At 42.8% G+C, this 144,179-nt stretch overlaps 1 protein-coding gene across 1 annotated transcript; it reads left to right on the top strand.

The window, feature by feature from the left end:
• The first annotated feature begins 79,073 nt into the window (after positions 1–79,073).
• On the top strand, positions 79,074–143,166 carry LOC124775918 (receptor-interacting serine/threonine-protein kinase 4-like). The gene is made up of 2 exons (XM_047250762.1): positions 79,074–79,869; positions 142,985–143,166. Exons 1-2 carry the CDS (start codon positions 79,074–79,076, stop codon positions 143,164–143,166), a joined length of 978 nt encoding a protein of 325 aa, XP_047106718.1.
• Positions 143,167–144,179: the final 1,013 nt, after the last annotated feature.

Raw genomic sequence — 144,179 nt, 5'->3', positions numbered from 1 at the left:
CATGTCTAAGAAGTTGTCCACTTCGTTACCATAGCGATCCAAATGCTTTTTGCAGATGTCCAAGCGCGTTTATTTATGCAACTGTGAGAGTTGTTTTAGGACTCATCTTGCAGAAACTTCATGAAACCCAAGTCTGTCGTGGATGATTTCGTATGCAGAACCGTGGCTAGTTTACAGACGATGTGCCACTTCGTCAATAGTTAATCGTCTATCTAAGAGAATCATTTCACATGAACGCTCAATGGTTTCTTCATTTGTGGCGGTAAACTGAAAGAAGCAGAGGTTGTAGAGAGCTTCAGGGAGAGCATTAGGGAACGATCGACAAGAATAGCACTCCGACTGCAGGCCACAAGTGGCCCATCGGGACCATCCGACCGCCGTGTCATCCTCAGGTGAGGATGCGGACAGGAGGCGCGTGTGGTCAGCACACCGCTCTCCCGGTCGTTACGATGGTTTTCTTTGACCGGAGCCGCTACTATTCGGTCGAGTAGCTCCTCAGTTGGCATCACGAGGCTGAGTGCACCCCAAAAAATGGCAACAGCACATGGCGGCCCGGATGGACGCCTATCCAAGTGCCAAACAACCCCGACACCGCTTAACTTCGGTGATCTGGCGAGAACCGGTGTATCCACTGCGGCAAGGCCGTTGCCATTGATAAGAATGGGGGAAAGAAATATAGTAGAAGAAGAATGGGTAGCTTTGAGAGACGAAATAGTGAAGGTAGCAGAGGATCAAGTAGGTAAAAAGGCGAGGGCTAATGCAAATCCTTGAGTAACAGAAGAGATATTGAATTTAATTGATGAAAGGAGAAAATATAAAAACGCAGTAAATGAAGCAGGCAAAAAGGAATACAAACGTCTCAAAAATGAGATCGACAGGAAGTGTAAAATGGCTAAGCAGGGATGGCTAGAGGACAAATGTAAGGATGCAGAGGCTTATCTCACTCAAGACAGATACTGCCTACAGGAAAATTAAAGAGATCTTTGGAGAAAAGAGAACCACTTGCACGAATATCAAGAGCTCAGATGGAAACCCAGTTCGAAGCAAAGAAGGGAAAGCAGAAAGGTGGAAGGGCGATGAACTTGAGGACAATATTATGGAAATGGAAGAGGATGTAGATGAAGATGACATGGGAGATATGACACTGCGTGAAGAGTTTGACAGAGTACTGAAAGACCTAAGTCGAAACAAGGCCCTGGGAGTAGACAACATTCCATTGGAACTACTGACAGCCTTGGGAGAGCCAGTCCTGACAAAACTCTACCATCTGGTGAGCAAGATGTATGAGACAGGCGAAATACCCGCAGACTTCAAGAAGAATATAATAATTCCAATCCCAAAGAAAGCAGGTGTTGACAGATGTGAAAATTACCGAACTATCAGTTTAATAAGCCACTGCTGCAAAATACTAACACGAATTCCTTACAGACGAATGGAAAAACTGCTATAAGCCGACCTCGGGGAAGATCGGTTTGGATTCCGTAGAAATGTTGGGACATTTGAGGCAATACTGACTCTACGACTTATCTTAGAAAATAGATTAAGGAAAGGCAAACCTACGTTTCTAGCATTTGTAGACATAGAGAAAGCTTTTGAAAACGTTGACTGGAATACGCTCTTTCAAATTTTGAAGGTAGTAGGGGTAAATTACAGGGAGCGAAAGGCTATTTACAATTTGTACAGAAACCAGATGGCAGTTATAAGAGTCGAGGGACATGAAAGGGAAGCAGTGGTTGGTAAGGGAGTGAGACAGAGTTGTAGCCTATCCCCGATATATTGAGCAAGCAGTAAAGGAAGCAACAGAAAAATTTAGAGTAGGAATTAAAATCCATGGAGAAGAAATAAAAACTTTGAGATTCGCCGATGACATTGTAATTCTGTCAGAGACAGCAAAGGACCTGGAAGAGCAGCTGAACGGAGTGGACATGGTCTTGGAAGGAGGATATAAGATGAACATCAACAAAATCAAAACGAGGATAATGGAATGTATTCGAATTAAGTCGGGTGATGCTGAGGGAATTAGATTAGGAACTGAGACACAAAGTAGTAAAGGAGTTTTGCTATTTGGGGAACAAAATAACTGATGATGGTCGAAGTAGAGAGGATATAAAATGTAGACTGGCAATGGCAAGGAAAGCATTCCTGAAGAAGAGAAATTTGTTAACATTGAGTATAGATTTAAGTGGCAGGAAGTCGTTTCTGAAAGTATTTGTATGGGGTGTAGCCATATATGGAAGTGAAACATGGACGATAAATAGTTTAGATAAGACGAGAATAGAAGCTTTCGAAATGTGGTTCTACAGAAGAATGCTAAAGATTAGATGGGTATATCACATAACTTATGAGGAGGTATTGAACAGAACTGGAGAGAAGAGAAATTTGTGGCACAACTTGACTAGAAGAAGGGATCGGTTGGTAGGGCATATTCTGAGGCATCAAGGGATCACCAATTTAGTATTGGGGGGCAGCGTGGAGGGTAAAAATCGCAGAGGGAGACCAAGAGATGAATACACTAAGCAGATTCAGAAGGATGTAGGTTGCAGTAGGTACTGGGAGATGAAGAACCTTCCACAGGATAGAGTAGCATGGCGCCATCTATCACAAAGCGAAAAAAGTGGTTCAACTAAAACATTCATATTTCTTTACGTACTAGATGAATATGTAATAAAAAATGGGGGCTCGTATTAAAAAAAAACGCAATTGATATCCGTTTGAACTATGGCAGCACCATCTAGCGGGCCAACCATAGCCCTATCTGGTTTCCCCCTTCAAGCTAGACGAGTTTCGTTCTTTGTAGTTTTTTCGTTTGATGCTTATTTTGAGAAATATTTGGCCCGGTCACTATCAGTGGACCACCCCGTATAAGGAGCGTTGTAGATGCGTACGTCATGTCTTTTCGATGTAAAAAAGCACCGTTCCTGAGCTATAAACTTCTCAGCGGGTACGCGACAGCGCTGGCTTATCGCACCGGGTCCTGCACGAAAACCGAACCATTCACGAATAATGCATTTGTTTCGAGGAATTCTGTAGCGCGGAATGCGTTCCACGGTTTTGATACAGAACCACACCGCTGGCCCGAGTGTCGCAGGCTTCAGCTTGTCGGCGCGTCATCCCAGTCATAATTTCTACGTCCCTGGCCCCAGTTCCACGAACCCATAGCGCATTCCAGCCTTTCCGCTGCTGATAACTACGCAGAAAGGCGCGCTTCCGCCCGTAGCGGCGACCTGAAAGCACGCCGCGAGTCACGCTAGGACGGGTAGGGCAGCGCGGGCGAAGCTACGCATGAGCGCGCATTCAGAGACTGTTGCTTAACCAGTACCGCGCAGCATTTCCCTGTGAAGCGACGGCTGGACGTACAAGCAGACCTGGAATCCTCTATCCCTTCAACTTTCTTCTTACTTACGGGATTTTCGGGCATTAATTTCCTGAATCACTACGTTACAGAGAAGTTGCAGCATTAGAAAATTGCAGCGAAATGCAGGAAGATCTGCAGCGGATAGGCACTTGGTGCAGGGAGTGACAACTGACCCTTAACATAGACAAATGTAATGTGTTGAGAATACATAGAAAGAAGGATCCTTTATTGTATGATTATATGATAGCGGAACAAACACTGATAGCAGTTACTTCTGTAAAATATCTGGGAGTATGCGTGCGAAACGATTTGAAGTGGAATGATCATATAAAATTAATTGTTGGTAAGGCTGGTGCCAGGTTGAGGTTCATTGGGAGAGCCCATCAACAAAGGAGGTGGCTTACAAAATATTCGTTCGACTTATACATGAGTATTGCTCATCAGTGTGGGAACCGTACCAGGTCGGGTTGACAGAGGAGATAGAGAAGATCCAAAGAAGAGCGGCGCGTTTCGTCACAGGGTTATATGGTAAGCGTGATAGCGTTACGGAGATGTTTAGCAAACTCAAGTGGCAGACTCTGCAAGTGAGACGCTCTGCATCGCGGTGTAGCTTGCTGTCCAGGTTTCCAGAGGGTGCGTTTCTGCATGAGGTATCGAATATATTGCTTCCCCCTACTTATACCTCCCGAGGAGATCACGAATGGAAAATTAGATATTCGAGTTTGCACGGAGGCTTTCCGGCAGTCGTTCTTCCCGCGAACCATACGCGACTGGAACAGGAAAGGGAGGTAATGACAGTGGCACGTAAAGTGCCCTCCGCCACAGACCGTTGGGCGGCTTGCGGAGTATAAATGTGGATGTAGACGTAGATGCAATTCTCAAAAAATCTCGAATTTTTTTTGTGAATATTAGAAGATATATGAGCGCTACTAAATACAAAACATTCGCAGCTTATTACAAGAGTTGCTGGCAGCTGAAAGCATTCGGTCACCTTTCGTTCAACTGCCAGCTATAAAATTTGGGAAATTATAACAAAATTGATTTGTTAATAAGGTAAATGATTTTGTTCCATTTTTTTCTTACGTTGTAATTAAAAAAAGAATATAGCTAAGAAGGTAGCTGAAGAACGTATAGAGTGGAGAGCGAATGGATATGCATAGATGAGTTAGTCTGGCATGTGTAGCATAAAAGCTTGTATTATCAAGGTCCTTAGTGCAGTTCTCCCTAGCAGCAATTTTTTACTTACATTTATAAATTATATATTTATTAACAAGTAGAAATATTAATTACCACATAGGAAATCGTAATTTTTAAATGAAAATAACATTTTCTTGTATTTAATCACTAATCATATTTAATACAGACATGCAAAAAGCATTATGTTATACGAAAAAATTATGTTCTCGTACATTAATAATACTGTTCAGTCTCTATAAACAAAATGGTACTTTTTTTATTGGGTGCTCTGCGTTTGTATAGGAATATTCAGTTTTTTATATGATTACTAGCTGACAAACCCCGCATCGTCCAGATACTCCCTCTGACAATTTTCTGTTAAAAACGGAAAAAAATGAACTGTGCTTGTAGGGTAATATGGAAAAAATTTCAGTCCCATGTATTTGCGAATATATCACAGAAATTATGCAGCAGGCTCGGTGTAAGATGGCCCGAGACAGTTTCTGCACGCTGGGCGAAGCTACTTTGCGAGTCTACAACGCGAATTTATAAACGTGTCTATGGCAACGCCTCTTCATAGCGCTGTAGACGACTATTGCTTTCGGCTACAGTCATTTGCGCTCACAATTGAAAGCTGTTAGAGATTTCCTTAAGATGACTCGATTGTAGGAGTGTCTTAGTAACGAGTATATGTATTAAAATGTCATGCATGATGCAGTGCCTGCCGCTGTGGCCGAGCGGTTCTAGGCGCTTCAGTCCGGAACCACGGGTCTACTACGGTCGCAGGTTCGAATCCTGCCTCGGGCATGGATGTGTGTGATGACCTTAGGTTAGTTACGTTTAAGTAGTCCTAAGTCTAGGGGACTGAAGACCTCAGATGTTAAGTCCCATAGTGCTTAGAGCCATGATGCAGCATTTTTTCACACATCTCAGTGTTTATGACATTATATCTCTTGAACTATATGTCGTACAGTGATATATTTGTGTAGCCACATTTAAAGGCATATATGGATACTGTCTGCAAAATCTGTTGCGAATAGAGTGAGTAGCAAAGAAGTAATAAATTTAAAATCTTCTCACAACGCGGCAGTTTTTCACACATCTCAGTATTTACGACGTCTATCTCCTGATTATGTGTCGTACTGTGACATAATTTTGTAGGTGCATTTAGCGGCATATGTGGATACTGGCTGCGAAATTTATTCGGAATAGAGTTAGTAGCACAGAAGCAATAAATTTAAACGTAATGCACGATGCGCAAGTTTTTCACGCGTCTCATTGTTTCTAATGTCACATCAGCTGAACTATAATAGGCAGGCGGGTCGTACCCGCACAGTGATTGTTGCCTGACACTAAGGGCTATACGAATGTATACCAAGCTTGGTTGATTTCGGTCCAGTGGTTTATATTGTCAATTCTAGACAAACACTCCAGCGTTTAGAGTTCGTATGAAGAAGTATTTTAATTTATCCACTAGAATGAAACAGAACATGAGTAGTTTAGAAAGGCGCTTAAATATGAGCAGATAAAGCTGATACTTGGCTATATTTCTGCGCACTATTTAACAAAAAAAGCGAATGAATATTCGTTTGATCTAAACACTGTTCCTGTGTCAGCCCCAGATTTTTCACCTTGTTCAGGCAAGTGACGTCACTAGCTCCACAGCAACAACAAATGGTTCAAATGGCTCTGAGCACATGGGACTTAACATCTATGGTCATCAGTCCCCTAGGACTTAGAACTACTTAAACCTAACTAACCTAAGGACATCACACAACACCCAGTCATCACGACGCAGAGAAAATCCCTGACTCCGCCGGGAATCGAACCCGGGAACCCGGGCGTGGGAAGCGAGAACGCTACCGCACGACCACGAGCTGCGGACCCACAGCAACAACAATAGCAGCTAGAAATACCAAGGAGGAACATAAAGTGTTAACTTGGATGGGAGCTTACTACGGCCCGTTTGCAGAGCAAAATGAGACGGAGTGGTCGTAGAAACGAGAGGAGTCACGAACGGGATGAGGATAGATAAACTGGTAGATGTATGGAGAGTATCGCTGCAAGAAGAGGGAATTGAGTCGAGACAGAAGTAGGAAATTTGTCAACATCTGAAGCAGAAATGAAACGAAATAATTGAAATTTGGGAAAAGACTTTCAAGGAAGCATCCTCCATATGACAGCAACCGCAGGAACCGAGCGAAGCTTCCAGAAGACGACAGATGACTTATCACCTTCAGTAGTGCTGCAACGGTACAATAGTTTGTTTTGTCTACGAGTCAACAGCAATACTGTGTAATGGAGGACTAGAAGATTTACAACTCGTGAAGACATGGAGTTCACAGATTCGGGGTGTTGTGCCATGACCTAGAGTATTGAACTGCCAGCCACCAAAGCAGCAGAACGAAGTCATCGTGAGAGAGGAACCGCCATAAAAGTGACTACGCACTGTGAAGTACTTATTCAGTACACTGATGCTGAAAAATATCCCCGTTGACTCTTCTGAAAATCAAAGTTGAGACAAGTTACCGCTATGACAGGGTGGCCAGAAGAGCTGAATGCGCGAGAAAATCAGGCCAACTGAAGTCGCTATTGCTTCATGTGGTCGGGGAAGTGCACTAACTTGTTTTTGTTTCCGGCCGAAAGGGCTCACAAAGGGAAATACGTTAGCTGTCCTGGTTAACATAAAAAGTACTTGCATCAGACCCACTCTCTCAGATGTGCTCAATGTGCCAAGATGTTTTCGGGCATTGTCCATATGTATACTTGATGCTAAGCTCTGCTGACAGCATGAGCCTCTAGCTCTGAGACGAAGACTGCGTGTAGACTACCTGGAGTGGCTCTGAGCACTATGGGACTTAACTTCTGAGGTCATCAGTCCCCTAGAACTTAGAACTACTTAAACCTAACTAACCTAAGGGCATCACACACATCCATGCCCGAGGCAGGATTCGAACCTGCGACCGTAGCGGTCGCGCGGTTCCAGACTGTAGCGCCTAGAACCGCTCGGCCACAGCGGCCGGCCGACTACCTGGAGTCTTCACAGCACTGTGTCACCTACTGATGACTACCTGCTGAGATTGTCCACCTTCCTGGTGGAAAATGTGTTTGAGTCCAGACTGGTAACTGCCTAGCTACACTATCGCTGCACTCTGGTCCTTGTGGCCCACCTTGTCACTGATAACCCCCTAATGTGGGAACATGCTTTCGACATCGACTATGCTGGGGCCTACAGTTTGAGTGCCCGAGTTGTGTAAGCAGCCTGGACGTGGCTGGCTTTCATCAGCCATGGAGTGTGATCTCTGTGGGCTAATGGCGTCCTGCTGACATCGGCGGATGCGCTGCCTATGCATGTCACTGCCCAGGTGTACCTCCTGATGTCGGGTCCCTGAGTTACTACAGCTCACTTCCTCATCCCAGGAACAACGACCTCAACACTACTGACAACCACAGCAATCTCCACCACCTCTCTCAACCCATGTCCAGACGAAGGAAGAGGCTTTTTTATTGTGACCTTTGTACAGCCATTTCCTCCGTCACTGTTGGGGTAACCTCTTGGTCCCAGCACGGGAAAGTTGTCAGGGATTTAAGCATTATGCAGGAACACTTAAGATTGAACAGTTTTTAAGAGATATGTGGTTTTTTAAAGTTAGATCAAAGAATGTTGCTAACAAGTGTGATGTATAATGAAAAAATATTTTATTTGCTCCTCACAAATTATTAAAAATTCCTGATTAATTAATCAGAAATTCCAAGATGCTACTCCAGGTGGGTGTAAAAATGAATGTGCGCAACGGAAAATACAAGTACTGAACGCGAAAATGAAGATTTGGCCCTGTCTGACTAACCCCTGAAGCAGACCTTACGATCTCTTAATGGTGATATTATTTCCACCTTCTTGCTCGTTAACATGTAAAGTACAACATAAATATAAGTGAATGATTAAGGGAACTAGTAACTACAAAATGATAAATGCTGTTTCAGCTTATAAACTTATTGTAAATTAAAACCCCTTTATATATTGCAAATTTTTATATATCAATGTCCAATGGACATAAAGGGATACAAATAAATGTCCTCGCTAATGGCCGGCCGCGGTGGTCTAGCGGTTCAGCCGCTCAGTCCGGAACCGCGCGACTACTACGGTCGCAGGTTCGAATCCTGCCTCGGGCATGGATGTGTGTGATGTCCTTAGGTTAGTTAGGTTTAAGTAGTTCTAAGTTCTAGGGGACTGACGACCACAGATGTTAAGTCCCATAATGCTCAGAGCCATTTGAACCTCACTAATATGATTGATCAATTGCCCAAATACGCCCCTTTTTATGGCTACGCGATATAATATAAACAACGCGAGATGACTGACATCATCTACTTACCAAGCGCTAGAAGACACTACTTTCAAAGATGATATGCACTGGTGTGCAACCTCAGTGGAAATAAAATTTACGTGATCACAGCTGTTTAGCTTTATAGCCCTAATAAGCCGAAGCAATTAGTAATATCACCGTATGTACTGCGTCCGGTGCGTCGGAGTGATGGTTCTCGTACACGTCTGCGACAACGGAAGAACTCCAGCCAGAAATACAAAAAAAAAAAACTCATTCAAACACTAGGACGGCAGAAGACGGTCCTCTGACTAGTATAATCTAATACTGTCTTCTCCTCTCTGTGTTCTACAGACGAGAAACGCGAACTTCTCGACATGAGTATAGGCAGAAGAAGTGTTCTCAATCACTGAACACTGCACACTCAACGATGACTCCCTACCCGGAGGCGAAGTCCATAATCGTATAAGTTCGCAACAGTACAGTGCCTAACCGTTCTAACTATAAACCTCTTGAGAGCAAAGACAGCAAATCCGTCTGTAGCAACAAAAACTGATGCTGAGCGCCCGTAAACACTGACGCTCAAAGTGGAAGACTTTTCTTCCCACCGCTGGCTTCCCAGCAAAGTTCGGCTCCCGTCCCTCGTAATTGCAGAAGGCGAATCCTATGCTCGAAACCACGGAATATTCTCCTTCTCTTCAGATTCCTCCGAACGCCGACCAATCATATTTCAGTCTTTTGTCGTCCAGCACGGTAAGTTTAATTAGGAATTCATACAATGGCACGCTTCTCAGAGTAAAAATCCTCGGAAATAACCCAGCTTGCGTGATTTCCGAAGTAAAGCTTCCTTGTTCCTCTCTACTGCGTCCAAGATTTTCGGAGTTTGCGGTTATCCTTCATGCCTAGCTACAAAACCGGCCAGCCGCCACTCTATTGTGCTTCAGCGCTCAGGTGCCCCGACCATGTGGGTAGGGCTACTTCCTGTGTTAAGCAGGATCAACACACCTGTGCGGGCTATTCCACCCAGGGCCTGAGTTACGCCTGCCGTTTCATTTCCACTGGCGTCCAACCTCTACTAGTATAGGTAATCATTCATTACGCCGTTTTGATAAAAAAAGACACTCCATCACCTTTCATGCAATAAGCGTTAACAACTATTTACAAGGTGTACGTGACAATGTCAGTCTTCTTTAAATATTCAAATATACGATATACAACCTATCAAATAATACCTAATTCCGGTTGTAAATCACGGCAAAGTATGTGGATGAGTGTTTGTAAGATGCGAAATTATAGCCACCTTACAAAATAAAAGAAATGGGGCTGTAGTCAAGGACTAGAAAAGATCCCTTTCAAGGAACCACGTTTTTGGGCCCTCAGAGTCTTTGACGTGGCATGTCTGAATAAAACCTTCTCGGTTTTCAAGCTGTGTCAATTGAAATAAAATTCTCGAGATTTCGGTGGTCATCTCTGCCATCATCGTCACGAGTATAACCACTGACTGCCGGATCTGGCACGGTTTTTCACTTATAAAGCCACGATTGCGGCCTCTGGCACCAATTGAAGAGGGCCGAAACGACGCGTGTGTGAAAGGTGATTGGGCAGCTCATAGCAGCTCTGACCAGCCGCGGGTCTGGGGCCAACGGGCTATACGGGCCCTGCAGCGAACTGGTGACGTCACACTAGTAGGCTTGTCCGTCACAATTCGGGAACGCTCGGCTCCATCCAGGGCCCACGGGAAATCAATATTTAATCGAAAAGCGTATTGACTAAATTTTGTCGTGTGCAACCGAGAACTTGCATGCATTTAAATGCGCAGTCAGGAATCATTAAGCTCGTCTGAAATAGTTAATCGCTCCCTGCCAGAGACGGCTGCTAGCACTCGTAAGACCTGCAGTGTAGCATGCTGTAACGTATGCGCCACAGCCTGTCTTTCTCGTGGGCCTCGCCCAGGGACCGAGTGACGTCACGTGGTACGAGGGGCCGCTCCCGTATCCCGACAAGCGTCAAGTATTCGTCGTTGCTTCCATTCGATAACCGGAGCCCTCCCCCACGACCTACTCAGTGTGTACTCATTGTGTCTGTTGAAACTGTTGCTGTTCATTCTAATCTCAGCCGCCTCTTTTATAACGGAATCATAGTATGTTGACACATGTTTTTTCAGACAGTATTTTGTGTCAATTTTCCAGGCTATGCTCAGCTATGGCCGACTTGTCAAGCTCCCTTTGTTTAATACGTCGCTTGTGCTAGGTACAATGCTCTGCAACTGTGCGAATTGTCTGACCGATATAGGCGCTGCCGCACTTGCAAAGGGACACCATACACACTGGGCGCACGAGGAGCTATGCCTTCTTTAACAGGGCGCAGCATATCTCTTATTTTGGGGGTGGGCCAGAACACTGGTCTTAGTCCATGTCTCTGTAACGCACATCTCAACTTGCATTCTTCTCATCTGAAACATCCAAGAACGGTAGCCTGCCATCTTTCTCCATATTGATGGTAAATTTAATGTTGGGATGGACGCCGTTCATGTGATGAACGAGCTGTGATATTTTAGAGCATGGCGGTGACTCCTCACGTCACCTGAAATCACTCGGCCCCGCGGCAGGCCGGAGCTGCTATGAGCATCCAAATCGCCTTCCGCAGACGTGTCGTTTCGGGCCTCTCGGATTGGTGACAGAAGTATACAGGATGGTCCATTATTCGTGACCGGGCCAAATATCTCACGAAATAAGCGTCAAACGAAAAAACTACAAAGAACGAAATTTGTCTAACTTGAAGGGGGAAACCAGATGGCGCTATGGTTGGCCCACTAGATGGCGCTGCCATAGTTCAAACGGATATCAACTGCGGTTTTTTGTATAGGAACCCCCATTTTTATTACATATTCGTGTAGTACATCAAGAAATATGAATGTTTTAGTTGGACCACTTTTTTCGCTCTGTGATAAATGGCGCTGTAATAGTCACAAACATATGGCTCACAATTTTAGATGAACAGTTGGTAATAGGTAGGTTTTTTAAATTAAAATACAGAACGTAGGTACGTTTGAACATTTTATTTCGGTTGTTCCAATGTGATACATGTACCTTTGTGAACTTATCATTTCTGAGAACGCATGTTGTTACAGCCTGATTACCTGTAAATACCAAATTAATGCAATAATGACAGGGACAGGGACTGTGATTGTTGTGTTCGGATGAGGGTTGAGTTGGCATCCTCTCGCTCACAGCTGCAGGCGGAGCTGACTTCGGTCGCGCAGCTTGAGGCTGTTGCCAATGGGCACCACTGTGGGGAGCTGGACTTGGGTATCACGGGTATGTCAACCTCATCCCGTCTGTCCCCAGATCGGTCTGCCACTGTGGTTGCCCCAGTTGCTGCCCGCAGTGGGGCTGAGCCCTCGCCTGTGGTTGATTGGGAGGTCGTTCCAAGGTGTGGCAGGCAGCGAAAGACGTCCCTGGAGGCTGATCAGAAAGCCTCCCTGGTGCGTCTGACAAACAGGTTTCAGGTACTGTCTCTGGCTGAGCCAGATGCAGCTGCCTGCCCTGCTTCAGAGGATGATTCTCAGCCTTCAAGGTCCGGGCAATCGCAGAGGGTGGGCTTATTGGTAGTTGGGAGCTCCAATGTTAGGCGCGTAATGGGGCCCCTTAGGGATATGGCGGCTAAGAAGAGGAATAAATGCAGTGTGCACTCCGTGTGCATTCCGGGTGGAGTCATTCCTGATGTGGAAAGGGTCCTTCCGGATGCCATGAAGAGCACAGGGTGCAGCCAGCTGCAGGTGGTGGCACATATCGGCACTAATGACGTTTGTCGCTTTGGATCTGAGGAAATTCTCTCTGGATTCCAGCGGCTATCAGATTTGGTGAAGGCTGCCGGTCTTGCTTGCGAGATGAAGGCAGAGCTCACCATCTGCAGCATCGTTGACAGAACCGACTGCGGACCTTTGGTGCAGAGCCGGGTGGAGGGTCTGAATCAGAGGCTCAGATGGTTTTGCGACCGTGTTGGCTGCAGATTCCTTGACTTGCGCCATAGGGTGGTGGGGTTTCGGGTTCCGCTGAATAGGTCAGGAGTTCACTACGCTCAGCTGGCGGCTACACGGGTAGCGGAGGCTGTGTGGCGTGGACTGGGCGGTTTTTTAGGTTAGAAGGACTCGGGAAAGTACGGGGTGGGCTGCAATCTCAAAGGGTGCATGGCAAATACAGGACGTGCTTCGACCAAGGAACAGTCGGAATTGTAGTTGTAAATTGTTGTAGTTGTGCTGGGAAAGTCCTTGAGCTTCAAGCGCTAATAGAAAGCACAGAAGCTGAAATCGTTATAGGTACAGAAAGCTGGCTAAAGCCTGAAATAAGTTCTGCAGAAATTTTTACGAAGTCTCAGACGTTGTTCAGGAAAGATAGATTAGGCAGAATTGGTGGTGGAGTGTTTGTGTCTGTCAGTAGTGGTTTATCTTGTAGTGAAGTCGAAGTAGATACTCCGTGCGAATTGGTATCGGTGGAGGTTATACTTAACAGCCGAACTAAGTTAATAAATGGCTCCTTCTACCGACCCCCAGACTCCGATGATATAGTTGCTGAACAGTTCAGAGAAAATTTGAGTCTCGTAACAAATAAATACCCCACTCATACGGTTATAGTTGGTGGGGACTTCAACCTTCCCTCGATATGTTGGCAAAAATACTTGTTCAAAACCGGTGGCAGGCAGAAAACATCTTCCGAGATTGTCCTAAATGCTTTCTCCGAAAATTATTTCGAGCAGTTAGTCCACGAACCCACGCGAATTGTAAATGGTTGCGAAAACACACTTGATCTCTTACCCACAAACAATCCAGAGCTAATAGCGAGCATCATGACTGATACAGGGATTAGTGATCACAAGGTCGTTGTAGCTAGGCTCAATACCGTTTCTTCCAAATCCACCAGAAACAAATGCAAAATAATTATATTTAAAAAAGCGGATAAAGTGTCACTAGAAGCCTTCCTAAGAGACAATCTCTATTCCTTCCGAACTGACTATGGAAATGTAGACGAGATGTGGCTCAAATTCAAAGATATAGTAGCAATAGCAATTGAGAGATTCATACCTCATAAACTGGTAAGAGATGGAACTGATCCCCCATGGTACACAAAACAGGTCCGAACACTGTTGCAGGGGCAACGGAAAAAGCATGCGAAGTTCAGAAGAACGCGAAACCCCGAAGATTGGCTAAAATTTACAGACGCTCGAAATTTGGCACGGACTTCAATGCGAGATGCATTTAATAGGTTCCACAACGAAACATTGTCTCGAAATTTGGTAGAAAATCCGAAGAAATTCTGGTCGTATGTAAAGTACACAAGCGGCAAGACGCAGTCAATACCTTCGCTGCGCAGTGCCGATGGTACTGTTACCGACGACTGTGCCGCTAAAGCGGAGTTATTGCACGTAGTTTTCCGATATTCCTTCACCAGGGAAGACGAATGGAATATTTCAGAATTTGAAACAGGAACAGCTGCTAGCGTGAGTTTCTTAGAAGTAGATACCTTAGGTGTTGCGAAGCAACTCAAATCGCTTGATACGGGCAAGTCTTCAGGTCCAGATTGTATACCGATTAGGTTCCTTTCAGATTACGCTGATACAATAGCTCCCTACTTAGCAATCATATGCAACCGCTCGCTCACCGATAGATCTGTACCTACAGATTGGAAAATTGCGCAGGTCGCACCAGTGTTTAAGAAGGGTAGTAGGAGTAATCCATCGAACTACAGACCTATATCATTGACGTCGGTTTGCAGTAGGGTTTAGGAGCATATATTGTATTCAAACATTATGTATCACCTCGAAGGGAACGATCTATTGATACGTAATCAGCATGGTTTCAGAAAACATCGTTCTCGTGCAACGCAGCTAGCTCTTTATTCGCACGAAGCAATGGCCGCTATCGACAGGGGATCTCAAGTTGATTCCGTATTTCTAGATTTCCGGAAAGCTTTTGACACCGTTACTCACAAGCGACTTCTAATCAAGCTGCGGGCCTATGGGGTATCGTCTCAGTTGTGCGACTGGATTCGTGATTTCATGTCAGGAAGGTCGCAGTTCGTAGTAATAGACGGCAAATCATCGAGTAAAACTGAAGTGATATCAGGTGTTCCCCAGGGAAGCGTCCTGGGACCTCTGTTGTTCCTGATTTATATAAATGACCTGGGTGACAATCTGAGCAGTTCTCTTAGGTTGTTCGCAGATGATGCTGTAATTTACCGTCTAGTAAGGTCATCCGAAGACCAGTATCAGTTGCAAAGCGATTTAGAAATGATTGCCGTCTGGTGTGGCAGGTGGCAGTTGAGGCTAAATAACGAAAAGTGTGAGGTGATCCACATGAGTTCCAAAAGAAATCCGTTGGAATTCGATTACTCGATAAATAGTACAATTCTCAAGGCTGTCAGTTCAACTAAGAACCTTGGTGTTAAAATTACGAACAACTTCAGTTGGAAAGACCACATGGATAATATTGTGGGGAAGGCGAGCCAAAGGTTGCGTTTCATTGGCAGGACGCTTAGAAGATGCAACAAGTCCACTAAAGAGACAGCTTACACTACACTCGTTCGTCCTCTGTTAGAATATTGCTGCGCGGTGTGGGATCCTTACCAGGTGGGATTGACGGAGGACATCGAAAGGGTGCAAAAAAGGGCAGCTCGTTTTGTATTATCACGTAATAGGGGAGAGAGTGTGGCAGATATGATACGCGGGTTGGGATGGAAGTCATTAAAGCAAAGACGTTTTTCGTCGCGGCGAGATCTATTTACGAAATTTCAGTCACCAACTTTCTCTCCCGAATGCGAAAATATTATGTTGAGCCCAACCTACATAGGTAGGAATGATCATCAAAATAAAATAAGAGAAATCAGAGCTCTAACAGAAAGGTTTAGGTGTTCGTTTTTCCCGCGCGCTGTTCGGGAGTGGAATGGTAGAGAGATAGTATGATTGTGGTTCGATGAACCCTCTGCCAAGCACTTAAATGTAAATTGCAGAGTAATCATGTAGATGTAGATGTAGATGCTGAAAATGATGTCCGTCAACCTCAATGCATTTGGCAATACGTGTAACGACATTCCTCTCAACAGCGAGTAGTTCGCCATCCGTAATGTTCGCACATGCATTGACAAAGCGCTGACGCATGTTGTCAGGCGTTGTCGGTGGATCACGATGGCAAATATCCTTCAACTTCCCCACGGAAAGAAATCCGGGTACGTCAGATCCGGTGAACGTGCGGGCCATGGTATGGTGCTTCGACGACCAATCCACTTGTCATGAAATACGCTATTCAATACTGCTTCAACCGCACGCGAGCTATGTGCCGGACCCCCATCATGTTGGAAGTACATCCCCGTTCTGTCAAGCAGTGAAACATGCTATTCAATACCGCTTCAACCGCACGCGAGCTATGTGCCGGACCCCCATCATGTTGGAAGTACATCGCCGTTCTGTCATGCAGTGAAACATCTTGTAGTAACATCGGTAGAACATTACATAGGAAATCAGCATACATTGCACCATTTAGATTGCCATCAATAAAATGGGGGCCAATTATCCTTCCTCCCATAATGCCGCACCATATATTGACAGGCCAAGGTCGCTGATGTTCCACTTGTCGCAGCCATCGTGGATTTTCCGTTGCCCAATAGTGCATATTATGCCGGTTTACGCTACCGCTGTTGGTGAATGACGCTTCGTCGCTAAATAGAACGCGTGCAAAAAATCTGTCATCGTCCCGTAATTTCTCTTCTACCCAGTGGTAGAACTGTATACGATGTTCAAAGTAGTCGCCATGCAATTCCTGGTGCATAGAAATATGGTACGGGTGCAATCGATGTTGATGTAGCATTCTCAACACCGACGTTTTTGAGATTTCCGATTCTCGCGCAATTTGTCTGCTACTTATGTGCTGATCAGCCGCGACAGCAGCTAAAACAGCTACTTGGGTATCATCATTTGTTGCAGGTCGTGGTTGACGTTTCACATGTGGCTGAACACTTCCTGTTTCCTTAAATAACGTAACTATCCGGCAAACGGTCCGTGTGATGTCGTCCAGGATACCTAGCAGCATACATAACACACGCCCGTTGGGCATTTTGATCACAATAGCCATCAACACGATATCGACCTACAAAATCGTCGCCGAGACGTCGGCTTCTTCTGTCGCGGACGGTTGCTACCTCTATCGCTGGATTGTTATACGACGACCAAGGTAACAGAATGACGACATCGCTCAGGACTGCTGCCACAACAAATACAGCCGCAATCTACACAACACCCACTGTTACCTGGACTACAATATGGGCAACAACTACCTGTTGAACGTCCGCAGAACCTGTTAACAATACTCCAGCACCACCAACGACGCCACCGACGGCCCAGACCACAGCACCGTCTCCATCATTGCTAGCTCTCCCAGCACAAGCCACATAATCGCCAGCAGTGTCATCAGTCGCACCTTCGCCAGCAACAGTAGCAGCCGCACCATCACCACGAGCAGCCCCGACATCAGCAGCCACAACTACAACTACAACGCATACTCCGATACCAGCATGTAAACATTCCCTACCGCCAGTCATCCCACAACCTCCCTTCCACACCCAGCCAAAAACTATCATTAAAAATAACAAAAGGCCGAGTACCAGTGATCACGAGGTGAAACTGAAAGGACCCAGCTAACTCTCCAAGATACTGACGACATGCATATCGAAATATTTCCAGAACGGCAACACCCAGTACATTCCTCTTCCGTATTGTTCAGCACATGTGAGCCCAAATTTCTCAATCCGAAGACAGTCCTAACTCACATTCAGCGCTACATACCAGCAATGCAAATCCAGCAGCTCACTCCTAGGAGAGATTTCATTATCATTGGAACTAACACTTTTCATTCCCATTCATCCTCCTCCGAATTATTCACTCTTTAGGAGGAAACCCTCTGTCTAAACAACCGCAACCTCCAACCCTCATATTCACAGCAGTGATCGAAAAGGTCAGCTTAGAGTACTCCAACGAAGAGATCGAAAGTGAATTCAACTCGCAGCCAGGAATCAATGGAAATGGAAATGATCGTTTGGCGTCATTGGCCCCTTGCTGGGCAGGTCCGGCCGCCTTGGTGCAGGTCTTCTTACATTCGACGCCACACTGGGCGACCTGCGCGCTCGATGGGGATGAAATGATGATGAAGACAACACAACATCCAGTCCCTGAGCGGAGAAAATCTCCGACCCAGCCGGGAATCGAGCCCGGGCCCGTAGGACGGCAATCCGTCACGCTGACCCCTCAGCTATCGGGGCGGACAGCCGGGAATCAATGTGCACTCCGCATTCAAAGTGATAACGGATCATGCTTCTCAATACGAGTGTTCTCAGAATCACCCGACATCACTGGCACTTATAAAACATGAGGCCTTGATTTACCGCAGGAAGCATCCTGTAGAAGCATCTCAATCCACTACACAAGCTTATAGATGTAAGCAACACCTATAATACAATGACAATCTGACAGAACATTGCAGGAACCCACCCACCTGACCTCATTGCAAGCAAAACCATCTTCACAAACAATGCCCGAGCCTAAACTCCCATCCTACCACCAATACCTGCAACCAGTCCCACAAATGGAAATCCAAGCCCCCCCCCCCCCCCCCCCGCCAAAACCCTGAACTCACCGTCCCCATATACACAGTTATCAACTGCTCCACACAAACAACTTCCTCCGTCCAACCAGCAATGAAGATATACTCGTAATCCGTTTCACAACATTAATCTTGCGAAACATCTATACTTTTGAAAGACCCCCACATCCTACGACAAATAACCCTCGCCATCCACACCATTTTCCATCTCAATACCTACGTCATTTGTTCTCAAAATCAAGCCCATTTCATTTTCGATCGCCTCGAAACACTAGTGTAACCTACCCCTCAAACTTCTTGTTTTACTGAAAATGGCGCAGCAGACATGCAACATCCTGTACCAAAACATCTGTTCCCTCCATTCTAATAAACCTCTTCTTATCCATACGCTCGAACAACATGAAATCCATGCCCTCCTCCTCAATGAAACCTTTCTCCCACCCCACCAGTCCATCTGCATTTCTCCTTACATCCTACATTGCACTGGTAATCCCCATCCTAGTCCTTATAGTGGAGTGGGCCATCGTCCATTTCCGAAATACCCTCTCTGCTGCCCAACCGCTCCTCAATGATCCAACTGAGCACCTAATCCTCACCACCTTTCTCCCGAAACTCACAGTAACCCTTGACACTATCTGCATCCCCATAACCATCCCATGCTTTAAGGTTTCCTCACCCATATAGACCAAACCTTTACCACAGGGCAACCTTCATTCCCGAACACCCGCCGAAACGCGGCGGTCGCGTCAGTTAATCTTCATCCTCAATGGCGACATTATCCATCTCCCTGTTCACACCTGCCCTGACACAGATACCACCCCCAATACCGTTATTGTGTCATTAAACATCTTGAGGCGAACGACATAGAAGTCCTAGATCCAACTGGGAGTGATCACCTACCAGTTCTTCTCCAGATCTCATACCCAGTACCCAACCCAACCTACACCACTCCTAATCACTTACACTGAAATATCCAGGACTATTTCCTGTACAGTTTTGAAAGCATATCAAAATCCTGAGGACATTCAAAGTGAGGCTGGCCTCCTACAACACACCATCTCGGATGCCATTTCCAACCATATCCCACTCCGAACTCTCTACTACGACCATCCTCCTCTTCCCCCACGAGCTCTTGCCCTGTTCCAAGAATTCCATCGTACATACAGAGAATTCCTTCGTACTCGTGACCAAGACATACTCACATGCCACCAACAGCTCCAGCGACATGTTCATAGTTATTTAAAGCCAAACGACGTGGGAATGGCACATGACATGCACTAAACTAAACGAAACACCTATAAACTGTACAAAGTATTGGAAAGCATTCTATAAAGTCTCTGAAGAAACGAGTACAGTGTGTTCATCGCCACAGAACTCCAAACGAACTTTTCCTTCTCCATGACAATGCAAGGTCTCAAACATGTCTGTGCACGCGAAAGGAGCTCAGATAAATTAATTGGGGCTGTTCTTTCTCATCCACACTGCAGTCCGGATCTCGCGTCAGACCTCCATCTGTTTGGCCAAATTATGGATGCACTCCGCGAGAAGTAACACATGGATGATGATGAAACAAGACACTGACTCCAGCGTCGACCTGCGGACAGACAGTCCCTACCACTAAGGTAGCACAAGGCCGTTTCATTGAATGGAGATTATGTTGGAAAAACAGGGTTTTGTAGCCGAAAGAGTGGGAAATAAAATAGTGTATTGGAATTCTGAATAAAAACAACTTGCTTTCAGAGAAAAAAGTGTTGCATTACTTACTGAACGCCTCTCGTACCTGGTGCAACATGTCGCTTCCTACCAAATCTCTCACATACTTCTATTCCAAAGGGTATTAGGAAAAATCGGACGTCCTGTGCAAATCAGTCGCCCTTGAAAACAGATGGAACGATTCCGACCACCACCCATTTAGTGTGATTAAAGGAATCCCAGGCTGGAGACCAGCCATTCACAGAAACCGGATAACTGGCGCTAGCGTTCACAATTTCGACCGCAAGAAGCTTGCAGGTGCGATCCGGAAGGGTTACAACTGTACCGTAGCTTGCACAGAATACTCGTATATGTCTATGTAGTTGTACATGGCCCAGTCACATTAATGTGTCTTCCGGCTATGTTCGACGTCAGCGTGAAATAATCATTCACAAATAGCAAGTGGCAGCATTAGTACTGGACGGGATTTAAGGAGTATCGGTGGGATGCGGAAATCAGTGCAGCCGTCGACATAATGCGGAAACGGAGCGATTTATCTCACCTCCAAGAGAGCATGACGAATGGCTTTCTGGTCGGGCGATGAGAGGGAGGGGGGGGACATTTCCAAAACGGCAAAGTTTGTAAACTGTTCGCATGCTGCCGTGGTTAAAGTGCACAGTGACTGACAAAATGGTGCTGTCCAAAATGGGCACTGAGGCATCTGCGGTGCACCACAGACCGTAGACGACAGGGGTGAACGACAGCTGAGGACATGTGTACGGCCGAGGAGACATGCAATTGTTGAGCAACTGACTGCCCAGATAAACCATTGGGCTACCAACAGTGTCTCCACAACGACTGTTCGGCGAACGTTGCGCGTATGGGCCTCTGCAGCAGACGCCTGGTTCAAGTACCTGTGCTGAATGCTGTCCATCGCTGACGAAGGCTGGAATTTGCACGTCAGTACCGCAACTGGGCCGTCGACTGAATGGCGTCAGGTGGTCTTCTCAGATGAATCACGTTTCATGCACCATCAGACAGATAGCCGTTGGTTAGTACGGCGTGAAACTTCTGATGGGAAAGGGCCCAGGCTGGAGGAGGGAGCATTGTGGTCAGGGGAATGTTTTCGTGGCAATCAATGGGCGAACTCATCATTCAGTAAGGCACAATGGATCAACGTTAGTAGACTACAGGCCATTAAAATTGCTACACCACGAAGATGACGTGCTACAGACGCGAAATTTAGCCAACGGGAAGGAGATGCTGTGATACGCAAATGATTAGCTTTTCAGAGCTTTCACACAAGGTTGGCGACGGCGGCGACACCTACTACGTGAGGAAAGTTTCCAACCGATTTCTCATACACAAACAGCAGTTGACCGGCGTTGCCTGGTGAAATGTTGTGATGCCTCGTGTAAGGAGGAGAAATGCGTACCATCACGTTTCCGACTTTGATAAAGGTCGCATTGTAGCCTATCGCGATTGAGGTTTATCATAAAGCGACAGTGCTGCTCGCATTGGTCGAGATCCAATGACTGTTAGCAGAATATGGAATCGGTGGGTTCAGGAGGGTAATACGGAACGCCGTGCTGGATCCCAACGGCCTCGTATCACTAGCAGTCGAGATGACAGGCACCTTATCCTCATGGCTGTAATCGATCGTGCAGCCACGTCTCGATCCGTGAGTCAACAGATGTGGACGTTTGCAAGACAACAACCATCTGCACGAACAGTTCGACGACTTTTGCAGCAGTATGGACTATCAGCTCGGAGACCATGGCTGCGGTTACCCTTGACGCTGCATCACAGACAGGAGCGCCTGCGATGGTGTACTCAACGACGAACCTGGGTGCACGAATGGCAATACGTCATGAATCCAGGTTCTGTTTACATCATCATGATGGTCGCATCCGTGTTTGGCAACATCGCGGTGAACGCACATTGGAAGCGTGTATTCGTCATCGCCATACTGGCGTAACACCCGGCGTGATAGTATGGGGTGCCGTTGGTTACATGTCTCGGTCACCTCTTGTTCGCATTGACGGCACTCTGAACAATGGACGTTACATTTCAGATGTGTTACGACCCGTGGCTCTACCCTTCATTCGATCCCTGTGAAACCCTACATTTCAGCAGGATAATGCACGACCGCATGTTGCAGGTCCTGTATGGGCCTTTCTGGATACAGAAAATGTTTGATTGCTGCCCTGGCCAGCACATTCTCCAGATCTCTCACCAACTGAAAACGTCTGGTCAATGGTGGCCGAGCAACTGGCTCGTCACAATACACCAGTCACTACTCTTGATGAACTCTGGTATAGTGTTGAAGCTGTATGGGCAGCTGTACCTGTACACGCCATCCAAGCTCTGTTTGACTCAATGCCCAGGAGTATCAAGGCCGTTATTACGGCCAGAGGTGGTTGTTCTGGAAACTGATTTCTCAGGATCTATTCACCCAAACTGCGTGAAAATGTAATCACATGTAAGTTCTAGTATAATATATTTGTCCAATGAATACCCGTTTATCGTCTGCATTTCTTCTTGGTGTAGCAATTTTAATGGCCAATGGTGTATGTATCTACCGTTTGGGATCATGTCCACCCCTACATGCAGTTTGTTTTTCTTCGGCACGATGGCATCTCGCAGCAGGGCAATACAACGTATCACACAGCTTGCAGTGTACGTGCGTGGTTCAAAGAGCACTGAACTGCCCTGTATACCAAAGCCCCGGATTTAATCCCAACCGTGTCCGCCCCCAGTGCCCCATTCACACGACATTTACATTTATTCCAATCGTGAAACTATGGGAACCACCTCAGTCGGGTTGTTCGTGCCACAGATCCTCAGCCGATAAATCTAGCGCAGTTGGCCAATGCGCTGGGGTCGGCACGGTTCCATATCCGTGTCGGTACCTTCCAAAACTTCATTGACGCACTTCCTGCATGTCTCGCAGCCGGTCCGCGCTGCAAACGGTGATTATTCAGGCTTTTGCCAGGTTGGCACAATAATGTGGCTGGACACTTTACAAAAAGTCTTGAGAGAATTCGTAATCGCTTTTCTTACTGCATTCAGCTAAACGCTATACTTTTCCCTTACTATACGTCTCGCCCATCAGAAACGGGGAGTCGTGCGTCGCGCCTGCCAGAGAGATAGTCAACTGTTGCCGCCGACTGCAAGGCTTTTGTACGGAAGGAACGTTGCTGTGGCTGCCTGAGCCCAGCCTGCCGCCCTGCGCTGGAGATCGCCTGCCCTAATCAGTTCGCCAGCAGCTGCGCTATCTCAGTGCAGAGGTTGCACATTCTGTAGCACAAGCTCACTGCACCAGCCGACGTCGCTATTTGAAGCCGAGGCGAACTGTAGCTTATAACGGTACTTTGCGGGCAGGCGTGTCAATTAGAATCATATTAATTAAGCCGGCCGGGGTGGCCGAGCGGTTCTAGGCGGTACAGTCTGGAACGGCGCGACCGCTACGGCCGCAGGTTCGAATCCTGCCTCGGGCATGGACGTGTATGATGTCCTTAGGTTACTTAGGTTTAAGTAGTTCTAAGTTCTAGGGGACTGATGACCTCAGAAGTTAAGTCCCATAGTGCTCAGAACCATTTGAACCATATTAATTAAAATCGGGGAAGAATTAAAAAGCGGAAAGTAATACGAAACTTTAATAACTGCACAGTATTATTAAGAAACAATATAATGAAAAGTAATAAAAAGCAAAGTAGCAAAGACCAAGCGGAACAGAAAGATTTAGGGGCGCGTTTTTTTATTAATACATATAAAAGAACATGTACACATTATTGAGCTCTCTACCTTCAGTTATCGCAATCGGGCCAGTCGATGAAAAAGTGGTACGCGACCGCGAAATACGTTAAGGAGATTATTTAAAGACTCTTGAAGCAGGTTTAAAATACATTACGTGTGACGAAGTGATCAGAGACGTTTATTGTCGGATGAAGTGAAAATGATTCCGACAACATAATTCGAACTTTGTGTTAGCTGGGAAAAATACACTTGGGAAACTATAATGGTTGTGGAACCCACGAAAGTTGTACGCAACGGAAAGCTATAGTTTACGTAATTCTGCATTTTATAAAATTGTGAAACGCGTGTGCGCGGAACATTAAGAGAATCTTATCATTGGACGGTTGCGGGGGTAACTGATACAAACAACGCGCCAGCATAAAAATAGTTCGCTTATTAACTACCATATATGAAGGATAGGATCATCACCTCCAATCCCGATTCATATTTCATATTTAGTTAGTGAAAAGAAAAGTGTTAATAAAAACTACATTTCAATTTTATCCACGACTTTGGCTTCATTGCGTAGTCTTGACTACATGATAAACAATATCTGTGGAAGTTGTATGCAACGTATCGTCATGATATTTAGCCAACCAACATTGTGGGACACCAAAAATGTAAATGCATGAAATTGTTCTTACAGCGGATGTATAATGTGTGAGTGCGACGAACTATATTGAGAAACTGAACATCCATTACGTACTTTCATGTTTATCTGCGAAAATGGTCCTTGTCGGTACATCAGCATAGAGTTCGAGTAGAATCGCTGGAACATTGCAAACCATTCGGATTAATCGAACATCTAAATACGCATAATGCTGGTACCACCAGGATGTGTTCTTTCTCCTCACCCCCGTGGCAGTAATTGAATTAAGAGTCAGCCGGGAATAACATTTAAATCAATTGACGACTATTGAGCTAGCGTCACGAATTTTCAAACGTCCACTGCCATGAATGAAGGACAGTGACACCACGAATGTTAACGTCGATCGAGGGGTGTGGTCGTGATCGTATTGAATGACATTGAGCGGTTACAAGCTCCATGCCATTGTGCTTACGTAAAAGAAAAACACCGGTAAAATGGGCAGTCATAAAAACTGGACAGATAAACATAGCTACAAGGAACAAACCTTGGGTAACGGAAGAAATATTTAACTTGGTTGACAAAAGAAGCACGTACAGAAATGTTCAGAAAAAGGCAGCAATGAATTAAATAGTAAGTGCTGGGAAACTAAGGCTAAATGGCTGTAGGAAAAATGGGGAGAAATCGAAAAAGAAATGGTCGTCGGGAGAACTGATAAGTCAAGACAACTTTTGGTGAAACTAAAAGTAGGTGCATCAACGTCAAGAATCCAATGGGAATTTCACTGTTAACGGGACCCGGACGTCATGCTGTGTAGTTTTTACTAGTATTTTGAAATTTAATAACTCAGACACTTTAATAGATATTGCAGTAAAACTTAAACCAAATAAGTAGTATATTGTGATCTTTATGTGAAAAATCTTAAAACTGTGGAATACGTATTGGAGTGAAAATTGATTTTTATTTTACGTACTGAATTATGTGTAATTTCTATTTTAGGTACACTGTACTTCCACACTATTCGAAATAAAAGGTCAAAACAAATTTTACGCTTTTAATTATTAACTTGTTGAAACAATAAACCAAGAACATTTACCAATTTGCTGTTTTGTGCATTTAAAAAAAAATGTTTTTTTAGAAGTCAATTTTTTCTCCTAATAATTTGAGAAGATATGGCATGCTTCAGCTTAAAATATTTAATACACTGTGGACTAATGTGGTTTACTGAGTAGGCAAGAACTATATTATTATTTGCGCAAAAATCTGTTTTTGTAGCTTTAATATTGAATGAGATAATGATATTCATGTATACAAAAACGTTGACTAAGGGAGATTGAAAGTAAACATTTACATGTCATTTTCTTCTCAATGATAATGTGTCAAAACGTCCCATCTCCATAATTTTGCTGATTCTGAGTGTCTATTTCCTCTTGTTTGGTTTTATTTCTTTTCTTTGTTGTTCTGGCCTCCTTTGTGAGGCTTTAATCAGCTTTTTCAGTCTCAGCGACCACTCGCAGCAGCCACTTTTCATGTCGTCCCCAGCTTTGATGTCTAGTCTGCTCAAGATTTGCTTGTTACTCCATCATTAATCATATTATGGCACCCATCACACCAATCTGAAAAGATGTCATGCCAACAAAAACAGTTTTTGGCAAGTGTTCCCAAATGGAACCACGAAAGCTTTCATTCGGATTTTGTGTTTTGCCACGTAAAAATTTTTCCAGAAGTTTTTAATTTTTAGTTCTACCATAACAGTTTCTGGCATCGAATGTGGATGTGTGTGTTTTCGTCCATTTGCTCTACTACACCTATTATGTTCCTGCATAGAAGCTTCATTGACTTCTGTTATGGCATTATGAAAAAGTTTCTAATACCTCTAAAATTTGACAGGTGGCGTTGGGAGATCCAACATAGCACAGAACACCTGGGTTGCTTTTCAGCCCTTCCCAATACACCTAATGGTACAAACAAGGCGAATATTCACTTCAATATATTTTGTGCATGTTACAGGAGACGTTATTGTACGTTTCGTTGATTTACGTACTTGACATTCCACTACAATTTTACTTTTATCCTCGCTAAATTTAAGGGATTTTTCACTATTACAGTATTTACATTTAGCAACAGACAAAAGCTATTCTGAAGGCTTGGACTTAGTAATTAAAATTTAACAGTTATTTTCATTATTTATAACACCAGTATCTTTTTCATTTTAGTTAAGATGTTTCAACTTGCGTTTTGAAGCACTACCTTGGCGAACTTTTGGACCTAACCCCACTTCGCTGTGGCCTAAGTTTCATCTTTTTTGCAGTTTCCAACATTACGCTTGTGTTGATTACCGTAAAATTTACGAATATCATTAAACTTCTTCGTTTCTGGCATTTTACGACGTAAAATGGTTGAAATACGCAGTCACAGCAAGTTTACAACACGAACATGCTCGAAAACATAAGTAAACTCAAGTAATCAACTTGTATCGACAGAGAGATCGGTTGCAAGAAATCCATGCTCAGAGTATAATCGTTATGTTCGTCGAGGATATTACACAAACGAATTGCTATGGAAACAGCGGCACCAAATTAAATAACGAGACATTGTAGGCAAGGCTTTGTGTTTGACGGTAGTGTGACAGCTAGGCATTCACGAGCCACATCTGGTTTAGAAAGCCATTTAACACGAAAATGATGAGGCACTCTCATGTGACTACATTTTTAGAATCAGGAAGAATCACAGACTTTCATTACATAAAAACAATCCATTTTTCAGCCCTTATGACGTCGAGGGTCCTTTAAACGCAGCTCAGAGCGTGAACAGATGGAAAGAGTACACTGAAGGCCTCTCGGAGGGCGGGAACTCTTTGCTGACATGGTGGACGATGAAAAGGGAGTCTGTATGGAAGATATAGGGGGATCGAGTATTAGAGTCAGAGCTTAAAAGATGTATGAAACACTTTCGACGAGGGCACTGGCAACCAAGCGAGTGTTCAAGTTGGTTTGTAGAGTTTACGAGTCTCGTAACATACTATCAGACTTTTGGAAAAAATATTCCACACAATCCCGAAGATAGCAAGACTAGATGAGAGCGACAACTACCGCACAGTCAGCTTAACAACTCATGCGTCCAAGATGTTGTCAAAGATAAAATACAGAAGAATGGGAAAGAGCTTTGAGGATCTGTCACTTGACGATAGGTTTGGCTTTAGAAAAATTCCACGAAGTAGTAATGGAAACAATCGAATGGAAACAATCGATTCAGTCGCTTGCTGGAAAGCAATTTTCTCGTTCGATTGTAGTTTTTCGCATCTGTTGTATTATTCTTTCATACTTTTGAAGAAAACCAATTAAAACAGTCGACAACGTTTGTTGTAGCTTCGCATATTGACTGAATCATTCATTCTTTCTTTTCTTGTGAAACCAGTCCGCTAGTTTACTGATTTGCAAAATCAAGTAAATAAGCATCTGCTGCGCTGTTGCCTATCGGCGCGGGCTGCCTTTGTGACATTGACCGATCGTTGTCCTTTTTTGTTTCTCTGCATTCGGCTGCCACCGCCCGTCAGCCTACACCGTGCACCGGTTAATGAGTTGACCTCAATTGAACACGGTGGCGTTTTTACTTTATCGTGGACAGTGCTTCGTATGCTTGTCCAACCTATTTGTGAATTAATAAAACACAATAGAAAGGAAGATTCCTACCGATTTGCTAAGTTAATGCACTGTGCAAAAGAGTTAGGGAAACACGTGAATCGACGTCCGGTATGTTAAATGTATTTTGATATGGGCGGTACCTGTGATCTTATTTCATGGCTTGAGATCTGCACTTTCATTGTAGGCAACAACCAAAATAATTCGCCATGTACTGGCTCTGTCATGCATTGCTGTGTCAGGAATGAACTGAGTACCACTGCCTCAGTATTTTCTAGTGAAGTACACAAATCACAGTTGTGATATGTGGACGTTTTACTGGACGAGGTACATGCAATGCGACATCTGAATCCTGTGCAAGTTGCGGGGGAGTCTGTTCTATCCAAGACGGATGGGCTTTCGATTGTGTTTGCTGCAGATACCAATGCCTCTCCATGCGTCATCCGTAGGGTGTAGACATGATACAGGGAGACAAGTTAGTACAGAAGGCGAGTTGGGCAAGGTCGCCGACGCATTACAACCCCACGAGAAGAGCAATATCTGGCCATCTTCGCGTTGCGGTGTCGTACAGGTACCGCCAAAGCACTGCAAGACGATCTCAGAAGGGCCACTGGAGCCTCTGTGACCGATCAGACTGTAATGAACAAGCTGCGAGAAAGGACCTTACGGCCCAGACGTCCTGTTTGAATACCTCGATCGACAAGACAACCTCTATCAGTTCCCAAGTCAACAAAAAACTTCGTTACCGGCGGGAAGTGTTATTCACAGACGAGTCGAGATATCCTCTGACGCAAGGTCATGGCCGTGTTCGTGTACAGAGACCCGTGGTGAGTGGTGCCTGCCAAATGTTGTCTAGGAAGTCGACAGACTTCCAACGTTGTGTGATATTGTGGGGAGTCTTCGGTGTTGACAGCCATACGGATCTTGTCGTTGTCCATGGTCGCCTTCCCGTTGGGCACTACATCGAGAGATCCTTTTGGACCGTGTGTAGGATGCTGCATACGGTCGTGGTCCGGAATTCCTTCTAACGGCAGGGGTCATGTGGGGGGGGGGGGGGGGGGGCGTCAGCAGAGATGTCTTGCACTGCCTGGACATTGCAGTAATGGAATTGCCGGCAGTGAGTCCCGACTTGAACCCCATCATGCATATAGGGGACAGACTTCATCTTAGTCATCCTGTTCCACCAGAGACGCTCTAAGAACTCTCGTGGGCTCCCATTGAAGAATGGGAATAGATACCACAGAGTGATACCCATAAACTTATACAGAGCTTGTCAGATGGGCGACAGACAGCAAAAGAAGGTCACGGAAGCCATACACGTTACTGACGCTCTCAAAGTGCAAAGAAAAACATTCAGGATGACGGGATGAATGATTAATTGCACTTTGTGTATGACATACGTCGGACGTTTCAGATCTTTTTACGTAAACAATCGAGGATGGAATGATGTTTTGTTGTATACTTAACTTGTAAATGATAAAGGTTTAAGTTAATAACATACTCAGCCCTTAATGATTGATCAATGGAGTACGACAGAGGCCCGAAGTCATATTCCCCTAATTATTTTGAGCAGGATACTAGTCTATTACAACTTCATTTCAATCGTGTATAACAGTGTGCTACAATGAAACTGTAAATCGAATGAAAATAGCCAATTCCTATCAGTTCTAATGTGCTGATCACGAATATCACAAAGAAAATTGAAAATTAGTTCTAGTTTTCATTTTACACTATTACGGTGAGATAATTACATACGGATTTTTATGTTAAGTTTAAAATCAAATATTATAATGGTTTGTCAAATTCATAATAACTAGTAATTATATTATTGTCCCTAGTCTTACTTGTGTGCAATATTTTGAATATAAATATTTTGATACCAATTTCAATGATCTTTTTGTCTCCCTCCTCTTCAACTTCAACGGCTTTATTAATACATGAAATAATTTTTGGACATTTGTTTCCAGATTAACTACCAGTTGTTAAAGTTGACTCTTACTGAAGTCAACAAAAATGCTACGAGTTTGTGTTAACAGTGATGACACATTTTGCTATGTGTGTAGAGAAGTGACATTTGCTTCATAAAAACAACAAATAACTCCACTGATTAAAAAAGCTTACAGTCGTTATTTTGGGTGCAAAATAGATGATCAGAATAAACCCTGGGTTCCACATGTGATCTCCAACACTTGTGCCAACAACCTCAGAAAATGGATGCCCGGGAAGGGACGTTCAGTGCCCTTTGCAGTGCTCATAATATGGCGTGAGCCAACTAACCATGACAGTGACTGCTACTGTATGGTTCCTCCCATCAAGAAGGAGATATCTAAGAAGAAGAAGCTGACAGTGATCTATTCTAACATTCCATCTGCCATACGTCCAGTTCTACCACCGACAGAGTACGAGATTACTTCTGATGGGGATTCTGAATGCCCTAAACCATGGACATCACAAGATCCAAAGTTTTTTCCAAACATATCATTAACTGATGATCCACAAAAATTGTCTCAAAACGAGTTAAGAGATCTCATTAGAGATTTGGAGCTCTCTAAAGCTAAGGCTGAGATTTTAGCATCAAGACTGCAGCAGCGCAATTTTCTGGAAAGCAATGTAAACGTTTCATTCTACTGCAGAAGAGAGCATCAATTCATTCCTTTCTTTAACATGCAAGATAGTATTGTGGCATGTGTAGACATAAATGGTCTAATGAAGGCTCTCAGAATTAATTGCAACTCTGATGAGTGGAGACTCTTTATTGATTCGTCGAAGTTGAGCTTAAAAGCAGTGCTTTTACATATTGGTAATGAGCTTCCTTATACTCCAGTTGGGCATAGTGTGCATATGAAAGAGTCATACCAAAACATGAAAATTTTACTAGAAACCATCAAGTATAATGACTCGCAGTGGCAGATTTGTGGTGACTTGAAAATGGTTGCACTGCTATCAGGTATGCAGTTAGGGTATACTAAATATTACGGCTTTCTCTGTGAGTGGGATAGCCGAGCACGTACATCTCATTACAGGAAACATGAATGGATCACCAGAAAATCTCTTCAACCAGGTATAAAGAACATTAAGAATGAATCTCTAGTAGACTCTAAAAAGATTCTGCTCTCACACTTCCACATCAAGTTGGGTCTCAGGAAAAAATTTGTTAAGGGAATGAACAAAGACGCGTTTAAGTACTTAAGGCGAAAATTCCTTTACTTAAGTAATGCCAAATTAAAGGAGGGCATCTTTGTAAGCCCACAGATTTGAGAGCTTTTTGGAGACCATGCTTTTCATGAAATCATACAAGAGGAAGAAAAGTATGCATTGAAAAGTTTTAAGACAGTCTGTTTACGGTTCTTACAGAACAAACGAGGAATAAATTACAAGGAGATTGTAGATAACATGTTGTCATCTTACGAAAAACTTTGTTGCAACATGTAATTTAAAATGCATTTCCCCAAAGATTGTGGTGTAGTAACTGATGAACATGGGGTGCTCTTTCATCAAGATATTGCCACATTTGAGAAGAGATATGCCGGAAAGTGGAGCCCTACTATTTTAGCAGATTACTACTTGACTGTCATAAGGGATGTCCCCGAGCATGTGTATAAACGTCAAGGCAAGTGAAAACGGTCATCTTCTGAATTTATCTCTGAACAAAATGTGTAATTCTATATACTGTACATACGGACATTTAACATTTGTAATCCTTTATATCCATTTGTGACCAGTTAATTTATATATTTTCTTTTGTGCTTTACATAGTTCTGGTACAAAGTAGACTTACAAAGTATTTTCATTCTCGTAATATTATCTTCATTTTTACTTAATATTTTGCTCTTGTATTTGCCGAATGCCACTGAAATTTATCAATGGATAACACATAAAATGATTCAAGTAATTATTCACTTAAACTTTGTTATGTTGAATCTTGGAACATGAATGCATATTTAATTAGTGCGTTATTTATACAAAAATGTAGATTACTTTAAAAAAACTAGAGCTAAATATTTATGAAGATGATGATTTTGTATCATTTTATACTGAAATAAACGTAACTAACTTAAAATCATGTAATTTACACACTTTCACTTCAAATTTGTTGTTCAGTGTAATCCTTGCTTTGTGGGCAAAATTTCTTCGGGTATACCTGCCTCCTTTAAAAACCCATTATCCCGGTACATTACGTATTACTATTCTGATTATTACAGGAATACTTAACGTAAAATATGGAGTCTCTGCTCAGAAAAAAAGTCTTCATATTTCTTGTGCTTCTAAAAAGGGGTAGCTGCAAGATGAAAGACTCTCCACTTGCATTAGTCAGACAGATGACAAACGTCAGGCTAGATGTACGGTTCGTTTATGTTCCTTCAGTGTAAAGATTGACAGGGCGAAGGATCTTGTTCAGCACAGTAATTCAACACAGCAGATGGGCACAGAAACACAGTTTGCGGGGGTTCCATTTCATTAAATAAATTTGACGAATACAGCTGAACGAATGAAGTTGCTGGAGAAAAAATTGCATGAGAGGTGTTGCTATAACGCATATTCAGATGCTGTGGAAAAATTGGTGGATGCTGATAATATCTGACATTCCTCTTCACGTTCAGTATTTCCACTTTCACGTAATGTTTTTGTTCTTCGTTTAACTTCGCCAGCATTGGCACAAGCGTTGAAGCAAAGTTTTTGTCTTCATTAATTTCTTCCTTTGGTTTCTCTTTTAATATATTTAAAGATATCCCTAGTATGAAGAAATCTTCTTGGCTTTTCTTTTAGTAGGATGTGTTACTTTTGTGCTCTGTGCTGCATCGCTGTTGTTGTTTTGTGAAGATAACCTGGTGGGCGCACATCCATCCTTGTTTCCTTTACTATTTGCCAGAATTTCGATGTTTCTGCAGATCAGTTTGCCTTCCATTCGAGGGAGCAGAAATAACATTGCATCGAAGTACAGATACTTTCTCCGTTTTCCTGCAGCCTCGCCAGAGGAGACTTTTTCTGCGACGCCAATTCTCTCGCGAAACAGTCCTTCAGATTCTTCCACTTCTTTTGAATTTATTTACCCGTCATGAATAAAATTAACACTGTGTACGATACACTGTATTGTAAGTATGTAGCCTAATATTCCTATGACTAATATTAATTCAGTTACTGAATACTATTTCTTCCATATATCTTGCCACTGGAAACAGCTCTCGCTCATTACACAACGAATATCTGCTAGGAGCCACTACAATCAGAGAAATTGTGAAGGATACATGCGAGCGCTTGTGGAAATGTCTACATCCCTTTCGTATGGCAGAAAAAACTCAGGATGACTGGATGATTATTGCCCAACAACTTTTAGACAGAACTGACTTTCCAAATTGCATTGATGCTGTGAACGGGAAGCACGTAAGACTGAAGAAGCTTGCTAACAGTGGCTCAGAATTTTGTAGTTATTAGAATTTTTTTTCGACACGATTTTTGGGTGTAGTGGACGCTGACTATTTGTTTCACTGTGGCAGGCGTGGGCTCACACGGCGGCAGTGGGGATTCTAATGTATTCAAGAAATCCAACTTCTATCAAAGACTGAAACCTAATCAGTTAAACTTTACAAATCCTCAAAAATTACCTCACGACGAGGAAGGAGAACGTAGCCTTTCAATTTTGTAGGGTATGAAGCATTTGCACCTTCTAGACATATTTTGCGGTATTATTCTAATAGGAACCTGACAATGAATCACCGTGTTTTTAACTATGGACTTTGTCGTGCTCGTAGTATGGTGGAATGTACTTTTGGGATTTTGGCTAACAAATGGAGATATTTCATCTGCCTCTCGATGTGGATGTCGGTTTTTCAGACATAACCGTAAAAGAATGTTGTATTCGTAAGAAGAAATGAAATCGAGGACGAGTCATACGAATGCCTTCAGCAACACTGTGGACCTATAGGAATTACAGCTGATATGTGTGGTACGCAGGTTAGGGATTACTTTGCAAACTGCTTTGTGACTCCACAAGGATCAGTACCTTTGATATATCACAAAATATAAATTGTAGTAATAACGTTGTCTACGTGAATGTGTAAAATTACTGAACTTTGAAATACCTTTATTCAGTGACTGCTCGTGAGTATACATTCTAGGCGTCCACAAGTTTTTATATTCAGATAAATCTGCAAGTGTGAAATTAATAGCATCTGCTGTATAACAGTTATGCTTATCAACAAATTTATACAACTACAGCCAGTGACTATAACAACATGAATAATAATAATACACTCCTGGAAATGGAAAAAAGAACACATTGACAACGGTGTGTCAGACCCACCATACTTGCTCCGGACACTGCGAGAGGGCTGTACAAGCAATGATCACACGCACGGCACAGCGGACACACCAGGAACCGCGGTGTTGGCCGTCGAATGGCGCTAGCTGCGCAGCATTTGTGCACCGCCGCCGTCAGTGTCAGCCAGTTTGCCGTGGCATACGGAGCTCCATCGCAGTCTTTAACACTGGTAGCATGCCGCGACAGCGTGGACGTGAACCGTATGTGCAGTTGACGGACTTTGAGCGAGGGCGTATAGTGGGTATGCGGGAGGCCGGGTGGACGTACCGCCGAATTGTTCAACACGTGGGGCGTGAGGTCTCCACAGTACATCGATGTTGTCGCCAGTGGTCGGCGGAAGGTGCACGTGCCCGTCGACCTGGGACCGGACCGCAGCGACGCACGGATGCACGCCAAGACCGTAGGATCCTACGCAGTGCCGTAGGGGACCGCACCGCCACTTCCCAGCAAATTAGGGACACTGTTGCTCCTGGGGTATCGGCGAGGACCATTCGCAATCGTCTCCATGAAGCTGGGCTACGGTCTCGCACACCGTTAGGCCGTCTTCCGCTCACGCCCCAACATCGCGCAGCCCGCCTCCAGTGGTGTCGCGACAGGCGTGAATGGAGGGACGAATGGAGACGTGTCGTCTTCAGCGATGAGAGTCGCTTCTGCCTTGGTGCCAATGATGGTCGTATGCGTGTTTGGCGCCGTGCAGGTGAGCGCCACAATCAGGACTGCATACGACCGAGGCACACAGGGCCAACACCCGGCATCATGGTGTGGGGAGCGATCTCCTACACTGGCCGTACACCACTGGTGATCGTCGAGGGGACACTGAATAGTGCACGGTACATCCAAACCGTCATCGAACCCATCGTTCTACCATTCCTAGACCGGCAAGGGAACTTGCTGTTCCAACAGGACAATGCACGTCCGCATGTATCCCGTGCCACCCAACGTGCTCTAGAAGGTGTAAGTCAACTACCCTGGCCAGCAAGATCTCCGGATCTGTCCCCCATTGAGCATGTTTGGGACTGGATGAAGCGTCGTCTCACGCGGTCTGCACGTCCAGCACGAACGCTGGTCCAACTGAGGCGCCAGGTGGAAATGGCATGGCAAGCCGTTCCACAGGACTACATTCAGCATCTCTACGATCGTCTCCATGGAAGAATAGCAGCCTGCATTGCTGCGAAAGGTGGATATACACTGTACTAGTGCCGACATTGTGCATGCTCTGTTGCCTGTGTCTATGTGCCTGTGGTTCTGTCAGTGTGATCATGTGATGTATCTGACCCCAGGAATGTGTCAATAAAGTTTCCCCTTCCTGGGACAATGAATTCACGGTGTTCTTATTTCAATTTCCAGGAGTGTAATAATAATAATAATGATAATATGGATAACTTATCTGACAAAAGAAAGAGTTGTTTGGTGGGATTTTGTTGTTTTTTACGTAACTGAGTGCAGTTTAGGGCAATAACGAAACAATAGTAGGTAAGCTTTCGTAACTCTCCATTTCGCATTTTTGTGTGAGTGGGAGTTTTCGTGCTTTTTTTTTTTTTTTTTTTTTTTTTTGGTCCCTCAGAGTTGTATTAGTTCACCAATTACCTTCCGGGCTGAAAATTAGATATTCTTCTGCTGCACGCATACAACAACTTGTGCTGACTGTACACTTCCTTGTTTAAAAAAAAAAAAAATCGCTTTTAGTCACGCTTATTCGATTTCGTCGCTATCTCAATCGAAGGATCTATTCCCGGAGGTCCTAGTTCCTTTGCGGCTAACTATTCCTGGTAATTTTCTTTTTTGTTCCCAGAATGAGATTTTCACTCTACAGCAGAGTGTGCGCTGATATGAAATTCCTGACTGACTAAAGCTGTGTACCACACCAAGACTCGAACTCGAGACCTTTGCCCTACGCGGGCAAGTGCTCTACCGACTGAAGTGCCCAAGCACGACTCCAACCCGTTGTCACATCTTTACTTTTCTGTTAGTATTTAAAATAGACTCAACATAATTCTTGTTTACACTGAACACGAAAGCCGGTTTCCGCATAGCAAACAACCAACTCGAAACACGAAGTTCCGTTTGTGGAAATGATTAAATTCAAGTAGTAATGCCTACCAATATGGTCACTTAGCTACAATACAAATGAAGAGCTGAGACCCATAAGGGCCTAAAACTCACCGCCATCGACCCCACATTTAAGTGAAAAACAAAGAACCCAGTGACACAGCTCTTCTGGAATTTTGATATATGCGATGTGCGCCTAGAGCACAGAAAACTTGACTCACCATAAGATCGACAGATTTCAGAAGCATGAATAAATGCTACAATCTCACAATCTACAGTGATGTTGCTATATGCCCTTACAATTCTCAGCACCTCAAACAGATTACTGTATGATAAATTTCATAACTTAATATACTATAACTCATTCAGAAACCCACAAAATACACTGAAGAGCCAAAGAAATTGGCACACCTGCCTAGTATCGTGTAGGGCCCCCGCGAGCATGCAGAACAGCCGCAAACCGACGTGGCATGGACTCAACTAATGACTGAAGTAGTGCTGGAGGGAACGGATGCCATGAATCCTGCAGGTCTGTCCATAAATCCGTAAGAGTACGAGGAGTGAGGATCTCTTCTGAATGGCATGTTGCAAGGCATCCCAGATACGCTCAATAATGTTTATGTCTGGGGAGTTTCGTGGCCATGGAAGTGTTTAAACTCAGAAGAGTGTTCCTGGAGCCACTCTGTAGCAATTCTCGACGTGTGGGGCGTCGCATTGTCCCTCTGGAATCTCCCAAGTCCGTCGGAACACACAGTGAACATGAATGGATGCATGTCACCAGTTAGAGTCGTATCTAGATGTATCAGTGGTCCCATATCACTCCAACTGCACACGCTTCATACCATAACAGGATCTCTACCAGCTTGAACAGTCCCCTGCTGACATGCAGGGACGATTGGTTCATTAGATTGTACCCACATCCATACACGTCCATCTGCTCGATACAATTTGAAACGAGACTCGTCCGACCAGGCAACATGTTTTCAGTCATCAACAGTCCAATGTCGGTGTTGACGGGCCCAGGTGAGGCATACAGCTATGTGTCGTGCAGTCATCAAGGTTACACGAGTGGTCTTTCGGCTCCGAAATCCCATATCGATGATGTGTTTCAAATTCACTATACTAATGAATATATTTCTGCAGATACTGGATGCAGATGCGATAGAAGTTACGTATATGCCCGATAAAATAATTTTTGTCGATTTGTCCGCTCTCCATAAGCTTTTTTAAACTCATTTCTTATGCTCAGAGGAATATAATCGTTTTTAATTGGCTTGTGTACTTGTTTTTCAGATCCACAAACAAGTGAGAAACTTCCATCAAGCTACACTGAAGAGCCAAAGAAACTGGTACACCTGCCTAATATAGTGTAGCCCCCCCCCCCCCCCCCCCCGAAAACGCAGAAGTGCCGCAACACGACGTGGCATGGACTCCACTAATGTCTGAAGTAGTGCTGCAGGGAAAGGAACACCATGAATCCTGCAGAGCTGTTCATAAATCCGTAAGAGTACGACGGGGTGGACGTCTCATCAGCACGTTGCAAGGCATCCCTGATATGCTCAATAATGTACAAGTCCGAGGAGTTTAGTGGCCAGCGGAAGTGTTTAAACTCAGAAAAGTGATCCTGGAGCGACTCTGTAGCAATTCTGGACGGGGGGGGGGGGAATCTCGTTGTCCTTCTGGAATTGCCCAAGTCCGTCGGAATGCACAATGGGCACTAATGAATGCGGGTGATGCTTTCGTAAGTGTTGGATGTCAGAGTCGTATCTAGACGTATCAGGGGTCCCATACCATTCCAACTGCACACGCCCTATGTCCGTACAGAGCCTCCGCCAGCTTGAGCTGAATTGCACGGTTCATGGATTCATGAGCTTGTCTCCATACCCGCACACGTCCATCCGCTCGATACAATTTGAAACGAGACTAGTCCGACCAAGGCAACATGTTTGCTGCCATCAACAGTCTAACGTTGGCGTTGACGGGCCCAGGTGAGGCATAAAACTTTGTGTCATGCAGTCATCAAGGGTACACGAGTGGACCTTCGGCTCCGAAATCCCATATCGATGATGTTTCGTTGAATGGTTCTCATGCTGACACTTGTTGATAGGCCAGCATTGAAATCTGCAGCAAATTGTGGAAGGATTGCACTTCTGTCGTGTAAATCATCTATATACCAGGATTTATACCGAGCGAACGGGGATAAAAGTCTGCCGCAGTGCGTTATCACTAGGTGGCACTGACGTAAACTTCTAGTTGCGTGGCTAGCTTTGCACATCGTGAATCGTGCACATTGTTTATCAAATCCTTATGCATTTGTCCTATAGGGCAGTTATGTCATGAAAGTTGCGCATGCCCAAAAGCTCCTTAAAACATGCACAAGTGAAGGTGTGCTCGCAATCCTGTTGCCAAGTTTTACTGAGTCGAGAGGAGCAATTGCGTGGTAGATGTAAGTGCCGTATATTTCAGATTGCTGTGTCTGTGTTATGTTTAACAGCATTGAAAAAAAAATCCGCTAGGTGTAGAAAGCTAGGGTCTTCACATGATCTTGTGCTCTTACACAGCAGCCGCCACTGCTTTCAATATTCTTCTCTGGTTCAAACAATTCAGTCCAGTTCCGAATAATCCTGCAGCACACTTCACCCCGTAGTTTCTCTTTCATTTTGCGATCACTGTACTCCTTTAATATCCAACTGTAGGGAGCGTGCCTCTTTTCTACTTCTGCATTTAGTCTTTCTGGATCGACAACACAACTTAGACAATGTCTTCCGTAGCGCAACTTTTTTTATCAAGACATGCTGCTGGCGCACAGAACGCGTCTGTCTGCAAACAGTGCGAGAGCGACTGAGAAACAGCGTCGCCAGTGCGTGCAGGCCAGTGCGTGTGACCCATTCAATATCTGCGACTGTCGCGTCACACGTGAAATAGAGCAGGTTGCGTTTCTTAAATCGGTGCTACTGTTTGATCGCAGCTGCCCGCGCTCGTATTGCAGCCACCGAGTTTCATTCTTGCGACTAACTAATCGCACGACGGAAAATCGCCTGTGCGCGTCTAGCCTTAGAGTACTGCGCAAAAATTTGAAGTAAATCGATCAAGCACTCTTCGAGATTTTTACTAACAACGTTTGCATATTACATCGTATAAATATTTATTACGTGTATTTAAAAAAATGTATATTCTATGACTGTCCAAATTTTACTAGAGTATCGTCTGAAGGAAATCAGTGTAGAACAATTCGAGATTTTTGCTAACAACCTTTCCTCTTTCTGTATTATATACATATTTATAAAAAATAATTATTTAAGAAAGATGTATCCGTCCTAACGTTTAGTAGAACGTTGTGTAAAATTTTGAAGTAAATCGGTCAGGAAGTTTTCGAGATTTTTAGTGACAACGTTAAACGACGACTTGTGTTTATATAGTAATACAGATACATTACATTTATTAAAGTATGTATAGCCTAGGTCCATACACGTATTTAGTGGAGTATCGTGTAAAAACATGAAGTAAATCGGTGAAGAACTTTTAGAAATTTTTGCCGACAACTTATGCCCTTTTTTGTATAGTATGTAGGTATTTATGTACCATATACATTTTTTTAAAAAAAATAGGTAGTCTATGTTAGTTCGAACTTTTTTTAGAGTATTGTGTAAAAATTTGTAATAAATGTGTCAGAAACATTTGGAAGGTATGCCAACTACATTTTCCCTTTGTAAAATAGTATATGTATTTATATACTGTGTATACTAACAATCTGTAGCCTATGTCCATTGAAAGTTATCAGTCATGTGAAAAAATTTGAAGAAAGTAGGTCTAAAACTTTTCGAAATTTTTGCTAACAGCCTTCCTCATTTGTACAGTATATATATAAATGTGTAGCTTATGTCCGGCTGAACGTTCGTTAGAGAATTTCGAGATACTTGGTAACGACGTTAAAAAATGATTTGTCTGTATATAGTAGTATATATGACATCCATTTCTGCCCGTAATGTCCTCGTTTACATAAAGTAAGCGTTTATTTTATGACTTTTGCTTAATCCCATACAGATATCGAAACAATGTCCGCTTCCGTAGCGTAGCGGTAGCGTTACCGTCTATCACGCAGGAGGCCTGGGTTCGATTCCTGTCAGGGGACTGGGTGCTGTGTGTCCATCATCATTGTCATCATCATTGACTCGCAAATCGCCAATGTGGCGCAACTAAAGGACTTGCAATACCGCGGCCAAACCCCTCCGAATGGGGCCTCCCGGTCAACAATGCTATACGATCATTTCGATCGAAACAATGTCAATTTAAGAAGCATAATATATTAGAAAACAGTGGTTAAAGAGAAAACTCTTGTAGTTACTCAGATATTAACATTCTACTGTCTAAAAATCTTTGTTATTCGTCGAGTTTTACATGAGGGCCGATACGCAACCTATCTTTCAAAAAACGTGTTCAAAATTTTGTTTATAGCCTTAAAACAACATTACCTGTAGAACAGCATATTTCTCGTTTCCACATATCTTTCAGTGCAATCAATTGTACCGAAAGATTTCCTCAATGTAATACAAATAAGTATACCGAAAAAATACCACAGTTCAGATAAAGATAAAATGAACAGTATTTCAGAACCAGTCTCCAAGTGGATACCTGATGAGAGATTGGATTGAAGTTAATGACGTCATGCGTGGTCTGTATCGTCTGAAACGCAGTGGGACTGTCTGAATGCCTGGCGTGTTCCATTGTGATGCTCGCCGCACTACTTGCGTTGGAATGGTCAGCTCTACAGTAATTTCAAATCGAGTTTATCTTGTAGGAGTGTAATACCCGAGAAGCTGCGCCACACACGGCCAAATAATTTTGAAATAACAAACTACCAAAAGCAGCATTTTAGAGCAATTTTCGAATTAAAAGCCTATGACGCAGCAGCTGAGGTTTATAACTTATTTTATAAAATTAAGATATTCTACTTTACTTAGTCACGTAGCTATGAATAACTTTTTTTTTGAGCTGAGAATTTAAATTTTACTTCCAAGCAAAGTATTAACAGTAACATATCGCAACTATAAGCATACATGTAATGAAAAAAACAGTCTATCCAATGTTTTATTTACTGTTACGAATAGTTTCGGACGAATTACCATATTCAGAGGTAACAATGAATTCCACTAAGGTGACAAAAATAATGGCATACCTCCAAACATATTGTCGGACCTATTTTTGTCCGGTGTAGTGCAGCATTTCGACGTGTAATGAACTTCAGGAGTCGTTTCAAGTCCCCTATAGCCTTCCATAATTGTGAAAGTGTTGCAGCTGCAGAATGTTGTGTACAAACTGACCTCTCGATCATGTCCCATAAATGTTACATGGGATTCATGGCGGGCGATCTGGGTGGCAAAATCATTTGCTCGAATTCTCTAGAATGTTCTTCAAACCAATCGTAAATAATTACGGCCCTTTGACGTGGTGTATTGTCGTCGATACAATTTCCGTCGTTGTTGGGCATCGTTTTTGTGCAACACAGCTAGCTCTTTATTCCCATGAAGTAATGAGTGCTGTCAACAAGGCATCCCAGATCTATTCCATATTCCTAGATTTCCAGAAGGCTTTTGATACCGTTCCTTACAAGTGACTATTAATGAAATTGCGTGCATGTGGAGTATCGTCTCAGTTGTGTGACTGGATTCGTGATTGCCTCTCAAAGAGGTCACAGTTTGTAGTGATAGACGGTAAATCATCGAGTAGAACAGAAGTGATATCTGGCGTACCGCAAGGTAGTGTCGCAGGCCCTTTGCTGTTCCTGATTTACATAGATGATCTAGGTGATAATCTGTGCAGCCCCCTTAGATTGTTTGCACATGAAGCTGTAAATTACCGCCTAGTAAAATTATCAGACGATCAAATTCAATTACAAAATGATCTAGAGAGAATTTCTGTGTGGTGCGAAAAGTGGCAATTGGCACTAAACAAAGAAAAGTGCGAGGTCATCCATATGGGTATTAAAAGAAATCCGATAAATTTTGGGTATACGATAAATCGCACAAATCTAAGGGCTGTCAATTCGACTAAATACCTAGGAATTACAATTACGAGAAACTTAAATTGGAAATACCACATAGATAATATTGTGGGGAAGGCGAAACAAAGACTGCGCTTTGTTGGCAGAACACTTAGAAGATGTGACAAACCCACTACACTTGTCCGTCCTCTGCTGGAATATTACTGTGCGATGTGGGATTCTTACCAGGTAGGACTGAAGGAGGACATCGAAAAAGTGTAAAGAACGGCAGCTCGTTTCGTGTTATCACGCAATAGGAGTGAGAGTGTCACTGGTATGATACGCGAGTTGGGGTGGCAGTCACTGAAACAAAGTTTTCTTTGCGGCGAGATCTATTCACGAAATTTCAATCACCAACTTTCTCTTCCGAATGCGAAAATATTTTGTTGTCACCCACCTACGTAGGAAGAAATGATCATAATAATAAAATAAGAGAAATCAGAGCTCGAACGGAAAGATTTAGGTGTTCATTTTTCCCACGCGCCATTCGAGAGTGAAATGGTAGAGAAATAGTATGAAAATGGTTCGATGAACCCTCTGCCAGGCACTTAAGTGTGAATTGCAGAGTAACCATGTACATGTAGATGTAGATGTAGATGAAGTCCATGAATGGCTCCAAGTAGCCGAACATAACCATTTCCAGTTAATGATCGGTTCAGGTTGACCAGAGGACCCAGTTCATTCCTTGTAAACACAACCTACACCGTTATGGAGCAACTGCAAGCTTGCAGAGTGCCGTGTTAACAAATTGGGTCCATGGCTTCGTGGGGTCAGCGCCACACTCGAACGTTACCACCAGTCTTTAGCAGCTGAAATTGGGACTCATCTGAGCAGCCTACAGTTCTCCGGTCGTACAGGGTGCAACCGATATGGTCGTGAGCCCAGGAGAGACGCCGCAGGCAATGTCGTGCGTTAGCAAACGGCCCTCGGTCGGTTGTCTGCTACCAGTGACCATTAACGCCAAATTTCGCAGCACTCTCCTAACTGATACATTCGTAGTACGTCTCAAATTGATTTGCGGTTATTTCACGCAGTGTTACTTGTCTGTTAGCACTGACAACTCTGTGCAAACGCCGCTGCTCTCGGTCGTAAAGTGAAGGCCGACGGCCAGTGCGATGTCCATGGTGAAAGATAACGCCTGAAACCTGGTATTCTCGGGACACTCTTGATCTCGGAATATTGAATTTTCTAACGATTTCCGAAATGTAATGTTGCATCCATCCACGTACCATTCCCGTCGTGCGCCCAAAATCAAATTGGCAACTTTTTCACGTGAACCATCTGAGTGGAAATGACAGCTCCGCCAACGCACCGTGTGTATGCGATACTGCCGCCATCTATATTTGGGCATATCGCTATCCCATGACTTACCTCAGTGTATAGGGCTGTTGCTACCACCGGTGTGCGGCAGCACAAGCACAAGAAGAATACCTAAAATCACCACAAAATACGACAGTGTGTCAAAGAGCTGGCGTTACTATTGCTACGGAACGAGTTGTCACTACCATTTTATCATAACACTAACGCCAGACATTTGAAGATGAAAGCGGTGCTGTTGAGTGTTTTAAATAAAAAACAAAATCACTGACTTCTTCTGCGACAGAATGTCTCCTTTCTCTAATCCACGTCTTGATTCCGGCCTGCTATTGGTTTCAACCCGGCCAGAGAAAGAAATTCATGGGAGAGCGAGGTGCTCGCATGTTCTCCCGTGATACATTTTCGGATTTTCGCCGATCTGTTGTTCACAATTTCCACTTTGGCTTCTGTGTGATGTAGCCGATATATTAGCATGTTAAGTTCAAGCAATTTAGACTTTCAAAGTTTTTAAAATAAACGAAGAAATCGTGGTTTAATTTATTTAGTGTTGCACGAACAACTCATGCCTATGCGATCAGTCATCAAAAGCATTGATGGTCAAATATAAAAAAATTCTTACTAATAGTGTTTGTGGATATTAACACATTCATTTTCAAAAACCTCAATGACCTGGCTGTGGCCAAAAATCGCAGACTTACTCCTAATTGCTTATTGACTGTCTCATTGTGGTATTTTTTTCGTTCTTCCTCATATTAACGTTAGTAAACAATTCCTGTCCATTGCGGACGTTTAGGACGCTGCAACTGTTGAAATTCTGAAACACGTCTTACAAGACATACAAATGAACATTTTATTGCTAATTTAAATACAAAGTCTTAATATGGACCGAATTGTGAATACAGTATCTCAAACGTGTACCAACTATGATTTATCATTTTTTACTGTGTTACCAGTAGGATTTTTATAGCATACTACCTCTGTGCATACTGTATTATATTTTTGTCTTACTTATTCTTTTCAGTATACTGTGTATGTAAAATTTGTTTTATATCAGAATCTGTCCTTTGCCAAGCCTATGTGACTTCATGCCAAATTACGATATAAACTAATGTATGCTCTTAATTGTCAAAACAAACTGTAGTATAGCATTTCCAGTGTTGAGATGGCTGTGTGGGGACGTTCCGAAAGCCAATAAAAACTGTTATTTTATAACAAATTAGTTGTAACCAGTTGATTTTGTGGGGTTTAATTTTTCCATGATAATGTTTCAGCATTGTTTGGCGCACTGTCTTCAGATGTTTACATTTCTTTACGTGTCGTGAATACTGCTTTTCGTCGCTAGGCAATGAAAACCTCGTAACTCAAATTGGTCAAATTTTACAGGAGAAACAAAAAACTAATTATAGAAATCACATGAGGACCTGATTAGTTAAATGTAGTGGTTTCTGCTACACCATATGGATCCGGTCATTGGTACATAAGACTTTATTATGCACTTCAAATTGTCTGCTGGTTTTTGGAGTTACGAGGTTTTCACAGTTATTTTTTTGGTAGTGATGGAGATAAGAGGCATGTAACGAGTGCACGGTTAAGAATTGAAATGAACTTGTTTTAAAAAAACTTACTTAAATTTTACATTATTTGTGTATTATGAAACGTCTGTAACGATACATTGTTACAGATATAAAGTGAAATGAATAATTTCACTTTGATCAAAATATTGGAATCTGGATGTTAATAAATTGCAGTGTTTAAAAAACATAGAAACAATGTTGTTAGCTTTAATTAACCTTTTCTTACTGTAAACATTTGTGCAGTTTATTAACATTTATTATTGTTACTATTGCTGCTACACTGACAGTCCTAGGTGGCTGTAAACTAGTTTAATTTCGGCTGCATTTTTTTATGCACGACATGTTCTCTCGTTACAAATGTGAGGCAGTGTGTCATAAAATGAATGCACGTTCTTAGGAAGGACCAGCTTTAGTCGTTGCAAATGCGTAAACTTTTCTGCGCTGATCTTTAGTGGTGAACTGTAGAGAGGGGGCACTGTAAGTGAGCTGGGTATGTTTGACATCCTTCTTGGAAGTGGTTCCCATGTATCGCTGAATTTCAATTTATATTCCATTTTTCCGGAGGGATCATACTTGAGACACCGGATATCAGTCACTGTTGGATCCCCAATTTTGGATCCTGGCCGAATAGATGAATACAACGAGAGTTTATCATAGGACTTGAAAAACGTGTGGTCCAAATAATTGACAACATAAGGTCTAGGACTTTGTCTTGCGGTAGCACAAACTTCTACATAGCCAGCAGGAGTATAAATGTGTCTTTTTTTTAACTTCCTTTCTATGGTGGAGTGCATAGAATCACACTCCATTTGAGTGTGACCTTTCTCCAGAAATTTTTGCACTATTGTAATGCCTTTCTGATTGGCGAGATAAGCCAGTGCATTACTCATGACTGAGTTTCGATTCTGGTACGTGCATCCGTCGCTATAGAAAATAGCTTCTGAATCATTTTGGACGTACGTTTCTATAAAATGCACGAGTATACTGGCAAATTCCGAAGCTGTTAGTCCACCGTCACTCTCGTGCCAAAGGTAACAATAACCATCGTTACTTTTTAAATCATAGATGGTCAAGTTGTGGACCTTCAGTTTGCTTTTATAGTACAGTGCAGATGCTTTTAGTCTGGGAGAAAGGAGAAGTGCTTGAAGGTCCATTGTAAACACTCTAGCTGATCCTAATTTATCACTGTTTTTCGCTTCCCTTGCCTCAGTTTTTCGGGCCATATGCAAAGAGTATTCATTGTCTGAGAGATTGCCTATCTGGTGAGAACAACAAAGATCGCACTGGTCCTTTTTAGGCGAAAATAAGTTAAGATTATTTTCATCGAATACCTCGCAGAACTGTTTGTAAGCAGCTGGGATTTGTCCTCTTTTCTTGCAAAATTGTATATATTCCCTATGTAGTTCTGATTTACTCTGCCAGTTAGGTTCCAAGTAGAGTTTTGTGGAAGAACGACGGCAGTAATGCGATTCCAGTTTCGGCAACTCTGCAAAAAAATCTGATGCTGATTGTCGTCCACCTGAAACTTTCGTTGGTCTCTCCTGCATTTGAGGCCCTTCTGCAAGCGTTCTTCCTGATGCACTAGATGCCCATGTTCTGACACTCCATTCGCCTAAGCACAAAGTATTCAAAAACATAGTCTTGCAGACAGTTTTTCTATGTCCTTCTACTACAAAATTGTAATATAGTGTGTTAGAACGGTGAGATTTATTAGGTTCTGAATTATTTCTGCGTCTTTTAACTGGAACGTAGTAGACATGGCTTCTAACAAAAATTTTTCTTTCACCCCAAGACATATCCTGCGAGAAATGATTAAATATTCGCTGTCTCTGCTCTTCTGTAATATCCTTGCAATTCCTGTTCCGATTTAAGGAAGAATGTTTACAAGTACATCGTGGTTTCATTTCCCTCCTGCTCCTGCTCATTGTTGGTCTCTTTTTGCCAAACTCACCTTTTTGCATTCCTAAATAATCCTGTCCCCTCATACGTTTTTCTTTCTGCAAACTTTGAAGTGATTGATTGCTTTTCCTTTTACGGCGCTGCTTAGTACTCTTCACTCCCACACCAACTTCGTCATCGTCGTCTTCCTTGCTCTTGTTACTGCTATGGTCATTTTTGTTTTTATCTGGGTCGTACGCATCACTACTGCCACTGGAGATATCATCCTCGCTGCTGTGTTCGAAAAGACTTTCAAACTCAGAAGTGGAATTCGCCTCTGTATTGGCTTCTTTTTCCGCATTATCTGTAGTGTAAACCATAACGTCATCAATAACATTTAAATAATTTAATCACCCCAACTTCCAAACAAGGATCTTACTTCCAGTTACAACAATATAAACTACGGTTTACCTTCATTTTGTAGGTCTACCCTTTCTTTTGGTGTAGGACAAGGAGGAACCTGACTAGAATCTTCTTCTGGTGATTTTATACGATATGATCCGTTGTCGGCTTGTTTCACAAGGTGAAGAGTGAATTTACTCTTTTTACCCATAGCTGAAAACAAAGTAGTTGCTGTAGAATGTATAGGATTCCGTTCAGTTCTAAAATTAGAACCTCCTATGTACCGAGCGTATCCTGCTTTACGCGCGATGAAAAACTCGTAAGTCAACATTGTATTTAACGAGGTCATTATTAATTCTGTATATTAAAATACAATACATAAATACCTAGAAATACTAACACGTACCTGTAGCAATAAAGCAGTGTTGGGTCTGTCAGTCAAAAACGTTACTATCACGTCAAAAAACGTTTAAATCTCGGAGTATGTGTTCGCCCTGCACACTAACAATGGCGATTATCGGAGGTACGAGGTTTACAGCACAAACTACATATCGCTGGAGATGAGAGGTTTTCATTATTGCCGCTAGATGGCAACACCGTTCAACTCGAAGATGGAAGGTTTCAACAGCCTATGTGGCATAATTTTCTACATTTGGTAATGCAGTTACGTGGATTTCATTGTCAGATGGAGTTACGAGGTTTTCATTGCCTAGCGACGTTTTATTTTAATAACGGCGTTGCAGAATCTTGCAATGGAAGTTTTTTTAAAAGTGGGGCTAGTGTAAACACATTTTATGCTTCATGAACGATAGAAGATAGACCTGGAGCAGGTGGGGTTGGAGTAGTTATGAGTCGAAAATTGGGGCAGAGAGTGAAGGGATATATACAATATGGAGGAAGGATAATACTTGTCAGTCTGGATACCAAACCTACAGAGACGGTTGTGATACAGGTCTATATGCCTACCACAAACCAGGAGGATGAGGAAGTTGAAGCTGTATATGAAGAGTTAAATGGAGCCTTGAGAGGAATCAAAGGAGAAACAAATTTAATAATCATGGGAGACTGGAACGCAATAGTAGGAGATAAAGAGGTACAGCCAGCTGTTGGACGCTACGGCCTTGGTAAAAGGAATGATAGAGGAGACCGACTTATAGAATTTTGTAACAGGAATCAACTGATAATATCGAACACGTGGTTTCAACATCACCCCCGTAGAAGATACACCTGGAAGTCACCAGGGGATAGAGAACGATACCAAATTGATTACATTCTAGTCAAAAATAGATTTAGAAATCAACTAAAAGACTCTAGAGCATACGCAAGCCCAGATATTGTGAGTGATCACAACATGGTTGTTGCGGAATGCCGACTCAAGTTCAAATGCATAAGGAAGAAAATAGGAAATGGAAAACTGGATATAGGGAAGCTTGGAAACCGTGAGACGCAGAAGGAGTTCCAAGAAAGGGCTAAGGATCTAATTCAACAGCATCCTATAGAGAATGTAGAACAACATTGGGAAAATATGAGAGATAGCCTAATAAAAGCAGCTGAAGAGATAATTGGAAAACAAAAACCTGAAAAGAGGAAGGAGTGGATAACTGATGAAATAATACTTATGTTTGAGGAAAGAAGGAAGCTCAAAAATAATGAAACGGAAGAAGGGAAAACGGCATACCGAGTGCTTAGGAACAAAATCAACAGGAAGTTGAAGCAAGTAAAAGAAAGATTCCTTGAAGACGGATGCAAAGAAGTTGAAGACCTTCTGAAGAAAGGGAACCTTGAATTAGCATACAAAACAGTGAAACGCTTCTTCTCAGGAGGACAAAGGATTAGATGTAATGCCCTAATAAGAGAGGATAATAAGATGGTGTATAATCATGAAGATATAGCACTTACGTGGAAGGAATACCTAGAGAAATTATATGGAGGCAACGTACAAGATGACATGATTGAAAGTGAGGACGAAGTAGATAAAGATGAACTAGGAGACAGCATACTAAGGTCTGAATTTGATCAGGCACTACAGGCACTTAAGCACGGAAAAGAAAATCACCAGGAATTGACTCATTGCCTGCAGAAATCATCAAAGCAGCTGGAACAGAAATAAAAGATAAATTGTATAAATTAATCTGCCAAATATATGATACTGGAGAGCTGCCTGAGGACTTCAAAAAGTGTATTATTGTTCCATTACCAAAGAAAATGCCAGCAAAATCGTGTGCACAATACAGAACCCTCAGCCTAACACCACATGCATCAAAAATTTTGACGACCATCCTCCTCAGAAGAATTGAAGGGAACGTGGAATGCATGCTCACAGAAGACCAGTTTGGCTTTAGAAGAGGGAGAGGTACGCGAGAAGCCATTATGGCCCTAAGGCTCATAATAGAAAAGAGAATGGAAAAAGGAAAGGACACCTACATAGCATTTATTGACCTCGAAAAAGCCTTTGATAAGGTTGAATGGAAAAAACTATTCCAGATATTGAGGGAAACTGGAGCTAAGTACAGGGACAGGAGAACGATATGGAACATATACAAAGAAGAGGTGGCAATAGTGAGATGTGGGGAACATCAACAACAAGCAAAAATTAAACAGGGTGTGAGACAGGGATGTGCACTCTCCCCTGTCCTCTTTAATATGTACATACAGAAAGCAATGGACGAGGTCAGAGAAAAGTTAGGACAAGCTAATGGAATCAGGGTCCAGGGAAAAATAGTTGATATGCTGCGTTTTGCGGATGACATTGCTGTCCTAGCGGAAAATGAGGAAGAATTACAAGCAGTGTTGGAGGAAATGGAAAACACTCTTGCTACACGGTACAACATGAAAATTAATAAGTCAAAAACAAAAATCTTAGTTGCAAGCAAACAAAATAATCAAGCAATTACGAATATAAGGCTGAATGGAGAGAAGCTGAAAGAAATACAAGACTTTGTCTACTTGGGAAGCAGAATAGCATCAGATGGTCGTAGTAGGAAAGATGTAATAAGTAGAATAAATCAGGCAAAGATTGCATTCTATAAAAGGAAAGGACTCCTCACATCAAATATGATAAGTCCGTCGTTAAGGAAGCGGTTAATAAAGACCTTTGTTGGGAGTGTGCTTCTCTACGGCAGCGAAACCTGGACACTTGGAGAGGACGAAAGAAGAAGGATTGAAGGATTCGAAATGTGGTGTCTGCGAAGGATGTTAAAAATTCCATGGACGGCCAGGATGACAAATGGAGAAGTCCTGCAGAGAGCGGAGGAAGTTCCAGTTCTTTGGAAGACGGTCAAGAAGAGGAGAGATATATGGATGGGACACAATCTGAGACATGAAAGTCTTCTCCACACTATAACGGAAGGCCTTGTGGAGGGCAAAAGGGCAAGAGGCAGACCTAGAAGAAAGTACATAAGCCAGATAATGCAGGACCTAGGATGCGGAAGTTTCACGGAATTGAAGAGGCTGGCCGACAATCGCACTGAATGGAGAGCTGCTGCAAATCAATCTTAGGACTGGCAACTTAAGAAGAGAAGTTGTATCTTAAAACCGTCTGACAGAAGTTTTTTGGAATTTAATACTTTGGCTTAATCAGATCGACAATAAGAGAAGCATTAAACAAATTCTTTGCAATCTCGACAGTTTGACCATCAACTGAAAAAAAAAACAAGATACCTAGAGTGTGTTCATACTTTACCCGTTATGGAGTAAGTGTGATCATGGCTGGGATAAAAGCGCACGATATGTTTTTACGTGTTTTGATATAAAGAAGGCCAAGTATCTTAAAGAAAATTTTATTTATTCCTTAATAAAAATCATACGTATCAAAATTAATCAAGAGACAACGTATTTCCTCTCTTGCTTTTTTTTTAACAAAAAGCTGGAGACAAATAATATCAGACCTCTCCACTACTGACTCATCCCAACACGCCACAACAAATTATGCCTCGAAACTCGCATTGTTTAGAGAACATTCATGTTCACCCTATATGTTTACATTTATATATGAATCGTGAACATTGTTTCTTTATTTAGTAGAGGGACGGGGGGGGGGGGGGGGGCTAGTGTGGACATTGCGTAAGAGTGACACACAATAATTTTAACGAAATAATTTTTGAAATATTGTATGTTCTTATTGATAGTTCCTTAGGATGGAGTAAAATATTACACACAATGGGGCGATAGTCCAATACTGTTGCAAGTAAGAGAAGTTAGTTCTTTATTTGTTTTATTAATCCTCTACCAGTTTTGGTTATTAACCACCATTCAGGATGTAGGGTACAGCAGCTCAGATAAAAGCAACCCATATTCCCATAAGCTTTTAACTGATCTGTTGTACCCTATATCCTATACGATGGTTAATAATCGAAACCAGTTGATGACTGATGGAGCAAATAAACAGCTGATGGTTAAAATGCCTTTTATAAAATACTTTACAGCTGTTGAGCCTCACCTTATGGAAACATTACATAAGAGAAGTTAAAATACGATTTCAGTCTTTTCTCCTTCGATTTTTGTGGTAAACAAGTTACATTATTCATCGAAAAGGTTGTACCTCGATTAAAATTGCTTTCTGATTGACGTTTGAGAGAGTGGAGTGGCAGGGACCAGCCACCAGCCAATCGTATTTCTTTCCCGAGCGCCGCTTGCTCACCACGTTACTTGTTTTGTAGGGACGTGAAGCGCCTTGTGGATCGTAATAGGCTGCACTCCAGCAACATGGTCCACCACCACTGCAATCAGTCAGTCACAAAGTAAATTTAATCGGAGTATAGTACTGAAAATATGGTAAATTGTGGTTTATGAATCTAGGAACAGAAGCGTTTAGTTTTCTTGTGTGACGTTTCATCAATATAAAACACATTCGCTACATGTTGTTTCAGTTCTAAAATGGCCCCCTTGGGGCAAGTGTGGACAGTCGAAGAGGCGAAGTTTGGACTCTGTCCACTGTTACTCCAGGCCTCATTCAGAACCGAGGTCAACTTTCTGTTTCTTAATTTTACTTGTATAATGTCCGCCTCTGTAGCCGAGTGGTCAGTGCGGCGGAATGCCGTGCGAAGGGCCCGGGTTCGATTCCCCCGGCTGGGTCGGAGATTTTCTCCGCTCAGGGACTGGGTGTTGTGTTATCATCATATCGTTCTCATCGACACGCAGGTCGCCGAAGTGGCGTCAACTAAAAAGACTTGCACCACGGGCCGCCATGTCACGGATTGCGTGGCCCGTCCCGCCGGAGGTTCGAGTCCTCCCTCGGGCATGGGTGTGTGTTTGTGTGTGTGTGTGTGTGTGTGTGTGTGCGAGTGTGTGTGTTGTTCTTAGCATAAGTTAGTTTAAGTAGTGTGTAAGCCTAGGGACCGATGACCTCAGCAGTTGGGTCCCTTAGCAATTTACACACAAGTGAACTTTGTTTTTGGCCTGCATTGTCGCTACTTCATAGGACGTCATTCTTGGCATTCACTGAAAAAGCTCTCGGCAGTAACTGAGCTTCCAGCAGCCTCTATATCAAGTTGTGATGCACCTTCTTCTGTGGAACCTGCAACATCGTGTAATACTTCATCTTCTACATCAGATACAGGCCTAACTGGATTGCTGACTCCTAAAGACTGGAAATCTTTCCCAAAAGCTGTGAGGCGAGAAGCAAAATCGAGACAAAAGAAAACTGTGCTCTTCACTAATATTCCAACGAAGAATTTGAAGCAGCAGTGGTGAGCAAAATGAGACCAGTTTAAAAAAAAAAGACCTTGTTCCACAGCATGAAGGAACTGATTGCTGCAAATAATTAATTAGTTGATGATATACAGACAATGAATCAGAAACTTTTTCAACCAGTATGCTGGGATCTGAGGATGAGGGATATTTAAAAACAGGAGATGATGAAGTCCAAACCTTACAAAAGTTGACAGATAATGAGGAAGAGAGGTCTGATAATTTTGTATTGGTTTGTTTTGCCTCCAAGAAGAATTTTAAATGCTGTGTTGACGAAGTTAGAAATACAGTTGGAAATGGGGATGGCCATCTCTCCTATCCGCGGAGAAATTTCTCTGGATTTGTGTTCCCTGGGCGAAGTGATGTCGGAGATTTGATGTTTTACGGGGTTTCTGATATTCACGGTACACTCGTGTAATGGTCGTACGGGAAAATCCCTAATTCATCGCTACCTCGGAGATGATGTGTCCCATTGCTCGCGCGCCGCCGACTATAACACCACGTTTAGACTCGCTTAAATCTTGATAAACGGCCATTGTAGCAGCAGTAACCGACCAGGAACTGCGCCGGACACTTATTGTCTTATATAGGCGTTGCCGACCGCAGCGCCGTATTATGCCTGTTTACATATCTCTATATTTGGATACGCATGCCTATACCAGTTTCTTTGGCGCTTCAGTGTAATTTTGTGTACTTTCATCATATTCAAGGAATCGTTAAATATTACAGGTTGAACATGTGCGAATTTTAGCCTCTGCTCCGAGCATCCTTTAGACAAGGATGCAAATAGCACAGCTGGACTTTTTTTTGCGATGAAAACTAAGCTTGCAATGATACATACATTTTCAAGATTCTCTCAACTGCAGGCAAATATGCAAGGCGTCTTGTTTTATGACATCCCAGAATTATTTTGTACGGCACCTCTGCCTCTTGGGAAAAATCTTTGAGAGCTTCTACACGCACTGAGTATATATAAAAGTATGAACATATCTTCGTAACGATATACTCGATGCCCACTGGCAACAAATCTGCTTATGTCTGAAGAAAACGTTACGTTGCCTTTTACGCTGAACTCCACCCAAATTTGTATTGGCATTATCAGCACAGATTCCAATCACTTTCTCTTTAAAGTCGTGGTTTTCAAGCAAGTCCAACAAAGAACCATATATAATGACTGCAGTTTCGCCAGTTAAATTCAGGAGCTCTGACGTTAATTCCAATTGCAGGCTGATAGTACCGCACCAACTTTGGAAATACTGTATTTTGACGTCATTCATGGTTTGAAACATATGTACATGCACAGGTAAATGGGAGTTCTGTCTTCAGGCTGTCAGAGTATGGTGCAATTACATTCTTTACGGTTGCCTCGCACTTGGACAGCACTCGCCGGTCAGCTGGTACAGCTAGCCTGCAGTGACGTGGCCAGCTGCAGTTCACACGTAAAAAGAGGTGAGCAGAGGAGCAATACAGCTTCGAATGTCATTTAATTTTTTAAGCAGAATGAAATAATACGCTGCAAATCTCCCACAATACGCACGACTAGACGAAAACGGCAACATGTAATCGTTTTTAGCTAACGTACTATTGTAATTAAAAACAAGAATGATGAAAATTCCTGACTTAACCACAGGGTAATTTTTCTGCCGAAGCTGTGTGTAACGTAAGAGTGTGTTGAAGGATTTCACTGTATAGTTAAATATTGAAGCCACTGAAGGTATTACTTACAGTCAGTCTGGTGATCTCTTAGCTCCTTATCCGAATCTGCGAAATACATTTCAGTTCTGGAAGTGCCACCTGCTGTGTTGATAACGGGTCTATCAACAACAGAATCCATGAAGCCAACCAGGCGCAGCATTTGCTCTTCTTTTATAAGAGCTGTTATATATCTCGCCAGCGTTCGGCAGTGATGTGTGAAAAAGCTGCGTGCGTTAGTTCCAGTGCGTCTGGCAGCTTAACAGTCTTGTTACTTCTCGGGCTAAATCCCGCAGCTTGGCTCCAGATCAGTTCTGTTGGGTTCATATTGTAATGGTACTGTTGTTGTTGTTGTGGTCCTCAGTCCTGAGACTGGTTTGATGCACCTCTCCATGCTACTCTATCCTGTGCAAGCTTCTTCATCTCCCAGTAATTACTGCAACCTACAACCTTCTGAATCTGCTTAGTGCATTCATCTCTTGGTCTCCCTCTACGATTTTTACCCTCCACGCTGCCCTCCAATGCTAAATTTGTGATCCCTTGATGTCTCAGGACATGTCCTACCAACCGGTCCCTTCTTGTCAAGTTGTGCCACAAACTCCTCTTCTCCCCAATTCTATTCAATACCTCCTCGTTAGTTATGTGATCTACCCATCTAATCTTGAGCATTCTTCTGTAGCATCACATTTCGAAAGCTTCTATTCTCTTCTTGTCCAAACTATTTATCGCCCATGTTTCACTTCCATACATGGCTACACTCCATACAGATACTTTCAGAAACGACTTCCTGACACTTAAATCTATACTCGATGTTAACAAATTTCTCTTCTTCAGAAACACTTTCCTTGTCATTGCCAGACTATATTTTATATCCTCTCTACTTCGACCATCATCAGTTATTTTGCTCCCCAAATAGCAAAACTCCCTTACTTCTTTAAGCGTCTCATTTCCTAATCTAATTCTCTCAGCATCACCTGACTTAATTCGATACATTCCATCATCCTCGTTTTGCCTTTGTTGATGTTCATCTTATATCCTCCTTTCAAGACACTGTCCATTCCGTTCAACTGCTCTTCCAACTCTGTTGCTGTCTCTGACAGAATTACAATGTCATCGGCGAACCTCAAAGTTTTTATTTCTTCTCCATGGATTTTGATTCCTACTCCGAATTTTTCTTTTGTTTCCATTACTGCTTGCTCAATATACAGATTGAATAACATCGGAGAGAGGCTACAACCCTGTCTCACTCCCTTCCCAACCGCTGCTTCCCTTTCATGCCCCTCGACTCTTATAACTGCCATTTGGTTTCTGTTCAAATTGTAAATAGCCTTTCGCTCCCTGTATTTTACCCCTGCCACCTCCAAAGTTGGAAAGAGAGTATTCCAGTCAACATTGTCAAAAGCTTTCTCTAAGTCTACAAATGCTAGAAACGTAGGTTTGCCTTTCCTTAATCTATCCTAGGGTCAGTTTTGCCTCACGTGTTCCAACATTTCTACGGAATCCAAACTGATCTTCCCAGAGGTCGGCTTCTACCAATTTTTTCATTCGTCTGTAAAGAATTTGCAGCTGTGACTTATTAAACTGATAGTTCGGTAATTTTCACAACTGTCAACACCTGCTTTCTTTGGGATTGGAATTATTATATTCTTCTTGAAGTCTGAGGATATTTCGCCTGTCTGATACATTTTGCTCACCAGATTGTAGAGTTTTGTCAGGAATGGCTCTCCCAAGGCCGTCAGTAGTTCCAATAGCAAATATAAAAATCCAGCATTTGTATGTGTGTTCGATGCTGTGAAAATGATTGTTTTTTACGTTTCTACGATATTCATCTACATCTGTGTTATAAAACGATGGACATAGTCTAAATAAAGGGGATCTGGTTTTTCATTTTTGCCTTAAACATTAAATTGTTCTGTTTTCTTGCTTTAAACAACTTTTATGAACGGTCTTTCATAAAACATCGGTAATTAAGAATTTGTATTTGAAATGGAAACAGAAACTTCGCGTCCAATATGTAATTAGAAACGAGAAGACGTACATTATTCATAAATATAATTCATATAATTACGAGATGTAGGTATTTAAAATAGAGCTAGAAAAAAATGAGACTGGGGAAAGTTGAACAAATACACGAATTGCTTCACTTTTCATCACACTACCGACTGCACTACAAGTTGAATTTGTGATTGATCATCAGCTGCAATACATAGAACGTTGCGAAAACTTCAAAGCCGATTATCTCCGTAAATTTATGAAAAACAGCCTATTTCTCGGCACTTTCTAACCGTGTTCCACCCACGTGTTCACTATGGAAAAGAAAGTAGTCTCAGCCATTTTCATTCTGCGCAGTAACAACGCGACAATCAGAGCACAACGCTGCAGAGGCTGGACTACACGATTTTTGAATACGCAGCTAAAGCGTGATTAAGAAAAACGTTGATGGCTGTTAATACATTTGAATATCTTAAAGTTTCAACTAACTTAACTTAGTAATAAGATATCTAATACATGAGTAGGATCTACTTCCAAGAGCGTAACAACACCAGTGTACGTGTGCTACGGCTTCTGACCAATCAATGTGTTTGTTTGCATCATGTTTATTCTTATCATAAACGGATTATAGTTTTCCCGCAGCGAAACTTATTTCGAATACTTTTTGAATTGATTTAGAAGTGCACTCCATAGATCAAAAACTCTGATTGTGACTTACCTCGTTGAAGGCACACAAACCTTCGGCTTCTGCTAGTTCTTGATAGCCGTATTTTTCTTGACAGAAGTAAGCTGACAGTGACGGCGATGGACTTGCAGAGGTCAGCGGCTTTTTACGTTTGTCCAATGTTAAATGCCGTTGTATATCGTGTTTGCCGCCGTGAGCAATTAAAAACACCCTTTGCATACATTGCACCGTACTTCAGAAGGTGTTGAACACCTCTATAAAAAAAGAGAACTCTTTTTGCAAGTATTTCGTGAATTTACAACTTCACTTTTGGCCGCACTGCTAAGTAAAACAATAAGATTACTTCACAAAACGGGGCAAGGCAGACAGACAAGAGTTAACAATGTAGTGTCACAGCGCTTCGTGTCGAAGGTGTTTTTCAGATCTCTGCCAACCTCAGTGACCTCGCAGTGTTCGCTATTTTTCTTATGATAATTGCGTTGTATTACAACACTTTACATTAGTTTCATTTTCTCTTCTAAAAATAGGTACCGAATTTCAAGATGAAGGCCTTTATAATTCGCTATCAAGAATGCATGTTACATCTGCGTGAAATGCATGCGATAGCAGCTGTCTGGTACGAGGCACGCGCAACCCTAGGGTGGTGACGCTAGCGTCGACATTTTTCCTTTCACATTCTCGTTCCAAGCAAAACCAGATAACTTCCCCTCCGCATCCCACGCGTAACAGACTAATCGGCCACCTTTTCGCGGGAGCCGTACTGGTGCTTTTTCACCTTGTCTAAAATATGCTATATTTCTTTCTGTTTCATTTGCAGCTGACGGCGAATGTTACGGCACATAGTCACACAGAGAGTCTGTGTTGATAAGTTGATTGATATTTCCTGTGACATATGGAAGTAAGAAGTGATTGGTAAATGTGAAAATTACCGGAATGGGTGACATGCGTAACGTATTAGGCATTTTGCGGGACTTTTTTGTTAGTTCTTCAAGTGCGGAATTACCAGTACCAAGTACGCTCCCACAAAATGTGGGACGGGCGGCCGCCTTACTCATATCGATGCGTCGTCTCATAAACATCAAGGTCAAGGACGCTGTAGTTTGACTTCGTGGCTAGGAGTGCTGCTATCGTGTCACGTGACGAGTTGTCCTGCGACCAGCAAATGTGAAGACTTGAATGGAAAAACATCCCAAGTCTGCTTTTGGTCAATTTTCACTTTTAATGTGAAACTGAATATACATGCCTAGAGCTACGTGCCTGCCGAGAAGAACTTTCCAAGTCCAGCGTTTTCCTCTTAAAATGACACAATACATTTTCAAATAAATGAAATAACATCCCAAGTCCAAGGACTTGGGCAGCTTTTCAATTCAGTTTTCAGTACCTCGCGGCAGCTGCAACAATCAATAAAAAATGTTTTCTTAACAATGGACCGACTGTTGTGCCGCACAACAAAGGGAGGCAGGATGGTTGACGAGAGTGTGCATACTCAATTTTTATTGTTAAATGACATACAATACTACGTAATAAAACATAGCTTCTTTTGTTGAAATTATTACACAAGTCCACCTTACAGACCTTTAAAAGTTGACGAAGATATGGAGCTGGCTATTTCTGTAATCGAAACAAAGGGCACGATGAGACCTTCCGTAGGGCTCGTCCAGGCTCTCGCCAGTCTTTGTAAATCACTAAATAAAGCAAAAAAATGATAGTTATGTACTTGAAAAAAAGTTAAATCACACAGAAAACTTAAATAAACAATTTACAGCAAGTTTTAAATAACATATTGTTCTGTAAAACTAGAAAAATTAAAGCTTTTGTACAAAGCCGCCATCTCGCGCGAAGTATGGACTATATGATCGATAAAAATGTGTATTACTATTCAGTCGACTGTAAAATTTCTACAAAAGCGTTGTTGGCACTGAAACAAGTACAACTGCTATAAAACACTTTACACGACCGTGTAAACCTGAGAGTCTTTGCGTCGGGTATGGGATCTTTAGAAAAATTTGGGGCTCTGTTTCAGCACTGTTCGGCATTTGCTTCAAGTTTAGGTCAGAATAAAAACACAACTGCACCCAAAAGAAACGGCGTAATTTTCCGTGAACAATGCGACAACCAAACATAAATAAGTTATGCAACAATTGCTAAAGGCATGGCATTGTACACTGTCGTCGTCTACGGTACGTTAAAATGCCTGAACTTGCACCAAAGCGAAACATAGTCAATCATCTCTAGAAGCGTACGAGAATTCTGTAACGAATAAAATCTCTATACTCCAGATTCAGGAGGTTGGGATCAAGCATCATGTCCTGCCCTCCCTTTTAGCCATCCACCAACTGTCAGACAAGTTTGCGTTCGATAATATTCGGCAGTTACGTCACAGAAGAAAAAAAATACGAGCGAGCAAGACACCAGACCAGCTATGTGATTGGACTGAAAAATTCCTCGAAAGTGGAGCGCAGTATGGCGCTCTTAACGGAGGGAAATCTTCAGATGATCAACCCGTAACCGCATGCTCGTATTTTCATGACGTTACTCTACACGTTGGGTGTTTTTTACCCCATTCAGAAAATAACATTTTCATAACACTATCCAGGAAATTGGAATGTGCGTGAATACATCACAACATTAGAATATTTTGAAAGTGTATTTAACGACTTTTAAGATGTGAACACTCACTTCTTATAATGATGAAAATTAAATCTCACGAAGACAGTTTATTACGGGGGGGGGGGGGGTTCTCTTTTATAATCAATATCATAACCAATACATTCTTTGCAGACTGACTATTAATGTTCCTTATATATAACCTAGAAAAAGCCTTGCACATAGTTTTAGTTTTGTGGGCTCTTACTGGGGACACAGAAAATATAGCTTTGCTATGTCTTTGCTCGTCCATTCCTGTGATGGACCTCACAGTAGATTTGATAATTGAGGACAAATGTCTCTTGGTGGTGCAGATTATTTTCCCTTACTTAATAACTTGCTTCAGATATTGCTGCCACATCTTCTAAACCATCACTATCGACCTCTTACTCAGCGTCTGTATTACGATTACTCTCTGAAATGTAGTTATTTCCGTTCTCAGACTCATTCCTTATCTGATATTCGTTTGTACAATGTTCTGCATACGAGATGCCATGTCTTTATCATATTCGAATGTGCAGTGTGTTCCCAAAGCGCTTACAGAGCTACACTGTCACACGCTCGGTGTATTTTTTACCCAGGCACTAGAAGACACATCTGTCCTCAAAGAGACAATGAGTGAAACTGGGTAGCTTATACGTATATTGTTGCATGGAGAGACAGTTTGTTGAAAGATATGTGGAAGGTCGCATTTTTACAAATTATCTAGCAATATTTCCAACGTATGAATACAGTGCCATATACTGTATTTTACCCCACGCGTGGGTTTACCGGTCAAAGTAGCTTCAGGCATATCTAAGGTTGCGATATCTAGCTGGGGTCTCGTCGGAACGCTCTGAAATGGAGGTGTAGAAATGAAGTAAAAAATGTATTTAATGTAATTACTTTTTATTTAGAACACAATTACATAGAACGTGTTGCGCCAGTAGTAGTGGAGCCATATTTTTCTTAAGATTTTACCTTTTTCAGCAAGTCTTTTTTTCCCTTTTACGTATTTGTAAAACTCCATGCAAGTCAGTTCGTAGTTAAACTGGCACTGCCAGATTGATTCCACAGTCCCTGGCAGCAGTCAATTTCTTTCGTCAGTCCACTGGGCCGGCATGAGCGAAAATGCTCTTTCCACAGTGTCATTGTGTGCGGGAATAGAATAACAACACTCGTATAATTTTAGAAATTGGCAATTGTGTTCAGAATTTTCGGTTTCCTTAAGAAAGCAAATCCACCTTTCTTCCAGGGAGTGTTTAGGCTTCCATTCTTCCGAGTCACACTTAGCTTCTAAAAAGCTCTTCAGATTCCTGAAAACAGCAGTCGCCTGAAATATTCACATCATTTTTTAGTCAGGTATATGAAGTGTTTGCAGTCATTACCCAATCTGGGGCTTCAGACAGAGTCATCCAGTCAAATAATTCATGTTTATTAAAATAAATAGCCAATTTCTCTACGTAATTGAATGCTATGGCATAGAAAGCCATTGTCTCTTCCTCAAATTTCGAAATAAAATTAATTATTTCATGGTTAGGGTTCTGATTCTTTAATTTGTTCAAACTCATCTTGGTTTGCATGCCAATAAAATTGGCAGTATTCCTTTCATTCAGACATCTTTGCGTATCGATTGATATATTTCTCATTTCCGTTATCGAGACTTCATTTTTCTTCACGCTTTTTCTATTTCTTTCAAACAGAACCAAGTTTGACTGCAGAAACATGAAGTAAAGTTCACTGATCGGACTAATGAAAAAATCTGAATTTATTTTAAGTGGCCTGTCTTCGGCGTCAAAAAAATTGTACAGCCATCTTGTTTTTGAGTGAGATAGAAGAGTCTGATGATTGACATGAACGTATAAGCATAACTCTTTGAACTTCTCTGTCCTTGCCGTTTATATTGAGAAATAATTAAATATTTTCATGACGATTATCTCAGTGTCGTCGGTTAACATTCCAGCAGCGCTTGGTACAGTATTGTGGAGAAAATGGGTAAGGCATGAAATTCCTTTTACATTTTATCCTAGTTTTTTTTTTTTTTAATCTGGTGAATGGTGAAACACATTCGGCTGGCCGCGTCGATGAAGCCCTCCTAAGTTGGTATTGTCTCCACAAAAAGGGATTAATTTATATTATGGAATCTGCAGTTGTCCTAAGTGTCCAGACAAAACTTTACAGTTGTCTGTGGCTCATTATTCAGCGAATCAAACTTCAACATCTCTGGTATATTCTCAGTAAAGTATTGAACAACTAAAGCAAACATCTTTTCAGCCTTGTGATTCGATGCCTCTTTGCCTATGTCGTAAAATGAATCTTCTTGCAATTGTGTTATGCATTTGGACAGGGAGTGTATGCGAGAATATTTTTAACAATCACTGTAGCTTTGGTCCTGGCTTTAGACTCCTTTGCGGCGACTTTGGACTCAGGATTCATCGCGGCATTCAGTTTTACGGGACAGTCAAGTGAACTGAAGGACTGATGATGCTCGGCAGCTTTATAAGCTGCTGTTAGTTCTGCAATAGCAACGGACAGTCCCTTCTGGGTATTTTCTTCGATCAAAACCATAGAAATAAGTTTTTATGCCGATGTTAAAGCGAATCTATAGAAATGTGATGTCTCACATCTGTCTTACCTTCGTGAGTTACTGAGATGAAAAAGTTACAGATCTCGCACAACACTTCCTGATCCGTACGTCCTTTCTTCATAGAAGACCGCTCTTTTGTGTAATCAAATGGTTCAAATGGCTCTGAGCACTATGGGACTAAACATCTGTGGCCATCAGTCCCCTAGAACTTAGAACTACTTAAACCTAACTAACCTAAGGACATCACACACATCCTTGCCCGAGGCAGGATTCGAACCTGCGACCGTAGCGGTCACGCGGTTCCAGACTGAAGCGCCTAGAACCGCATGGCCACACCGGCCGGCTTTTGTGTAATCATCCGAAAAGTGACACTTTCTCTTTTCATCCTCACGGATTGTCGTAAGCTATGGTAAGTTTATTAGACGGTAAACAGTCGACAATAACACTTTAGTCGTCGAAGTAAACGTCACTTTACACTTCACGCCCTATATCCCCGCTGTAAACGCTTGCCGGCCTAAGTGGCCGCGCGGTTCTAGGCGCTACAGTCTGGAGCCGAGCGACCGCTACGGTCGCAGGTTCGAATCCTGCCTTGGGCATGGATGTGTGTGATGTCCTTAGGTTAGTTAGGTTTATTTAGTTCTAAGTTCTAGGCGACTGATGACCTCAGAAGTTAAGTCGCATAGTGCTCAGAGCCATTTGAACCATTTTTAGTAAACGCTTCAAACATTACTAACATGCGCTCTGCGTTCGCATTACATTGAGAAAGAATCGTCTTATCAGATCCTTATTCAAATGGGAACTGCCCGAGCTTCAGCTTCAGCTTCTGCTTCTGCTTAAATAGTACCAGCTCCGTGCTACGGGACAACTCTGGTATTTTCTCGAATGATGGCGCTATATCTAGAAGGTGCTTGCGTCGTCGATACAGAATTCGCAACATGCAACGCCATCTGTCGAAATAAACTTGTTGACCTGGTCGAAATAAACTTTTGACAGAAATAAATCTAACCGATGCTGCATTTACATGTTGAGCTAATAGGTGGCGTTACTTCAATACTTGAGCCAAGCTCGTAACAGTATTTTGCAAGATCCGGACGAAATTGAGTCTTGTTGGGATAAGATGATCCATTACGGTGACGCTCCCGATATATCGGGACAGGTGTCGCACCTATCCATACGATGAGGGAGTTTTGAAGCAACGTTACTGCTCATAATGTGTATAAATGGCCCAGTGTATAATGCCAGAATATTCAGTTGACCGTTGATTGTAAACATATCGAAATGTATCGTATTATGCATACTAGGCGACAAGTTCCATTATTATATGATTACACCTTCTCCAAACAATCGCTGGAAACTTTAAAATGAACGTAAACAGTATCGATCGCAGGAAACCCTTATTTTTGTGGTTAGCGGTTAGCAGTTGACGTTCGGGTAGTTCGAAACGCCTGCTTCGTTCACCACCACCGCCTGCCAACATGGTATGAGGTCTGAAGACAGCCAGTAATCGACAGAAATAGGTAACTACAAAAATAAAGGTTTCTAGTTGTCAAGACTGTCTACGTTCATATTGAAGTACTAAGAAAAACAGCTGTTCTGCACAAGAAATGCTCTCAAAAATTACTAATCACTGGAAACATTCGAACCCAACTAAACTGTGAGTACGTATTGGGATCGATTTAAAGCAGTGATGCACAGACTGCAGCCTGCTGTTGATCTGATAACGGCCCCCTCCTCCGTGTTCATTCTTGTACGTTGAGCCAAGCATCGAAGCAACAGTGAAATACACTACTGGCCATTAAAATTACTACACCACGAAGATGGCGTGCTCCAGATGCGAAATTTAACCGACAGGAAGAAGATGCTGTGATATGCAAATGATTAGCTTTTCAGATCATTCACACAAGGTTGGCGCCGGTGACGACACCTACAACGTGCTGACATGAGGAACATTTCCAACCGTTTTCTCATACACAAACAGCAGTTGAGAGGCGTTGCATGGTGAAACGTTGTTGTGATGCCTCGTGTAAAGGAGGAGAAATGCGTACCATCACGTTTCCGACTTTGGGAAAGGTCGGATTGTAGCTTATCGCGATTGCGGTGTATCGTATCGCGACATTGCTGCTCGCGTTGGACGAGATCCAATGACTGTAAGCAGAATATGGAATTGGTGGCTTCAGGAGGGTAATACGGAACGCCGTGCTGGATCCCAACGGCCTCGTATCACTAGCAATCGAGATGACAGGCATCTTATCCGCATGGCTGTAATGGATCCTGCAGCCACGTCTCGATCCCTGAGTCAGCAGATGGGGACGTTTGCAAGACAACAACCATCAGCACGAACAGTTCGACGACGTTTGCAGCAGCATGGACTATCAGCTCGGAGACCGTGGCCGCGATTACCCTTGACGCTGCATCACAGACAGGAGCGCCTGCGATGGTGTACTCAACGCCGAACCTGGGTGCACGAATGGTAAAACATCATTTTTTCGGATGAATCCAGGTTCTGTTTACAGTATCTTGATGGTCGCATCCGTATTTGGCGACATCGCAGTGAACGCACATTGGAAGCGTGTATTCGTCATCGTCATACTGGCGTATCACCCGGCGTGATGTTATGGGGTGCCATTGGTTACACGTCTCGGTTACCTCTTGTACGCATTGACGGCACTTTGAACAGTGGACGTTACATTTCATATGTGTTACGACCCGTGGCTCTACCCTTCATTCGATCCCTGCGAAACCCTACATTTCAGCAGGATAATGCACGACCGCATGCTGCAGATCCCGTACGGGCCTTTCTGGATACAGAAAATGTTTGACTGCTGCCCTGGCCAGCACATTCTCCAGATCTCTCACCAACTGAAAACGTCTGGTCAATGGTGGCCGAGCAACTGATTCGTCACAATACGCCAGTCACTACTCTTGATGAACTGTGGTATCGTGTTGAAGCTGCATGGGCAGCTGTACTTGTACACGCCATCCAAACTCTGTTTGATTCAGTTCCCAGGCGTATCAAGGCCGTTATTACGGTCAGAGGTGGTTGTTCTGGGTACTGATTTCTCAGGATCTATGTACCCAAATTGCGTGAAAATGTAATCACATGTCAGTTCTAGTATAATATATTTGTCCAATGAATACCCGTTTATCATTTGCATTTCTTCTTGGTGTAGCAATTTTAATGGCCAGAGTGTGGGTGGAGTGCCATGTTTCGAATCAAATTGTGTAAATAATGTTTCTGTAAACGTGCGGGGGGCGATTAGTAAATAATACAACACTTTTTTTGTGAAAAGTTGGTTTATTCGGGAGGAGAATGCACCACATCATTCCCCACTCTTCTGGATGCATAACGTCTGTTCAGTGCGACAGCCTTACGCCACCTTACTGGGAGGGCCTGTGGTTCAATAATAACCTCCCCATCATCCACGTATTGCTTCCCGCGAAGTGCATCCTTCATTAGGCCATACAGCTGGAAGTCGGAAGGCGCGAGATCCGGGCTGTTGGGAAGATGAGGAAGAACTATCGTCTTGGGTGTGAAAACTTGAGAGAGGCCTTGCGTTGCCGTGGAGAAGTTCGCTAGCATCTTTGTGGCGACGGATCATTGAAACCGTTTCTTCACTTTCATGAGGGTAGCGCAATACGCTTTCGAGTTGATCGTTGCAACATGAGGGAGAACATCAAACAGGATAACCCCTTCAGAGTCCCAGAAGACAGTCGCCGTGACTTGACGGGCTGGGGGTGCGGCATCGAACTTTTTCTTCGGAGGAGAGATGGGTTGGCGCCACAGATTAGCGTTTTCTTTCGGGTTTGAAGTGATGAACTCATGTTTCATCGCCTGTGACGATGTTCGACACGGTCACCATCAGCCTCGTAACGCGCAAGGAATTCCGTGCACATAATCTTTGTGACACGTTAGGAGGCGAGGAGCTGGCCGCTGTGGCCGAGCGGTGCTAGGCGCTTCAGTCCGGATCCGCGCTGCTGCTACGGTCGCAGGTTCGAATCCTGCCTCGGGCATGGATGTGTGTGATGTCCTTAGGTTAGTTAGGTTTAAGTAGTTCTAAGTCTAGGGGACTGATGACCTCAGATGTTAAGTCCCATAGTGCTTAGAGCCATTTGAACCAAGGAGGCGAGAAACCCGGCGGGTACACATTAGGACTGCTAATATTTTTAAAAATATCGGTAATCCGATATTTGTTGAAAGCTCAAAAAGTTGTAAGACTCCTTGACACAGTGGAAGTAAAATAATGATCTACCACAAAAAAATGGTTCAAATGGCTTTGAGCACTATGGGACTTAACTGCTGAGGTCGTCAGTCCCCTGCGTAAACCTAACTACCCTAAGGACATCACACACATCCATGCCCGAGGGAGGATTCGAACCTGCGACCGTAGCGGTCGCGCGGTTCCAGACTAGCGCCTAGAACCGCTCGGCCACTCCTGCCGGCGATCTACCACAACTTCAAGTATTTACCAAACATTCTGAAATAATATAACATAATATAAATTTTCGGCACTCAAATTGTTTTGATATCGATATATTGATGTATCGGCGAAAAAAATAACGCCTACATATGACGATATTTTTTGGAAAAAATGTCGATATCTCGAGACATCGATATCTTATCAACAGGCCTAGCACACACCTTTTGTGTGGGCGTGAGTCGTGCTTGGGTAGCTCAGTTGGTAGAGCACTTGCCCGCCAAAGGCAAAGGACCGGAGTTCGAGTCTCGGTCCGACACACAGTTTTAATCTGCCAGGAAGTTTCATATCAGCGCACACTCCGCTGCAGAGTGAAAAATCTCATTCTGGAAACGTTTTGAGTGCCTCAACTGGTGGACGACAGTGCCAGCACAAGTAACACAGACGTCCAGTTGTGCAGCGAGGTGTTTGATTGCGATTGTCCATCACCTCGAATGAGAGCGTCCACACGTTCCGACTTCACAGGAGTCATACCTGTGTGCGGCCAGCCGGCACGCAGGTAAATGAAATGTCGTGTGGCTAGGGCCTTCTGTCGGGTAGACCGGTTGCTTGGGGCTTTAGTTTACGCCACTTCGGCGACTTGTGCGTCGTAGGGATGAGATGATGATGATGATGATGATAAAGGCAACACAACATCCAGTCCAGGAGCGGAGAAAAGCTCCGAGCCCACCGGGAATCGAACCCAGGCCCCTTTGTATGGCATTCCGTCGCGCTGACCACTCAGTTATCGAGGCGGACCGGCACGCCGCTGATCTGACAGGTTTGCGCGGCTTTCTTCATAATGATGATAAGAAGCCTCACCCACCCAATCACCGTGCTTTTGTTCACTGCCAGGTCTCCACAGACATTCTGCAAGCGCGTATGAATATCTGTAACGCTCTGATTCGCCGCCAAGAGAAACTCAATGGGAGCTCTCTGTTTGGAACGCACCTCCGTTACGGACCTCATTTTGAAGTCTACGTCTAGCGTCAGATGCAGGGACTGAAGCGGGAATGTTCCACGAAGACCCACAACAAATTTTTTCAACTGAAACTGCCTGAGAAAAAAAAAGTGTTACGTTATTTATTGAAAACCTCTCGAACATTGTCGTCATTATATTTGTTAAATAAAACTAATATTTGTGAAACAAATGATGTAAACTAATTATTGTATAGCTTTTTGTTTTTTGTTTCTTACGGTCCTTAATGTAGTCATAGTGAGGGGTTTGCGGCCTGCGTTGCTAGCAAGACTGTACACCCCTGATATACCGGGTGATCAAAAAGTCAGTATAAATTTGAAAACTTAATAAACCACGGAATAATGAAGATAGAGAGGTAAAAATTGACACACATGCTTCGAATGACATGGGGTTTCATTAGATAAAAAAAAAAATTATAAAATGTCCGACAGATGGCGCTGGTCAGCGAAACGTCAGTAACTGCTACCGTGACGGGTGAGAGGTACGCCGATATGTTACAGAATAACATCATCCCCAGCCTGGCTCATAAACACCTGCTGGAACGTACGATGTTTAGGCAGGATGGCGCTCCACCCTATATTGCTAGATGCGTGAAAGATCTCTTGCGCGCGTCGTTTGGTGATGATCGTGTGCTCAGCCGCCACTTTCCTCATGCTTGGCCTCCCAGGTCCCCAGACCTCAGTCTGTGCGATTATTGGCAAGTGTATCGTGGTCGACCAACATCTCAAGGGACGCCAATGCCTCACCATAACTCCGGACATGCTTTACAGTGCTGTTCACAACATTATTCCTCGACTACAACTATTGTTGAGGAATGATGGTGGATTTATTGAGCATTTCCTGCAGAGAACTTCATCTTTGCTTTGTCTTACTTTGTTATGCTAATTATTGCTATTCTGATCAGATGAAGCGCCATCTGTCGGACATTTTGGAACGTTTGTATTTTTGTGGTTCTAATAAAACCCCATGTCATTCCAAGCATGTGTGTCAATTTGTACCTCTCTATCTACATTATTCCGTGATTTATTCAGTTTTCAAATTTATACTGACTTTTTGATCACCCGGTAAAGTGAAACTGTCACGTAAGACTATTCGCTCATAAGACGGATCCTTGACTGTGATATTCACTGACAGAACCTTCAGGAAGTGTAGTACACACACCAGCGAGGTAGATTACAAAACTCTCGTCCGGCCGACACTTGGCGTTTGGTCCCCACTCTGAGATCCTTACCATGTAGGATTGGTAAGAGAAACAGAGAATATCCTAAGCAGAGAGGCACTTTTCGTCACCGGCCCGTTTACTAACAGTAAGCACGAAAGCGTCACGGATATGATCATCCATCTCCAGTGCAGACGCTGCAAGAGAACCACCACAATGCGATTTAATGTTAGAATTCCTAGAGCGTTCGTTCCTCCAGGAGTCAACCAACATATGGCTTCGTACTACATGTTCCTCATAAAAAAAAAAAAAACGATGAAGGAAAAATTCTAGAGATTTGCGCTCTTATGGGGGCTTTCAATCGACCTTCTTCCCGCGCACCATTAGCGACTGGAACAGGAAAGAGAAGAAATGTCATCAAGTACCCTCCACGACACACTCCAATACGACTTGAAGAAGATAGGTGCAGAAGAGTTCTTGATTACTTTGCGCAGTTTTTTTACGCGCAACTTACGGTAAGACGTACCAGAGTTTTTGACACAGTCAAGCAGCGCGTATTTTTCTAGAATGGTAACGCTAGCATGCTGAATATCCGTCACAAAGTTGGCAGGAAAAGGAACAAATAATCTTAAAACCCGTATCTATATATTGCTTTTACATAATCTTTCAACGGCTTTAGTCCTTTTTCGTTAAAGCTGTGGGAGGTGGGAAAGTATAACAGGAGTTAAATCAGATATCTGAATAGGAGAGATGAAATTTTATTAAATGACAAATTTGAAAATACTTACACTACTGGCCATTAAAATTGTTACACCATGAAGATGACACGCTACAGAACGAAATTTAACCGACAGGAAGAAGATGCTGTGATATGCAAATGATTAGCTCGTGGTCGTGCGGTAGCGTTCTCGCTTCCCACGCACGGGTTCCCGGGTTCGATTCCCGGCGGGGTCGGGGATTTTTCTCTGCCTCGTGATGACTGGGTGTTGTGTGACGTCCTTAGGTTAGTTAGGTTTAAGTAGTTCTAAGTTCTAGGGGACTGATGACCATAGATGTTAAGTCCCATAGTGCTCAGAGCCATTTGAACCATTTTTTGCAAATGATTAGCTTTTCAGACAATTCACACAAGGTTGGCGCCGGTGGCGACACCTACAACGTGCTGACATGAGGAAAGTTCCCAACCGATTTCTCATACACAAACAGCAGTTGACCGGCGTTGCCTGGTGAAACGTTCTTGTGATGCCTCGTTTAAGGAGGAGAAATGCGTACCATCACGTTTCCGACTTTGATAAATGTCGGTTTGTAGCCTATCGTGATTGCGGTTTATCGTATCGTGACATTGCTGCTCGCGTTGGTCGAGAACCAATGACTGTTAGCAGAATATGGAATCGGTGGGTTCAGGAGGGTAATACGGGCCACCGTGCTGGATCCCAACGGCGTCGTATCACTAGCAATCTAGATGACAAGCATCTTATCCGCATGGCCGTAACGGATAGTGCAGCCACGTCTCGGTCCCTGAGTCAACAGATGTGGACGTTTGCAAGACAACAACCATCAGCACGAACAGTTCGACGACGTTTGCAGCAGCATGGACTATCAGCTCGGAGACCATGGCTGCGGTTACCCTTGACGTTGTATCACAGACAGGAGCGCGTGCGATGTTGTGCTCAACGACGAACCTGGGTGCACGAATGGCAAAACGTCATTTTTTCGGATGAATCCAGGTTCTGTTTACAGCATCGTGATGGTCGCATCCGTGTTTGGCGACTTCGCGGTGAACGCACATTGGAAGCGTGTAGCCGGCCAGAGTGGCCGTGCACTTCTAGGCGCTACAGTCTGGAACCGAGCAGCCGCTACGGTCGCAGGTTCGAATCCTACCTCGGGCATTGATGTGTGTGATGTCCTTAGGTTAGTTAGGTTCAATCAGTTCTTAGTTCTAGGCGGCTGATGACCTGAGAAGTTAAGTCGCATAGTGCTCAGAGCCATTTGAACCATTTTTTTGGAAACGTGTATTCGTCATCGGCATACTGGCGTATCACCCGGTGTGATGGTATGGGGTGCCATTGGTTACACGTATCGGTCACCTCTTGTACGCATTGACGGCACTTTGAACAGTGGACGTTACATTTCATATGCGTTACGACCCGTGGCTCTACCCTTCATTCGAACCCTGCGAAACCCTACATTTCAGCAGGATAAAGCACGACCGCATATTGGAGGTCGTGTACGGGCCTTTCTGGATACAGAAAATGTTGGACTGTTGCCCTGGCCAGCACATTCTCCAGATCTCTCACCAATTGAAAGCGTCTGGTCAATGGTGACCGAGCAACTGGCTCGTCACAATACGCCAGTCACTACTCTTGATGAACTGCGGTATTTTGTTGAAGCTGCATAGGCAGCTGTACCTGTACACGCCATCTAAGCTCTGTTTGACTCAATGACCAGGCGTATCAAGGCCGTTATTACGGCCAGAGGTGGTTGTTCTGGGTACTGATTTCTCAGGATCTAGGCACCCAAATTGCGCGAAAATGTAATCACATGTCCGTTCTAGTATAATATATTTGTCCAATCAATACCCGTTTATCATCTGCATTTCTTGTTGGTGTAGCAATTTTAATGGCCAGTAGTGTAGAACTATTTAATTTGAAGCAAACTTGATACTATAAAAAATATAGAGTTGTGGTTGTGCACCCCATGACCTCCCGCTTGAAACCGTGCTTGTACTATATTGACAACAAAAAGATTAGTAAATAATGTTTGGGTTTGCGGCCAGAGAGTGTGAGGTTGAATAATTTGAGTACCACCTACTGACGCGAAAGTCATTGTGACGTAAAGGTGCAAATACCACCTTGAATTTGATCGTATGGATTGCATCGCTTTCGAATGGAAAACATGAGCTGAAAACATGACGTTGGTCGAGCATTCTACAGACAAGTACTAGACAGTTTGTTATATTTAATTCAAAAGAATGTGTGACCAACTATATTTACGGTTAAGTCGGTCCTTACTCATGGATCGGTCTGCGCAGATATTTACGCAGATACCCGTGCATAGAACATGCTGCTGTCAACATCTTTCGTCCACACGACACAGTTTCAAATTCAAATGGCTCTGAGCACTATGGAACTTAACTTCTGAGGTCATCAGTCCCCTAGAACTTAGAACTTCTTAAACCTAACTAACCTAAGGACATCACACACACCCATGCCCGAGGCAGGATTCGAACATGCGATCGTAGCGGTCGCGCGGTTCCAGGCTGTAGCGCCTATAACCGCTTGGCCACCTCGGCCGGCGACACAGTTTCAATTTAGTGCTTACGTGCCATCTGTAGGTCTAGGAAAGTTATTTCAGCGACAAACAGCTACGCTCCCGCAAAAGGATATTTCAGTTCAGGACCCTGACACGCAATTGACAAGATCCTCCGGTGGTAAGTTTCCGCAAATAGTCTTGTAACAAATGCAAACAAAGGAGCAGAGGCGGAAAAAATATCTAAATTGACAAGAGAACGCTTCCTTCAGCGACGTCAGTGTTCACATATTAATTTGGTGTACTTCGCGAGTTACAGGGCGAACCCGACATCTAGCGAAATTACTTACGAACAAAGATGGAGACGCACATTCTGTATTATTAAAGCTCGCAACACTCGACGTTCTATCTCCTCTGACATTGCTTCACTACTTTCGTTCCCAGTCGTGATCATGCTGGGTCTCCGTGTTTCCCAATTCATCAGTAAGGGCAGGAGTTCAAAATACCACAAATTTGCCTTATGAGTATAATCAGGCCAGATATACGTGCCAACGTCACAAGCAGAAGATGAAGAAACAGAGAAAATATAAAAGGATACTGAGCGGGTAGACCAGTACGTAAATGAAAATGAAAATCTGATAATCATGGGGGATTGGAATGCGGTTGTAGGAAAAGTAGTAGAAAAAAGGGTTACAGGTGAATGTGAGCGAAGTACTACGAATGAGAGAGGAGAAAGACTAATTGAGTTCTACAATATTTCAGTAAGTAATATCGCATACTCTATTCAAGAAACATAGAGGAGGAGTTATATTTGGAAAAGACCGGTAGATACGGGAAGATTTCAGTTAAAAATGGTTCAAATCGCTCTGAGCACTATGGGACTTAACTTCTGAGGTCATCAGTCCCCTAGAACTTAGAACTACTTAAGCCTAACTAACCTAAGGACCGTAGCGGTCGCGCGGTTCCAGACTGTAGCGCCTAGAACCACTCGGCCACTCTGGCCGACGATTTCAGTTAGATTACATCGTGGCCAGACAGAGATTCTGAAATCAGATACTGGATTGTAAGGCGTACATAGGAGCAGATGTAGACTCAGATCGCAATATACTAGTGATAAAGGGTAGACTGGGCTTTAGGAGGCTAGTTAGGAAAAATCAGTGCGCAAAGAAGTGGGATACGGAAGTGCTAAGAATGTGATATGCTTGAAGTTTTCTGGGGCTATAGATACTGTGACAAGAAATAGCTCAGTAGGCATTTCAGCTGAAGAGGAATAGACATCTCTAAAAGAGCAATCACAGAAGTTGGAAAGAAAAACGTAGGTACAAAGTACATAACTGCAAAGAAACCACAAACAAGTAACAAAGAAATACTTCAGCTGATCGATGAAAGAGAGAAGCACAAAAATGTTCAGGGAATCTCAGGAATACAGAGATACAAGTCAGATAGGAATGAAAGAAATAGGAAGTGCAGGGCAGCTAAGGTGAAATGGCTGCAGCAGAAATGTGAAGAAATCGAAAAAGAAACGATTGTCGGAAGGACTAACTCAGCATACAGAAAACTCAAAACAAACTTCAGTGAAATTAAAAGCAGAGATGGTAACATTAAGAGTGCAATGGGAAATCCACTGTTAGATGCAGAGAAGGGGGTGGATACGTGGGACGAGTACACTGAAGGCCTCTGTGAGTGGGAAGACTTCTCTAATGATGTGATAGGAGAAGAAAAGGAGTCGATATAGAAGAGATACAGGATCCAGTATTAGAAGGGAAGTTTAAAAGAGCTGTTGAAGTCTTACGATGGAATAAGGCAAAGGGGATGGATAACATTCTATCAGAATTTGTAAAATGATCGAGGAAAGTGGCAACAAAACGACTATTCGCACCGGTGTATGCACCGTATGAGTCTGGCGATACACCATCTGACTTTTGGAAGAACATCATCCACACAATTCTGAAGATTGCAAGAGCTGACAAGCGCGAGAAGTATCGCACAATCAACTTATCAGCTCATGCATCCAAGTTGCTGACAAGAATAATATACAGAAGAGTGGAAAAGAAAACTGGGTGTGTGTTAGATAAGGAACAGTTTGGTCTTAGGAAAGGTAAAGGCACCAGAGAGGCAATCATGACGTGGCAGTGTATAATGGAAGCAAGGCTGAAGAAAAATCCAGACACGTTCATAGAATTTGTCGAACTGGAAAAAGCGATCTACGATGTAAAATGGTGCAACGTGTTCGAAAGTCTGAGAAAAGTAGGGGAAATAAGGGTAATGTACAATATGTACGAGAACCAAGAGCGAATAATAAGAGTGGAAGACGAGGAACGAGGGGCTCGGATTAAAAAGGGTGTAAGACAGAGATGTAGTCTTTCGTCCCTCTTGTTTTGTCTACACATTGAAGAAGCGGTTACGGAGAGGTTCAAGAATGGAATTAAAATTCAAGGTGAAAGGGCATCTGTAATAAGATTCGTTGATGACTTGGCTATTCTGAGTGAAAGTGAGAGGAATTACAGGATCTGCTAAATGGTATGAACAGTTTAATAAGTATAGGATATGAACTGAGAGTAAATCGAAGAGAGACGAAAGTAATGAGAAGTAACAGAAATGAGAACAGCGAGAAACTTAACATCAGGATTGGTGATCACGAAGTAGAGGATGTTAAGGAATTCAGCTAGCTAAGCAGCAAAATAATCCATGACAGTCGGAACAAGGAGGATATCAGAAGCCGACCAGCACTGGTGACAAAACTTTCCTGAGCAAGAGAAGTCTATTAGTATTAAACGTAGACCTTAATTTGAGGGATAAATTTCTGAGAACGTACGTTTGGGCACGTCATTGTATGATTGTGGAACGTGGGCTGTAGGAAGACCAGAAAAGAAGAGGATCGAAGCATTTCAGATGTGGTGTTACATAGGAACGTTGAAAATTAGGTAGACTGTTAGGGTAAGGAATGAGGAAGCTCTCCGCTGGATCGGCGAGGAAAGGAACATATAGCACTGACAAGAAGAAGGGACAGGATGGTAGGACATCAGAAGTAACTTCCGTAGTACTACAGGGAGTTGTAGAGGGTAAAAACTGTAGACGAAGAAAAAAGATTGGAATGCATCTAGTAAATAATTGCGAACGTTGGTTGCAAGTGCTAGTCTGAGATGAAGAGGTTGGCACAGGAGAGAAATTCTGTGGGGGGTGGCCTGATTCACATAGTTACTGATAATCGCGGGACACTTCGTCACGTGACGCCACAGTAGCGTACTTAAAGTGCGTCCACACAATGCCTTTTTCGTGTTCAACATTGCGCATGCACGTAATTTTCCGACAGCACATTGCTACATGCGTTCGGTTGGAATCTTTGCGCTTTTCAGTAGGCGACAGGTAGCTGAAGCTCGTGTGTGTTTGATTGTGTAATGTGTTGAGCTTACCCCGTGAAGCGAATAACGTTTGCTGACTCCAAAGGACAGATGCTAAAGTTTAAGGATAGTTGCAGACAAAGAAGAAAGTCGTACTGAGTGCCCCTTCTGAAGATTATTTAAATAAAAATTCGAGATCTATTGGCCTGAGCGTCAAGTTTTACAAGAAAGGTCTCCGATCAAATTTTTGTAAAGAATAAGATACTGTAAATTTAGAAGTAGAAAACTGAGAAGAATAAGCCAAAAATTTATGAAAAGTGTGGGCCTAAATGAAAACTGTGGACGAATATTCATGCTATGGCGACTTAAAGGCTCGACAACCGGAAAGCCTGACATTTGAACAAAAGAAGTGATGGTGTATGTTTATCTCCTCAAAAAACTACTAAAAATTGAAATGAAGCACATTCATGATGCAAAAAAAGAAAATTGAAAAATACAACGTCCGTTCTAGTTGATTCTGGCTGGCGTTTATGAAATTCCCATATTTATCGAGTGCGACGATATTAATCTACACATCATCTTTCATGATTAAAGTTATGTAAACAAATAAAAAGCGACGAATTGAACGTTAAATAACCTTCAGGTAATGACTAAGAGCCTCCCTTCAATATTTCTCAGTTTCAGGAATAATCACTGAAGTGCTTTGTTATGAAATGAGGAATAAATAGTTGAAACTGGTATATAAATCGCCATTTACTAGCCAACGAAATTTTTTTGCTAGCCTTGTCGCTGCAGTTTCCCAAGCAGAAAATCTAAACTCTCGCTGTGACCTTTTTTGAAAATTGCAGACAAAACACTGTCATCACGTCGTATTGCTCGTACCTCTGTTATTTAGATACTTCCTTACCTACAGCCGCTTTTGTGTTTCCTTTTTCTGTCGCCTTTTCAGCACAATAAACGCAACAGAAGCTCGCAACCAAAGAAGGGAATTTATAGGAGACTGCTTACACAATGAGGCAACGAGTGGACACGAGAATGCCCATGCGTAAGTGCGTTCTTTCCACAAATTTATTGTGCATGCCTTTCTATTGCCGTGCGTCTGCGCTTGCGGACGACAAAAGAGGCACCCTGTGGACATACCTTTAGCGCATGAACTCATAACTACAGCGTCGGTGTCGTTTAATTTTTGTAGGGTAACGCGCCGCTATTAATGGCACCCCTTTCTCGACACGATACGCAAACAAATTGTGCCTCAAAAACGCGTTATTGAGAGTACATTCATTTTATGTTCACCCCAATCTACATGTGTTTACATGTATTTCGGCGACATGAATATGTTTTTACTTACGAAGTTTTAGAATAGCGGCAAAATGCTGCAGCCCCTCCCTCTCACGAGTTTCTTCCGTGGGCTGGACCCCAATCTACATGTGTTTACATGTATTTCGGCGACATGAATATGTTTTTACTTACGAAGTTTTAGAATAGCGGCAAAATGCTGCAGCCCCTCCCTCTCACGAGTTTCTTCCGTGGGCTGGACTGAAACAATATCCGGCCCGTTGGTCGCCGGTTGCCCACAGGTGATAAGCTAATTTGGCTTCCTTTTGTTTAGGTACCGTTTCCCAGTTTGTCAATTAAAGTCATGGGATAAGACGCACGCGCGACATCTGATGGGGGAAGCGTAAGACATATGTCGCAGACCAGAGGAGACAGCTCCGTTCCGACAGTTGGCAGCAGCATCAGGCAGTTTCCGCGCTCATATATGTATCAAGAATTCACCTACAGATTTGTGATATTACTGTTTGCTTACCGACAAGGAACTTTTACACAGTTGTTAATAGCATTAAGTACGTCTTTTTAGTATAGCGAACGGGGATTCACCGGGTACATTTTTCTTTTTGGTAACGAACCGACCAATCCGCAGTAGTGTTCATATTTGGGTAGTTTATTTAGTTTATAATATTAATATTTCAATGAATCTGTTTAGCGATCGCAGTATTATTTTGTGGCAGTATCACCTTGACCACGTCCGTAGATAATTTTTTTTCTTGCTTCTGCATTACCAACGTTGTTTAATGTTTCAGATGTTGGAGTACCTGGATGGCATATTGCAGTTGCGAGTGCTCATGTGGTGGACTGTGTTGCAAACAATTGCTGATGCAACAGTGAATGCTGGTAGCAGTTCGGTGTGAAGTCTTGATCAGTGAGGAGGTACGTGCGGTGTTTCTCCGTAAAGTGTCCGTGACATAATCTGTTAATCATGTATGCAAACGACATCATCAGATCACTCCACGCTGCTGTAAGAGCCGGCAACTTGCAAGATGTCCTGGAAATGCTGTCGAAAGGAGCAGACGTCGAAGCCGCGGACATTTTTAAGATACGACCGATCCATATTGCTGCGGAGGAAGGCCACTTGGACATTCTTAAAGCGCTTATCGCAAGGGGCTGTAACGTAAATGCACTCGCGGCTTGCGCTACCCCCTTGTTCAATCAGCTGGAGCGGGGAATGACACCGTTACATTTAGCTGTCAGAAACGCTGACCCAAACCTCGCGCTTTGTTTGATTAGTGCTGGCGCTAAAGTGAACGCTGAGAATAGTTCCAAAGTGGTTCCACTGCACCTTGCCGCTCAACATGGCCATTTGTCGGTAGTGAAGGCACTAGTTTCTGCGAATGCAGACGTAAATGCTGAGGACAACCTAAAAGTCACCCCACTTGTTTCCGCTGTGGCGCAGAATTTTGAAGACGTAGCCAAATTTCTTGTACAGAACGGTGCAGTTGTAAATGCTAGAAATTCAGAACGTGTGACACCACTGCATTTCGCAGCAGAAATGGGAAATGTTAACATAGCAAAGCTGCTGATCCAGAGCCAGGCCGCGATTAATGCAAAGAATCTGGAAGGCTTCACTCCATTGCACGTGTCTATACAGAACAGACAAGCCGCAGTAAGTCAGTTTTTAATAAATAGTGGAGCAGATGTGAATGTGACAGATGAAGAGGGATGGACCCCTTTGCATAATGCAGCGCACAGTGGATACCCAGCGGAAACCGCTAGACTTTTGATTGCGAAAGGTGCTAGCGTGAATGCGCGGGAAAAGATTGGACGAACACCCCTGCACCTTGCTGCAGCGATTGATTTCACCGATGTAGTGAACATTCTGGTCACAAACAAAGCTGATGTTAATGCGACTGACGACAGGATGTGGACGCCATTGCATAGCGCAGCTTACGACGGGCATTTGGATACTACAAAAATTCTAATAACTGTCAGCGATGCTAAAATTGATGCGAGGACTGAAAAGCAGACTACACCACTGCATTTTGCAGCAGACTACTGGCATGTCGAAGTAGTTAAATACCTTTTGGCAAAAGGAGCCGAAGTTAATGCTCGCGATCACACAGACTGGACGGCACTTCACTTTGCAGCAGATGAGGGTTCCATCCTAGTACCTCTAGGGGCTTCGGGACACTCGGGTGCAGAAGCGCAGCACTCAAAAATGAGTACTGTGCGAGCTCTCATCGAAAACGGAGCTGATATAAATGCAAAGGGAAGCAACGATGAAACAGCTCTGCACGTAGCCGTTAAGTATGGCGATTTAGCAACCCCTAGATACCTGTTGGAGAACGGTGCGTATTATGATGTGACGACCGTATCTTTCTTTGGTAACATTACCGTTTCACAAATTGCTGCGATGAGAAGAAACGAAGAATTAAATGCTTTATTGTGTGCTGTTGAAAATCTGTTTAAAGCTGTGACAAGAGCCAAGTGTGTTGAAATTGAAAAATGTGTTAAAGAAGGGGCACCAGTCAACAGCAGAAGCGTGAAGTATGGAACTCCACTTACGTATGCATCATGGAAAGGACATTTAGACGTTGTTAACGTTTTGCTTAAAAATGGGGCCAGTATTAATTTGAGTAACAGTAATGGTGTTACTCCACTACATTATGCAGCAAAATTTGGCCATCATGGAATATTGTGCACCTTATTGCAACATGGTGCAGTATACGATGCAAGAACCAAATCAGGCAAAAAAACACCACTACATTTCGCTCAAGAAGGAGGTAAAAAAGAAATTACAGACTCTCTAAAACTGATTGAATCTATGTTTATTAGAGTAAGCAAAAAGAATAACACAGTGCTGAAAGAGTTAAATGAATTAAAGAATGTAAAACATGCTGTATTTCTTGCCATAAAAAACTGCAAAAATGTAAATAACGCAACTCTGCCACAAATAGCTTTTAATAATGGGTATAATGAACTTTGTAAATTGTTTTGTTAATAGAGTTTTAGTGATTTTGTAATCAGAAAAGTAGCCATTTCCAATTGTTTTATGAAGATAAAATTGCTTCACATAGGTTATGACAGTCAATGTTCATTTGAGATGTCAGGTTCTTTTTTTTTTCGCTGTAGTGATTGTTCACTGACAAACAAGAAGATTAACGTTTGCACATCTGACATTGCCTACCACATTGCTGTGAATATCCGTATGCATCAGTACATTTTTTACCGGTACTGTTTATTACTAGGCTACATATCAGAAATCCAAAGTTCAACACTTTTGTGCTAAACTTCAAAATATACATGTTTTGTTAGGAAACTGGCACAGTCTTGCCTATTATTACTGAATGTATTTTATATTTTCTCTCACCTCAGTGTTAGAAATGTGTGAAAATAACAGTACAGTATATATTTCGTTGAAATGTCATAAGGCCTATGATTTTTCTAAACAATGATCAGTTATTCACTCCATTAACTGTGAAAAACATAATAACAATATTGACATTTATGTACATATGAAGTGTTATGTTTAAAGAGTGTTGCAGGATAATGAAAATGTGTTAAGCGTGTGTGAAGTGTGATGTTTAAGACTATTTTAGAATAATAAAATGCATTCCTCCTTGTACTGAAATAGTTCTGAGATGCTGCACAGATGTATAATGTAGTTTATATTTATAAGCTGCATGGATTGTATCATTCTAATTTCATAATCATTCAATAAAGCCTTTCAATAATTACTATAGCTAACGTATTTTATGATCTGTCAGAAATCTATGTGAAACAGGAACACTGCAGTTTTCAGACTAGGCTGAAGTTATTGCCTTTTTGTAATAGTGATTACTGATGGATGTCATTTCACAAAAGCAAATTAACAAATCAAATGTCTTCAGTAATAAATAAAAAGTAATGCCCTTTATGTAAAACAATGTGGACCTAAAATGTATGGTAACATGAGTCAGTCACTAGAAAAATGAATTTGCATTTGCAACAACATATATAGTGCCTTTTATAAAGTAGCAAATAACATGCAAGTACCTTTTTTACACTTGCAGAACATATACAATTAATCAATAATGCAATCTGGAGTCATTAATCAGATACAAATAACAGCACTGATGATTAAAAGTGGAAATGAAAAGAAATGATACATCAAAATAAACGTAATCAAAATAGGGGACACAAGTCAATAGTTCTTGTATTTCGTTCATGTGTGACTATAATTAAGAGATTTTTGCTAGTGAAAGCCTGAAGTTCATATCATTCTTTCTTCATTGTGGTTCCTGTAAACAGAAACTGTCAGATGTGAGGATAATTGATTAACATTAATAGGATCTCGCAGTAAGAAATAGTACTGAGTATGGTAAGCTTAAATCTTTTGAGTAGCTAATAATAGGCTATATATTTATTACAATTTGGTTTTGTTGTCCATTTGTACACCGAAGTATTTTACAAATCTTGTTTTATGTGACGGGTGAACTTTAACATCTACTTCTTGAAGCTACAGACTACTGACTTATATGCTCACAAAAACTTACACACATCAAACAACCCACCAACATGTGTCAATGTGCTTTACACACAAAATAAATACAAGATAGTAAAATTAGGAACTTCCTTCCATGTGTTAAGGAACTGGCATTTATCTCCTATTGGAAGCTTACATTTAAAAATCAAAGTTTAATCACTATCAGCATATGTAACTATGGAACCCTTGCTATTTGTCATTTAACCAACAGAAGTTTTCAGTTCTTCAATCTAAATGATGGGGTAATTAGTAGGAGTGAACAGTAAGGTAAGTTTTTCATTTTTTTATGTGTAGAGATTTAATTTTTCACCCATTATGTCTGATAACAAAAGGTTGAGGACCTGTGCATCTGAATATGAGAACCTGTCCTGATTTTTGACAACAGGGTGAAGTCTACATGCAAATTGACTTTGTGTCTTACATTCTGATTGTGCGAACTGCAGTTCATCTGAAACATTTTTATATGGGAAAGCTGATGGCAAGTAATGGTAGGAACTTCACAGTCTCTGAAGAGGACTGATCATGAGATATGGTTATCTGCTTCAAATAATACTCCTGCTGCATGGTTTTGCTGAATAAATACCTTTTTTACTTCACTTTCATTACCACAGAGTATAAACAGGATTGCCACAGGTTCTGAAAATCAGTGAATTTCAAACTCACCTGGGAAATTTGAAACAAAACACTGGAAAAATCTTGTTTTTGTCTCAGTAGATGAAATGGTTTGTTTACCGAGGGGTCCTGCATCATTGCTGGATGGTTGCAGCTGAGTATGTTCATTGCTTCCCTACTCCCTCATTACTACTGCTTCTGCCCTTCGTACCATTCGCCCTCGGCTTGCAGTCAGTGCTGTCACCACTTCTTGCTGCTAGCCTGGCAGGTGCTGAAGAGAAGCAGGTAGACATGAGAAGTAGTTTGTTGGTAATGATTCTCAGAGACTGTAGACACAGCGGCAGTAGATGGTGGCCATGTGTGCAGGAGTTGTGCCTTGAGTAATTGTGTGAATGGGTGAGTGCTCTCATTTTTGACAAAAGCTGGGGCTGAAAATTTAGTTATGAGAGTGTGATTGACTTTTCTACGTGCCTGTCTGTGGCTCTGCAATCATCTTTACGGTGAGTTGATACCTATCCTCATTATTATTGATTTCAGAGTATTTGAACAAGTTATCTGTTGCATGGATTGATCACCGTGGTCTCATTTCATCAACATACTGTCTGCGGCCCATGAATAACTGGCCACATGAGTGAATTTCCACAATGGGCCAAAACTGCAGGCCATTTCTCTGGTTATCTGTAATGAATTGGGCCTGCCAATCTGAAGCCATTCAGTTCCCACTAATGTGCAGGCCCTGCCCATCAGATCTAGTCTCACCCATCTGCCCGCACTCGGGGTCTGTTTGTGCATTGCATAATGAACCAGATCTTTGTGCTTTATTCATGGACTGAGGTCTGCGGTGCTCCTCAGCAGACCAGAGGCCGTGGGCAATGGATTTCAGGAATTGCGACTGCCTCACCATAAACATGTTGTACAGTGTGATGTTTTGTAGACATTTTATTTGTTATAATACATTTTGGCGCTTCAAAAGTAGTTTATATGTTAGAAATGCATGATAAGAAGAAGAAAATTGTGTCAGTCGCTGGTGGTTTGTACACTATGTACTCATATATTTCTCGAAAGAAAAATTACACAATATCTATAAAATCAAACAGTGAAAAATAATATTAATACCTGCAAAAAAGTAGCTATAACACAGTGGGTAATAACCGACTACAATGAACATAGTAGAACCAACATTTTATTGGTGGTCACCTACAGTGTTGGTTTACACAATTCCTCCCCACCTTCTGAACTTCTTTCAAGAGGCCTACTTTTCTATGAGGTTATTTCTGAAATCAGTGAAGGTATTTTAAATCTGACTTGCGACTCCAAGAAAATGTGTATTTTTTTCACCAAATGTGTTTCATTTTATTGAAAGAAAATGACATCAGTGGCCTTAACAAAACACACATATAATATTTGGCTTCCTTTCTCCATCTAAAGCAGTTCATTACAAGAGATGTTGATGTTATTATAGAAGATGTTTGCTCACATCGGGAAACACCATCTGCTTGCAATTTTTTTTTTAGATATTTCCTCGTTTTCAATATTGTTCCTTGTACTGTAACTGCAAAGACAGCTTGTCAACTTACATCTTAACTTACCCTTTAGACCGAAAGATTTTCAGGGAAAAATGCTAAAATGTGCCTGGAAATCAGGATGTATCAGGGAAACAACATTTAATATAGATGTAGGACAAGTCAATAGAAGATACAGAGGAGATAAAATCACATATATTCTTTGAAAGGAATAGGCTATGTGCTGGCACAAGTTTCCTCCTCTCCGTTCCTTTCATCTATAGAAACATAAACCCCACATTACACTGCACATACATGCATCACAGACATTCACACAATACCGATATGCCCTTGGAGAAATGTAATGGCAAACCAGCTCCCCCATGACCTTGACATGAATGGTAAAGTAGGATTTCTCCATCATCTCCAACAAGCTCATCGCTGAATATGCTACTACTTTCATATATGGGGACACATGACAACATGAATCTTGTTTTTTTGTATTGCATTTGATTCTGATACCTCGTTTTTGTGTTTGGAATACAGAGTGTATTCCCCAGACTATTAATTAAAGCTGTTTACTTCAACTCAATACAGTGAGATACCCTGCAGAGTGCAAACATGTTGAATGGTGGCTCTTGATTAATATATTTACATGGTGACTCCACTTTATTGTTAACCAAGGAATTTTGCCCAATGTGTTTAATATGGTGACTGATCTTTAATGTTTACTTTTGGTAGCATTGGATAGGTTTTAGTGTTTCAAAAAGTGTAGTATGTGTCATGGTGAGATTGATGCTTGAACTGTTTCCTTTGTATCATATTTAGACCTATTCAGATATTGGCTGGTCTGTGTTTAGTTTGGTTGAATTTGGGCTCTTGAGTGATACACTTGTCATAATCAGACACAACTGTTTCTTGCAGTCATTTGAAGTAATTAGGATGTCATTTTTGTGGGATTAGATCAGAAGTATTTCCAACACTGAATCTTATGGGACTTTGTACTTCATGCTCTCCTATTTTGAAAGAAGTTTTATACCTGCATTGCAGTTGTTTCACTGTGACTTAAATTCTGTTTTCCTGGTAATATTCTGCACATGAAAAATAGATGTTCCCATTAAGGCTGTTATATTTTTGTTTATCAAACAGAATTTCATGGTTCACGTAGTCAAAGAAATGGACAATGCATGCTGTGGGGCACAGGATCATCCCGTGAACCTGGTGCAGAAAGAGCAGCTTACAACAGCATTGTCTACCCAAAGCAGAGGTAGGCGGCACCGAGTTTGCCCACAAGGGTGATGGCAATTGAATGGCTGCACAGCCCTGGATGAGATCCACAGACCTCCATGGTGAAATACTGACAGCAGCTGAAGTAGGTCCCCCAAGTGGTCCACTCCTGTTGGAGGCCCTTATGTCCACGACATCGGACTAGGCACTAATGGTTGGACTACAGCTGGTAGCAGGTGGAGTCCAGAGAGAATGAGTGAGCCATGGAGACTTGTAGAATCAAGGACTGATGTAGGTGCCTTCTCAGGACTGGTGCCTGGCAGACTGTGATACCTTTGGCTGAAAATTACGAGTGTCTGTATGGTATTGGCCAATCATAGTTTTGCTAAAGCATCAGTTTTTATCACATAAGCCAAATGCCAGTGGCTTAGATGGGACCTTTCTACTGTGTTGGTGTTATTTACACTGTTGGCCTCTCTGCTTGGTGACAACATGAGGTAACTAACTACCTTTACACTTTGGCATCAGTACTTGGTGCATCAGCAGATAACTCTGGGGTAGCTCTGCCCTACCATCTGACTTGACATGCTTCCCTGACTTCTTGCATTAACTGAGGAAGGTTTCTTAATTTTTACCCAGCCACTCTAAATTAATAATTCCAGTGCAGCAACAACATGTTTTTGATTTTCCTACATTTTCTACTACATATTTTAAGAAATGTTTATTAAATGTACCTGCTACATGTGACTGATCATTTATAGCCTTTCCATTTAAATTAATAGTTGTGTTATCCTGTCCTGTCAGTCATTTTTTGTTGTTGTTATTTCCTGTTTTTCCAGTATTCCCTCATTTTCTCCCCATGAAGTCTCTTCCCTTCTTCTGTCCATGTTGTTCCCAATTTTTTATTTCTTCTGCTTTTCCATTTTATTTTAAAATGGTTTCTTTCAGCTATTTCTGATTCTTTGATGTTGTTTCTTTCTAGATCTTTCCTTATTTCTGACTCCATGCTACTGCCGGTTTCTTCTTTCAGAAATATAAGAGTATTTGTTTCGTTAGTCTATTTACATCCATTCGGTAGAGGTGTCCAAAAAAGGTTACTTCAGATATTTTCTCTATATTTTTGTAGATCTCCTCATTACTTCTTATTTTCCAACCACCTGCAGTTTTTATTGCACCCATTATTTTTCTAATAACCCTTCTTTCCAGTACCTCTAGTCTGTCCATGTTATAGTTCATTGTTAGTCCATGTTATAGTTCATTGTTAGGCATTCAGATCCACATAAACATTCTAGTCATACCATTGTGGTGTAGTGTTTTAGTTTTGTTTTTCTAGACATACATTTCCTGTTGTAAATATTTTTGGTCAATACATATGCTCTTTCCATTTTGTTAATTCTTACATCTCTTGCAGATTTTTTTAGTCCATTCTGTTGTATAGTCTCTCCAAGATATTTAAATTTATTTACTCACTCTGATTTTCCTAGTTGTATTTCTATGAATTTTGGCACATTTTTTTTTATATTTGTCATGAATTTTGAGACCAGTTCTGTTTGTTATTTTTCCCAGAAGGTTTATCTGAATAACTGCTTCTGTCAGGTTTTCAGAAAGTATTGCAAAATCATTGGCAAAAGCCAAGCAGTTTACCTTAATTCCATTTGTTGTCCTTCCCAGAGTTATTGGTTCAGTTTTGTGATTTTTTAGCTCCAAATTCCAGATCCTTAAAATTTTTTTCTAGAACACAATTAAACAGTAAAGGTGATAAACTATCACCTTGTCTAACACTGGTTTTTATTTCAAAAGGCTGAGTTACTTCTCCCATAAATTTGACTTTAGATATTGTAGCTGTTAGTGTTTCATGAATTAAATATTTGCTAATTTTGATTTAATACCAAATTCTCTAAAGATCTTATCTATTGTTTCTCTGTCTATACAATCAAATGCTTTCTTGAAATCAATAAATGACACTATTATTGGTTTGCTGGTTAACATTCTATGGTAAATTATTGATTTTAAGTTAAAAATTTGTTCTGCACAGGATCTTCCTTTTCAAAAATCACCCTGATACTCTCCCAGTTGATTGTCTAAAGTATCTACCACTCTGTTCAGGAGAATTTTTGATAATATTTTGTATGCCACTGGCAGAAGTGACACTCCTCTGTAATTATTCACATTTCGTTTGTCTCCATTTTTATGTAGCGAGTGGATTAATGCTGCTTTCCATTCAACTGGAATCTTTTCAGTTTTCCAAATGTTGTCAAAAAGCTGCTGTAGATCCTTTATGATTTTTGGTTCTGACCACTTCAATAATTCTGCTGTAAAGGAGTCTTCACTGCTTGCTTTATTGTTTTGAATGTTTTATGGTTTCATGAATTTCTAACTCTGTTGGTGAGAAATCTTCCTCTAGATTTTGACATGTCACTGGAAATTCTAATTTATCTGTTGGAACTGGAAGTTTAACAGCTTTTCAAAACAATTTGCTAAAATTTCACAATTTTCTTTGTTATTTAATCCCAATTTGCCATTTTCATCTTTGAAACAAATACTTGGTGCCTGATATCCTTGAAGTATGTGTTTAAAAGTTTGGTGGAAGTTTCTAGTATTATTTTTGGTGAAATTTTCTTCTATTTCAATAAGCTGGGAATTTTCAAAGTTTCTTTTGATTTTCCAGATTATTTTTGATGGTTCTTTTCTTTGTTGTCTGAATTGTTCAAGGTCTTCCTCTTTTTTCGAACATCTCCACTTTGTCCATTTTTGAACTCCTTCTATTAGTGCTTCTTCACACTCCTCATTCCACCATGTCTTCTTTTATTTTTGGCCAATCCTAAAGTTTTCTCTGCTTCTTGAGTTATTTGCATCTGGAGTTCACGCCAATCACCTTCTTTATTTGTCTCAATTTCTTCTCTAAATTTTTCTAAATATTCTTTTGTAATATTAGCTGTAGTGGTGTTGTATCTGATCACTTTCTTGGTCGCCTTTTTTGTTTTAGATGGGAGAAATTTTATCTTAATCTTAGAGAGATAATGATCTGAGTTGAATTCCCCATTTCTGACAATTTTAACATTCATAATTTCTGTGATATACCTTTTAGATATGGCTATATGATCCAGTTGAAATTCTCCTAGGTTTGGATTTGGATGTCTCCGAGTTTTGGCTTTTCTTGATAGTTTACGGAAATGTGTGGACATGAGTTTTAACTGGAACATTTTACACATATTGATCAGTCTTTGGCCATTTCTGCTTGTTCTTGAGTGTGCTGGATATTCACCTACAATAGTCCTAACTCTATTTTACCTCCCAATTTGCATATCAAAGTCACCAAGAAGTATTTTAACGTTGTTTTTAGGTATGTTAGAAATTTCAGATTCTAAAAGATCCCAGAATTGATTGACTTTCCCCAAATTGCTTTTGTTGTCTGCGTTTATAGGTGCATGACAATATATGGGGTGTAACTTTTATTCTTGCACTTTATTGTTAACATGGATATTCCTTCTGAATTCAATCTAAATTCTGTTACACTGTCTACAATTTGTTTGTTTACATAAAATGCTGTTCCAAACATCAGCATGTTTTCCATTATTCACTGCTGGTTTCCCTTTATAAATACTTTGATGATGTATATCAACTACATTCTCATCTAAGAATCGTGTTTCCTGGATTGCTATAATTTCTATATCATTCTTCTGCAGAAATAATTCTAATTCCTTTTGTTTCCCAATGTTCAGAAGAGAATTTACATTTAATATTCCAAAGCAGTACTTCTTGAACTGAAACTTGGAACGCTTTTCAATATATTCCATCTCAAATGTTGGGACTCCCCAGAATCCTATGTCCCATTACATTACATGATGTAATGGTGGATTCCTCATCAGAGTTACCACCTGGGGTAGAGCATCCATTATGTGAACTTTCCATTTTGCGACTTGAAGCTGTAAATAGTAAACAATAGGGAATGCAAAGTCATCCCTGAATTCCCAAAGAAAGACCAGGTTGTTAGCTTGGAATATTACTTATTCAGCCGCCACTAACATGTGGAACAGACACTGTTGGGGTACCGCCACTAACATGTGGAACTTTCAAGCTCTCTGTCCACTTTCGCATTGGACAAGAGGCTGCCTCTTCTGCCAACTCCACCATACCGAAGTCCATCTTCTCCACCTTTGCTGCTGTTGAGGTCTACACCATGTCCCTGGCAAGGGGACCTCACGAAGTACTATCATCCGGGACAGGTGAACCAAGGTTTTTTAATGAGGTGTTACTTCTCCCCCTCCTCCTTTCCCAACCGGGCTTGGGACTGGCTATGGCAGAGTTATGGATCGGTCATTTTAGTATATTCCATAGTTCCTGAAGTCTGCTGTTGGAACTAGAAATTTCTAACATAATGTGTGTGGTCTCTGATTTTTTAATAACCTTTGTTAGTAATGCTGAGTAGGTTTTGAAGTGTGCAACTACAGCAGGATCTTTACTTGTTTTTGCCAACAGATACATTTCCATTTTTCCTTCGCAGGATATTTTATCCCTTTAGTTATGAATATATTACGGAATAGATTACATTATGTGTCAGCATCTGCAGTCCAAGTCACCCCTTGCAAACTATTCTTAAAAATGTTCAAACAAATTTCAGTATGCCCTGAAATCATTAATTATTCTACAAGATTTCCACTGAGGAGTCTATGCTGTAACATAGTTTCATTTATTCTAAATAACTTACTATCCTGATCGTAGGAGCATATGTTACAGGGTAAATATTTTTGTGCTTTGAGCTTCATCAAAGAAAACAATTAGAGTCCTACTGTCTTTATCCATATTTGTTGGAAAGTTAGTTACTGAGATGAAATTGTAGGATTCAAATAATGTTTCCAGACTATTTTTCCTATCAGAGTCCTTTAGAAGATCAACAGTGGGCACCACCAACTATTAACTGCTTGCTGCTGTTTGACAGATAGCATACTAATGAATCCATATGCCTCACAAACAGTTCAAAATTCCCCATTGGCAATCTATACACAGTTATAATTAAAAGTGAACTATTTTTCAGTATTAATTCACACGCACACACTTATATGTGCTGATCACTGCATAATCAACTTGTTTCAATTTATCTTGTGTTCTCTCTTTATATATGTAACAACTCCTCCTTTTCCCATATTGGTTCTACATAAGTATGGTGCCAGAGTGTAATCTTTTATGTTTAACTTCTCTAACCTTTTGAATATGTTGCTCTCAGATAGCTATAGGACATCTGTCTCATCAGAGGTCTCTCAGTTTTTCAAACAGACAAGAAGCTCTTCTTCCTTGCTACGCAAGACCCTAATGTTGTGATGAAATACGGTAACCATACTCTTCTGTGCATTCTTAAGCTCTTTGTGTGGCTCCTCAGTCATTGTAATTTCTTTCACAACAGGATATTTGATTGCTATCTAACCAATAAAGGAACCCATCTGAATCAGTAACCACAGGGATCTTACTTTGTGTGATGGGTGTGGGGGGAAGGGGGGGGGGGTGGCATAAATTTTCTGCCTGAAGCTCAGCCATATCTTTACCTCTCCTATTCAGGTTTGTCTGTGAACTAATGGTTTTTGTTTTGCCTTTGTGGGTAGTGTACAGTGTTTTACACTGACGCCTGTTAGTAGTGTGTATAGTGTATACTCAACAGAATCTGCTTTATCTATGGTATATTTCACAGTTTATTAGGCATGTCCATATGTTGTTACAGTTTGTTTTCCTTTATTCCTGGAATGTTTTATTATTTCTACACACTACATGGATCTGCTTTTCAGATAACAGACTGAAGGACTTTGCAATAGTTCTGGTAATGGAGTTTTCACTACAGCTTTTGCTCTGAATAGGTAGAGCTCTGGCTTCCTGGCCCAAGATACTTCATATGCGGGTGTTATCCATACACTGTCCTTAATTTTGTTTCATTTCATACATGTTTGCTTTTAAACAATACTCATACTGCTGTAGGAATACATTTTTCATCAACACTGTTAACTTTAAATATTTTCATCATATAAATTGTCCTTGATTTCACCTAGATGAATTCATTAAAATGTTGCAATATTTCAATGAGCAGTTAGTCCCAGTTTCTTCTGGCAAGAATGGTTTCACTCAGCTGGAAATTCAAACTTTATTAGGTCAACTCGCCAGGAAAGACAACAATGTCACAATATTTATCTTTTTATATAGTACAACGTTATTGTCATCTAGAGATGATCGTAATTACTGTTTCTGTTAAAATAATTTTTGTCATGCACAGTTGTATTTATGTTTACAGAAACAGATTTTGACTGTTCCAAATAGATATCTTAAGACATATATGATGCACAGGAGGACCTGGGCATATTTTACTGCTATCATTTGACCAGCATGGTTAGGTAAAATATTTGCAATAGAATTTACCCCAAAATCATGGAAAATATTTCAGTTTAAGAGCAATTTGTCAGAGACTATTGCAGTATGACCTTCAGTTTGAACTGGGAACTTTATTGTAACAAACAGTCCACAACTGGACATTGAGAACTATTGATGTCATTGATCAGTGCTATCAGACAAAAAAAAAAGAAGGACATGGGGGAACATCAGTTAATGAAACAGAATATTCTAAATCCTCACAGTACGCATATATATTGATAGACTCTGAGCTGGAAGTCATGTGTAACTGATCTTGTGAAATGCATGAGTTCTGGAACTTTTGTGTTAAGGATAACAGCAGATTCTGGAAATAAGAATGTCAGAAATGTGACTTACTTTTACTATTTTTATCCGATACTGTGTTATGGTGTAATATTTTGGGATAACACAACTTTGAGGATAAAATTTCTTAGAATCTTCAGATATAAAATGAAATATCTGGTTGAAAACTCCTACTGCAAAGTAGCGTTTCTGAATGTCTAATCACAGTGTTTTTTAGAGAGAGAAGGAGAGGGGGAGAGATACATAAGTGAAAATAGCTAACTATAAATCATGAACTCTAAAAAGAAAAGTAGCTGCCATCATGTAAATGCTCAGCATATTGCCAATTTTAATTACACAGCTGATGCAATCCACATCACAGCAAAGGTTCTTTGTTCCTTTACTCTTTGCAGTGTTTCACTGTTCTTCACTTTATCCATCCATTTTATTTTCTCCATTCTTCTTCAAACCCACATCTTGAATTCTTCAATTTTGTCTCTTTCTCTCTTCTTCCATGTCCAGCTCTTACAGTCCTGCAGAAAAAACACTCCATACAAACCTTTTCCGTAACTGCAACCCCAATTGTTGCAAAATAAGTAGTTCTTTTTTTGAAAGGTTTGCTTTGCCATTGCAGTTATTAATGTTATTTCCTTTCCACTTGTTCAGTTATCAGTTAACATGCTGCCCAAAATATCTGTACTGTTTCTTTTTGGTCAATTTTCATTCTCTAGTCTTGCAATCAAGTCTGGATAGCGTTATTTGAAAGGATATTGTTTTTTCAGCTAACGGTACCATGTCATCAGCAAATCTGATGCAGTTGATCTTCTGGCCTCCTATGCTTACTCCTTCCTCCCCTACTTCTTGTGTTTTCCCTGCCAAATTTTTTGTATGTATGGTAAACAGACTTGGTGAAAGACAACCTTGTCTTGCTCATTTTGCAATTTCAAACCAGTCTTTCATACTAGTTCTAAGATCCAGAGTTGCCTTCTGCCTTGTGTAGAACTGCTTAATTAGTCTCCTGTCCTTCCAGTTCACTTTCTTCAATTTTAGAATTTCCATCATCTTACCCACTTTCACTGAGTCAAAGGCCTCTTCCAGATCTATCAAACACAAACTCATTCCTTCTCCTCTTGCAATATATCTTTCAACAATCATTATAATTATCCAATAGCATCTCTTATACCTCTCCATATTCTGAATCCAATTTGCTCTTCCCCTGTGTTCTCTCCCATTAGACATACCAATATATAATTCCATACTTTCAACATAATTTAGGCAGCATGAGGGATTATAGGCTACTTACTGTTCTGTATTCTGTGCATTTCTTGGTAACTTTTTTGACAAAGTGTACTGGTCATATACAACTTTTGTATATCACATTGCACAAAACTGTCATATTTGCTATGCCCTTTTAATCCATACACTCAAATAATTCTATAGGAAGACCACCAAATCCAGCAGATTCATCTCTCTTCATTTCTTTTACCACTCTTTCTACTTCAGAGATCAGAAATGAAGTTCCATTTTCCTCTGACTCTATTTCATCTTCCATTTCAATGATTAGATCAGGTTTCTCCTTTACTCTATATAAGTCTTCCATATGCCCATTCTGTCTCTTTGTTATTTCTTCTTCCTCATATGGTATCTTAAACATTTTCATCCTCAGTTTTTCTTCCTCTACAGTTCACAGTCTGTTTTTCTTAAGCAGCTCTCCACACCTTCTTATAAATTATGTCAGATCTTCTATATCATTACATTCTTCTTTTAAGCACTGCTCCCTTCCTTTCTGTGTCTCTTATCTCATTCTTTATTCAGTCTTTTGAACATTGATCATTCTCATCCTCCTTGTTTTTATCATTAGTGTTGTTGCTCATCATTTCTTTGCTCTGGTTCCTTGGAAGTGTCCCACTTCTTCTTTTGTTGTTTCAATTACAGCACTTTTCATTTTGTCTTTTTCGGTTTGGGTTATGTTCTCTTTCAGTTTTCTCATTCCTTCTTCTCTTCTATTATGTTCAGGTTCCATGTCCTCACTCTGTATTTGGTCATAAAGTATACTAGAGCAGAAGTGAGTTGCAATAGAGCTAGCCACAAGTGGGCGGGAATGTTACGCATTGTGAAGCAAAACATGGCCGACAGGCGTTGCAAAGCAGAGCCAGCGCAGTGAGGTACAGAACAGCTGACACTGCAATATGCTAGTGGTAGGACAGAAGTCTTTTCTCATTTGCCACCACAGAAGGGCTTAGAGTATGTGCCTTAAGCCCTAAATGAACATAGTCTGGAATGTATAAGTAACCAACCATTTGTGTACTACAATATTCTCTTCTCAGTATCACAGCCTACACCATGAGCCTGTGACACCCAGAGCGACATCCTGGAATGCAGTGTGGGATATCCATTTGGCCATGGGATGTGGCAGCCTGCCCTAAGTCACAAGAGCAGCAGCTGTTGGAGCAGAGAGCTGCCAGATTGCTGAAGTGAGGTCATGAATGCCTCTGTGGTATCATCAGCTGCTGCTGTACTGTCATCACAGTTGCAGCTGGAGGTATCGCTGACAACAGCATTTAAGTGATGACGAGGTCGGCCCCACCACTTGTGCTGTCACCAACGCAGGACGTCTATTGTTTTGCATGAGAGGCAACTGGACACCTCCAATCTTTTTCTGATGTACAATGGCTGAGGGTCACAGTAAAGAAGTTACTTAAACAAATGCATTGTCATCCTGACATCTCATTTTGCTCACCAGAGGTGAAAATACCTGGGCCATCTAACAGTTTTATGCTCATTTCTATCATGACTATCACATGATTGCTATTAATGCCAGTCCCTGAGAGTTTTTCACTGCATTGCTTGTCTGTTATCCACCACAATGTAATCTAATTGGTGTCTAGTTCTATCTCCTGATGAGGTCCATGTATAATGCCTTCTTTTGTGGTTTATGTACCTTGTATTAGCAATGAACTTCATTTGCTGATGAGATTCAATTGACCTTTCATATTCACTACCCTATTCCTTTTACTAATCTACAGTAATATAATTTGAGCTTATATCTATCTAGATTTGCCTGTTTCAATTCAGATGTTTCAAAGGGATGCTCTGATAAGCACATTAAACCTGTGGCATTCCTCATGCTCTGTCTATCAGTGTATCGATATACATGTTAAATCTTCTTAAAAGAAGATTGCTTATGTTTTGATGGAAGATGTTAAATTTTCCTGTTCCACAGTTTAGTCCAAGTTGGAATATTGTTTTTGTTAGTAGCTATTTCCACAGCACCCATATATACTCTGCAGCTCTGTCTTTCTGACGCATTTATGTTTTACAAAATGAATTTTTCCTTTTCATTCTGCAGCAGAGTGTGCTCTGATAAAAAAACTTCCTGGTAGATAAAATATATGTTTGGAAGCTAGGAGATGAGGTACTGGCAGAAGTAAAGCTGTGAGACTGGTTCATGTCTTGTGCTTGAATGGCTCAGTTGGTAGAGCACTTGCCAGTGAAAGTCAAACATCCTGGGATTGAGTCTCAGTCTTGCACATAGTTTTAATCCACTAGAAAATTCCATTTATCTTACAGTTACAACAATGGAAATTTCATATGCAGGATGAAGTCTGTTTTGTCAGGTTTTTTGATTCTGGCAATTAGTCATGCAAATAGCCTCTTATCCAAAGCATTCAGATGACCACCATGCTACACTCTAATTTAGTAAAAGGCATTGCATCAGTCATATTCATTCACTCAGTCAATGAGTGAATGAAAATGTGCAGGTGTTAACTCCTCACTTTTGATGAGCTCTGCAATACTATATTCCACAGACTGTGCCATCCAATGGTTCCCATACTGCTCAAGGTGTGTTACATTTACAACAAGCCAATTCGTGGTGATGCAGTACCAGCTAGAGTAAACCACTGCATTAGCCTTTGAGTTAATAAATTAATTAAGTAGTCTCATGTTCCATGGATCATTTTGCATGATAAATCATAAAGATGTGAGTTAATAACTTCTATCTGCCACCTTTTAGACATAATAATAGAAATTCTTTTCTGGGATAGAAGCAGTTGTCAAGGAAAAACTTTTCAGTTTGTTTTCACATTTTGCTTTGTTGTCTGTTTGACATTTTGTATCACTGGGTAAGTGATCAAAAATTTTAGTTGGACCATTGTGCATCCCTTTCTGTGCTAAAGACAACCTTAAAGTCAAATAATGAATGTCAATTTTCCTTCTAGTATTGTAATTATGAACATCACTGTTCCTTTTGAATTGCAGTGGATTATTTACAAAAAACTTCATGATGATAAACTTCATAATAATAAATATACTGTGAAGCAGTAGTCAGTATGCTCAACTCTTTAACCACTTAACATACAATCCCGAGTATACTCATTTTTTTTTAATTCTGACGATATAATAAAACGTCGAGTATACTCGGGCTTATCATTTCTGACTAGCAGACATTTTAAAAGGCCGAATTTACTTGTTCTATCTCATGTTTTGGCAGTTCCTTGATATTTTCGGTAGATGTCACTGTGGTGTGTTACTCTGAAGTGTATATTTCTGACAAGAGATGTCTCTGAATCAGGCAGTTGTGCTAGCGGTTACTCTACAATCTGTTCTTGCAGTTTGCCTGTTATTTTCTCACGTTTTATGAAAATGGAGAGTGAAGATGAGTTTGATATTGAATTTAGTGGGTCTGAGAGTTCTGAAGATAGCTATGAAGTGAGTTTGGAAGAAGGAAGTGATGAATCAGTTTCTTCTGAATGTGACATTGCAAGCACCAGAGTGTGGTACGAGATAGATCCATCTAAGCCACTGCCACCTGCTCCACCACGTTTTCCTTTTACAGGTAAACCTCAAATTAATTGTGAACCCTGTATTGAAGATGTCTTGCATTATTTTAGACAGTTCATTGATGACGGATACATGCAAATTTTAGTTACCAAGACCAACAAATATGCAACACAAACAAACGTCCATGCATGGAAGCCAACAACAATTGATGAGATGTACATATTTGTTGCTGTAATATTGTTACAAAGCATTGTGAAAAAACCCACATATCAGATGTACTGGACAAAAAGGGCTACATTAGCCACACCAATTTTTAGAGAGGTTCTACCATTCAAGAGGTTTGTCAATTTGAAGAAGAACTTACATATTTCGGACAATGCAACCTATAACGCAGAAAGCCATCCACAACCCAAACTGAATAAAGTATGGCCTATTGTGAGCTACATGTCGGCTAAATTTAGAAACAGCTGTGTTCCAGAAAGAGATGTCACCGTAGATGAAAGCCTGCTGTTATGTAAAGGGTGACTGGGATGGATCCGGTATTTGCCGCTCAAGAGAGCTAGGTTTGGCATAAAAACATTCATGTTGTATGAGTCACAGACTGGATATGTTTTGTCCATAATTATTTACATTGGCAATGGCACTATATTTGAGGAAGAATACAAGGATCTGCCAATGTCGTCACAAATTGTAATGACACTAATGCAACCCTTGCTAAATATGGGATACTGCTTGACTCTAGATAATTATTATAGTTCTCCCCAGCTTGTTGACCTTCTGCTAACAAAAAGAACAGATATGTATGGCACCGTGCATCCTGCAAGAAAAGAAATGCCGCCTTCTTTCTGGACCAAGAAACTGAAGAAAGGGGAGGTTGCAGCATTGCAGTGACGTAAACTGACTGCACTGAAATGGAAAGATAAGAGAGACGTCTGCATGCTGTCCACTATCCACAATGCAAAAATACAAACACTGGAAGTAAGAAACAAATATATATTGCCAAACCAGTGGCTGTATTTGCCTATAATGACACTATGGGGAGTGTGGATGAAGTTGATCAGCACATCGCAAACAATCCATTGCCATGCAAGAGGGGTAAAAAGTTTTACAAGAGGATATTTTTTCATCTATTGGAATTAGCAGAATGGAATGCTTTTGTCCTATATAAAAACATGGAGGAAAGTTTACTGTCCTTGACATTCGCGCGGCTGTCGCTGAACAGCTCATTGCCAAACATCAGGGTCAGGAATGTTTACCCAAAGCAGCGGGCCATCCATCAGCAAAATCAACCCCAACGTGACTTGTTGGACGGCATTTTCCGTCTACGATTCCTCCGACTGAGAAGAAGCAGAATCCGACAAGAATGTGTAGGATGTACAGTAGTGTGTGTGATGCCAGAGGGAAGAAGGCATGGAGGGAATCAAGATACATGTGTAAAGACTGTGGTGTAGCTTTGTGTATTGATCCTTGCTTCAGGTTATTTCACACAGTCACAAGCATATAAACAATTGCTCTAAATTTTAATGGTTAGTGTTGCTGTTGACTTTTAGTGCTTCGGTGCACAGAATTACTGTAATTTTAAGAAGAAAAAAAAAAAAGGTTAAACCAGGGGCTATTTAGAGATGAAAATGTCCATTGTTAAGCACCTAAAAAATAATTCCTTTGTTACTGTCATTATTGTGCTTCACTGAATATTTCATTTTGGCAATAAAAAAATAAGTTGAAAAAGAACCATCATATAGTAAATAATACATATATTAAGAGGTTAAACAGATGAATACAAGATGATGGTGGGTAGGCATCACATATTATTGTTACAGCACATTTTTGAGCAATGAAAGCTTTCTTTCTTAAAGATGTGTTTCCCCAGAACATTATTCCATATGAAATTATTATTGTATGAAAGCATGCAAAATAAGCCAACTTACTGATTTGTCTCTCCCTAAAATTTGCAATGATTCTAAGCAGAAATGTGGTGAACAAGTTTTTTTAGGAATTCTAAAGCGTAATTTTTCCAGTTTAAATTCTCATCAATACGGGTGCCTAAGAATTTGGAAGTTTCCACTCTATTTACACGCCAATTATTATACTTACCATTGGTATAGTACTGCTAGATGTGCAGAACTGAAATTTTTATTTTTTACTTTTTTTTTAAAATCAAGGTTGTGCCCATTAATAGAAAACCAGTCAATGATACTTTTAAAGACATTGTTTACCATTTCTTCTGTTTCCGTATGTGTGCTTGCACTGATTGCAATACTAGTGCCATTGTGTATTATAAGTAATTGAGTTTGCTGCCACTGTTAAAAGGAGGACAAGATTGTATATGAGTTGGGTGAGCAGTCATAGTAATATATCATTTGAGTCACAACTGTCAGGAACTAAATAATATTTCTGCTATTGTTTTGATCTGCTTTCTGTTTAAAAATGTTGAGAAAAGTTTTACATTTTTTGGTGAGATTTTACAATAGACATTGTTCTTCATTCCATCTTTACTGCTTATTCTTTGAGTGACATAGAACTCTCTCCGCCTGCCAGATACTTCAATCACAGGTGTTATCTAATGTTTTTCCCTATCTCATCCTGTTTTTTTCCTTGGGTAAAATTGCTGTCAAAATGCTGTAGAAAATTTTCATCTTCATTAATCTCTTAAACATGGCTTCCATTTCTCTAGTTAGCTACAGTACGTGAGCGAGGTTAAGCTTACACCTTGGGCTCCGCACAGCTACCTTTTTATCTCAGAGCAAGCAACAAACTGAACATGTTTGTATAAGGTTGTGCAACAAGCCCCTTTCTGTTGTGCCTTATAAACTCTTATTTGTTTGGCTGGAGACATCATCTATGGTTCTCATATACCTATCTAGCATGTCATCGATTATTGATTTCTTATCAACAGGTTTTAAATGACTGTATGATCAACATATTTGGGTGGAGATACCATTTGTGTTCCTACATACCTATTTAGGGTTGTGATCAATTATTGTTTTTGTATTAGCAGGAGAGCTTCTGTAAAGTTTGGAAGGTAGGAGACGAGGTACTGGCAGAAGTTAAGCTGTGAGGATGGGGCGTGAGTCGCGCTTGGGTAGCTCAGTTGGTAGAGCACCTGCCCGCGAAAGGCAAAGGTCCTGAGTTCGTGTCTCGGTCCAGCACAAAGTTTAAATCTGCCAGGAAGTTTCATATCAACGCACACACAGCTAGAGTGAAAATCTCATTCTGGATCCTATTCAGTTTTAGGATTGTCTTTTGGTTTAAGCGTTCCACTCTTACTATTGGCTTAGTGTCTTTAACAGAGCAGTAATTTACTTTGAATAGATTCGTGTGTTTAAAAAATTAAACTCTAGAAGTAGTTATAATAAATGACATCCATACTAAAATATTTTCTCATTCATTACACGTACCTTGAGGTTCTTCTTCATGCTGTGATCTATCAAACTTGAAGTCAAGGTAAACAAATAAGCAAAGTAATTGAGTGTTTGTTGAGAGTATTTAAGAAATAATAATAATGATACTCTTACTGGGGAAAGTGCAGTATCATGGAGGATACACGTGAATGGTTTGAATACTGTGTAACATTCAAAGTAATTTATGACATGTAAATGATTATAATTGATAATTATGTGTACATAAATTGCTAAAGTTGTAGCTGTAGCGGCGGATCGAAAGCTAAGTACTGATTAATTGTTTGTGTATAGTGGTTTATTTAGGAACTTAAGTAGTCTTCAACCGGTGTTTTTTGTGTTTTCTGGTGAAATAATTTCAGAAGAACCTTTTGGAAACTGTTTTCAGCTTCGTTACTGTGTCTTTAGACGTTTGATTCTCTTTCTGTATTAGTCTTTTGTTATATTCGCATTTGTTGTTTATTAATACTGTTAATAATAGTAGTTACTTCCCTTGTAGAGTAAGTTTGTGATTTTGTAGTCAGGTTTTTAACATCTTCTTATTGTAGTAGCGGAACTTAGAAAAAGTAAAATTTTACCATGAGTGAGAAGTGTGGGCTTTGCTGTAGGTTCGTGAGTAGTGGATTGCGGTGTGAGACTTGTTTGAAGTATTTTCACTGGGGGGAATGCAGTGGGGAAGCCAGTGGGCATTCTGGTGAGATCCTCTCCTGGAACTGCAGGTTATGTAGCAAGAGTAAGTTGATAGAGGAGCAGGAGCGTAAGATCTGTGCCCTTCAGGTGCAGTTGAAAAACGCACAGGAGGAGCTAGATAGGATGAGGAGGGAGAAGGGGGTTGGGGAATGGGAGCTGGCTGTTGGCAAGAGATCTGCTAGGAGAAGAAGATTTTCAGATAGTTTTACTATTGGTGTTTACAATAGATATGACCAACTGTCAGAGTCTAGGGGAGAGGAATCTCTAGTAGCTGTAGATGTAGGAAGTATGCAGCAGACCTCAGTAGTTACGGTGGCTAGAACAGTTGCAAAGTCGAAGAGGAAGAAGAAAGTTCTGCTGTTAGGTAGTTCTCATGGTAGAAGTGTAGGCCAGCAGTTGCAGGAAGTGCTGGGGAGTGAGTACCAGGTCACCAGCATTGTGAAGCCTAATGCAGGATTGGCTCAGGTGACTGTTAACATAGGGGGGGGGGGGGGGGGTATGTAGGGATTTTACTAAAGAGGATCAGGTAGTGATTGTAGGTGGGGCTGGTAATAGTATTGATAGGGATGGGGAGTATGACATAGATGGTGACCTGGAAAAGATAGCCACTCAGACTGGTAAAACGAATGTGCATTTCATGGAACTGTTTCAGCGTCACGATCGGCCTCATCTTAATACAGCTGTCAGGCATAATAACATGAGACTTGGGGGTGCGCTGATGACAGAAAGCATGGGTCACATTTCAGTGGTGTCGGTGGAGTCTATCAGCAGGACGGGTTTCACTATACATGGCCTGCACCTCAACAGGTATGGGGAGGGGAGGTTGGCAAAGCTTATAGGTGACAGCATAGGTGGGGTGGGTGGGATCACTCATGGGAAAATTCCTGCAGTAGTGGGTGTTAGAGCTGCACCTTTTTTAGATTGAAGTCAGCTGATAGGTATTCCTGCTTGAGGGAAGTCTCTCTAACAAAGGAACCACTTTTGACAAAGCTTAGGTATCCGAGTAATGAGGGAATTAGTATATTTCATCAAAATATACAAGGTATTAGAGATAAAGTTAGTGAACTGCTTATACACTCCTGGAAATTGAAATAAGAACACCGTGAATTCATTGTCCCAGGAAGGGGAAACTTTATTGACACATTTCTGGGGTCAGATACATCACATGATCACACTGACAGAACCACAGGCACATAGACACAGGCAACAGAGCATGCACAATGTAGGCACTAGTACAGTGTATATCCACCTTTCGCAGCAATTCAGGCTGCTATTCTCCCATGGAGACGATCGTAGAGATGCTGGATGTAGTCCTGTGGAACGGCTTGCCATGCCATTTCCACCTGGCGCCTCAGTTGGACCAGCGTTCGTGCTGGACGTGTAGACCGCGTGAGACGACGCTTCATCCAGTCCCAAACATGCTCTATGGGGGACAGATCCGGAGATCTTGCTGGCCAGGGTAGTTGACTTACACCTTCTAGAGCACGTTGGGTGGCACGGGATACATGCGGACGTGCATTGTCCTGTTGGAACAGCAAGTTCCCTTGGCGATCTCGGAATGGTAGAACGATGGGTTCGATGACGGTTTGGATGTACCGTGCACTATTCAGTGTCCCCTCGACGATCACCAGTGGTGTACGGCCAGTGTAGGAGATCGCTCCCCACACCATGATGCCGGGTGTTGGCCCTGTGTGCCTCGGTCGTATGCAGTCCTGATTGTGGCGCTCACCTGCACGGCGCCAAACACGCATACGACCATCATTGGCACCAAGGCAGAAGCGACTCTCATCGCTGAAGACGACACGTCTCCATTCGTCCCTCCATTCACGCCTGTCGCGACACCACTGGAGGCGGGCTGCACGATGTTGGGGCGTGAGCGGAAGACGGCCTAACGGTGTGCGGGACCGTAGCCCAGCTTCATGGAGATGGTTGCGAATGGTCCTCGCCGATACCCCAGGAGCAACAGTGTCCCCAATTTGCTGGGAAGTGGCGGTGCGGTCCCCTGCGGCACTGCTTAGGATCCTACGGTCTTGGCGTGCATCCGTGCGTCGCTGCGGTCCGGTCCCAGGTCGACGGGCACGTGCACCTTCCGCCGACCACTGGCGACAACATCGATGTATTGTGGAGACCTCACGCCCCACGTGTTGAGCAATTCGGCGGTACGTCCACCCGGCCTCCCGCATGCCCACTATACGCCCTCGCTCAAAGTCCGTCAACTGCACATACGGTTCACGTCCACGCTGTCGCGGCATGCTACCAGTGTTAAAGACTGCGATGGAGCTCCGTATGCCACGGCAAACTGGCTGACACTGACGGCGGCGGTGCACAAATGCTGCGCAGCTAGCGCCATTCGACGGCCAACACCGCGGTTCCTGGTGTGTCCGCTGTGCCGTGCGTGTGATCATTGCTTGTACAGCCCTCTCTCAGTGTCCGGAGCAAGTATGGTGGGTCTGACACACCGGTGTCAATGTGTTCTTTTTTCCATTTCCAGGAGTGTAGATGTTGACTCTGAAATTATTGGAATATCTAAACACTTCTTAAATAAGGAGATAATTCAGAGGCTTCCTGTACCAGGATACAGATTGGCTGGCAGCTTTTCGAGGAGCTCTTTGCGGTGTGGGGGTGTAGCCATGTATGTGAAAAACGGCATCCCATTTGAGTCAATTGATGTTTCAAAGTACTGCACTGAAAAGGTGTTTGAATGTTGTGCAGGTGCGATTAAATTTAATGGAGCTAAACTTCTAACTGTTGTTATTTATAGATCCCCAAACTCCAATTTCACAACATTTTTGCTAAAGCTAGAGGAGGTTCTTGGTTCACTTTATAGGAAATACAAAAAGTTAGTTATATGTGGTGACTTCAATATTAATTGTATAAGTGATTGTGCAAGGAAGAGGATGCTGGTAGATCTCCTTAATTCATATAATCTTATGCAAACCGTATTCTTTCCAACGAGAGTGCAAGGGAACAGTAGAACAACCATAGACAACATTTTTGTTCACTCCTCATTACTAGAAGGGCATTCCGTTAGCAAAAAGGTGAATGGCCTTTCAGATCATGATGCACAAATTTTAACTCTAAAAGATTTTTGTGCTGCAACACATGTTAAAAATAGTCATCAGCTGTTTAGGAAAGCTGATCCAGTTGCTGTAGAGACCTTTGTAAACCTTATCAAGGAACAAGAGTGGCAAGATGTTTATAGCACTGATACAGTAGACGATAAATATAATGCTTTTATCAAGACTTTTCTCGTGCTCTTTGAAAGTTACTTTCCGTTACAACGTTCAAAACAGGGTACTAGCACAAACAGGCAGCCTGGGTGGCTGACTAGAGGGATAAGAATATCTTGTAGAACAAAGAGGCAATTATATCAAAACGCTAGAAACAGTCAAAATCTAAATGCAGCAGCCCATTACAAACAGTATTGTAAGGTGCTTAAAAATGTTATTAGGAAGGCAAAAAGTATGTGGTATGCAGATAGAATAGCTAAGTCTCAGGGTAAAATTAAAACCATATGGTCAGTCGTACAGGAAGTGGCTGGTCTGCAGAGACAGGTCAAGGATATAGAATCAGTGCGTAGTGGGAATGTCCGTGTTACTGATAAGTCGTGTATATGTACAGTATTTAATAATCACTTTCTGAATATAGCAGGTGAACTAAATAGAAACCTAGTCCCAACAGGGAATCATATAGCGCTCTTAGAAAAAAGTGTTCCGAGACTGTTACCTGAAATGCTCCTCCATGATACTGACAAGAGGGAGATTGAGTTAATAATTAAATCACTAATGATCAAGAACTCTCATGGATATGACAGGGTATCTAGCAGAATACTGAAGTATTGTTCTATGTATGTTAGCCCAGTACTTAGCCATATCTGTAACTTTTCCTTTAGGAGTGGTCAGTTTCCTGACCGATTAAAGTACTCGGTAGTGAAGCCACTTTATAAAAAGTGAGACATTGATAATGTTGACAATTTTAGACCTATTTCTATGCCATCGGTGTTTACTAAAGTTATCAAGAAGGTTGTATATACAAGGTTACTGGAGCATTTAAATTCACATAATTTGCTGTCAAATGTTCAGTTTGGTTTTAGAAATGGTTTAACAACTGAAAATGCTATATTCTCTTTTCTCTGTGAGGTTTTGGATGGATTAAATAAAAGGTTGTGAACGTTAGGTGTTTTCTTTGATTTAACAAAGGCTTTTGACTGTGTTGACCACAAAACATTACTGCAGAAGTTGGATCATTATGGAGTAAGGGGAGTAGCTTACAATTGGTTCACCTCTTACTTTAAGAACAGAAAGCAGAAGGTAATTCTCTGCAATATTGAGAGTGGTAGTGATGTTCAGTCCCAATGGGGCACTGTTAAGTGGGGCGTTCCCCAAGGGTCGGTGCTGGGGCCACTGCTGTTTCATATTTGTATAAATGATATGCCTTCTAGTATTACAGGTGATTCAAAAATATTTCTGTTTGCTGATGACACCAGCTTGGTAGTGAAGGATCTTGTGTGTAATATTGAAACAGTATCAAATAATGTAGTTCATGAAATAAGTTCGTGGCTTGTGGAAAATAATTTGATGCTAAATCACAGCAAGACTCAGTTTTTACAGTTTCTAACTCACAATTCAACAAGAACCGATATTTTGATCGGACAGAACGGGCATATTATAAGCGAGACGGAACAGTTCAAGTTCCTAGGCATTCAGATAGATAGTAAGCTGTTGTGGAAAGCCCATGTCCAGGATCTTGTTCAGAAACTAAATGCTGCTTTATTTACCATTAGAACAGTATCTGAAATAAGTGACACTTCAACATGAAAAGTAGTCTACTTCGCATATTTTCATACGCTTATGTCCTATGGTATTATTTTTTGGGTAATTCTTCTGATTCAAAAAGGGTATTTTTGGCTCAAAAATGGGCTGTTCAAGCTATATGTGGTGTAAGTTCGACAACCTCTTGTCGACCCCCATTCAATAGTCTGGGAATTCTGACATTGCCCTCACAGTATATATTTTCTTTAATGTCGTTTGTTGTTAGCAATATTAGCCTATTCCCAAGAGTTAGCAGCTTTCACTCAGTTAATACTAGGCAGAAATCCAATCTGCATGTTGATTGGACTTCCTTGACTCTTGTGCAGAAAGGAGTGCAGTATTCTGCTGCATCCATTTTCAATAAGCTACCACAAGAACTCAAAAATCTTAGCAGTAGCCCAAACTCTTTTAAGTCCAAACTGAAGAGTTTGCTCATGGCTTGCTCCTTCTATTCTGTCGAGGAGCTTCTGGAAGAGCTAAAAAATTAAGCAAATTCCAGTGTTACATTGTTGATTTTCTTTATTTAAACTTACGACTTGTCACCTGAATATGTTTTTTTATATTTCATTTTATCTGTTTCTAATATTGTGTTATAATTTCATGTATTGACTCATTCCATGACCATGGAGACTTATCCTTAATTTTGTCCCACGGAACAATAAATAAATAAATAAATAAAACCAACATTGTCTGAATAGTATGGTAAGTAATGTACATGGATAAGGAATAGAGTTCTAGGCCTGACAGTGGAGGGCTGTGTTTTTAAGTGAAAAACATTATTCTTTAAACAAAGTTCCCTCTTTTCTTAATCCATTCCATGCATTGCTTCTCTAGTAAGTACGTTTCATCTTTGATATGTGAGTTGAAAATTTGTAAAATATCTAACTACATCATCCATAATCTTCACACTGAACTAAGAAGTTTTCCTGCCACAAATTGTTTTAGATGTAGGAACATTTGGAAATTAGCCAACAGGACAGATGTTCCAACAATGTATAATTTGCAGTGTTCAACCTACCTGTGATACTCCCACAAAACCATATGCATATATTAGATTGTTCAGAATGGCACTCACCTGAGAGAACTTAATTAATGGCTTGGTATGGATTTGAAGCACCAAGGGTTCCTTAGCTGCAGGCGGGTCATTACTACCAGTCCTCTTGTACTGTGCATGCTGGGGTCGCTTCAGTATCCATCTTAAGGTGTGTCTTGTATCTTGGAGTATGCGATCCTTATTTTAACCACATGGATTATAAGGATGGGATAAAATACCTTTATTTTCTCAACAACTTGGATAAGAAAGGAATGTTTAGTCATTAATCCAGTCAACATCCATTCTACTAAGAGAGCTTGAGTGTGCTTTGTTAAAACAGAAATGCATAAACTGTAATGGGGCATTACCTGACATAACTAGATTACTGTTATTAAAAGGAGGGAGGGCAGTGATGATGCTTTTCTATATTCACAAAAAATCTGAAACATATAAAACAACTATATTGACACTTTTCTTATTGACACTGCTACAGCAGAACACACAGATAGATTAATAAGAGCAAAAACACTTGATAACAAATGTGTTATCTCTGAATTTTTCACAAAATCAAGACAAAGGGTAGCATGACATGCTGTGATATAATCAATATTGATTTTCAACAGACTTGTATTACTGGAGATCAAGAAAGCTAAACGAAAATGCTTTAAAGCTCAACCATTTATATCAAACATCATGTTTTGTGTGTAAAAGGTTTAGATACACCACTGTACCTTGTGAGGGAAATTCTACCATGTGTCTAGCCTGGAGCATCTACACATAATGCAGGATCAGCATTGCATTAATCCTCAGGAAACAGCAGGTACTAGATAAAAATAAAAAGTATTCAAGACAATGACATGTACAAGCTTCACGACTTCCTCTGTCACAGCTGTTACAAAATATGTAACTAAAAGTAACAATGAAACTTGAACAGAAGTCACCAAGGCATCTCTACTTGGAATCCTAACCTTGTATCTCCATCCAAACTAACATAGTTTCTTTTGTGGGTTACAACAAGTTATCATATCAAGACTTTCTCTAGTTTTCTTTGTCATGTGTTGAGCTCAGATTTTGCTGCTTGGTGTTTGGACTCGAACCAAACTTTGGACAGTACATGCTTTGCAGTGGGCCAGCAATTGCTTTCTGGGGCCATTAAACAGTAGCAGGGTCCATCATTTCCAACAGAAAAGTTGTGCTAAAATTTAACAAAGTTTGACAAAGGAAAATGCTACAAGATGAAACCCTTCACTAAAATCCTCTAGATAGATGTTTATCTATGAGTAGAGAGATAGAGATAGAGAGAGAGAGAGAGAGAGAGAGAGAGAGAGAGAGAGAGCTTTGAAACCTTTTCTGACATGATAAGCCAGATCCTGAGGATTATGTAAGCTAAAGCCTCTGTCAGTGTTGATTAATTTATCTGTCACTCTCATTGCAGTTAATTCCTTTAATATACCATCCCCAGGACGCAACATAATACTGATAACCTTGTATTTTATTTTATGCTCACAGGTGAGGATTGTTCAGTGACATTTGATTTAGCTGGCTGCTTTAGACAGATGTACTGCTTGTGTTCTTTACTTCTTTGTTCAATTATTCTTTTAATCTGTACAAAACATGACATACCACAATGACATTTCATGTGGTATGCATTCAGGTTTTAGAGTCCTAGAATATAATTCACACAACATAGTATGTTTTTTAGTTTTATTGGAAATTTATATACATTTGGAATCATAATTCCCCCATCCTCCCACAAACAGTTCAGCACATGGAACATATGCGGTTTTTGCTGCTTCTTCATTGGTATTGGTTCCATCTGCAGGTGTTGTTGAATTGCAGTTTAGTGCTGGCTCAATCAAAGAGTGCTGGCTCAAAGAGTCTTGAGTTCTTCAGTGACTCTTTCTTTGTTGGTACACATGCTGAACAATTTTACCTATAATGTCACTATATCACTCAGTGTCTATTGTAATTTTTCCTGACGCATTGTAAAAGAAAACTCATTTTATGATGTTCTAAGAATATTTTGGGAAAGAATTAAAATATGTCATCTACTGTGTGTCCTTGCTGCACTTGCACACATTTTTCATCCTGAGAGGATCAAAAAGAAGTCATTAGTATTTCTTAGTGTCAGCCTGAAAGCCTGTTTGATGTAGTACCATCATTTGCATCATCTTATTGCAACAATCGTGTCCTCACAAACTACTGATTTTGAGCACAAAATATAGTTTCATTGCTTTGTAAACTTAATTTTGTTCATGTATTGCTCCAGGTCAGATGAAAGCTACAGGCCACTAAATTCAGACGGATTTCTTTCTGTTGTCAAAAATTTCACAATAAGATGTTTATTTTACTGCTCTAGATACAGTGCATTAACAGGGGTAGAATTTCTGTGCATTATATGGAATGTATGCTAGGTCTGTTATATGTGACTAGTTAAAATGGTATATTAGTTTGAGACCTGAACCTTGAATGCATCTTTCAGGGGTAGTGATCAGCAAGCAGAGCAGCAGTCATTAGGAAGCATCTGAAGATGGCAACAAGACTGTTTTCTGAAATATTGTGAAGAAGTTACAATGCGATCCAGGCAGACACCCAATAATTCTGCTAGTTTGAAATACATCAGAATGCATTACAGGGGCATTGCTAAACCAATTGTGTGACCTGGCATACATCACAGTGTGGCCTGGAACTTCAACAAGCTTTTCCATACTTCTTCCAGACACCACAGTCTTCTATGGCGTTGTGGGACTAGCACTTCTGGCACAATGAATATAATGGACAATTTGGTTGATCCTCAATTTTTCATATGCTTCTGGACATTTCTTCCAAATCCCACAAACTCTCTCCCACAATGCTACAGGACTAGCATAGCAAGACTACTGAAGGTAATGTATAAATAAAAACGTAATGTAAGAAGTATTTTATTAAACAGTATCATGCAAAAGGCAGTTTTCTCGTAAAATGAAAAAGAACTTGCTTAAAAGCTTACAGTTTTCTGTGTTTTGTCCATGTGTCTACAGACCACAATGGCCTTTACTACTTCCATTATTTATATTCCACTAAGGATATTCTGTTACTTCACTAACTATAGGAAGCAAGTACATGCAACCGATTACAGCCACAGAAAGATCCAAGATGATGTGATAGCTAATTAACACTCATCATATTTCAAACTAAAGTCCTTCTGAGTATTTCCTGTTACCTTGGAGTGAAACATTGTGTTATCGATCAATACTAATAATAAATCTGTAACCAATTAACACATTGTGGCTGTCTGTTTGTCTTTGGACACGCTAATCTCCAAAACTGCTAGGTGAATTCACGTGGGTTTTTAGAGGTAACTTCAGCGTAGGTCAGGGTACCATATAGAAGTTAGTTCATCAAAACTTAATCACAAAAGAAGATACCATGATTTAAAGAAGATTTACAAATTTTTTTATATTTCTTTTTTTTATATGTAGTCTCTGCTCCTACGGGCATGTTTTCTGAAACAACACACACAAACACACACACACACACACACACACACACACACACACACACACACACACACATGTATATATAATTAAGGTGAGTACAGCCAATGATCTCTCAGTGCAGATGCACATCTGGCTTGAATTCTTACAGGAATTCGTAAAATGCTGATAATTGGTAGTGTGTGGATAAGTTGAGAATTTGGATCTGATGGGAACTGTGGTAAGGTAGTCCCTGCTGCTACGATGACTGCTGGGCCTGGATGGCACAGTGGTCAGTGCATTTGCCTAGTAAGCAGGAGATCCGGGTCCAAATTCCAGTCTGGCACAAATTTTCAACTTTCTCCACTGATTTAAATTATTGCCCATCCACAGCCAATGTCTGTAATTCCTTTGTGTTTTAAAACTTTCTTGGCTGTCTCTCTGAACATGCTAATCTCCAAAAGTACTACACGGATTTTGTGGGGATTTCACTGGTAACTTCAGTGTAATTAGGTGCACCGTACACAATATATTTCATCAAAATTGGATCACAAAAAACAAGGCAGTCATACCTGTTACGTATGTATGTACATTTCACATCTCCTGCTAAATAACCTGCCTGATTTCAACCAAATGTGGTACACATATCACTCACTGTCTGGAAAAAATCACTGAGGGGATGTATCACAGGGGTAAGGGTGTGGTGAAAGAGAAGTGTAGAGCATGACATGCAAATACATAGATTTTATTTACACAGTATTTAAGAATGAGAGCACTAAGTGACTTGCAACAAATTTTCAAGCCTTTATGAAACTTTTCCTCGCTGACAGCTGCCACATAATGATGAAAGGAAAAAAGTTTATCGCTAAATACGTTTTTTCACATCAGGCATGAAGTTTTAATTTATTACTTCTTTACTACTATTCACAGCATATTTTGCAGGCAGTGTTCACATATATAAGGTGTGGCAAATGACAGTAATCTAGACGATTGGATACCATTGTACGGGAATGTATGCATATAACCAATCTCCGTAACATGCACACCATCGGTATGCCTGTCCCGTGATTCACACCAGTTCAGAGTGTAGTGTGGGTTGTGTCAGTGTGAGTGGAGGTGTGGAAAGGGGATGATACTCGCAGTGGAGCAGTGGGTGTCCATTGAGGAAAGTTACGTGACAACAAAGTCGTGGAAGCGGTGTGTCCAGTTGTTCACTTAGAAGTTTAATGTGCCAAAGTGCCAGTGAAGAGTGCCATGCAATGCTTAATCTGAAAATGGTGTCAGACAGAATCTGTTTTGAATAAGTAAGAAAATACTCCAAAAAGTGCCAGGAAAAGACCTACAGTTACTTCCAACAGCATGGAGCAACTGCCCATACTGCCAGGCAAACCTTGAATCACGTTTACACAATCTTCACCCCTGACAGAGTTGTTAACAGAGGTCAGTGTGGTCGCAGCCCTAGCTGGCCACCCACGCCATCTGATCTGTCAGTGTGTGATTATTTTATGTTGGGTGGCCACTAGTCTTAAGTGTATTGCGAAAAACCTAATAGTCTTAAGAACTGTAGCAGAACATTTCGCATGAGATTGCAGCAATTCCAGCAGTCCAACCTTGATCTGCCTTCAGCAACTTGCTGGTCGGGCCCCAAAAGCACCAACAGATGGATGGTGGTCACTATCAACACCTGCTATAGTCATGCGTACTGTATTTCCATTCCTCTGCTGTGTTTCTTTGTATCCTGGAGTTCTGTTCACCAGGCCACTTTTATTTGCGTCGCCAATGAATGTAATACTTACAAAATTATATCATTGTACAACACAAAGTTCAGAATATATGATGTCATAAACACTGAGATATGTGAAAAACTACCGCAGAACTTTTAAATATACGAATGGAACTAGGAAAGTTTTGCAATAAAGCTTTATTTCTTTAATTTCTTCGAAATAGTTTCCGCCACATTGAATACACCTCTCCGTCCTCCAAAACCAATCCCTAAATCATCTCTCCCAAGTTTCTGTAGGGAGTAAGGCACACAAGTTGTCCCAAGCCCTTGGGAGGTACTCATCATTAGAAAGCTGCACTACTTTGAGCTTCATTTTCACACCTAGAACTGTGCAAAGACACAAGAAGCAAAGTCTGGACTGTAAGGTGGATACTCAAGAAGTTTCTGTCCTCTACCCCACAAATACTTGATGCATGTTTTGGCGCGGTGAGCTGGAGCATTGTCGTGATGGAGGAACCATGTATCAAAAAATGGTTCTGAGCTCTATGGGACTTAACTTCTGAGGTCATCAGTCCCCTAGAACTACTTAAACCTAGCTAACCTAAGGACATCACACACATCCATGCCTGAGGCAGGATTCGAACCTGCGACCGTAGCGGTAGCGCGGTTCCAGACTGTAGCGCCTAGAACCGCTCGAGAACCATGTATCCATTCTTGACTTTGGTCATAGGTTCTTCAAAGATTGTAGGACTTCAGGCAGGCACTATTCAGTGTAAAGTGTGTAGTACAAGGTACTTAATCGATTCGAAGAATATTACGCGAATTAGGGAAAAATATTTTCTCTTTGAAAAAGCTGTTTAACTTCATCGTATTTCTGAAAGTGCTTCTCTTGGTTGATATATGTTGCGTGATACGATTATACTGTCTTACTCCATACAACAAAATTTGTTGCATAATATATTAAACACGCAAACAAAGTTGACACTCGGCACGCTGGCTGATGCTTGGGGCTGTAAATGGGAAATGCCTTTGCAGTCTCTTCCATCAGCCACCGCGCCGAATGTCAACTTCGTTTTGCACGTTTAATACATGTTGCATAATGCGTGGCTACTCTAACCTATCCAGTAACTGAAGAAGTAAGCACTTACTGACTTGCAACAAACTTTACACATAATTTGGAACATTTATGAAACCTTTTCTTGCTGACAACCAGGGGTGAGGCGCGCAAGAAACTGCAGTAATCGCCGACTTCAGTTACAGATAAGACACTTTTTTTTTATATTTAGACATTCTTTATGTATATTTTTTCTACAATTCCAGTTGCCGGCATACTTATAAAAAGCAATGTTAATCCGCGGACATTTAAGACATTAATGGCTGTCAGTGTGACAGGCTCCAGTTTCAGTGGCCACAGGGGTTGGTCAGCTATATGCTACACTCCTGTAACTTCCCAGTCTTTCTTTCTTTCTTTCGCTTGCACCGTAGTCCCGCAGCTATCGCAGGGTCGGTGTGGTTACAACGGATATGGCAGTGTTAGTTGTAGGGTTGGCCAGATGTCCTTCCTGCCGCCACCCCGTACCCCCCAGGATGGAATCAGTGTACCCCAACTGTCTGCGTCTAGTGTAGATCGTGAAGTAGTGCGGACGTGTTTCAAATGTTTGCGACGCGTGTAACTGAAGCGGAACGTGGGGACCAGCTCGGTATTCACCCAGCGGGATGTGGGAAACCGCCTAAAAACCACATCCAGGCCTGTAACTTCCCAGTAGCAGGAATTAACGCTGCGCACGCATCCCATTGCAAGGTTCATCCCCTCTCGCTGCCGCTAGAGAAAGAGGAGGAGGATTGTGCAGCTGTTAACCCTGCAGTAGTTTTCATTACATTATTGGTCGCGTGGGTGACAGCTGAAACCTGTCATTGTTTTAGTGTTATTGTGTTCATTGTTAAAATAATGAAACAAATTAGGATATATGCTTTAGTAATGATATGGGATTCAATAAATTACTCAACTCTACACTTGAATGCACTATATTAATTATGATAACCACACATAACATATGACAACAAACAAAAGTAAACTTATATTACAGTGAAAGTGATTAAGTGTGGTTTGTGAGCCGTACACTGCAATACCTGTGTATTTCCAAAACTACTTTCTGACATGTATTATTTCAGTCCGAACTGTCCAAACAGTTGGCACAAACTTCCTTTAAATGATGAGGACAGCTCCACTTATCACATCCGACACGCTACTTCCCGGCTGATTTGTACCGTGATCTAGCACGTTTTCCCCTTTCTTTCCTCTTGCACCCTGTATACAGTCTCTTCCATTCCAAGCAGTAGAAGTCTACGTCTTCTGACGCTCCTTAGAAAGGATGGTAGCTCACGCCTCCTTTCTATTTGGAGCTTTGTAAGTTTTCATGTAAAATTAGTTGGGGAAGTTATTCTCTTCAGTGCTGTATCTTCATTTTTATTGAATTTATAAATGCAAAATGCATTTATTGCAGCTAGGTTTAATAGACTGTAGAACACTACAATTGTAATTCGAACCAAGTCTTTTTTTTTTTTTTTTTTTTTTTTTTTTTTTAAGACAGCTGTTCAACCAAGTCCGTGCCAACTTTTGTCATGCTGTAAAATGTTAACATCTCAGGCTTTTTCGCATCCCTGGTGTCACCGTCGATAACATCGCCTTGGTGCACTGTAGAAATTCCAAGGACAGCTTTATTCTTCTTGGGACAGTATGATTTCTATTATTTGTTTACCTGGAAGAAACTCCAGAGGCACTTCGTGTTTATTTCGGCGAAATTTTCCACATACGTGAGACCCTTATCTTTGAGACTTTCAGTACGAAGATGTGTCGAAAATTAGTTATCGGCGGGTAAATTTCTGTTAGTGCCTGTATTTGGCTCCACCATTCTTATTGCTTCATTTAGGCTATTGATTTGTTTATAAGGTCCATCAGACTGCGAACCATAAAAGATTTCTAAATTTACTTTATATGCTGTCTTAGCATCAACTACGCCATAGGTTTTCAACCTGTACTTAGCGGGTTTGCTAGATATGAACTGCCGAAAAGGCAGTTACCCCTAAACGTTAACATTTGTTCATCTACAGTACGGTATTCACTTGGTGAGAAATATTCTAGGAAATTATGTACTATTGTTTCAAACAACTCTCTTTTGGGAGCTAATTTGTCAGTTTCCTTTCTGAAGTTTCTGTCTCTTACATAACCAAAGTGTAAGGATATTAAGAGAAAACGAGATCTTTGTTCATTCACTGATAAGTAACATGATTTGGAATTGTCCCAAATTTGATGATTGTTTTCCCTAGATGGTCTCATTGTGCCCACTAGCCGACAAGATTCAGAAACTCAACTATGCTCTGACTCTGTACAATGGGCATCTCGATCCCCACCAGAATGTGGCCGGACCGTTTCAATGAAAATATTTTAGAATTGGTTATTATTCTAATGACATTATCATCGAAGAAAAGCCGGAACAGGCCAGGTTCAGATTTGACTTCTTGGGCTACATTTTGCGATCCAGGCAGATAGACTACTATTGGGTGCCCGAGTATCTGTGTTGGTTGGGGGCTTCTGTTTCAGCCATTTTGTGTCTTATCTTTATCCAAGAAGTACCTTTCATTTGACCGAGCGAGGTGGCGCAGTGGTTAGACACTGGACTCGCATTCGGAAGGACGACGGTTCAATCCCGCGTCCGGCCATCCTGATTTAGGTTTTCCGTGATTTCCCTAAATCACTCCAGGCAAATGCCGGGATGGTTCCTCTGAAAGGGCACGGCCGACTTCCTTCCCCATCCTTCCCTAATCCGATGAGACCGATGACCACGCCGTCTGGTCTCCTTCCCCGAACCAACCAACCAACCAACCTTTCATTTGCATCGTCACTTAAAACATTCTCTTCTTCATCCTCTGACATCATCTGCTGAGAAGATGGATGGTGGTCACTGAGCACTACGTTGTCTTCTTCACCTTCAGAATCGTCAAAGAAGGACCGATGACCCCGCTGTTTGGTCCCCTTGCACAAATCAACCACCTATCGTCAAAGAAAATGAGATCCTCCTCTGTATAACGAAGTTTGTAAAACCAATCAAACAATGTTGGTGGGTCTGAAGTTATCCCAACATTCCTTCTTTTATTTGGTACGAACATCCAAATATTAGCAGTAGTAATTGCAACTGTAAAGCTCAAAGAAAATGTGAAAAGAGTAAGAAATAGAAATGCAATGCGAAGCATATTATAAGATATTTTGTTTAAACTCAATGATATCGACATTCAACATTGAAAAATAAATAACTTACATATCGAAATAGAAACACAACAATAGAGAAATACTGACCTTTAAAGTGGAACTGGAAGCTAAAAAAATTCACATCTGTGCAAAACCGGTACGGGCGACAACAAAACAAAAAAAAAAAAAGTAACCCTTGTGACTACTCAAGGGCTACAGGCAGTTGATAGTAAGCGTAGCGCGGCGATCCCCTAGCTGATGAGGACAGCTCCACTTATCGCACCCGACACGCTACTTCCCGGCTGATTTGTACCGTGATCTAGCACGTTTTCCCCTTTCTTTCCTCTTGCGCCCTGTATACAGTCTCTTCCATTCCAAGCAGTAGAAGTCTACGTCTTCTGACGCTCCTTAGAAAGACACCGTGTATTACTATTTTGCGCTCTACATTGATGAAGTGTGCAGATACAAATCAGGGAACATATTTCAGTGTTTCATAGTGCTGTAGTGCATATTATTATTTATTCATCGTAATTTTAGTGAACAGGTATATTTTTTTATTTTAAATTAGTTTCTACATGAATGTGAAGTTGGGTTTCTGAAGCAATATGGACGAAGTAGCAGGCTCCTCAAAAGATACAAACATGCTTTGAGGGAAAAAGTTACGTGATCAAACAGGGACGGTCTACAACAAGTCTTCCACATTTAAATATAGTAACAACAGTTTGAAAAATCTTGATACTCCTCTTATAAAAGGTTATATGGCTGTAAAGAGTCACAAAAATTGTACTGTTGGCCATGTGTTCTGTTTTCTTCGGAATTGTTGGGGACAAAAAATGGCACGAAAATTCCTAGGACCATATTACATTTTCGTGAACAATCATTAAATTTCGCAGTACAAGGATAGATTTTTGTTTGAATAGTGCCTTGATAATAAATGTTAAGAAACACAACGAACAAGTGAAGAAAAATAGACACGTTGTGGATTGTTTAACTGATGTCACATGTTTCCTAGCTGAACAAGAGCTTCCTTTCAGAGGAGACGATGAAACACAGGACAGTGATAATCGGAGCAATTACGTTGATCCGTCACACTTAATAGCACAAACAGATGAATGTCTGTGAAATCGCTCGCAGGCTTCAACTGTTTTCAAGGTATCTCAAGTGACATACAGAATGACGTCATCGATTCTAGTGCTGAGATAATTCGTACAGAAATTTTGAAATAACAAAAAAAAAAAAAAAAAAAAAAAACCGGCAATTGGACGAAATGATTAATGTTTCAAGCCAGTTCCAACTTTCAGCTGTTTTGCATTATGTGTGAGAGATTTTTCGGATTGGTTAACTGATAACCGAAATGCCGCTAGCATTACGTAGCATGTCTTTGGCTGCATAAGTGAATTAGCTTGTCTATAAAACTTGTAGCTGAGGCATACGATGGCTGTGCTGTCATGGCTGGGCAACATAATGGGGCACAAAAACTTGTGAGAGGGAAATACTCCTCAGCTCTCCTGGTACATTGCTATGCTCCTAAACCGAATTTAGTACTGAAACAGTCTGTTGAACATATAAGGGAGTGCAAAATATTTTTTCAGACAGTTTCTGGTATTGCCTCTTTCTTCTCCAAATCATCTAAAAGATCCAACGCTTTGGGTGAATTAATCAAACGACGTTTCCCCTTCAGTATGAAACACAACTATTATAAAAATGCAGATTAATTTATCTGTTGGCGGACTATAGGACTGAGTAAAAAGGGCTTTTCAAGTTTGTGATCGATGATTCTGATGTATGGCACGACGAAACACAAGCATGTGCCAAAGGCAGTTTCTTGCTTAACATATATTTCCAAAGTCAGCAGCTCTTTCCAAAACACTACAAACAAAACTCTTTGGTGTGGACTATTGTTTGAAGAAAGTAGGCCACTTTAAGATTGAGTTACAGGAACTTCGCGGTAAATTAGAAGTGTGGTCTAAATCCGAGCCAGAAGAAAGCGATGGTGAGCCTCCAAGAAAAAAGCATTGGGATGGCGTGACTGACAGAGAACGTAGTACCGTGCTTTGTTTTGTGAAATTGTTGATACCGTCTTCCGTCAGTTAACTGACAGGTATACTGAATTGGATAATTTAGGGTTTCTTTCATTTATGAACTATGGAAAGTATAGCCAATATGCAGATAACTTCCACGAGGCTGCATTTAACTCCTTGCCGGATCCTACGTTGGACACTTTGATATCCCTTGACTAAGAATGTAACTATCTGTGATATATTCTTCAGACGAATTCTGGAACCAGCTGGTATTTAGACAAAGTGAGTATCTCACCTCCTGTGCAGCAGAACTAATGAAATTAACTTTAACCATTCCTGCAACAAATGCTTTGGCAGAAAGATCATTTTCGGCGTTGAAGAGAATAAAAAATGACCTTCGAAAAACACAGTCGCAAACCAGACTTTCTCAACTTGCTTTGTTGCCGTTTGACTCGTCCTACAACTCTGTGATAGAAGATTTCGACAAGAAGGATCTCAGAATTGACCGCAAATATAAATGAAACTGAATACTGGAACTTTTAATACTATTCTTATTCGTGTAGATGCAATAACAGTTATTTTCCGAATACCCAATATCGCTCTGTAGGCCTAATCTTTACGAGGTTGGGCCTTGTACTTTAATAGACGGCTCAGAGGAGATGTACGCTGAGGAGGGGGAAAGAGAGATGGACTAACAGAACTGAAATACATGCATCAAAAAAAGTTTTGCATCACCTAGTTGCCAGAACTCCTGAAGATAGACATTGACTGTGGGTATTGTATCACAGACACAGTCCCTTTCACTGTTCAGAGATTTCACTAAACCTGCCCAAAGACGTTAACAACCATGCAAGAGCAGCGCCTATTAGACGAAGGGGGTCCGACAACCGGTCAGTTCCAGTCATTCCACCAAGAACGAGGTACACCGCTCGTGTAGTCTGTAGTTCAACCATGCCTAGACGGTCAATACCACTGTTCGACCGCGTCCGCTTTGTTACTTTGTATCAGGAAGGGCTGTCAACAAGAGAAGTGTCCAGGCATCTCGGAGTGAACCTAAACGATGTTGTTCGTACATGGAGAAGATACAGAGAGACAGGAACCGTCGATGACATACTCAGGCCGCCCGAGGGCTACTACTGCAGTGGATGGCCGCTACCTACGGATTATGGCTCGGAGGAACCCTGGCAGTAACGCCACCTTGTTGAATAATGCTTTCCGTGCAGCCACAGGACGTCGTGTTACGAATCAAACTGTGCGCAATAGGCTGCATATGCGCAACTTCACTCCCGGCGTCCATGGCGAGGTCGATCTTTGCAACCACGACACCATGCAGCGCGGTACAGATGGACCCAACAACATGTCGAATGGACCACTCAGGATTGGCATCACGTTCTCTTCACCGATTAGTGTCGCATATGCCTTCAACCAGACAATCGTCGGAGACATGTTTGGAGGCAACCTGGTCAGGCTGAACGCTTTAAACACTGTCCAGCGAGTGCAGCAAGGTGCAGGTTCACTGCGGTTTTGGTATGGCATTATGCGAGGCCGACGTACGGCACTGGTGGTCAGGGAAGGCGCTGTAACGGCTGTACGATATGTAAATGCCATCCTCCGACTGATAGTGCAACCATATCAGCAGCATATTGGTGAGGCATTCGTCTTCATGGACGACAATTCGCGCCCCCATCGTGCACATCTTGTGAATGACTTCCTTCATGATAACAACATCGCTCGACTAGAGCGGTCAGCATGTTCTCCAGACACGAACCCTATCGGACATGCCTGGGATAGATTGAAAAGGGCTGTTTATGGACGACGTGACCCACCAACCACTCTCAGGGATCTACGTGAATTGCCGTTGAGGGAGGGGGTGGGGGTGGGGGGGGGGTGTACAATCTGGACCACCAGCGCCTTGATGAACTTGTGGATAATATGCCACAACGAATACAGGCATGCATCAATGCAACAAGACGTGCTACTGGGTATTAGAGATTCCGGTGTGTACAGCAATTTGGACCACCACCTCTGAAGGTCTCGCTGTATGGTGGTGTAAGATGCGATGTGTGGTTTTCATGGACAATAAAAAAGGCGGAAATGGTGTTTATGTTGATCTCTTTTCCAATTTTCTGTACAAGTTCTGCAACTCTCGGAACCGAAGTGAGGCAGCTGCAGGCTCATTCGACTCGAGGCAGCCGCACGATACACACAACCATGCCGTACAGGAGGAGAATGTATCGAAGAAGGAGTAATTACACTACTGGCCATTAAAATTGCTACACCACGAAGATGACGTGCTACAGACGCGAAATTTAACCGACAGGAAGAAGGTGCTGTGATCTGCAAATGATTAGCTTTTCAGAGCATTCACAAAAGGTTGGCGCCGGTGGCGACACCTACAACGTGCTGACATGAGGAAAGTTTCCAACCGATTTCTCATACACAAACTGCAGTGTTGACCGGCGTTGCCAGGTGAAACGTTGTTGTGATGCCTCGTGTAAGGAGCAGAAATGCGTACCATCACGTTTCCGACTTTGATAAAGGTCGGATTGTAGCCTATCGCGATTGCGGTTTATCGTATCGGGACATTGCTACTCGCGCTGGTCGAGGTCCAATGGCTGTTAGCAGAGTATGGAATCGGTGGATTCAGAAGGGTAATGCGGAACGCCCTGCTGGATCCCAACGTCCTCGTATCACTAGCAGTCTAGATGACAGGCATCTTACCCACATGGCTGTAACGGATCGTGCAGCCACGTCTCGATCCCTGAGTCAACAGATGGGGACGTTTGCAAGACAACAACCATCTGCACGAACAGTTCGACGACGTTTGCAGCAGCATGGACTATCAGCCCGGAGGCCGTGGCTACGGTTACCCTTGACGCTGCATCACAGACAGGAGTGCCTGCGATGGTGTACTCAACGACGAACCTGGGTGCACGAATGGCAAAACGTCATTTTTTCGGATGAATCCAGATTCTGTTTACAGCATCATGATGGTCGCATCCGTGTTTGGCGACATCGCGGTGAACGCACATTGGAAGCGTGTATTCGTCATCGCCATACTGGCGTATCACCCGGCGTGATGGTATGGGGTGCCATTGGTTACACGTCTCGGTCACCTCTTGTTCGCATTGACGGCACTTTGAACAGTGGACGTTACATTTCAGATGTGTTACGATCCGTGGCTCTACCCTTCATTCGATCCCTGCAAAACCCTACATTTCAGCAGGATAATGCACGCGCCCATGTTGCAGGTCCTGTACGGGCCTTTCTGGATACAGAAAATATTCGACTGCTGCCCTGGCCAGCACATTCTCCAGATATTTCACCAACTGAAAACGTCTGGTCAATGGTGGGCGAGCAACTGGCTCGTCACAATACGCCAGTCACTACTCTTGATGAACTGTGGTATCGTGTTGAAGCTGCATGGGCAGCTGTACCTGTACACGACATCCAAGCTCTGTTTGACTCAATGCCCAGGCGTATCAAGGCCGTTATTACAGCCAGAGTACTGATTTCTCAGGATCTATGCACCGAAATTGCGTGAAAATGTAATCGCATGTCAGTTCTAGTATAATACGTTTGTCCAATGAATACCCGTTTATAATCTGTATTTCTTCTTGGTGTAGCAATTTTAATGGCCAGTAGTGTATTTTTTGGTGTTGCGATTTTTTCCGTCAGTGTATTTGTAGAATAGCGACTGCTGAAGAGAGGTTTCAAAAATAGAAAGGCAACATGGTATCTTAGGGTTTAATCTCTTATCGACATGGGCCCATTAGAAACGGAACAGAAGCTTTAATTGTGGAAGATTCGGAAGGACAGCGTCCGTTTCTATTCAAAGGAAATAAACTGACGTTTTCTTAAACGAATTATCGATACGCGGAAACTAGCTAGAGGGGGAATTTAGTCAACACTTTGTATTACTGCAGTATAAAGTAGGTCCCTAAGTTAAACTGATTATCTGTGTCAGTCTTTTATTATCATAAACAGTCGCAGTTTCTTAGCCAGAGACCAACTTGGATGGCATAAGCACACAAATATTTGTTAATACCTGCTCGATGCCTGAATGATAGCCCTGCTGACTCGAAACATGTTGCTGGCAAAAAAAAAAAAGGGTCAATTTTCCTTTAATTTACGTCTATGGTCACAAACTTTTTGTTAACAGACCACCGGTTTCGGTCTTTAATGAACATCATCAGATATGCAGCAAAAATGGGAAAAACATAAATACACTCGCAAACTGTATACAGCTTAAAAACAATACATAGATCGTAATGAAAAGTAGTACTGACAAAATTTACATTTGTGCGCTTTAAATATTAAGAGGCATACCTGTTTCATAAAAACGAGGTCCTAATGTACTGCAGCCATAGTGGCATCGTCAAATGTTAAATGCCGAATCAGCACCAGCATCGTCAAATACATATAAATAACATCACATGCACGAGTCACGTGGTCAGTAGAACTACTGCTTAAAACAAGCTGCCGTACAGTAACCACATGATGTTTGTGTCAGTTCACCAGATGTCGCTAATGTCGGCATACACTAGTTTTCAATAATTAATTGAAACAGCGAAAAAAAAAGGGGGATACAAAAGTTGAAGTCTGTAATAAGCTTATAACCTATAAAAGGCATTACAGTAATAAAAAGCAATAAAAAGAAGAACACGACAAAAGTAATATTGTTAAAAAGAGGAAGAGTTAAAAAACAGTGGTTGACATGTGCTCTAGCGCCAGTATTCTAGATAATGACATAAATATTAAACGCCGTTGATAGTGTACCGGGTAATATTAAACAACCATAAAACAAATCGCTGAAGGAGCCACAAATGGAAGAAAACATAGTGCTTCACATAATCAGCGCCCTCTGTTAGCGCCAACGCCAGAATTCCGCACTGGCGGGAAGTGGTTGGACGAACGTGACCGGCAGAGGGCCCCTCGTACCCTGCGGCACTCCGTTGCAATAAAGGAATGATAAAATTCCGCAACAGTAGATGATCCACATTATCTGATTAATGTAGTCTTTGAAATGAACAGAGAAGGAACAAGAACATACTAGAGTCATGCGTAAAACGTATGAAAACGAAGTAAATATGTGATGCACTCAATACTAGGTGAACTTATCAACACACTATATATAACAGAGGCGTGCAGTTGCTCAAGCATCTCCGGCGGTACACCGCAAGGTTACCGCCCTTCGATAGTGCCATTTTCGCGCTAATCGAAGTGCTAGGGGTTCCAGGTGCCAGCCAGCCAGCCAGCCAGCCAGCCAGCCAGCAGTTCCCGGTCCCGGCCTGCAGCAGTGGTCCCGCAGCCAGCCAGCCAGCCAGCCAGCCAGCCAGCCAGCCAGCCAGCCCGCCCGCCCTCCGGTGGCAGCAGCAGTCCAGCTAGCAGCAGCAGCAGCAGCAGCAGCAGCAGCCGCCGCCGCCGCCGCCGCCGCCCCCCCCCCCCCCGTCCGCGGCAGCAGCGTCCCTGCCTCTCGCCGTCGCCGTCGCCGTCGCTGTCGCCGTCGCCGTCTCCCAGTGTGTGTCCTATCCCTTTAGTGCTGTGTTTTTTCTTTCTTCTTCTTGTCATCATGTCCGCCCCCACCACCACCACCACCACCACCGTCACTACTACCACCACCGCCATCGTGTATACGTCCCCTTCCGCCGCCTCCACCACTATTACTTGGTGTGCCCAGTCCCACCCCCCTCCTTCCATCCCTCCCCTCCTCTCTATCCCTTCGCCCTCGCTCTTTGTCGCCCCCTCTCCCGCATCTTCCTCTCGTTCTGATCCTTTCCCCCCACTCCCCCAGCCTGTCACTGCAGCTCCGGCTAGGGTGGTGGCCCGTCGGGCCACTGCCCACGCCCAGCTCTCCCCGTCGCCATCGCCATCACCGCCGCCACCGCCACCACCGTCCTCATCGTCACCATCACCATCACCATCACTGCCACATTCGCCTGCACCGTCACAGTCACTATCTCCGGCGCCAACTGCTGCGTCCGTGCCGGGACCTGTCCCTTCCCACCACCTCCCCATCGTTCCCGTCCCTCCTGTCACCACCCGCCCATCTGCCGCTGTCAAACGCCCTAGTGGCGCCTCCACTTCCTCTGCTCCTAAAAAGGCTCCACCCCGCCCGCCATCCCCACCCCAAAATGCCATGGACGTCTCCCCACCAGGCCCCGCTCCCTCCTCCTCCTCCTCCTCCTCCTCCTCCTCCTCCTCCTCCTCCTCCTCCTCCTCCCCACCCGGTCTCTACAAATATCTCCTGTCCCGTCCCGATCCTTCCTTCCTCGAGGCCCGGAATCTCTCCCTCCTCCTCCGCCAACATTTCCCTGGCGTCCCCATCTCTCTCCTTACTCCCAGACGGGATTCTGTTCTTATCTCCTCCCCCAGCCCAACCCTCCATACTGACATCCTCTCCCGCCTCCCCATCACCCGTTTTGGTCCTCACGCCTCCCTCACCCCTGCTCCCTCCCCATCTCCTACCCGCCAACCCCAACCCCCGCGTCGCCCGCCGACCCTCACCGCCGTGATCACTCGGCTTAGCCCGTCGATCACGGAGGAGGAGGTGCTGGCGGAGCTGAAGGCCCATCCCACCCTGGAGGTGCGGGCGGTCCGCCGCATTTTCAACGCGACCGGCCCCACCCGCCTTATGCGGGTTTTCTCTGAGGACGCCCCCTCCATTGACCGTCTCCTGAAGGAGGGTGCCCTCCTCTTCAATCAGCGGTACAAGGTCGACCCCTCCCGTTCCCCCCCCTCAATCCCTGCGCTGCCAGAGATGTCTGCGCTACAATGCACATCCAACAGCAGAGTGCCGCGAGGCCCCCACCTGCCCACATTGTCGGCAAGCGCACTTCCTCCGGCAGTGCCCCAACTTCCAATCCCCTCCCTCCTGTAATACCTGCAGCCTCCCCCACCCCACCTACTCCCAAAAGTGCAAAGCCCGACCCCCTCCCACCACTCCTGAACTCACCGTACCTGTCCGTCCCCTGGACGCCCCCACCCCTCCTGGCAATTCCCTTCGTCCCCCCCCCACTGCTGAGGACATCATCAGGTTCCTCACCATTGTCCTTCAAAACGTCCATCCCTTTCAGCGCCCCCACACCTTACAACAGATCTCCCTCGCCGCCCGTTCCATATTCCACCTTAAAATGTACGCCACCTTTTCCAATAACCAGGCCCATTTCACCTTCTCCCGCCTTGACACCCTCGTATAAGTCCTTATCATGGCGCGACAGCATCGTATCCTTTTCAACAATATCCGCTCCCTTCCCGCCAACAAGAACCTCTTCCTGCACACCCTTGCTACCCACCGTGTGGATGCCTTCCTCCTCAATGAAACCTTCCTCCAACCCCACCACTCCATCCACACCTCCCCCTATCTCCTCCACCGCTCCGATAATCCCCTCCCAGTTGCGCGTGGCGGAGTTGCCATTGGCCACCACCGCCAGATCCCCGTTCGGCTCCAGCCTCTCCTTCCCGACCCCACCGAACACCTGATCCTTAGTCTCTTCTTCCCCGGCCTTACCATTACCTGTGCCACCATCTATGTCCGCCCCAACGCCCCTCTTCCTTTCGACTTCCTCTCCCACATCGACCGTACCTTCTCCTCCTATGTGATCGCCGCCGACCTCAACATCCATAGTCGCTCCGCTGCCCAGTTACGGCGGTGGCATCGGTTCCTCTCCTCCCTTCAAGGCGACCTCATCCCCATCCCCCAGCACACTCGTCCCGAATCCAACTCCACTCCCGATGTTATCCTCTCCTCCCCCAACCTCCTTGGTCGCATTACGGTGGATGTCCTGGAGCCTATTGGTAGCGACCATCTCCCTGTCCTCCTCACCGTTTCAGACGGCCGTCGCCCCCGCCCCGACCCTCGTCATGACCCTCCCCCTAAGTACATCCATGACTATTCCCGTGCCAACTGGAATGCCTACCGGGATACCCTCTCCACTCAGGTCGATAGCCACCCTCTCGCCTACCGCCGTCCCGATGATGTCACCCATGCCGCCTCCTTTCTCCAGCAGACCTTGTCTGAGGCCGTGGAGGCCCACGTCCCTACTGTTGCCATCCACCCCCACCATCCTACCTTACCACCACAGGCCGTCCTCCTCCTCCGTGAATCCCGTCGTCTCTACCGTGCCTTCCTCCGCACGCGTGACCCGGACACCCTACGACGCCACCGGCAACTACAGCGACACATTCGAAATTTGCTCGCGGCCAAGAAACGCCGGGACTGGCGACAGACATGCACCCGTTTAACTGCTACCCTCCCTATAAACTCGTCCAAGTTCTGGACCGCCTTCTGTCGCCTTACCGGAACTAAACCCTCCCCCTACTATCCTCTTCTCCACGATGATCACCCCTTCCCTGACGCCCTTAGTAAGGCCAATCACTTTGCCTCCTACCTGTCCGATGTGTTTTCCATCCCTGATGATCCCCAGTTCGATTACTCCCTCTTCCCAGATATCCGCGATCGAACTGACACCTCTGTCCCTCCCCTCGCTCCTGGTTTCCAGTACTTGGACAACATTCCACACACGGACCTTAATGCCCCCATCACCACACAGGATCTCATCAATACACTCCGCACCAAACGCAACACCGCTCCTGGTCACGATCGTGTCACCTACCGTCACCTTCGTGAAGCTCCTGTCTCTTTTCTCTCCACCCTGGCCAGGCTCTACAATGTAGTCCTGTCCACCGGTTACTACCCCGACCTGTGGAAAACCTCCCGTATCCTCATGTTCCTCAAACCTGGCAAACCGCCGTCCGCCGTCTCCTCCTACCGTCCCATCAGCCTTACCTCGGTCTTCAGCAAGGTCCTGGAATCTATCCTCACCCGCCGCATCCACCAGCATCTCCGCCAGCACCGCCTCCTCCCCGTTACCCAGTGTGGCTTTCGGCCGTCCTTCTCTTCCGACGATCTTCTCCTTCACCTCACTCATCTCCTTTCCGAACAGCTCAATTCCCGTCGCTCCGCAATCTTCCTCTCTCTTGACCTCGAACGCGCATATGACCGCGTATGGCATTCCGGTCTCCTCTTCAAGCTCCAAACCTTCGCACTTCCCATTAACTACGTTCGTCTGATCGGTTCCTTTCTCTCCCGCCGTCCTTCCTATGTCACCATCCATAACACCGATTCCTACACCTTTTTCCCCTCCGCCGGTGTGCCCCAAGGCTCCGTCCTCTCCCCCCTTCTGTACTTGTTGTACACGGCGGACATGCCGCCGCCGTCACCCCCCCGTCCACCTTCTCCAGTTTGCCGATGACACCGCCTTCCTTGCCCTTGCCCCCACCCTGCGACGCTCCCAACACCTTCTCCAATCCCATCTTGACCGGTTCACCGCTTGGTGCAACCAGTGGTTGCTCAAGGTCAATCCTTCCAAAACCCAGGCGATCATTGTAGGCAAAACCACTCCCTCCTTCCGCCTCCTTGATTTCTATCTCACCGTTTATGGCCGTCCCATCGCTCTCACCCCCACCCTTAAGTACCTTGGCGTCACCCTCGACCGTCGCCTCTCCTGGACTCCCCATCTCCAGACAATCCAAGCCAAGGCACGTTCCCGACTCCGTCTCCTCAAGCTCCTTTCCGGCCGAACGTGGGGTCTGGACCCCTCCACCATCCTCCACACCTATAAGTCCCTCATCCGCCCTATCCTCTGTTACGCCCATCCCGCCTGGATCTCCGCCCCCCCTTCCTTTTATAAATCCCTCCAAATCCTTGAACGCCATGCTCTCCGCCTTGCCTATCGCATCCGTCTCCCTTCCCCCACGCGGATCCTGTATGACCTTATCCCCTTCCCTCACCTCCTCCTCTTCCTCGAAAGGATACGAATCCTATACACCTCCCGTAAACTCGATCCTCCTCACCCGCTTGTCTCCCCGATCCTCTCCCACCCCCGCCCGCTGCCGCGCCTGTACTCCCACGTCCCACCTGGTCTCCATCTCTCCACCCTCCTTACCCTCTCCCAAGGTGGTTTCCGCCAGCTCCCTCTCCCTGATGATGTCCTCGTCCCCTCCATCTACCCCTCCTATCAACTTTGACCCTGCCCCCCCTCCCTCCTGGTGTCCTTTCCCTTCGGCACCCTCCCTCCTTTCTCTTCCTTTCCCTTCTCTTTCCTTTTCCCCCTTCCCCTCCCTACCCCCTCTTCTTCCGGGCTTCCCCTCCCCCTTCCTCTCTCCCCCCTCTTTCTCCTGCCCGTGGCGTCCCTGCTCTCCCCTCTCGCTTTCCCACTCCCCCTCCTCCTCCTCCTCCTCCTCACCCTCCTCTCTTGGCAGGTCCCCGGACTCGCACACGCCTCGTGAACTTTTGCGCGCCGGAGATCATCGCCCTCGTTTTAGTGTCTGTGCCGTCGTGTCTGTGCCTCAGTGTTTTTCGCCGTCCACGCTCCTTCGTTCACGTGTGTCATCTACCTCGTCAGTGTTTGTGCCCAGTGCCGACGGTTTTTCTTGTTTGTTTCATCAAGTGTGAACGGCTTCATGTTTTTTTAACTATTGTATCTCCTGTTTTTTTAACTATTGTATCTCCTGTTTTTTAAACCGCCATTCTGTTACTTGTCTGTCTCCCTTTCTTTTTTATTGTACTGCTTATGGCTGAAGAGCGGAGTACACTGTTCCGCTGCCAGCCCACCTTGTATGGGGTGTCCAAATTACAATAAAGGAAAAAAAAAAAAAAAAAGTTGCTCAAGGTCAATCCCTCCAAAACCCAGGCGATCATTGTAGGCAAAACCACCCCTTCCTTTCGCCTCCTTGATTTCTATCTCACCATCTATGGCCGTCCTATCACCCTCACTCCCACCCTTAAGTAACTTGGCGTCACCCTCGACCGTCGCCTCACCTGGACTCCCCACCTCCGGACAATCCAAGCCAAGGCACGCTCCCGACTCAGTCTCCTCAAGCTCCTCTCCGGCCGTACGTGGGGTCTGGACCCCTCCACCATCCTCCACACCTATAAGTCCCTCATCTGTCCTATCCTTTGTTATGCCCATCCGGCTTGGATCTCCGCCCCCCCTACCTTTTATAAATCCCTCCAAATCCTTGAACGTCATGCTCTCCGCCTCGCCTATCGCATCCGTCTCCCCTCCCCCACGCGGATTCTGTACGATCTCATCCCCTTCCCCCATCTCCTCCTTTTCCTTGAAAGGCTACGGATCCTGTACACCTCCCGCAAACTCGATTCTCCTCACCCGCTCGTCTCCCCGATCCTCTCCCACCCCCGCCCGCTGCCGCGCCTGTATTCCCAAGTCCCACCCGGTCTCCATCTCTCCACCCTCCTTACCCTCTCCCAAGGTGGCTTCCGCCAGCTCCCCCTCCCTGATGATGCCCTCCTCCCCTCCATCTACCCCTCCTACCAACTTTGATACTCCCACCCTCCTCCTGTGTTTGCTCCTCTGGGCACCCTCCCTCCCTTCTCTCCCTTTTCCTTCCCTCCTCCTTTTCTCCCCCCTCCTCCCCCGGGCCACCCCTCCCCTGTCCCTCTCCTCCTGCCCCTGTCTCCTCAGCCATTGGCATCCTTTTTCTCCCCTCTCCCCCACCTCACCCCTGTTCACCTCTTGGCAGGTCCCCGGACTCGCACACGCTACGTGGACATTCGCGCGCCGGAGATCACCGCCATCAGCGTTTCGTGTGTGCCGTCGTGTTTAGTGTTCAGTGTTCACCGTCACACTCCCTCGTTCACCAGTGCCATCGTCATCTTCAGTGTTCGTGCGTCGTCTCATCAGTTAGCAGTGTGGATTATCGACGAGTGTGAACGGCTCCGTGTTTGTCTCTATGTGTCTCCTGTTTTATTGCCCACCGTTCTGTAACTTGTGTCTTCTCCCAGTTTTTGCTGCTTGTGTCTTCTATGGCTGAAGAGCAGCGTAGTGTGCTGCTGCCAGCCTGCCTGTTGTACAGGCTTTAAAATAACAATAAAGTAAAAAAAAAAAAAACAGTGACTGCTCCTTTCCGGCCATGCGTGGGGTGTGGACCCCTCCACCCTCCTCCACACCCATAAATCCCTCATCCGCCCTATCCTTTGTTACACCCATCTGGCATGGATCTCCGCTCCCCCTACCTTTTATAAATCCCTCCAAATCCTTGAACGCCATGCTCTCCGCCTTGCCTATCGCATCGGTCTACCCCTCCCCACGCGGATCCTGTACGATCTCATCCCCTTCCCCCACCTCTTCCTTGAAGGATACGGCTCCTGTACACCTCCCGCAAACTCGATCCTCCTCATCCGCTTGTCTCACCCATCCTCTCCCACCCCCGTCCGCTGCCGCGCCTGTATTCCCACGTCCCACCCGGTCTCCATCTCTCCACCCTCCTTACCCTCTCCCAAGGTGGCTTCCGCCAGCTCCCCCTCCCTGATGATATCCTCCTCCCCTCCATCTACCCCTCCTATCAACTTTGATCCTCCGCCCCCCCACTTCCTGTGTCCTTTCCTTTAGGCACCCTCCCTCCTTTCCTTTTCCTTTTCCCCCATCCCCTCCCTCCATCCCTCTTCCCCCCTAGGCTTCCCCTGCCCCCTCCTCCCTTCCCCCTGTCTCCCCTGCCCATGGCATCTGCTCTCCCCTCTCCCTCCCTCCCCCACTCCTCCTCTCTTGGCAGGTCCCCGGACTCGTACACGGTCAGTGAATATTCGCGCGCCGGAGATCAACGCCTTGTGTTCTGTGTGTGCCGACGTTTTGGGCTTAAGTGGTTCAGTGTTATTCGTTTTGTGCACCTACGTTCACGTGTGACACTTTTCGTTTCTGTCTGTGTCCAAGTGTCTGAACAATTTTATCTTGGACTCTACGCCCGTGAACGGCACCTTGTATTTTAAAATGTGTTGTCTACGTTTATATGTCCACCATGTTTTTTCTCTAAATGTCTTCATTTGTATATCTGTGTTTCTCTGCGGCCAAAGAGCTGCGTCGTATGCTGCTGCAGGCCTGCCTGTACTACAGGTTTCAAAATAACAATAAAGAAAAAAAAAGCTGTGATTAGCCCCCATCTCTGGACAATCCAAGCCAAGGCACGCTCCCAACTCCGTCTCCTCAAGCTCCTTTCCGGCCGTACGTGGGGTCTGGACCCCTCGACCTTCCTCCACACCTATAAATCCCTCATCTGCCCTATCCTTTATTACGCCCATCCGGCATGGATCTCCGCCCCCCCTACCTTTTATAAATCCCTCCAAATCCTTGAACGCCATGCTCTCCACCTCGCCTATCGCATCCGTGCCTCGCCTATCGCGTCCGTCTCCCCTCCCCCATGTGGATCCTGTACAATCTCATCCCCTTCCCTCATCTCCTCCTCTTCCTTGAAAGGATACGGATCCTGTACACCTCCCGCAAACTCGATCCTCCTCATCCGCTTGTCTCACCCATCCTCTCCCACCCCCATCTGCTGCTGCGCCTGTATTCCCACGTCCCACCCGGTCTCCATGTCTCCACCCTCCTTACCCTCTCCCAAGGTGGCTTCCGCCAGCTCCCCCTCCCTGATGATGTCCTCCTCCCCTCCATCTACCCCTCCTATCAACTTTGATCCTCCCCCCCCACTTCCTGTGTCCTTTCCTTTAGGCACCCTCCCTCCCTTCCTTTCCCTTTTCCCCCGTCCCCTCCCTCCACCCCCCTTCCCCTCGGGCTTCCCCTCCCCATTCCTCCCTTCCCCCTGTCTCCCCTGCCCATGGCATCTGCTCTCCCCACTCCCTCTCCCACCCCCCCTCCTCCTCTCTTGGCAGGTCCCCGGACTCGTACACGGTTAGTGAACATTCGCGCGCCGGAGATCAACGCCTCGTGTTCTGTGTGTGCCGTCGTTTTGTACTTAAGTGGTTCAATGTTATTCCTTTTGTGCACCTACGTTCACGTGTGACAATTTTTGTTTCTGTCTGTGTCCAAGTGTCTGAACAATTTTATCTTGGACTCTACGCCCGTGAACGGCACCTTGTTTTTTAAAAAGTGTTTGTCTCCCTTTATATGTCCACCATGTTTTTTCTCTAATTGTCTTCATTGTATCTTTGTGTTTCTCTGCGGCCAAAGAGCGGCGTAGTATGCTGCTGCAGGCCTGCCTGTATACAGGTTTCAAAATGACAATAAAGAAAAAAAAAAGCAGTGATTAGCGTGTGTATGATGGATCATTGGAGCTCAATGATGGATCCGGAATCATGCCTTTCAGACAAGTTCAAGGAGAAGGCAAGAACCTTATTTCGGAGGCTGGACATGATAAGCAACAGTACATCTCATTAGATACGGTAGAGCCCTTAACGCAACCACCAATATAAAGTACCGAAGGCGACAGTATTTGAGCCTCCGTAAATGTTATCCCTACGTAATTCTCCATAATTTAAGGACATAAAGTCCTTTAGCACTTCTACACACATGTTTTCAAACACACACCAAAAGCAGTGAGTTAAAAAACCCTTCTGTGTGCCCAAACTAAAGCTGAAAGAAGAATAAATAAATAAAGCGAAAATTTTTACCCTTTCCATTCCCTACCGAAGTAAAAATCAACGAAGTTGATCAGACTTCAGCACCACCACCACACACTTAAAAAAAAAGTGATTAGAGTAAAGCATTGTCAAATAAAAGCAAAGCAGGCATTGAGCACAAAGTCATGTTGCTAGTTACGCCGTTTAGTTGGTTCTCTATTTGATTGCTTTATAAATTTCAAGCTCCTCTAACAAATTAAGAGCACGGCCTTAATCCACTCTGTGAAGAATACGCATACAACTCTCATTGCTTCCTATGAAATGAACAGTATCACATAAATGCTGTCCCAAACCGTTTTCTTTCGTGGCTGTGAGTGTTATTTATACCTTAATTTAAAAGAGCGGCCTGTTTAACCGATACAATATTTGTCAGTTGTTGCTGAAAACATGTAATGCCTAATGTGGAAGAACAGTTAATAACTCCGATGATAGTGCTTTTCAATCTACTGTCAACATTTACGCTCAGTGCATTTTTGATTGACGTTGTCTCATTAACTAATGGGTTTGAATTTCAGTTCACTAATGAAATGGAAAGAGCAAAGTCTGCGCCATATCAGTCTAAACTCGAAGAAGGGAGAGATGGCGCCTCCTCCGACCCGTGCAGGCCTTCCTAAGGGTCTGCAGGCGGTGCTACTGCTGTGCGCCTTGTCTGGAGTGTCCCCGTTTCGCCCTCGTGGGTGTCTGCTCGCTTTCTGCTCCCGTCTCTACAGTTTCTCTGCTTTAGCAGTAATTCTGTACCTCGGCCTCTGTGCGATGCAAGACTTGAGTCGCTCAGTAAATCATGAAGCGTGGCGTCGTTGGTTCTTACCAGGTTCAGTCGCCTCTTTATTGATCACCATTGCAACACCTGCTGTCATGCTTCACTGCTGGTGTCACTGTAAGAAAACATTTGAGGGGCTGATTGAAGATATTCACGTACCAGAGACAGTGTTTGGACGTGTCGTCAAGCCAGAAGACGGGAAAATAAAGGTTTTCCTTATTACTGTGTCATTTTTGAGTTTCTTCGCCTTAATTGCTACCATCGGCTACTGTTACATTCGAAAATACCTACTTCTTTCAATTGTCCTTGTTGACACTTTTGTTACATTTCTAGTCTTACTCCAGTTCTTGGTACTTTGTGCGACCCTCTCCCGAAACTTCAGATCTCTCAACTTCGCGCTAGTGGCCGATCTCCGTTGCGAGTATTTGCAGCACAGACGACTGGACTTAATAAGTCTGTTCAGAAGATCTGCAGGCCACTCCGTTTCCACAGTGAATCAATTAAATCTCGCACAGAGACACTTAGTAACACCACGCAAACGATTACTGGAGATTCAAGTTCACCACATGAAACTAAGCTGTATCACCTCCTCTTTGAATGATGACTATTCATTCACAATCGCTGCATTTGTTATACAGAATCTTCTAACAACCATAATATTTGTGTTCTGGGGAATTTCACTCTTTTTGATGGATTATAATGTATTTGTACTTGAAATTCCATTTATGATATGCATCATCACAGTATTAATTCTACAAGTAATGTGCTTAGTTATTACCTGTCAAGTGACATCATCAGAAGCAAATAAGACAGCTATATTCGCCGAAGCATTACTCATTTGGAACACCGCAGGTTTGTAGATGTACACTTTATTATTGCAATTGTGCTATATTGTGTGTTGTTAAGGGCATGGTGTTGGAATAGGTAATATGTTCGGTACAAAACCAGTGATTGCAAAACTTACTTTCGACTTTGGTACTCTAATTAGTGGCATATTGATATGCTCTTCAGTGTGTGACTTTATACCCACGTGTGACGTTCTAAAAGGTTCCTTCGAAAGTAAAGCTGGCTACTGCGACTCGTTAATAGCAGGAAAACACGACTGCTGTCAAGGATCGATAGAGCCAGAAAGCGTTCAAGGACAAGTTGTATTATGTTTTATGACACGCATGAGGTCAGTTAATCCCACAATTTTTATATGATTTGTGATATATTTGTTGAGATCGTGTGTCACATTGCAGGGTACATAAACATAATACGTTTGTCTGTTCAACTACATATTAGCCATTAACAGATTTTTAAATACGTGATGTACTGGATTTACGAACAAAAACACTGTCGTTGACACTGCTCATGCTGTAAGTGAAACATATATCAAGTAACGCAAAACATCAAAATATTTGGATTTTATGCAACACACTCTGCTAGAGGAACATAATGAAGTATTCATAACAAAAAAAACTGTAAAAATCTGTCTGTTGCACTACACTTGCTCCTAGGTTTTCAGTAAAAGTTCCCGCATCACATAGAACAGGATAGAGGAGAGAATATTTTGTGTCGCAACCCGATAAAATGTAAGCAGGCCAGTGCAATAAACTTGTAAGCGAGTGGAAAGCAAGATCGAGGCAACGTGGATAGACGGAAATGCTGTTGAGAGCGAACGTCACGACTCCAAGTAACCTGAGCTCACATTGGTAACGGAGGACGAAACCAGAATCGCCTTGCACAACAACAGATGAATAAACAGAGATTCAGATCAAAGGCCAAGTCCAGAAAATCTCGAAAAAGGCTTTAATGAGGAGACATGAATTGCCGATCCACCCCGGAGCCGGTTATTTACTATAAGTTCTTCTAGAGGTCTAATGGCCATCCCATGCAGCGTGTTTCTTGCAACCCTGGAGTTGCGGATATCGCCACCCCTCTCCAGATCGATCCCCATGGAGGTGCAGAACCAGAATATTAGAATTTCAGTTCAGATTTTACATTTTATTCGCTACCTGTCAGACATTTAGTGCTAATGGGCATAAGACTGAAGGTTTTTGTGGTTGCACACTGAACCGCTGTCTTATTTCACAGTCACGCTTTTTATATTAAGGAAATAAATATGGTTTTGTAATTAATTTGTTTAAAAATATATTGTTTGTGGTTTGAGACGGTAGAGATGTAAAAATCATATTCAGTGACAGACAGTCTTTGAGGTAAGTTCCACTGCTATAGGTACGAGCATAATTATTAACTTCAAATTGTAATGAATTGTCAGTGAAAAATTTGATAAATGAATACATATATTTTGAAAATGCGATAAAATGTATAATTCAGGAAGAACCTCATTGAATGTAACTTCAGCTGAATACTACGAACTATTCTCGTTCCTTCGTTTTGCACGATACAAATAAATAAACTCTTTCTTCAGAGCTACCCAAAACTATAGCAGAATAGGAGCATGACTCCCTTCCAACCTACTGGTCAGGATCACTGCTGACTCAGGCATTGGGGACAGTCTCCCGAAGTATCACTTTCGATGTTTTGGGTTCGAAGCTATTACACGACTGTTCTTGTTGTGGTCTTCAGTCCAGAGACTGGTTTGATGCAGCTCTTCATGCTACTCTATCCTGTGAAAGCTTCTTCATCTCCCAGTACCTACTGCAACCTACATCCTTCTGAATCTGTTTAGTGTATTCATCTCTTGGTCTCCCTCTACGATTTTTGCCCTCCACGCTGCCCTCCAATACTAAATTGGTGATCCCTTGATGCCTCAGAATATGCCCATCAATCGATCCCTTCTTCTAGTCAAGTTGTGACACAAATTTCTCTTCTCTCCAATTCTATTCAGTTACGTGATCTACCGATCTTCTGTAGCACCACATTTCGAAAGCTTCTACTCTCTTCTTGTCTAAACTGTTTATCGTCCACGTTTCACTTCCATACATGGCTACACTCCATACAAGTACTTTCAGAAACGACTTCCTGACACTTAAATCTACACTCAATGTTAACAAATTTCTCTTCTTCAGAAACGCTTTCCTTGCCATTGCCAGTCTACATTTTATATCATCTCTACTTCGACCATCGTCAGTTATTTTGCTCCCCAAATAGCAAAAAATCATTTACTACTTTAAGCGTCTCATTTTCTAATCTAATTCCCGCAGCATCACCCGATTTAATTCGACTACATTCCATTATCCTCGGTTTGCTTTTGTTGATGTTCATCTCATATCCTCCTTTCAGGACACTGTCCATTCCGTACAGCTGTTCTTCCAGGTTCTTTGCTGTCTCTGACAGAATTACAATGTCATCGGTGAACATCAAAGTTTTTATTTCTTCTCCATGGATTTTAATACCTACTCCGAATTTTTCTTTTGTTTTCTTTACTGTTTGCTCATTATACAGATTGAATAACATTGGCGATAGGCCACAACCCTGTCTCACTCCCTTCCCAGCCACTGCTTCCCTTTCATGCCCCTCGACTCTTATAACTGCCATCTGGTTTCCGTTCAAATTGTAAATAGCCTTTCACTCCCTGTATTTTACCCCTGCCACCTTCAGAATTTGATGAAAGAGAGTATTCCAATCAACATTGTCAAAAGCTTTCTCTAAGTCTACAAATGGTAGAAACGTAGGTTAGCCTTTTCTTAATCTATTTTCTAAGATAAATCGTAGGGTCAGTATTGCCTCACGTGTTTCAACATTTCTGCGGAATCCAAACTGATCTTCACCGAGGTCGGCTTCTACGAGTTTTTCCATTCGTCATTACACGATTACATCGCTCAAAATCGGACATCTATTCCTCGTGGGAGATCGGTTATCCTTGTTGAGATTATCGTAATTCATGCAGAATTGTACTGGCTCTCGTGTAAATAGACCCAATAGGTTGGTGCTCGCCCTTAAATTTTGATGTTTTCTAAATTAAATACCGAGCTAGGTGTCGCAATGGCTAGCACACTGGACTCGCCTTCGGGAGGAAGACGGTTCAAACCCGCGTCCGACCATCCTGATTTAGATTTTCTTTGATTTCCCTAAATCACTTGAGGCAAATGCCGGGACTGTTCCTTTGAAAGGGCACGTCCGTCTTCCTTCCCTAATCCGATGGGACCGATGAACTGTCTGTTTGGTTCCCTCCGCCGAATCAACCAACCAGCCCAATTGAAACTGCGCCTATCTGCCGGACCATGTCGATAAAACGTCCAGAATTCGAGAGACTCGATTTTTTCCCGGTATGCAGTTAGCTGGTTATTAAGAAGATTTAAAGAACTCTACTGTCCTATTACAAGATAAGCTTAGTTTGACCTCAGTTTGCTTATTTCGTGATGTACTTCATATTCATGTATAGTTCTGGATTTATTTGCTGCCTGACAAAAAAGTGAAGCACCCAGAAGGGGAAGGGGAAACGGAATAAAAATTCATGGCTTGATAGGGTGTGTGATGTTATTTCCATGATTTCAATGCCGAACCAAATTTGCAAAGAACTTGACTGTATGAACCCGCATATTAATATTGACATTGTGCTCCCTCTGGCTGGGATGCTTGAATCGGTCATAAAGTAGTTTTATCCTCTCCTGAGGCGAAACGACCCACAAGTGTAGTAATTTGGTTTTCGTGTCCCGCTACTGGCATTGTGAGAGAAAAGAGTCCGTGCTGGTTCTATTGGGAACAGATGTGGCGACCTTGGCCGCAGCCGTACCTCGACATCTTGCAGGCAGTTGATAGAGACACGTTGCATGTATGGACGAACATTGCACTGCTGAAAAGTGGCACCACGATACTGTCGCATGAGGGATAACACATGATGACGCAGTATGTCCAAAACGCAACGTTGCGCCGTCAGATTTACCTCGACCAGTACCAGCCATGCCTTGAAGTCATACCCGATGGCTTCGCACGCACATCGTGACGCCCGAACATTAGAATCCCGGGATATCTCGCCAGGTCGCCGCCATAGTCAGCGACGATTGTCATGTGGAGTAGTGGAGAACCACAGTCCATCCTTGAACACAACGTGGCGCCACTCGTCAGCAGCCCATGCTTCCCAGTCACAGTCACGACATCACAGTAAACGCAAACGTTTGTGTTGAGCTAACGGTAGCCTACGCGTGGGCCGGTAATTCCCTAGTCTGGCGCCTTCTAGTCTTCTGTCAATGGTGTGGGATGACAAAATATTGGAGATGATCTTTGCTTACTCTAGGATGGCAGGCGTAGTTGTGAACGGGTTACTATGTGCTTGGAGCACAACACGGCTATCCCCCCTTGCGGTGGTCAGGCGTAGTCGACCAGAATATTGACAGCGAGTATGCCTGCCCCCACGTTCCTATGCTGTCCAACATCAGGCCACTGGCACGTCTAATTGCACGATTCGACCAAATGGCAAAATGGAGATCCACAGTGAAGCTCTATTACGTGCCGATAATGCTGTCCCATACGCGGCAACTCCGTGCCCTTTACACTGATTACTCAACATCTAATGTTTCTCACAGCCCTTAATACCTTACGAGGCTTGGTGATAACACGAAATATGAACAGCATGTACGCAGTCTGGAGGCGATTCTACCTCTCACAGAAAAGTGCAACTCTAATCTTTTATCGTAATGATTCAATCTGCTCCAGTTGTATACTTTACAAATCGTGTATTTGGATAAAATCGTACGCACGACCCGGATTTCAGGACATAAATCCCATCTTCAGGCGCTACACAAAAAAGGAAAACTAGGAGGGATTCTTCATAAAATTAATTAACATTAAAATGCTCCATACAAGTGTGAACATCAGGCTATACCCTGATTCATACCAGTCGTGTAAAAAAATCCAGCAAATTTATCAAGTGGCACGCGAGATCCCGTGTGGGTAGGGCACAAAAAAGTCCTCTGAGTCAACCAGTACCACATCGAGTAAACGCGGCCTAACCGATAAAACATGAATGTAACAGCAAAAAAGCACACGTCCCCGGCCTAATGTAACCTATGAACCAACTGCGAACGACTAGACACCTGCTATGGGCTTAAGAAATTAAAATGAAGACGCAGAAGCTTTAGAACGCCAATTTATGAACCTCAAAAGTAGCTTACTATGTTGTGGAAGCCCAGCAGACAGCCGCGTGAAACGCAATGAGTTCCTGTGTATACGTGGTCGCCACTGGAACTAATGTCGAGGGCCGGAGGGACCACCGAAAAAATCATGACTAACAAGAAGGCCTCACCCGCACGTTTGCTGTCAAACGCCACCCGCTATTAACAGCGGTAACCCACCTTCCTTATGCATCGCATTAGCTAAGACAGGCGTAGTACAGAGAAAACAATAGAAGCAAGACATGCATTGAAACTTCCTGGCAGATTAAAACTGTGTGGTGGACCGGGACTCGAACTCGGGACCTTTGCCTTGGGCCAGTACCTAATCTCCTATCTTCCAAACTTCACAGAAGCTCTCCAGCAGACCTTGCAGTACTAGCACTCCTGGAAGAAAGGTGAGCTTCTGTGAAGTTTGGAACGTAGGAGACGAGATACTGGCGGAATTAGAGCTGTGAGGACGGGTCGTGAGTCGTGATTGGGTTGCTCAGATGGTAGCGCACTTGACCGCGAAAGGCAAAGGTGCCGAGTTCGAGTCCCGGTCCACCACACAGTTTTAATCTGCCAGGAACCCGCTGCAGACTGAAAATCTCATTCTGAAGACATGCATTGTACGATGCAGTTGTCAAGAAACTGATAGTGTGTACGTGTACAAAGTTTCAGTGACATCCAACAATGTATTTTGGATGCTTCACTTTTTCTGTTAGACTGTGTATTGCGACATCGTTAGACTACTAACGTTCAGTGCAAAAGTCTTTTGAATGCCAATTTCATTGGTCGTGTTCATTTCTTCTTTAAGTGTGTTGAAGTGCTTAAGTGAGCAGTGATATTGTGTCGTTGGAGAATCTACATCTACATCTACATACATACTCCGCAATCCATCATACGGTGCGTGGCGGAGGGTACCTCGTATCACAACTAGCATCTTCTCTCCCTGTTTCCCTCCCAAACAGAACGAGGGAAAAATGACTGCCTATATGCCTCTGTACGAGCCCTAATCTCTCTTATCTTATCTTTGTGGTCTTTCCGCGAAATATAAGTTGGCGGCAGTAAAATTTTACTGCAGTCAGCCTCGAATGCTGGTTCTCTAAATTTCCTCAGTAGCGATCCACGAAAAGAAAGCCTACTTTCCTCCAGACTCCCACCCGAGTTCCTGCAGCATTTCCGTAACACTCGCGTGATGATCAAACCTACCAGTAACAAATCTAGCAGCCCGCCTCTGAATTGCTTCTATGTCCTCCCTCTATCCGACCTGATAGGGATCCCAAACGCTCGAGCAGTACTCAAGAATAGGTCGTATTAGTGTTTTATAAGCGGTCTCCTTTACAGATGAACCACATCTTCTCAAAATTCTACCAATGAACCGAAGACGACTGTCTGCCTTCCCCACAACTGCCATTACATGCTTGTCCCACTTCATATCGTTCTGCAATGTTACGCCCAAATATTTAATCGACGTGACTGTGTCAAGCGCTACACTACTAATGGAGTATTCAAACATTACGGGATTCTTTTTCCTATTCATCTGCATTAATTTACATTTATCTATATTTAGAGTTAGCTGCCATTCTTTACACCAATCACAAATCTTGTCCAAGTCATCTTGTATCCTCCTACAATCACTCAACGGCGAAGCCTTCCCGTACACCACAGCATCAATGAATGATTCGCTATCTCGTGCTTTTTCAGTACTAATCCAGATGCAACAGTTCAGAAAACGTTCTGCTACATCGATCAGTTTTAGTTGTTATGTTATTCCTTCATGAGGAGCTTATATGTATCATGACGTTTGTAAGTGTTGCGGGTAAGGTGTTCCTCAGAGAATGATTCGGTAATCTGACTTCTTAATCATCTCATCTCATTTTTCTGCAATGTTAGCAGGGTTACATCTGTTTCTGTCTTAGACAAATTCGAATTGCCCCACAAATCCATGTGTTTTAGGATCTGCAAAATAAGTGATTCATTTGTGTCTGTGATACTTATCACTGGGTACTACTATCGTATTAGTTCACTGTGCGTCAGTTCTAATCACATTGCTACTGAAATAGTTTAAGAGTGTGGGTTGTGGGAATGGTAAGCGAGTGAGCACACTCTCAGAAAGAGTTTCACAAATTTTTTTGACACAAACTATCTACATAAGGCACACCCTGATAACCTGAGCACATTTAATTGTTCAGTTAAGCACTTGTAAAATAGTTGTTAAAATGTTTGGAAGCGCCAATGGTCAATTCAGACATGTAACAAATCATTTGATGTGTTTCGTAACGGCTGTGGTAGCCACAGTGCCTGTTGGTTCGGACATGCATGCATGTCCAAAGGAACTTTGCATCTTAATCAGAATAACACAGGCACTGTAATATCGTATTTATCTGCCGATACCGGGGAAGCGACTTTCTAGTACAACGTCTGACCTGTACGGGAATATACGTAATGGATGTACGAGTCCAGGTCGTAAACACACGGTTGACGACATATGGAATTTTGGGTGTGGCCGTGAGTCGTGCACGGGGAGCCAAATGGTAAGGCGACCGCTCGCGATAAGCGGGAAATCCAGGTTCGAGTCCCGGTCCGGCACAAATTTTCATTGCCGTCATTCCATTCTACCGCTGATGATAGTCCTTGTTTGCAATTGCGAATTCATTTGATGTGTTTCGTAATGGCTGTGGTCGCCACAGTGCCTGTTCCTTTGGACAGGCATGCATGGCCGAAGGAACTTTGCATTATAATCAGAATAACAAAGGTGCTGCATTATCGTACTTACCCATTAGGCAGTTGAAGAATACTTCAGGATCTGCCAACCAATAATAACTTCCAATTGTTTTCTTAGGAAGTATGAGACAAATCCTGCACTTGTTTGAAGAGACCAGACTGCATTCAATACATTCTCTTGTCCGCCTTCCTGCGCATCATGAAGCTAATGGGGATGGGGGAGGGGGAAGGTGGGTTTCATTGTTGTTTGCAATGGGCGTATAGTGGGAAAATTTATAGACCTTCCAGTTGCTTTCAAAATCCTTACTGCACTTTCGTTAGGGTAAGAAATCAAAATTTTTAGGTAGCAGTCATCACCTCGTGTTGTTGTCTTTGAGCAAGAAGTATGAGGCAAATCTTCAGTGTTTTATGGCTCACAATATAAGCTGAGCATTCTACTGGTGTAGCTTTGGTGTCCAGCAGTGAGGCCTGACACCTCATGTTCTGGCAACCCTTCCTGCCGTAACACCACAATGTTTGCATGGCTTATCCTTCTAAAGACGGCGTGAGGCTTATTGACAAACTAAGCAGTGTATCCAAACCACACTGTCAGTTCACGATTGGAGACTGTGCGCTCTAGTGAGCTGAACTGACAATGGAGGTCCACTGTCTCCTTCGTTTCTGTAATTGACTGAATTACTGTGCTCCTGAGGTCAAAGGAGTGTTAACAAAAGAAAGAAAGAAAACCTATAATGTCATGAGGATAGTTTAAAGCTTATTTTGAGCAGTGTACAATCTAATCACCACAGCGTGTGACACTTGTTTCTGCAGGTGGCGGCCACGAAGAAATCTCCCAGCAGCTACGCCAGGTGTCGCAGCAGGTGCGTCACAGCCCCGTCAAGTTCAGCGCGTGTTCCCTGTTCAGCGTGGACGGCACGCTGCTGACGGGATACGTGGCCGCAGTCGTCACATACGCCATCATACTCACACAGTTCAACACAGGAAGCTGTTAACATTGAAAAGAAAATCATATTGTTGTTGATAACACGCTCATCGTGAAACCTGTCTAGAAAGCTGCAAAGCCAAGTAGATATACTGCTTGAATACAGTCAGCCCATGAGCTGAGTCATTAGTGTTGCATTTTCGTGTAAATTATTGTAGATAAATTTACTTCTCTGTATGTAAAATCTCTTATTTCTCTACAGCACTGAAGAAAGACATATTGTTTCACTGTATCAGGTACATAGCAACCTATGATGCGATAGATCAAAAGCTAGAAACATTATATAGAGTAGAATAATGAATTAATTCCATTATGTCTCATTCTACACACTAACTGCTTTTAGAAATAGTTATTCATATGAGTGTTATCATACTAACCTTCCGCAATGATTCAGCAAGGCTATTTCTTTAAAATGGGGTAATAAATAAATATGGTCAGTTCGTATAATTAAGTCTTCACTACAATAAATTTCATCTACTTTCTTTGACAGATCGTTCACAATAAAATTTATTTACTTTATATGTTCTGTTCATATCTAAGAATTACTTTCATACTGATGATAAACAACATCAGAAAGTACTTAGAGGAAACCTGTATATTTTCTAATTTGTCTGCAATATAAGATTACATTCAGAGTAACTATCGCTTCAGCCAAACACAAACACCCTTCTGGAATTCTTGGTCACGGTTTTTCCTTTGGTGGCCATTGCTTCTGTAATAGCATCTGGTCGCCAAACTCTCTGTCACAGGTGAAACTCTTCAAAAGATCAGTTCTGTTTGTATCCAGGAGCTCTGAAATATTTCTTACACATGTGGGATCTTGGACCAGTTGTTTGAGGCAGATTCTAGAACATGTATGCAGTGATACTTTACTAGGCTACGTGTTCATATTGCCACTAACGTATGTGTAGCTGACCCAGTTGTTACTGGGATGTTTAGTCACCACTTACAACTACCATCTGCTCAGGGTATTTTGGTGCAATCAAGTTAATACTTTCTCTGAATGAGTCTACAATCAATGTG

The sequence above is a fragment of the Schistocerca piceifrons genome, chromosome 2 (assembly GCF_021461385.2).
Source record: "Schistocerca piceifrons isolate TAMUIC-IGC-003096 chromosome 2, iqSchPice1.1, whole genome shotgun sequence".
Taxonomy (NCBI): Eukaryota; Metazoa; Arthropoda; class Insecta; order Orthoptera; family Acrididae; genus Schistocerca; species Schistocerca piceifrons.
The sequence above is the reverse complement of the archived record's forward strand: the minus strand, read 5'-3'. Positions and strand labels throughout refer to the sequence as shown.

Excerpts from the sequence above, each read along its gene's own strand:
- LOC124775918 (XM_047250762.1), top strand. The coding sequence starts at position 79,074 with ATGGGAAATGTTAACATAGCAAAGCTGCTGATCCAGAGCCAGGCCGCG. Across the intron at positions 79,870-142,984 it reads TAGATACCTGTTGGAGAACG|GTGGCGGCCACGAAGAAATC; the intron begins GTGCGTATTATG and ends TTGTTTCTGCAG.